This window comes from Polypterus senegalus, chromosome 4 (genome assembly GCF_016835505.1).
Source record: "Polypterus senegalus isolate Bchr_013 chromosome 4, ASM1683550v1, whole genome shotgun sequence".
NCBI classification, from domain to species: Eukaryota; Metazoa; Chordata; class Cladistia; order Polypteriformes; family Polypteridae; genus Polypterus; species Polypterus senegalus.
In genome coordinates this window covers 223405878-223547884 of record NC_053157.1, presented here as the reverse complement: position 1 = coordinate 223547884, position 142007 = coordinate 223405878, and the positions used below count along the sequence as shown (strand labels likewise).

The following is a 142007-nucleotide window of genomic DNA, read 5'->3' as shown; positions in this document are numbered from 1 at the left end:
TTTTTTGCGTGAAGAAAAATGTCTAATGTTTGTTCAAAATTTACCCTTTATAAAGTTTCTAACTGTGCCTCTGTGTTGTTGAACTCAGTTGAAAGCAACAGCATTGATGTACTGTACTGACATAAGATATATATTAAAAGACCAGTGTGTGTGTGGGTGTGTGAGTGTGTGTGTATGGAGCAGTCTGCTCTGCTCACGCTCAACCACAGCCACTAGATGGCGCATATATGCGCCTCACTTCTCACTATGAAAGACCTGTGTGTAACAAGCGCCACCGAGCAACAACGACGTCGAGCTAAAGACACAGATGAAGAGACACAACGTCGAAACGAAGCAATCACTGCCGCTCAGGTACCGATGCAAAGGAGGGCAAGGCTTGACGTTATCACTAAAAACATTGCCTGTCTGGAGATATTTTCTCGTGACAAAGATTAATAGGACTTATATGTCAACGATATGGCTAAGAAAGCCAGTGGGGCAGGAAGCACATTGGGCCCACATCCTCTGCGCTAGGTAATTCTCTAATTCTAAGAGTTAGCTGATGCCTCTCCAAGTTCACATATGTAGTAAGACTGCTAGGGTGTCTTCGGGTTGTTTTTAACCCCAAAAACACAACGCAGCTAATTAATCTAAAAAATACTTCAGACATTTAACCTATTGATTTCTGTTTGTTTTAATTTAAAATGTTCAGCTCCTTCAATCCCTCCTTATAGCTCTTGCCCTGCATTCCTTGAATCCGCTTAGTTGTTCCTCATTGCACTTTCTCTAGCAATGCTATGCTCTTTTTGAAGCCTGGACCCCACTAGTGCATTAGAAGGCTTAAGCATAACCTTCCTGGACTTGCACCCTACACATTCTGCTGTATATCCTAACATCCTGTTAGCCAACCCTTTAAATTCATGTCTCATTTTGTTTATTTTCTGGTACTTTGATTTAAATGACTATAACGTTATCACCCTTCACTTAATATCCATGTTCCCCCCTAAAAATAAAGGTCAGGCACTTCTCTTTCAGTTCTTTTCCTATGTTTTAGATATATGTTACAGTAGCATAAGTTGCAAAATGCAGTAATGTTTTACAAAAAAAAAAACACTTTGCTATTATGTTATGTTAAGCTTTTAAACACTATAAAAGTGTCAGTGAATTTGTCAAAAACACCCAGAAAAAAAGCAATAAAATATCTACAAGTAATATATCTAGATTTTCTGTTTTGCAGTACAAAAAGACAGGGTTCTTTTTCTCTGCTTTTACTGTTTGTTAAGGAAATTATACTGTGCATCCAAATTACAATACTAATAGTTGGAAGATTCAAATATCTCTCTCTCTCTCTCTCTCTCTCTATATATATATATATATATATATATATATATACTTGTATATATATGAGTTTGCATGTACTCCCCGTGTCTGCTCCGGTTTCCTCCCACAGTCCAAAGACATGCAGGTTAGGTGCATTGGCGATCCTAAATTGTCCTTAGTGTGTGCTTGTTGTGTGGGTGTGTGTGCGCACTCTGTGGTGGGCTGGCACCCTGCCCAGGGTTTGTTTCCTGCCTTGTGTCCTGTGTTGGCTGGGATTGGTTCCAGCAGACCCCGTGACCCTGTAGTTAGGATATAGCGGGTTGGAAAATGGATGAATGGATATATATATTTATATATATGTGTGTGTGTGTGTGTGTGTGTATATATATATATATATATATATATATATATATATATATATATATATATATGTACTGTATATATATATTTGTGAAATATAGAAAGTGGAATGTGGAGTCATTTGAAAGTTAAAACACTTCTCTCATTTAGTAGAAAATAGTCTGTACGTCACAATGTGCAAAACTGAATCAGGATGTGCAAGAAAACTTAGGTTGGTAAGGGTTGGGGAAGGTGTTGCTGTGATTCAGCAATTTGGTCATCATTGAGGTAAGAAAGAAAAACATTTCAATGCGGTATTCAAGGTATGCAATGCAGCATTTTAATGGCAAACACTATACTTTAATTAAAACAATTAATTTGTGTTTGTTTGTTTTGTGAGTCCAAAACAATGGAGCTGAGTGTAAATGATTAATCGCTTCTGTATACTTTCTGTAAGTTGATAGTGTTAGTAAGTGTACTGTGACTCCTCCATTTTTCACACAAGGAGTACTTTCAGGTTTCATTGTGCGTTCAAATCTAACATTTCTACTTCCTATATATAATTCTTTACATTTATTTAGATTAAATGTCGTTTTACACAAATCTGCCCAAGCCTGTGTGCTGTCCAAGTCATTTTTGTGATGATTTGACTCAGGGAAATAAGCTATATAAATAAAATGTATTATTATTATTATTATTATTATTATTATTATTATTATTATTATTATTATAGATTACCTGCAATTCTACCTATTTTGGTATCATCCACAAACTTAAGGTCATTTAAAAACACAATTTCCCCTCGGTGATTAACAAAGTATAGTTGTTTTATTATTATTATTATTATTATTATTATTATTATTATTATTATTATTATTATTATTTTGTTTTGTTTTTTTTTAAAAAAGGTTATCGGTTCATTGATTATACTCTTGTTCAGATCATGTAATTCTTTTAAAATAACAGTGGCCCAACACGGACCCTGCTGGACACTACGTTTAAAATACTCAAATTCTGATAAGGTTCCCCTCACCATTACCTTTTCTTCCTTTATTTTAAAAAATGTTGTACTACTGTATCTACAAACTATGCACCAAGATTCCACTTCTTTTAGTGTTTTTGCTAACCTCTCAAAGGCACTTAACATGCCAAAGAAAACTTTTTTTAACAATGCAGATTAAAGTCAAATATGGCAGATAAGAACAAGTAAAAAAATCACTAAAATGGAGAATGGCAGTGAAAGAGTTAAGTGCGTGATCGCGAGGGGAACTGCCTTTGTAGTGCCCCCTACCCAAGGCACATTAAATACGTGCTTGTTTTGCTTAATAGTTAATCCAAGGCTCTTGCCTCTAAATGTACTGGTGCAAACCCTAATAGTCCTGAACGGAGGAGTGAGAAAAGGACTGTGCAGGATGACGGCGGTCTTTAGTTATCCTGTTTGTCTTTCTAAGGCAGCAAGTGTTGTATGAGTCCTCAGAAGGCGGTGTGTTTGTTATACTGTTTATTGTACAAGTCTGTAACCCTTAGATATCACTTGCCCTTCTGGAAAGTGCCATGCCCCCTCCTACTATGATAAAGGTGGAATGAACTGCAGCCAAAGGCTATAATTCAGCTGTGTATAGAATTTGAAATGGTAGCTCTAATCCTTTATCCTTGATCTTCTTGGGTGAGTGGTGGTTTGATTCCACTGCTTTCGGTTACAAATCTAACTCTTTAATCTTTAGCAAAGTCGGAAGGTTTCATCTTTTAGATGTGTAATTGAGGGGGCTGTTTTCTTTTATTATAATATTTTTTGAGTATCTGTAAAAAGCTATATTTTCTCTATAGGGAATATAAAGATCTATCTATCTATCTATCTATCTATCTATCTATCTATCTATCTATCTATCTATCTATCTATCTATTGTGACACTAGGGGTCGCTGTCGCCCCATGTAACCCACAGACAACACATCCTGACACCGGGTAAAAGTCCCAGAAATAATTTTAATTTCTTAAATAATGTGCACAAAGCACCTCTACCTCCACAATACACAATAATAATTCACAATCAACAATAATCAATAATAAATAAATCCTCTTCACCCCACAGCTCTGTCGCACTTCCTCCCAACTCCGGCTCTGTCTGCTGCATTTCCCACAGTCCTTTAAATAGTCCTCGACCCAGAAGTGCTTCTGTCCTTCAGTCCATATGATTCCATAGCACTTCCGGGTCAGATGAAACCTTATTTTTCTTCAGCCCGGAAGTACTTCAGTTCTTCTGTCCCCATGACTTGTGAGTATTTCAGGGCTATAATAGAAACAATCTTCATGTCTCCCTGCAGCGTCCCCTGGTGGCCCTCACGGTATCCAGCAAGGCTGTGAAGCCGAACTCCAATGACATTGATGTCCTGCAGGAATTCGGGGCACCTGCATGTTGCAGGGAGTACTCCATCTAGCAGTGTGGATGTATTGGCCAGGCTAAGCTGCCAACCATCTATCTATCTATCTATCTATCTATCTATCTATCTATCTATCTATCTATCTATCTATCTATCTATCTATCTATCTATCTATCTATCTATCTATCTATCTATCTATCGTGTATCTATTGAACTTGAACAGTGACGTAAATTGATTTATCTACTGTAGTTTGTAGCGGTCAAGAGTACACTAAGATTCACACCATCCAAAGATGGTGATTTGTTTATTTTATTGTTGGGACCCCAGGAACAAACCTTGCCTTGACCCGGCACACACACACACTCACACACAGAGACCCTGTTATTGGCACAATGAATAGATAATTAACAATGAAATATATTAATCAAAAAATGATAAAAGAACACACAATATAACCAGAACCACGTAGACAAAGGTACTCACCAGCTCTATGATGGTGATTATAAATTACAATATTAGCAACAAACAATAAAGTTAAACACCAATGTCCAAAACAGGCCTATGCAGCAGGGGCAGTTGATGATCAATGTGTGATTGAAATATCCTGTGAACAACTTTCTGAAAGCAATGTAAAGTTTTATCTTAGTCAGTTCTTGATGAGGTGTAGGGTTTGAACTGATTGTGAGTGATTCCCCCAGATGGAGACTTGTGCAATCGGTGTGAACTCACAATGACAGACAGGCAAAGGACAGCACATGCATCCAAACAGAAACTGTAATTCAAGGTAGTCAAGTCGTAATCCAATTGTGTGCATGATGCATATTAACAAACAAATAGATGATTGCCATTCCTTCTGTGTCTTTTAGCTTCCCTTTAAAAAGGTCCACCTGCTCAATCTTTCTCCCACCAGCCCCTTTGCCCCCCAAAGCTGTCGAATAGAGTTGTACCTCCGGGACTGCTGTGAAATGTAGGACATTTTAGGTAGCACTTTTTCTTTCTTTTTCCTGCTATCTTTTTCTTGCTGTTGTTTACTTTTTATATCAAGTTGTGATGACTCTTGTGAACCCTCAATATTTTGCCCTGCCAGGTGATGTTGAATTTTCCTGCTGGTCAGCTGCCTCCTGCACCTGCTATAAAGTACATACAACCCCTAGAAGAGCTCCTGCTCTGAATACTGCACCTGTGCAGCTGAAAAAGCTGCAAACAAAACATTGTAAACAGAAAAAAGTTGAAGTACATTTTAAAAAGTGAAGGTGCTGGATTGGTTTTTCAGAGCAATGTCCTAGGGAAAACATTTTGTGGCTCCCAAAAGGCCCATCCACATGCAGGTTCCAGAAAGAACTTTCATTTATTTAGATCTGTAGCTGGACCTATACAGTGAATAACCATGAATACATTTTAACAGATTTGCAAAATACCAATGACTGTAGAGTTTAAAATGATTCTTGCTGCCTATGTATAGTAACACAGGTTAAGTGAAGTTTTTTTTTTTTTTATCTGTTAGGGTCCTTTAGCCCACCATGCATTCAAGATTCTGAGTTTTTTTTCTATTAGGAAGCTTTTCAAAGCACAAATTGCCAATCGTAGAATGAAATGGTGCTCAAGCAATGGAGCTGCGAGGAACCACACATCCCTGTAAAGAACCATATAGTGCCATTAAGTAGCCAGTGTTTATAAGAGTGTGCTACACAGGCCCTTACTGGCAGCCAAAAGTTCATTTTAGGAGCAAACAATGCAAACACATTTTTTTTATGAAGTCCTTTTATTTAATTTTTTTCTCATGAGTTTCCCATTATGTTCTTTTCAATATTAGCTCTTCTGGTGTGGGTTTTCAGTCAAACTTTTACAATGTTTTTTGTCTTGGGTGGGTATTTAATGATGTTAGAATATTTCCTGTGCTATTTCTGATGCCATCTTAATTTTCATGGGCACTGCCATTTGAATGCATTTGTTGTACAAGGTAATGACCCGAGTATGCACAGCGCATGGTGTCTTAGGTTATACAGAATAAAAGGTCCGCGCTGGTGTGTTGTCTACATCTGAGATTGCAGATAAACTCTAAAAGAAAACCTTCATTTTTAAACTCTTGTAAAAGTTTTCTTGGTAAAGACCTTTAAGCAGTGTTTTTGATTAACTTTTGGCTGTGATATCTGATTCTCCTTATTTGGCAGAACCAATTTAAATTTGCACACAGATGAAAAATAAATAGATAAAACTGCTAACTTTCCTTAATCACCATATGCAGTAAATGTACTGTGTATGTGTGCACACCTCTGTAACCTTAGAAGAGTGCGTTATGAAAATATTTTCATTTAATCGATTAATGCAGTAAAAGAGCTAAATGGTTACAGCTTTAATGGCTGCATGAGGGTAATGGTTGTTGTTGTTATAATATTTCTTGAACTTCTGTAAAAAAACAAATTATTTGCATTGTAACAAGGTTCTATCAATCTATCTATATATCTATCTATCAGGTTAAAGATTTTCAAGAAATATGGCGAATTAACGATATTTTTATGCTTTGTTAAAAATGAATATTTGTATTTCCAACTTTTAACACCTTTCTGAAAAAAACGTGTAATCACTTTCATGTAAAAAATATAGACTCTCTGTTATGTAATTGTAAATAAAGGCTTTTTTTTACATATTATACAGTGCCTTTCACATTTATTTATTCAGAAAATTTAAAATAAAAAAGCTAAATTAACGTGTTAACGTTTGGATTATTAATCAGGCAGTTAAACAGGCAGACCGGGCAGCAAAGTAGGAGGAAAGGTTCGGCGCTGTTAAGTCAACTCAGGAGTTGGAGAAGTGACTTGATGTAACACCTGTCATTTCCAATAAGTTTGAAATAATAAATTCAAAACTGAGAAACTATTCCGACTGGTTATTGGAATATTACATTAACTGAAACTTATAATGTAAATTAGTTAAATACCGCTGACCTGTATGATATACGTTATATTGTTTATTACTTAAGAGTTAATTATTTATATTCATAGTTTGTCTTTGGTTACAAATAAAGTATTAAAAAACCTCCGGTACTGTATTTAGGATCCCTGACGCCCAATAGCCAATCATGTTTATCGGACTAAATAGCCAATCAGAATCAAGTTTATAGCGCAGGCGGTCTTCTGCTAGCTGAACTTTTTGCTTGGTATAAAGCAAACATGGAATTTTAAGCGCACACAAAACACAAATGCACCAGCCAAGCCTTCAAAGAAGATATTGTGGTGTAAAAGACGGCGTGAAACCTGCGATGCAGCGGTTGGAAACAGTTTCGGTGAGTTGATAAACTTTGACTAATTAGCCTCGGATTTTTTTTCGCGTAGGCCTGTCTGCTCACAGAACGACGTAAAGGGAAATGCCTGCTTACCGTACTGAATACAACAGGGCAATTAGACGTCGATTGAAAATGCTATCCCTGTTACGTTTAATAAGCGATTATTTTCCTATTCCACGTTTCCCCATACATCGTTTTTATCATTATGCCTATAGTAGAGAAACAGTTATGAATTGATTAATCTTCTTCCTAGCGTTTGTTCAGAGTTGATGTAGGGTCCGCTTTTCTACATGTTATTTTCCAGTTGTTTCAGTCCAGGGAATTTTTATGAGTGGCGTTGACTTTGCACATATCAGCTCCCAGTCAATCAAGCCAGCAGTAAAGTGCCCATTTCTCCTGTGGGTAGAGGCTTATGGCTGTCTTTGCACAGACTAGTTGTTGCTGTGGATCAAGTGGCCATATCATCTGAGGCGTGCAATTCTATTGGATTAGAGTAGCAAATGGAAGATACTGAGGACAGCAATTAATAACTGGGCAACAAGGTGTCACTGTAGTATCGTTAAAAAAAGTGAAGGAGACTGGGGTTCACATGTGCGTGTTGTTTTCAATCTCTCCTCGGGTGCTCCGGTTTCCTCTCACAATCTAGACACATGCAGGTTAGGTGGATTGGCCTCTGTATAGTGAAAGAATAAAAATGATATTGTCTAGTTGTCTACAGAACAGAAACAGCAATTCACATCTTTGCATCAACCTTCAATATTGTCAAAAACGGCACTGGGTATCGACTAGAAGACGAACGGGCAAGCTAGCCAAGTGAAACATACAGGCAACCATTAAAATTTGCTAAATTTCCCAACAATGGTTTGCTTTTTTACCTTTTGAAAACCACATGGATATTCTGTTTCATAATATGGGTAATCTCAAGACGCAGATCAACACTATCATTTTTAGCAAGTGTAAAGTTATGTTGTCACTTAAGCATTAAATTAGAGAAGTAAATGTTCATTATATTAGAATGGGAATAGGAATATACGTACATTTAGATTTCCAATGTCCATTTCTCTGTTAAGTTGTAATGTGTTAGGAAGTAGTGTTTATAAAGTTAAATATTCAAGATCTGGGGGGTATTTTTCGTACGTGGATTACTCGTTTAGCCGGATGTAATTGTTAACGATTTGGCATGATCCTGGATCTGTCGGTTTTTTGAAACTCTTGCTGGATGTGTTGTCATAGCAGCACATCCAAATCCTCAAACCTGCTCGGAGCAGGTTTGTTCGATGTAAACAACAATTAGCTCACACACTTAATCAGTGTCCTTTCGTGGAATTCATTCAGTCATGGCTTCGCCGTTCATGAATGAGCGACCAATTGATATCGGTGCGCAAATTTATAAGAAGAGAATTTCATATAGAGAGGGTTTTGCGCGATCAGCAAGATACATTATTGCTCCCAGAGGAAATTCTTTTCTAAAGATACCGCTTTAGCCAGGGGGAGGGGGGGGGATATTGTACCTCAAAGATTTATTAGCACCTTATATTCGAAGTCAAACTAGGCGAAGTCGGGCTCTCATGACCACACAGACAGTATGCATGTGGTGTTATGGGTCCACAGCTCGTTCAGCAAAGGCCATTTTTTTTAAATAAATAATTACCGTTCTCGCAGCGGCTTAGTGAGGGGGCGTAGTGGCCATAGCAAGCCACGGGGCGATCTGCGGTGTGGGCGTTTCTCACCTAGTGCACATGTGAGGGACTGCCCACATCCATGATTGTTCTCGTGGCTAATGTGCTGCAGCTGCTATGGCCCCTCGCAGTATAAAAGAAGAGCGAGGTGGTTGGACAAGAAAAAGGATCAGAGGAAAAAAAAAAATGAAAAGAGAAAGAAAGGACAGAGGTTACAAAGAACGAGAGAAAGAAAAAGGACAGAGGTAGCAGGAAGTGTATGAAGAAGTCGTGCAGGAGAACAAGCAAGTGAGTGGGCGAGCAAGAGTTAGCCCTTTTCCACTCACACACAGTTCTGGAGACCTCCCGATCCTGGCTTTGGTCTGCTCCCTCCAGACCGTGACTTGGCTTCCCTGACGACCAGGACACTCGCGTCAGGGAGTTTACCGCCCAAGCCTCCCAACTCCCGCAGCCTTCTCGGCCTTACGTGGCCAGTCATCCTTCTTCCCGTCACTTCTGCTCTTCCAAACATACTCCGCGGGAGCGACCACTAACTATAGCCCATGGGTGTCGGCCACACATCCTGCTAGGGCTCACTGTCCAGCTGCCTGCGAGCCTAACTCTCGCTCGCCCACTCACTTGCTCGTTCTCCTGCACCGACTTGCTCGTACACTTCCTGCTACCTCCGTCCTTTCTTTCTCTTTTTGTTTTTTTTTTCTCTGATCCTTTTTTTTGTCCCAACCGCCTTGCGCTTCTTTTATATTGCGAAGGGCCATAGCAGCTGCAGCACATTGGCCACAGGAACAATCACGGATGTGGGTAGTCCCTCACCTGTGCACTAGGTGAGAAACGGCCACACCGCAGATCGCTCCGTGGCTTGCTATGGCCACTACGCCCCCTCACTAAGCCGCTGCGAGAACGGTGATTATTTATTTTAAAAAAAATGGCCTTTGCTGAACGAGCTGTGGACCCATAACACCACAATGCATTGCTTTGAGGTTTTTTTCAAGCGGCATTTTTTTATATACTGTAGGCGATGGGGAAAGTCTGTCTAAAAGTGTAGTTTGTAAAGTCTGTTTGGCTCTGAAATATTTCCTTCGGGTTTTCATAGTGTTTCTTAGACACCTGTGTATGCAGACAGTAAAAGAGGTGTTTCATGCCATTGCAGGTACACAGACAAAAACATCCACAATTCCATTAAGAATCTCACAATCTGCCTAACATTCTCATTACCCAGGATTTCCAAATGTGATTGGGGCACATGGGACTGATCAGAGTGGAAATTGATCAAACATTATTAGGAAAATGTACCTCTCCTGACAAATAATCAGACACAGCGTCTTCATAAAATATTTGACCTTCATCAATATCTTGTTGGTCAGACACAAGTTCTAGGGATATGACATTCCCTGCAACTGACCCAACAAAAACCAAACAAAAGGGCTATATGGAACATACCTATGGCACACATTGAGGACAAACATACAGTGCATCCAGAAAGTATACACAGCGCATTACCTTTTCCACATTTTACATTACATTGTTGCAGCCTTATGAAAATGAAATGAAAAAATTCATTTTTTTCCTCAGAATTCTACACACAACACCTCATAATGACAACGTGAAAAAAGTGTACTTGAGATTTTTGCAAATTTATTAAAAATAAAAAAACTGAGAAATCACATGTACATACAGTAAGTATTCATTGCCTTACAGGTGTCTATCATAAGGACTTTTATGCAGACAAAATATTACACTTGGCTAGCAATCATCCCTCATCACGTAAATGGAGCTATGTTAAGACACTAGTCAGAAGAGCTGACACCCATTGTAATACCAAGGAGACTAAAAAGAATGAAAGGTGCTATCTTCACCATGTTCACATCAAACGGCTACCCAAAGACATTCATCAGGCAATGCTTACATAGGAGATTCCAGAGACCCCAGCAAATAATCTACTCCAACCTGATCCCCCATCCCACAAAGCACACACTTCCTTACCATCACGGGGTATCAGAACGTACAGCATGTATCCTGTCCAGAGCAGGCATCAAAATGGCGCACAAGCCTACAAACACTCTGCGCATGGTCCTTTTAAGTGCTAAAAGTAAGGAAATCGACAGCGGAGACACGGAACACAGTTTACAGCATACTATGTGATTCATGGCCAGCTGTATACGTGGGACAGACATCAAAAACACTCCCCATATGTATACAGGAGCATCGTAATGCAGTCAGAAGAAAGGACCCACAGTCTCTGATTTACACACACTACACAAGTTCAACTGGATACACGTTTCAATGGGACTCAGTGCAAGTAGAATTTGGAGCCAATACTAAAAGTGCCAGAGAGCTGGCTGAAACATGAAAACACCATTAACAGACATTTGGACATGAACCCAGCATATGAAGGTTTAAAAAGAAGAACATGCACATAAAATTAAACCCACTTCAAGTGGCTGGTTCACTTACTTGACAGAGTGAAGATCGGAGTATTCCATTCTTGCGTCTGAATTGCAGTCTGATTATTTGGGTGGTTAACTACCGGGTAACGCTAAGGCTGGCTGGCCATTTGGCAAACACAGATATGTTATACAGTATTTTCCCAATAAGGACAAACTCTTTGTATTTGGCAGATACTGTATAACATATATGTGATCTGCTTCTCGTAACTGAGAAGACATGGTGGATGTTTGCCGACTGGCCGACCAACCACAAGCATTACCTGTTAGGTAACCACTTAAATAATCAGATTGCAATTCAGACCTAAGTGTGTGTGTATGTATGTATGTATGTATGTGTGTGTGTGTGTGTGTGTGTGTATATATATATATATATATATATATATATATTTTGTAACGGACAGCCGGGTCCCATGCCCGGCCGGGACACTTCTGCTGCATACGTCCCGGGGGAGCCATCATGGACATTGCAGTACCTTCCCCGGGGCGCTTGGGGGCAGTCTCCCTGGCCGTGGATCCCTCCTCAATCTCCCCCGTGGCTCCATGGGACATGGAGTCTACCACAGCAGCCTGGTTGGGAATTGGGGTGGCCGCTAGGGGGTGCTGCGAAGAACCAGCCACCACAATGGACGGTTTATCAGCCCCACCCGGAGGTGCAATTAAGACCAGCTGGTCAGGCACCTGGACTTCCGGGTGGGGTATAAAAGGGCCTGTCTCCCAGCAATCAGGGCCAGAATCGGGAGGAAGAGGACGAGGTTGCCTGAGAGGAGTGGTGGAGGAAGGAAGCAGTTGGTTAGTGTGGGTTTTGTGCTTTGGGACTGTGTTGGGCCTGTGGGACACGGGGAAGGCGTGTGCGCACGGCTGAAGAAAATAAAGTAACCCTTGAGTGTGAACACGTGCCTCTGTGTAGTCTGTGCCTTTTCACTATATATATATATATATATATATATATATATATATATATATAAAAACTGAATAATTAAAATTTTGTTATTACAGGAAGAGCTAAGAAAGTTCTATTAAATGTTAGTTTACAGGGGTTGATAGATTATACCATTATCTAGGTAGCTTTGTGAAACTGATATTTTATAAAAGTTACACAAACGCATGAATTTTAACATTAACCTTTTCACCATTTGGTGAAAAGAGAAGACCCTTTAAAGGTTGCACTAAATACATTCAGTTATATCTGGGACAGTTATAAAGACTTTCTCCCCTGTTCTTTCCACAAACAAAAGTAAGCTGGGCTGTCAACATTCAGACTGTGTGATGTGCAACAATCTCCAGGCCAAGTGTTTAAAGGCAAAGAAAACCAGAGGAGTCATTACACGAAGGAGGAGGCAGCAGTGGCGGTATCATTAAAGATTGTCTTGCACAAAGCCGGCATAATGGAGCCTTTGCATCTATCTATCTATCTATCTATCTATCTATCTATCTATCTATCTATCTATCTATCTATCTATCTATCTATCTATCTATCTATCTATCTATCTATCTATCTAACACCAGGGCCATTCCCTATGAAACAGGAAGATTGTAAGTGGGGGCCTGTAGCTTTCAAAAATGAGGATGCTTTACATGACAGCATTCAAGTACAAAATCATGAAATTGTAAAATGTGGCAAAGAAGAGGACTCTATAGAGAACAACTCTGCTGTGAAGATATGTTCAAGGCCTTCCACTCCTGAGGATTCAGTCCAGTTGAAGCCAGAGTCACTGGAGTTTGAGGGCAAGCATATATGTGACAGCAGAGAAGAGCAAGACAGACCATCTTCAAGGCAACCTGATAAATGCAAGCATTTTTTTTAAATTTTTATTTAAATGATGAATCTCCTCATAGTGAGTTTGAGAAGCAGCCAGCGGTCTGATATTTTCAGTGTTCCATGTAAATGCATAGTTTTGTTCCAAATGCATTACCTCTCTTTGATTTAATTCCATTAGCTACTCCTTCTCCCTACCTTTCACTAACAGTTTCCATCCACCTCAGCTAAATATTTTCTAACTCCATGTTTCACAGCTCCACACATGTCATGTTACCATACATTCCCTATGTTAAGTCAATTAGGGCATTGACTTTATTTTCATTAGTGGTAATGTCAAAATAGTAGCTAAGAGTCAGATTTATCTTAGTGTTTACTTACTCTGTCAAATTTTCAGTGAGTTCTAGGTTGACATTCAACAGGATAAGACAAGAAGTTGATCTCATGACTTTTAAAAGCTCCTGATTCGTCTTGAGTTCATTGAGAGTGCCCTTGTTGCTTTATTTAAGGGCTGACCTGCATTTAGAGTCCGTGCCTTGCTGTCTCTGGGAAAATTCAAGCAACTCTGCCAAGAACTCAGGAAAAAAAAGTGGACCCCCACTAGCCCAGTTCCTCCTTTAGGAGCAATTTCCAAACAACTGAAGGTACCACAAGCTTCTGCACAAACACTTGTGCACAAATATAAATGTGCAGGGACCACACAGATACTGCACCACTCAGGATGGAGGCACAGTATGCCTCCTTGGGATGAACAGACTTTGTTGTTAAAGGTTAAACTGAATTTCAAAGACAACAACAAAGAAACTGGTGATGGAGTTTGAGGCATCAGGTATAAAAGTATCTACATCCACCAATAAGAAAGTCCTTCATCACCATGTCCTGAAGGGCTGTCACAAAAGGAAGAAACCCATACACCAAGTGAGACATAAAAATGTAAGACTGAAGCTGGTAGGTGATCACCGGGACAAAGATCTGGGGCCTCATGTATAAACGGTGTGTACGCACAAAATTGTTGCGTACGCCCTTTTCCACGCTCACATCGTGATGTAGACAAACTAAACTTGTCGTAAAGCCACGCACATTTTCACAATAGCTCAATCCCTGGCATACGCAAACTTTCCACTAGGTTTTGCAAACTGGCAGCACCCAGCGTCAAAGCAGTGCTTCTGTTCCAGTGTGGTTTCCCTTTCTTATTTAGATCTACATCCCTGATGCAGCTTTATAAATACACTAAAATTAACCGCTGTGGCAGTAGGGGGCGCTAGTGCTCCCTTGAACCCTCAGGTACAACTCCAGACACCGGGTAAAAGTCCAAGACTCTTTATTTTCCTTTATCACAAATGTGCACCAAGCACCCTCCACACTACTCATACAATAAACTCTTTTTAACTAATCCAATACTAATAAACTCAATAACCTCTCCTCCTCGCCCAGACACTTTGCTCCTCTCCCACCCAGCACAGCTCAGTGTCTGGACTGAGGCACCGTCCTTTTATAGTCCCTGACCCGGAGGTGTTCCTGTCCCAACAGTCCACAGTTTCTTTTTCCTTCCGGGTCAGGGCAAACAGTCCTTTTCTTCAACCCGGGAGCACGTCGTTCCTTCCTGTCACATGACCGTGACGTACTCCCGGGTTATAGGGCACCCCTACAGCGACTCCTGGTGGTCCCCAAGGTATCCAGCAGGGCTGTGTAAAAACACTACATAGTCCATAAGGCCCTGCTGGAACTCAGGGCATGATCCTGCTGTCGGGAGAGCTCCTCCTGGCGGCCTGGGGGTGCGGACCGGCATGGGAAGCCGGCAGTCCTCCACACCGCATATTGTTTATTAGTTTAATACATCTGATTGTAATTAACCTGTAACAATATAATGGTCCATGGAATGGCCAAACTATTCCAAATACCATAGCCGCTTTAGCGTTGTTACTCTCACTGCATCTTCAGTTTCATCCCAAAAACTATACTCAATCAATCAGTCCAAGTGCTCCTTGTAGAACCTGAGCCACTTTATAAAGCGCGTGTTTACATATGATGACGATATCATTTTAAGATGAAATGCAGCAAAATATGTTTACAGTAATCCCTTGCTATATCGCGCTTCGACTTTCGCGGCTTCACTCCATCGCGGATTTTAAATGTAAGCACATCTAAATATATATCACAGATTTTTCGCTGGTTCGCGGATTTCTGCGGACAGTGGGTCTTTTAATTTATGCTACACGCTTCCTCAGTTTGTTTGCTCTGTTGATTTCATACAAGGGACGCTATTGGCGGATGGCTTAGAAGCTACCCAATCAGAGCACGTATTACATATTAACTAAAACTCCTCAATGCTATAAGATATGCATCCCGCGCGGAGCTTGATTGTTTGCTTGTCTCTGCCTCTCTCTCACCCTCTCTGACATTCTCTGCGCCTGACGGAGGGGCTGTTTGCACAGAGGCTGTTTGTTTAAAAGATACTGACGCTCCTCTAAAAAAATGCCGCTTTATTGCGGTGCTCGGCATATTTAAAAGCACAAAAGCACACGTATTGATTTTTTGATTGTTGCTTTAATCTCGCTCTCTCTCTCTGACGTTCTCTGCGCCTGACGGAGGAGATGTGAGCAGAGGGGCTGTTTGCACAGAGGCTAAAAAATACCGGGGCAAACTTAAAAGCACACGTATTGATTTTTTGTTTGTTTGCTTTTCTTTGCGAGCGCTCTCTCTCTCTCTCCCTCTGAAATTCTCTGCTCCTGAAGAGAAGAAGATCTATTTGCATTCTTTTAATTGTGAGAATGAACTGTCATCTCTGTCTGCCTTTTGACTAAAGGGTGTTATTTCATGTCTAGAGGGCTCTAATAATGTTAACAGTGTGGGAGAGTTTATAAGGGCTTAAAATATATAAAAATAACTACACAAACATATGGTTTCTACTTCGCGGATTTTCGTCTATCGCGGGGGGTTCTGGAATGCAACCCCCGCGATCGAGGAGGGATTACTGTATTACATTTTACATATAAAATGTTAACATAATTTAAATAATCCATATTGTTAAAAATTAAACGTGAGGGCACTTGTGTTGCAGCACTAGCAAGGAGTTGGCGCCCCATTCACAGATTGTTCCTGCCTCGCGCTGCATTCTTGCTGGGACTGGTGCGACACTGGAAGGATAGATGGATAGAGTAATTAAACATGAACTACGAAGATATTTCAATGTTCCTTAAAAGTTTTGAAGAACTGGTGTTCTAAGCTTAGAGATGGCTTAACATCTATTACTGAGCTGATTGTGTGGCAATTGGGTATTTGGAGAAAGAAAAGAAAGGACAGGAATTGGGGGTTAGTATGTTTGAAAGAGACAGTACTGTTGCAATAAATTATTTCATTGTTGGTCGCACACTGCGCAGCAAAAATTTTGCAGGAGGCAGGAGCAATCTCTGGATGGGGCGCCAGCTCACCACTATCACTGCGCCACCGTGTTCCTATGTTTAATAACATGCTTTAACTCCTATCATCATGAAAATGATATCAAGTAAACGTCTCAGTATTTTAATTATTTAGAGAGCTGTAATATTACGAATGTAATGGATTCTGTGTCCTGTCTGAGGAAGAGAAAGCCCGTTTAAGAAGCACGTAGCGATTCACACACATAGAGCACATAGAAGAACACATATAAAACAAAGCATTTAACGTGCTACTTTAGTTAAGATGGGATTTGAGAAACTAGTAAATTAAACGATTTTAAGGTGAAGTTTATGATCTACTTCATTGACAAAATAAACTACGAGATTAGTTGACATTTCAAGCTTTTTTCTCACTGTGTCCCTATTTTTTTTTTTCCTCTGTACCCTAATAAGCTTTCTTCTTTTTTATTTTGGGCACTGTGTGACTTTGTGAAATTGAGCTTTCGAGTTTCTCCAACACTCTGTGTCACTCAATCAACTTCCTTTTGTTGTTTATACCACTGTTTAAACCAACAAATAGTATGTTTTCCTTGCCTCCACTTGGTATTCGCTGAAATTCTTCTGTTTTCCCCCGTGCTTTTGCCATTGCTTTTTCACAGAATGCTGAACTTAAGGGCTATTTATATTGATTTGCATATTCAAAGAGGTGTAATTCTGGGAGGAGTTGGGGGAGTGACAGAAGGCGCGTGCACGTGCATTACTTTTCACACTGACCGGGATTTATGTAGCAGAAGAATGTGGAAGTTGGCGTACGCACCAATTTATGCATCTGGATTTTTTTGTGCGTACTCATATTTCCGCTTTTGTCCTTTTTCCATGTTATAGTGTGAATTCTATGCACGCCGTTATGCATGAGGCCCCTGGCCTTATGGAGAAGTATTCTGTGGTCAGATGAAACAAAAGTTGAACTTTTTGGCTATAATGATGTATAGAGGAAGAAGTGTGAGACTTATATACTAAACAATACTATCCCAGCTGTGAAGCAGGGCAACCTTATATTGTTGGGGTACATAGACTGGGGCATTTCACAAAATAAATGGCATCAGGAGGAAGGATGAGTAACTAGAAATTGTAAAGCAACACCTCAAGTCATTGGCCTGAAAGTTCAAAGTTGGTTGCAAATTTGTCTTCCACCAAGACAGTAATTCAAAGCTTACCTCCAAAGTTGTAACCAAATGGCTTACGGACAACAGACAGGGTTTTGGAGTGGTAACCACAAAGCCCCAATTTGAATCCCACAAAAAACTGAAAAAGTGTGTCTGAGCAAGGAGGCCTACAAACCTACTTGACTTGACAGCAGTTCTGTCAAGAAGAACGGTCAACAAGTCCTGCCACGTATTGTCATGTAACATGTGGATGGCAACTCAAACCATTTGATTCAGACTTGCAGATTCAAAGGCAAGGCCACCAACTACTAAAAAACTGTATAGAAGCCCACTGAAAATCAGCTACAGCAAGTAAAGGCTGTAATAAATCAGTCTCTTAGCAATTATTCTGACATTACATCTTATGGAAATAAACTAGATACCCTAATTGACTTAACAAAGGGAAAGTATCATAGCATGACTAAATACAGTACATGCTAAGTATATGTTTTATTTATTTATTAATTGTATTCTTGTCAAATTTTCTGAGGAGACATGCAAATATATATTTCATTGTACTGACTATGCATAAAAAGAAACTTGACTTGAATGTTTGATTGCATTGTAAGAGTTTGCTGGGGCAGTGCTGTCTTCAGGAAGGGGAAGCAGAAGGGCACACGAGGACTAGCATGGAATTAAAAACTGATTCTGGCATTCAAGATTTATACGCCAATTTGAAAAAAACCCATCATTTTTAGACTACATCATCATTCTCCCTTGAGTGACCTACTGTCTAAATGGGGTTTGTGTTTGTGTCTTAAAACAGATTTACCAGAGGATGTCATCTGCTCCCTGTCTTCTGTGATGGTGGATACTCTGGAATATAGGAGCCAGCAGGAGGATTGTGGTGAAAATCTGCATCAGTTCTTGTCAGGGGAAGAGAATCTGAAATGGACTACTTTACACTTTGATCCTCTGCCTGTCAAGAAGCAGATACAGACAGGCGTAAACATGACTCGGCAGACTCACAGACGCAACCATGCAGCCTTTTACAACTGCCTAGACTGTGGAAAAAGTTTTAAACGTGCATCCCATTACAAGGTGCACCGGAGAATTCACACAGGAGAGCAGCCTTATCATTGTTCTGAATGTGGCAAATGTTTTTCACAAATTGGTAGCCTCCACAAACACTCAAGAATCCACAGTGGAGAGAAGCCCCATTGCTGCCATGAATGTGGCAAATGTTTCTCTGTGATTGACAGTCTTCGGATTCATACAAGGACACATACAGGTGAGAAGCCACATTGCTGTTCTGATTGTGGTAAAGAGTTCTCCTTGCTCAGAGACCTTCAGACCCACTCAAGAATTCACATGGGACAGAAACCTCACAGTTGTCCAGAATGTGGCAAACGATTTGCACAGAAAGGTGGTCTTAGAACTCATGCAATAGTGCACACTGGGGAGAAGCCACATTATTGTGCTGAATGTGGGAAACGATTTTCTCAGATGGGCAACCTTCAGACACATTTAAAAATTCATAGCGGAGAGAAGGCATTTTGTTGCTCTGAATGTGGTAAGCGATTCACACACAAAGCTAGCCTGCAAGCTCACACAAGTATCCATACTGGAGAGAAACTGCACTGCTGTCCAGTCTGTGGCAAGCGATTCTCGCGTACAAGCAATCTTCAGAGGCATGCAAAAACTCACACTGGTGAAAAGCCATTTTGCTGTTCTGAATGTGGTAAACAATTTGTTCAAAAGACGGATCTTCATATTCATCTGAGAATTCACACTGGAGAGAAGCCGCATCGCTGTCTAGACTGTGGTAAGCAGTTCACAGAGCGTAAGCAGCTTAAGGCACACTCGAGAATTCACACGGGAGAAAAACCCTTCTCCTGCTGCGAATGTGGTAAGCAGTTCAGACATAGCAGCAGCCTTCAAGTACACACAAGAAGTCACTCAAGATAAAACTTGCAAGTGTGACAAGCAACCATTTGCACAAGGACACTGTTGGATTCATGCTGGATAAAATAATAAGAGGTGAAGATGTAAGAAGGAGTTAATGGAAGTAGCTGAAGAAGAACCTCTTTTTTAGCACAGGATTGCAGGGAGCAAAAGCATAGTCCGAAAGCAATGGTGGCAAGGTAGGAATGAACCCTGGATAGAGATCCAGTTTCTCTCAATGTATTCTTATTAAGAGCCTAACACACTATTCAATAATTACAAATCTAGTAAAGGGCTTGAAAACCCACGATTACTCCTATTTTCACTTGCACGGTATCTTAGCCTAACACAGTTTTTTTAATGGAATTCCACATGATCGTGGATTGTACAAACTCCATGCTGTGATTCAGACCTGGTCTCAGAACTGTGAAATGGAGTTACCGACTGTGAAACTAAATGGTAGGTAAAATGAAGAACAAAATAATTTTACTTTAAGGTGCTACTTGTGAAGGCCATTTAGGGATTTTTGGTTTTACTTTTTGCCCACTTTAGGACACTATAAAGAAAAGGAGACTGAAATGCTAAGAGGACGTTGGTCAAGCTTGAAATGTGTGAATATGATGCTAATGTTTGTCATGTTTATTTTAGCAAATAATAAATGTTTATGATAGCGAAAGAATAATCGAACATTATTTTTGTTCTAACAATGATAAAACAGTGTTTTAGGGATGAGGAAAAACTTTTATCTTCCTGATGCCCCCCATAAATGAATGGATGTGCAGTCCCTGCTCATATATTTGAATGCTTGAACAGAACAGGTCATCAGATACTTCGGTCTCATTTCTGTGTCTGTAATAATAATGGAAAATAATCAAAAATTGATGCAAATGGGAGCTAGCCTCTTTCTGAGCAGCACTCATCCATTTTCCTAACCTACATCTGCATGGGAGAGTCACAGAGAAGCTGGAACCTATCCCAGTAAGCATTGGACACAAGGCAAGAACAACACCTGGACAGGGTGCTAGTCTATCACAGGGTGAACACACACACACACACACACACACATACGGGCCAGTTTAACAGCAGCAATCTCCTAACAAGCATGTCTTTGGAATGTGGGAGGAAAGCCACATGAACAAGGGGAGAACATGCAAACTTTGTGCAGGGAGCACCCAAAACATGAACCCTGGTCTTCTTATTCTGAGCCAGGTCCCTAAGCAGCAACATTTCAAAAATGCTTTTTGGGGGAAAAAGCAAAAACTTGATTATTAGGTATTCATGCATTAGTAATGTTTATACAGAAATTAGTTGCAGTTTACATTTTGGAAAATATTTGTTTAGAGGTATGTGATGTAGAGAACAGTGGTCCCTGACTTCAGTCCTGGGTGACCTTCTGTATCTGCAGCTCTTTGCTACAGCCAGTTTCATAATCTGGCAGTCAATTTTAATTGATCTCATTTATTATTTTGTAGTCAGAAAACTGCATTAGTGTTAAATTCAGTTAAATTTTCTGCGATAGCTTTAGACACTTAACACTGTCGTCTTCTTCTTATTTCACTTTGTGCATTCTAACTGAACTTCAGAAGTCCTTTGCTTAGATGGAAGAACCTGTTGGAAGGATGCGCTCCATCAGCAGCACTCCATCAATAAGATGTTTATAGCTATGGCAGCATGTTTAGACGGAAGACATTCTTGAGTAAAAGGCATAAGACAATTTTAAAGGATTCGGAGAGCAGGAGAAAAACATCTCTTTGGTCAGATGTGACAGACATTGAACTATCGGAGTAGAACTCCAAGCACTAAGTCTGGTGAAAAGGCATTGCTCATCAGCTGCCTAATTCCTTACCTACTGAAATGCAAGACGGTGACAGCATCATGCTATGGAATGAATCTCAGTGGCGGGGACGGTGAGACTGGTCAGAATTGAGGGAAAGATGAATGCAGCCAATTACACAGAAGTGATTAGGGGGAAAAAAACACTTCAGGGTGCATGCCACTTTAGGCTGAGGTGATACGTCACCTTTCAGCATGGCAATGACCTTAAGCCTTCAGGGAAAGAATGAGACTAACTGCCTAAATCAAGGTGTGCAAAGCCTGTAGAGATTTACTTCAAAAGATGTCAAGCTGTAATTGCTGCCAAATAGGTTATCTAGAAAGTACTGAATTAAGGCTCAGAATCCTATTATGAATGAGATACAGTCATATGAAAAAGTTTGGGAACCCCTCTTAATTCTTTGGATTTCTGTTTATCATCGGCTGAGCTTTCAAAGTAGCAACTTCCTTTTAATATATGACATGCCTTATGGAAACGGTAGTATTTCAGCAGTGACATTAAGTTTATTGGATTAATAGAAAATATGTAATATGCATCATAACAAAATTAGACAGGTGCATAAGTTTGGGCACCCCAACAGAGATATGACATCAATACTTAGTTGAGCCTCCTTTTGCAAATATAACAGCCTCTAGATGCCTTCTATAGCCTTTAATGAGTGTCTGGATTTTGACCCTTCTTCCATACAAAATCTCTCCAGTTCAGTTAAATTTGATGGCTGCTGAGCATGGACAACCTGCTTCAAATCATCCCATAGATTTTCGTGACCGCCATTCCAGAACATTGTACTTCTCCCTCTGCATGAATGCCTTTGTAGATTTTGAACTGTGTTTTGGCTCATTGTCTTGTTGGAATATCCAAACCTTGCGTAACTTCAACTTTGTGGCTGATGCTTGAACATTATCCTGAAGAATCTGTTGATATTGGGTTGATTTCATCCAACCCTCGACTTTAACAAGGGCCCCAGTCCATGAACTAGCCACACAGCCCCACAGCATGATGGAACTTCCACCAAATTTGACAGGAGGTAGCAGGTGTTTTTCTTGGAATGCAGTGTTCTTCTTCCGCCTTGCAAAGCATTTTTTGTTCTGACCAAATAACTCAATTTTTGTCTCATCAGTCCAAAGCACTTTGTTCACAAATGAATCTGAGTCTAAATTAGCATTGGCATACAACAAGCGACTCTGTTTGTGGCCTAAGTGCAGAAAGGGCTTCTTTCTCATCACTCTGTAGAACGATGTACAGATACACCATCTGCAGCGAGATGTTCTTGCAGGTCTTTGGAGGTGATCTGTGGGTTGTCTGTAACCATTCTCACAATCTTGCTTAGGCATATGCCGCTCCTGTATTTTTCTTAGCCTGCCAGACATGAGGTTTAACAGCAACTGTGCTTGTGGCCTTCCATTTCCCAATTCCATTCTTTACACTTGAAACTGACAGTTTAAACCTCTGAGAGAGCTTTTTGTGGCCTTCCCCTAAACCATGAGACTGAACAATCTTTGTTTTCAGATCTTTTGAGAGTTGCTTTGAGGATTCCATGCTGTCTGTCACTCTTCAGAGGAGAGTCTAAGGAAAGCACAACTTGCAATTGGCCACCTTAAATAATTTTAACCACTCATGATTGGACACCCCTGTCTATGAAGTTCAATGTTTAACAACCTAATCAAACCAATTTGATGTTGCAAGTCATCAGCATTGAGCAGTTACATGCATTCAAATCAGAAAAACTACAAAGCGACCCAAATTTTTGCACAGCCAGTTTTTCACATTTGATTTAATTTCATAGAACTAAATATTGTTTCACTAAAAATATTTGTTCAGAAACACCCCAGTACTTAGATGTTCCTGGGAAATAAAAGACATATTACTGTTATCTTTTTTGTTGAAAGTAGAGTAAATTATTATGCAGGCTGAGAGGGGTTCCCAAACTTTTTCATATGACTGTGTTTCGGTTTTTGATTTTTAACAAATTCTCAAAACATGTCTTCACCTTGTCGGTATTGGTTATTTAGTTTAGACTGATGATAGAAATGGCAAATGTATCCAATTAAAATTAAATCTACAACACATAGTGTGCGGAATATGAAGCAGTCTGAATACTTTCCAAGTCCAGTGCAGTGTTCTGGGCTATGCACTTTCTCAATAGTTTATTATTTATTTTACTTCATTTTATGTTATGTTTTCTGTGTCTGCGTTTGGAGAAAGCGGATTTCCCTTCTGTCTATCTACAGTGCATTGAAAAGGTATGTAACATTTTTCTACGTAAATAATAATCACAATCTGAGGTTTTGATCCGCTTGACTGGGGATGTTTATTTGTAAAATTTTATGCTGTTAAAAATGAAACTACAATAACTGAAATGTCTACGTTTTCAGTACTAGCCTGAGCCACTTCTCACGGTGATTACGGCAGGTCATCTTTTTCAGTAATTTTGCATAACCTGATGAAGCAGGTTGCCAATTCCTCTATGCAAAATTGTTCAAACTGTGCCAGTTGAGTTGAGGACCAGTGGTGGATGAGTGTTTTTAGGTCTTGCCACGGATTTTTCATTGGGTTAAAATCTGGACTCTGACTGTACAATTCCAGACATCCGTTGTATTCATCTATGCCACTCCATTATTGAATTGTCTCATTTTACTGTTGACAGACAAGCTGCCTTTGTAGATGTGGAAGTTTGCCAGGTTTGCCAATCAGTTTCACGCTGGCACCTACGTTTGGCTGGGTAAAACTCAACAGCAATTTAACAAAACGATCTGCCTTGTCACAGTACTGTCAAAATTAGAATGGTCTTTGTTTTACTTGTGAACAAGTAGCTAACTTCAGAGGCTTCCTGGAAATCGGGGAGTAAGAAGGCGATAGGCTATGCTATACAGACACAACCTTATGTAGTCTGTTATGGACGTGCATCGATATAAAGCGCACCCCCAATAAATTTCAAACGTTGCCGCCTATGCTTCGCTTTAATCTGTTTTGTTACTGAAATGGTCCCCATTCTCCTCTTCCACCTCCAAACGGAAACTTTCACCAGTTACCGGGCCGTTAAGAGTCGCCCAAACCAAGTTCTCAGCTGTTATTTGAAGCTTGCGCCCCTCTACCGACGCCGCTCCATTTGTCTATCTCTCATTCTACTTGTATGTAAAGGCTCATGCCTGTTTGATGATTACGGCCTTTAAAAACTACAATAAGGACTTCACTTCTTAGAAACCCAAGCTACAAATGCGTAACTGGCGCCCGATCCTTCTTGGAGTATTTGCGAGCTTAGCTGTTCCGAGTGCCTGTCGCTTACGTCCGGCTGTGATGTGTAAGCACTGTGGATTCAAGTGCTGCTGGGAAATAGAGTTTGTTACTGGTCTCTAACTGTCGTTACGTCTTTGACGTTGCTTCCAAGGACTTCTGGGAAATGAAGTCCAGTATCCGATCATTTCTTCCCGCAGGAGTCTGGTTTCCGGCTTAACGATCTACTGATGAGACGTCCAAGTAAGTAATGATTTGTCGGACGGGCACAGCGGTTTTACGTAACAGGTGTAAAAGTTATCGCTTCACTGGGTTTGGACTTGTGCACCGTTCTATTTGTGTTATGTGACCTTCAGAGCGTGGCTCTAGAAAAGCAGTCCACTCGTGAGGTACGTCTTATAGTTTATACGTGCGACAGAAATTCTAGGAGGGGGGTAGATTAATTGGTATTTAAAAAGCAGTAACAAGAGAGAGCCGCATAAAGCAAACGGGAGCATTAACTGCAGCGTGTGCTGGCAAGCGTCCATCCATCGAAAAGAAGTCATCCATTGAAATAAAGGACTTCCGCTCCTGCAGTCAAGGCAACATTTCAAAATAAAAGTACGCACTTGATTAAAAAATTAGAATTAATATTCAGAGCCCAATAAATGAAATTGCACAATTTTAAATTTTCATGCAATTTAATAATAATTAAAATAAAACAGGCTTAGAATAGGGTATATTTATGCCTTTTTTCCAGTTATATTGAATCACAGTCTCCCACAGTCCAAAGACATGTAGGTTAGCTGTATTGGCGATTCTAAATTGACCCTGTTGTGTGAGTGTGTGTGTGTGTGTGTGTGTGTGTGTGTGTGTGTGCGCGCGCGCGCGCCCAGCATTGGGCTGGTGCGCTGCCTGGGGTTAAACCCGGGGGAGGGCGCCAGCCCACCACAGGACACACACACAATCACCCACACACCAAGCACACACTAGGGCCAATTTAGAATCACCAATCCACCTAACCGGCATGTCTTTGGACTGTGGGAGAAAACCCACGCAGACACGGGGAGAACATACAAACTCCACGCAGGGAGGACCTAGGAAGCAAACCCAGGGCTACTAACTGCGAGGCAGCAGTGCTACCCACTGCGCCACCATGATATAAATCAACTAATCAAAGAGGCATATTTTAAAGGTTTGGCATATAAAAGATGTTTTATTTTCTATGAAAATTAAAATCTGCTGTTAGAATGTAAGTAGAATAACTGAATGGTGTACAATTTTCATACATGATATAGACTGGTGTGTAGACGATCTATCGATCGATCGACAGATTTTTTAATTCTTTTTATTTTACACCATATATCTAAATGATTACATGTGCACACAGGCACATCTCTTTATGAATGAAATGGATCAATTCACTAGCATCTCAGCCTTGAAGCAATCTTAATGTGGTTTAATTCTTTCCATTTTATTGGCTTGTACCACTAAAGAGAAAACACAAGACATGACTTTTTCCTCTCCAGGAAATCTTTCACTTTAGACATGCAGTCCTTATCAAACCCACTTAATCAACAGCAGAGTCACAAGGGGGCAGAGCCAGCATGGACTTGCCAGTCATGGTAAAACGCACAGCACTCTGATTGGTGCTCTTAAAGGGGACAGGCTCGCTGATTACGCACAATCCATATAGAGGTCTACACTGAAAGGCATTATTACCTTTAAAACACTGACACACCAACAAAAAAAAAACATATTTCCCATTTTCTTCTACATTTACACATTTGCATGTTGTATAGTTTATGTTTAAATTTGCTTTTCAGGATATGTTTAGTATACTGGTGTAACTTTTTAAAAAATTTTTATTTAACTTGCAAGAATAATTTCATCAAGTGTGCTGGGTCAATCAATTTATCGCCCACTCCTATGTGTGTACTGTACAATGTGCATATTTATAGGAGTGTGTGATAAAACTGTTGACTCAGGAATTTATTCTTGCAAGTTGGAGGAAATTATGTTATATGTTGTGATAAGGGCGCTATATAGCGCCCGACCCGGCACAGAATACGCAGAGGCACGTGTTCACACTCACAGGTATTTATTTTTGTTGCTCTTCAGCCGTGGGCACACGTCTTCCCCGTGTCCCACCGGCCCAACACAGTCCCAAGCACCAAACCAACACAAGCCCACACTTTCCTGCACCACCACTCCTCCCAGGCAACCTCGTCCTCTTCCTCCCGATTCTGGCCCTGATTGCTGGGAGGCGGGCCCTTTTATACCCCACCCGGAAGTGATCCAGGTGCCTGACCAGCTGGTCTTAATTGCACCTCCGGGTGGGGCTGATAAACCGTCCAGTGTGGTGGCTGGCTCTCTGCAGCACCCCCTAGCGGCCACCCCATCTCCCAACCGGGCTGCTGTGGTGGACTCCATGTCCCATGGAGCCACGGGGGAGATTGAGGAGGAATCCACTGCCAGGGAGAGTGCCCCCAAGCGCCCCGGGGGAGGTATTGCAAAGTCCATGATGGCTCCCCCGGGACGTATGCATCAGAGGCGTCCCGGCCGGGCATGGGACCCGGCTGTCCGTCACAATGTATATATGAAAGTATATGTATACATTTATGGTGGGGGGAAAAAAGTTTTCAACACAACATTTTTTTCATACTGATTGACTGATAATTAACTTAATAAAATGACAGAAAATCACAGAAATCATTACATTCCAGTCCAAAGTCTGGTCCAAGTTTCATATGCATAGCTGTCATGGAAAGTTATAAGTTTTGTTTTTGAAATTATGAAGGAATTTTAACTTGTTTCCACAGGACAAAATGGGGAGCTGGCTGTGCAGTGAAGAACTGTGCACTTTGAGACAACAACTGTAAGTAGGAAGAGGGCCACAGAGGAAGAGTAAGGCACGGCAGAAGAAACATGGCCTCTCACAAAGAAGATATTGTAGCACTAAGATTGGTCAGCGTCAAAGAAGAGGCCTGTGAGTGGGAATCTGTCCAGTCACTCCAGGAGGGTGATTTCTTGAAGCAGGAAGCTTGCCAGTGGGCTGATGCTGGCATTAAAGAGGAGAATTCCGAATTTGGACTTCCAGGTCTTCAATCACAAAACCATGAAATGTTGGACCTACTAAAGGAAGATGTAATGCTAAAGACTGACTCCATTTTGAAAGTGTCTTCAGCTATAAAAAAAGAGGTAACTGATTCTGACTCACTTCAATGGCTGCAGTACTTTCCTCAGGAGAATGTGAAGGCTGAGATATTAGAATCTGACCAGAATACAAGTGGAGAGATGTGGTGCAAGGGAGATTGTGAACAACCATCATCTGCAAGACGGCATGGAAAACGTAAGTGCCCAAACAATGAGGTGAAGGTGAGGTGTACTGTGTATTACATTGATTATAAGTCAGAGGGTTAATGGAATTGTCCATGGTCTGGTTAATAAATCCTCAAAGCAGTAATATTGGCATCAAAGTTGAATAAAGAAAAACAGAAAATAAAAAATGTTACTCCTTCTCTCTGTTTCATAGAACAAATTTTGTGTAAACCTTTTGCCAACTGATTTTAACGGGAACTAAGAATTAGATCCAGTGTCATCAGTTGGCAGTCCAGATCTGGCCCATGTTCAAGATTTCAGAGGCCATAAGCCAGGCTTGGTGTCATGATGGTGCAAAATGGGGTGTCATTCCCTCAACTGAACTGCGCCACTTCCCTTAAGGATTTTCACTTGAATTGCTAATCACTTATCACAGTAATTCACACCGGCTACATTCCGTATTTCTACGCTGCAGGAAGAAACAAACACAGAAGGTTTTGTAGTTTTCTTGTGGTAACTTCTCGTTTATGGGTCAGTGTTCACTGGTGATTTTATATTGTTTGGTTTAGGAAATAAATTTGACCTTCATGTCACAATAGTTGTGGCTATTTTGCATGGTAATTGTGACCTGTGAGGAATCATGCAGGTGAGAATCTGCAGTCTAGAGGGAGAAAAGGATCCGTGCTGAACAGCATGCTAGGTCATGAGATCATTGCTGGTCTGACTACCATCTTATAGAGTTGTCACCTTGTCGTAACACCTATTCTTTCATCACATAAGATGCCAGACAGCAGTTTGTAGCTGTTACACCATAGAATCCAGACAAGTAGTATCTCATTATCTAATCCACCATTGTCTGTTACATAGAAAAGAAGGTATTAAATTCACTTACTTTTTTGTAATCTCTGGCAGCAACTGAATGTCTCCTTCTTGAAGTTCTCCTTTAAACCACATATCTTTCATCTTTGTGCTAGTACTACCAGGGTGTTGTACTGTGTTAGCCATTATGAATTTAGAGAAAAGCCAAGCAAAATTACACCTTTTATTGGTTAACTAAAAAGATTACAATATGCGCTCAGGGGTCGCATAACTATTTAGCAGGAGGGAGTCTCGTTTGTTATTGGAATTAACCAGACAAATCACTCCACCATGGCCGTTCTTAGTTGGTGGAGCGATTTGTCTGGTTAATTCCAACAACGAACGAGACTCCCTCCTGCTAAATAGTTATGCGACCCCTGAGCGCATATTGTAATCTCTGTGCTACAAAATCTTAAATCCCCTACAGTATTTTCCATAGCTTTTCTCCATAGATGAACCTTTTGTTGCAGTTCCTCTCTGTTGGGGGCAATTAGAACTATATCAAAAAAGAGCATGGCCCAAGGTGCTTGTTCTATGTTCTCAGTACTTAGGATGGTCATTATAAGATCAAAGATCTCAATGCTCCCTGGCAGAGTCCAACCTTCACAGGGAAGCTTTCTGTAGTTCCAGCACTGCTCTTGGTCTTAGCCTCCTCGTAGTGCATACCTTTCCCTAGCCTTACAAACTTCTCAGGGGCCTCTTTTTCCCTCATACACCTCCTGCTTTGACACCTTGTCATACGCCTTTTCCAGGTCCATAAATGCTGTATGCAGTTTTCTATCCTTCTCCCTATAGTTTTCCATCACCTACCTCAGAGCAATTATAGCATCACTTGTTCCTCTTCCAGGCATAAAACTAAACTGCTGTTTATCCATCGCAGTTTACTTTTTCTGTTTTTTGGTAACCCTCACTGCTCTTCCTCATAGTTTAGAAATGCCTTCTGCTACTACCACAGTCAAATTTCTTTCTTTTTTTTTTTTCTTCTTCCTTTTCAAGCAATCACTTTAACTTGCAGAGCACCCCAGTCAACTTCTTCCATCCACTACAGCTTGAGGTCTCTGGAGTAACCCGCCTGTACAGGAGTCACTTCCTCCAATTGCAGTCTGATAGTCCTACACCCGTTACAGACCGCCAGCTCATTCTTCCCATTATACCTTAGCCATCGCTGCAGAGTAAGGCAGCATGATGGACATCATTCGACAATGGACACTCTCCTCCTAACATAATCACATTGTTTAGCAGGTTAGAGTGAGCATACCTTGAGCGATGCATGCTAAAGCAGGGAGAAGAATATGGCAATCATATTATGTAATGTTCATCTGTTAAATTCTGATAGATAGATAGATACTTTATTAATCCCAAAGGGAAATTCACATAATCCAGCAGCAGTATGCTGATAAAAAAAAAATAATAATAAATTAAAGAGTAATAAAAATGCATGTAAAAGCAGACAATAACTTGAGTAATGTTAGGATTTACTCCCCCGGGTGGAATTGAAGAGTCGCATAGTGTGGGGGAGGAACGATCTCCTCAGTCTGTCAGTGGAGCAGGAAAGTGGCAAAAGTCTGTCACTGAAGCTACTCCTCTGTCTGGAGATGATCCTGTTCAGTGGATGCAGTGGATTCTTCATGATTGACAGGAGTTTGCTTAGCGCCCGTCGCTCTGCCACAGATGTTAAACTGTCCAACTTTACTCCTACAATAGAGCCTGCCTTCTTAACAAGTTTGTTCAGACGTGAAGCGTCCTTCATCTTTATGCTGCCTCCCCAGCAAACCACCGCGTAGAAGAGAGCACTCGCCACAATCATCTGGTAGAACATCTGCAGCATCTTATTGCAGATGTTGAAGGACTTCTAAAATTTTTATTTGTATACTGTATTGAGGTTTTGTTCTGTTCTGTGTATTGTATTGTATTGACCCCCTTCTTTTTGACACCCACTGCACGCCCAACCTACCTGGAAAGGGGTCTCTCTTTGAACTGCCTTTCCCGAGGTTTCTTCCATTTTTTCCCTACTAGGGTTTTTTTTTTTGGGAGTTGTTCCTTGTCTTCTTAGACAGTCAAGGCTGGGGGCCTGTTAAAGCCCATTGCGGCAATTCTTGTGTGATTTTGGGTTTTACAAAACTAAATTATATTGTATTCTAATAAGACAAGAAATTAAACAAGAGGAGACCATTCAGTCCAGCAAGCCTGTTTGTTTTACTAATAGCTAAGGTCCCATTATTTCATCCAGATGTTTCATAAAGGTTTTCCAGGTTTCTGCTTCAACTCCATGTCTTGGTAGTTTGTTCCAGAGTCCCACAAGTCTTTGCATAAAGAAATCCTTCCTGGCTTCAGTTTTAAATGCAGTTCCCCATAATTTTCACTGATGCCCTCTTGTACGGGATTTACCCTTAATCTTAATAACAATAATTTTATTATTAAGCTTAAATAAGCTTAAGCTTGTTTTCATCCAGTGCTTTTTCACATTCATTCTGTTCTGCTGATTATTTCTATTTTAAGTGCTGAAATAAAATGGATATGCTCCCACTTTGAACAGCATTGTAGTGGGAAAAAAACTTTCCTCTGTTATCAAAGAAGTCATTCATGAGACCAGATGAAAAATTCAAAATGATTCCTTATTTGCATAAAGATATGCACGAATGTCACAGTCCATGGAATGAGCAGTCATTAATACAATTCATTCCTTTTTATACTTTTCTATTACCATTACCTTATCTAATATATCATGTCATCTAACTCTTAATGCACAGAATTCAGTCATTATAACCAATCATCTATAGCCACCAGTAACTTCGTATACATGTTGATTCTTCCGTTAATCTAAACTTCACTTTGTTAATAGGAGTGTCCTATGGTTTTCCCGTTGATCTTATCACTGCTTCATAATAAGGGTGTTTGAGCTTCCTCACTAGTTGGTCCTCGCTTTTTAAGGGGGTGTTGATTACTCATTTACTTCATTGTAACCTCAGTAACTACTTCAGTGGCTCCTCTAAGATGAGGCAAAAGCCAAGATTTAAGCTGTGTTTAGTTAACCCTTTAGATATCTTCAATCCTTATGCTTTTATTAATCCATTGTTAAGACTTTATAAAAGTATATTCTTACATTAAATTGTAAAAATTATCATGTATTGATTAAAAACGTTTGATTGAAATTCTATAACATCAGGTCTTTTATATCCAAACCAGTTGCAGGCAACTGTATTAAAGTCAGAGCCTTTCTTTGCAACAAGTCCATTCACTAAAGAAATGCTGCTCATCTCCATCTTTGCATTAATATGCTTCATCTGTACACATGCCCAGATGATCAAACTTGGATGATTAGTAGCTTGACTTTTTTGTTCCTCTGTTGGCATATTCATCGTTTGCTCGACCTTCTAACGGTACCAATTGGTACAAAAAAACACAATTTTAATATTTGAGTATTGCTTTAAAATTTTAATTCAAATTAAATGATTTAATCAAACAAATCATTCAGCCCTATCTATCTCCTTTAGTTCCAAACAAGCTCACAGCATGCTTTTTAGTCAGAGGACAGAATTAAAAAGTTCTGAAGTTAGCAGCTTCTCTTTCATTTTCAGAGGAAGACACCCATCTTGTAACACATAGTCTAGAGGAGCACTACGACTTCATTGCCATAATGTTTAGAAAAGCAGAGTCTTAAAAGAAAAATCATTTTTTTGAGATCAGTCATCTTTTGGGTGAAAATTATCTCATTTTCATCAACGGCTGGTCTATTGTAACATCACTAGTTTGCACGTTCTCCAGTGTCTGACTGGGTTAGAAACATTAGAACACTCCAGACGAGAACAGGTCATTCAGCCCAACAAAGCTCGCCAGTCCTATCCATTTATTTCTACTAAAAAACATCAAGTCAAGCTTTGCAAGTCCTTAAAGCAGGGGTCTGCAACATGTCGCTCGCGAGCTACCAGTAGCTCACAATCCCTTTCCAAATAGCTTGCCAAAGGGTTAATGAACCCTACATAAATTTGAAAACTTGATTAGTCAAATTAGTGGTGGGCGATCTTTCCAAAAAAATCATATCACGATTCTTTTAACACAAAATCATGATCCACAATCTGAATTGAAATCTATCTTTTCAATGTGGCATACACTTAAGAGAATATCCGGACTCAAACTCCTCAAGACCTAAGTAACACTTTATTTTAAATATCAAACAAAGTTTCATTCTCTAGCTAAGCGGAGTTAAGGCACATGCCCCAAAGCTGGCGAGTGAGTGAGGAAGGCCCCCGGCAAACTCTGCCCGCTGCGTGTTTCTTGGATTCGCACAAATAAATCAGTACTGCAAGTGAACTCTGATACATGGCGAAATGAGAGAAGTTGCAAAATCAACCAGAATGTTCAAGCAAATTATAGACTAAAAAACGATCTAAAATCGTGAAAAGTGAATAGACATACAGACCGAGAGACATTGTATTTTATATATTATATACTAGGGGGTTCTGCCCCCTGCTCGCTTCGCTCACCCACTCCCAAGTTTGGTTTACCGGATATACAATACAATTTATTTTTGTATAGCCCAAAATCACACAAGAAGTGCCACAATGGGCTTTAACAGGCCCCGCCTCCTGACAGCCCCCCAGCCTTGACCCTCTGAGAAGACTAGAAAAAACTTCCAAAAAAAAAAAAATCCCTTGTAAGGGAAAAAATCTAATAAATCTTGGGAAAGGCAGTTCAAAGAAAAACCCCTTTCCAGGTAGGTTGGGCGTGCAGTAAGTGTCAAAAAGAAGGGGGTCAATACAATACATACAACAGAATAAATCCTCAATACAGTATAAAAATAAAAATTCTAGAAGTACGGAGTAGAATTTCACATGAGATGATATCACATAATATGATTTGGATTTGTTTTAAGTCCTGGAGACCTCATTCATCAAGCTGCCTCCCCCATTTGGCCATTCCACAGCAGAAATAGTGCTAATCCGATGAAAGGACACCTCTTTCCCACAATTCCTGTGATCCTCCATCAGGGATGACTTTACCTGAGGCAGGCAATATACACGTTGTGAAGGGGAGGTGCGTCTGAACGTACACTAAGGATATGCCGTCGTATCATCTGCTGCTGGCGAGCTGCACGTTTTGCTTGTCACTTGTCGTTGTTTTAAGAGCTGGGAGCACATGATGCTTGTCTGACAGATGCAATCCAACAACTGCTAGGGTTAGATGCCTGTGGACCTGTTTTAAACAATGGCTCACTGGCTGGTCTTGCATGACGTTCTAAAAAGAATAGTTGTCCCTTTTATTTACGGCCCCGGGAGTGGTTAAATTCTTTCTTGCAGGACGTATAACCAGGGGTGGATTTTAGGGGGTTTGGTATGGCTAGGGTCTGCCGTGGCGCTGCCCTTCGATCTTTTTAAAGCCTTCACAGCCTTTGTCCTTTTTCCTACTATTGCTCGTAAGTTGGGCGTGTCTTGCAAGAATCTCGTTCTAAGTCTCTTTCCTGTCGCGGGTCTTTTAGAGGTCTTTCGAGAAGATCACGTATTGTAGCCTTTCTTTTGCTTTCCAGGACGGGATTTCTTTTTATAATAGAGAGATTAGTAAACCTTCAAAATAATGTGCAGTTTTAGTCTCAGCAGCATTTCTGGAGCTTAGAAGAGCCAGATAACTATAAGAATCTTCACCAAGCAGCTGTGAAAATGTCTGCTTTGTTTGGATCTCCATACCTCTGTGAGTCTGACATGAATGTCATGAAATCAAAGTTCAGAACAAGACTGACAGATGAACATTTAAATGACTCCGGAAGAGTGAAGCCAAGTGGCTCCACTCCACCAGACACCCTGCCTCTCTTGTTGACTCCATGCAGTGCCAGTCATCTGACTAACTAAAAAAAACATCACACATGCAAATGGACATGTGAAATGAAACAGTGACATGGAACAAAATGACAAATGATTAAGTCACATCTGTGTATTTGTAATTGCATTGTTTTGTTTTGACAGCATTCATGTTTTAATTCAATAGTGTGAGATACACTAGAAAAGGCATACAGACATACAAAATGCACTTGCAGGTGAACTAAATTTTTTTTTTGATGTTTTAATGCAAAATGTGAGTTGTGAACACCAACATTTGTAAATGTTCAGGCAAAACAAGCTTATTCAGTTTGTTTGGGTTGAAATAAGCTATGAGAATAAACGTTAGAAAACATGAGTAGGTCTTGGCCGTTTTCATATTGTAAAAGTAGCTCTCTGTGGGCAAAAGGTTGGAGACCCCTGCCCTAAAGTCTGACTGTCTATCACACTACTTGGTAGCTTATTCCAAGTGTCTGTTCTTTGCGTAAAGAAAAACTTCCTAATGTTTGTGTGAAATTTCCCCTTAACAAGTTTCCAACTGTGTCCCCGTGTTCTTGATGAACTCATTTTAAAGTCACCGTCTTGATCCACTGTACTAATTCCCTTCATAATTTTAAATACTTCATTCATGTCACCTCTTAATCTTCTTTTGCTTAAACTCTAAAGGCTCGGCTCTTTTAATCTTTCCTCATAACTCATCCCCTGTAGCCTTGGAATCCGCTTAGTTGCTCTTCTCTGGACCTTTTCCAGTGCTGCTATGTCCTTTTTGTAGGGTTTTTCACTGGGTAGTCCATTTATATCATCCACATCTCTTGTGAAGTTTCTGAACTCTTTTAGGACCCCCACCCCACCAACGGGATGGCACTGTTCCTCCATTGCCGAGGCAATCACAGGTTCACAGTGCAGCAGCCCTGGAAACAACTACAAGCCGACCGAGATTGCGCTATAAGCGCCTGTCTTTGACGCATGATACAAGGGACATTATAAACGCTGGTAACAGTATAACTTGGCCACGACCCTGCCTGACTGCTGTGTCTGTGTGTTCCTGTTTCAAGCTGAATAAAGCTGGTTTTGCAAACGCACTGAGACTCAGTCTCGTGTTTTGGAGTGCAAGGCAGGGAGTCACAAATCACACTCTGAAAACATAGAACAGGTTAGCTGGTGGCTCTAAAATGGTTCTGCGTGAGTATGGAAGTGGATGTGAGGGATGGGCTAACACCTTGTCCAAAGCTGGTTCCTTCTGAGACAGGTTTTCAGGACCCTAATATTAAACAGATTTGAGAATCCACTGGTTCAAAAACTAATTGTCTTTTCGTCCAAGCAGGTTTAGAAGAGGAAGGCATCTTCTCCCTGTCTTCGTTTTCTGAGGATTCTTTTCAGTGTGGCTCTCAACAGAAAGACTATAATGGAAATACGGCAGCTGGGTCAGGGAGCATGAATTTGGACATTTTGCCATATAGTTGTCTGAATGTTGTGACACTGCCACCATCGGACACTGGTAAAGTTCACCATCAGGTGCAGCGTACAAATCCAGGTACTTTGCATCACTGCCACGAGTGTGGAAAGAGTTTTAAGAACAAGTCTCATCGCAATAAACACATGCGAGTTCACACTGGAGAGAAGCCATTTTGCTGCCCAGAATGCGGCAAAAGATTTGCAGATAACTCCCATCTTCAGAGGCACAAGAGAATTCACACGGGAGAGAGACCTTATGACTGTAGCGAGTGTGGTAAGCGATTCTCACTCATAGGCAACCTTCAGAGACACAAGAGAATTCACACTGGGCTTCGGCCATATTACTGCTATGAATGTGGCCGGCGATTTATGGAGAGACGGAATCTTGAAATGCATCAGATAATTCACACCGGACAGAAGCCATATTGCTGTACTGAATGTGACAGGTGTTTCTCACAGATAGGTAGCCTTCAGAGGCACAAGAAAATGCATGCTGGCCAGAAGCTTCACTGCTGTTCTGAATGTGGCAAAAAGTTTGCACAACTAGGCCATCTTCAAAGACACCTTCAGATTCACACTGGGGAGAAACCCCACAGCTGTTCCGAGTGTGGCAAACGGTTCTCACAAGTAGTTGGTTTGCAAATACACCGTAGGATTCACACGGGAGAGAAGCCATATTGCTGCTCTGAATGTGGCAAACGTTTCACACAGCTAGGTCATCTTCAGAAACACACGAGAATTCACACGAGAAACAAGTCCGAGTGATTGCGGTGAGAGATTTGGGCAGGTATTTCCAATTTAAAAAAACTATCAATAGTTTAAAAATCCTTGTTTAGATTTATTAAATGTGGGAAGAAAATGTACAGTGTTGTTGTGATATTGGAGCAGAAGAAAACTAAAGCAGCTACTTGGATTTGCTCAGTTTTCTTACTCAGATGTATTTAAAACAAGAGCAGTGAAATCGGAAAGGTATTCAGGCCCTTTCAGTTTCTACACACTTCATTGTGTTGTAGATTTAATTGTAAATGTATACATTTGCCAATTTTGCCAATCAGTCTATTCTCAATAACCCATAATGACAAAGTGGAGGCATGTTTTCAGAAAGCTTTGCTAATTAATTAAAATTCCTCTCTACCTGGAATTCAGGTGATTTCTGTTTGCTTTAATGCTCCTTGAGATGCGTCTTGTACTTGTTTGGAGTCCATCTGTGGCCAACAGAATTGGTTGGACATCATTTAGAAAGCCACATGGATCCTTGTGTATAGAAGGCCCCACAATTCACACTGTAGTTCAGGACAAAAACCAAGCCATGAAGTCTAAGGAACTCCTTCTAGACTTCAGCTAGCAAATTGTGGCGAGGCAGAAAATGGAGAAAAAAGATACTTATTTATAAAGCTTTCAGTGTCCCCAGGACAACAGTGGCCTCCACTATCATGAAATAGATTAAGTTTGGAACCACCAGGACTTTTTCTAGAGTTAGTCATCTAGCCAAACTGAGTAAACGGGCAAGGAAAGTACCTTGGTTATGGAGGTGACCAAGAATCCAATGGTCACTCTAACCCAGCTTCCGAAGTCCTCGGCTGAGATGGAAGAGCTTGTCAAAAGGATGACGGCCTCAGCAGCACTCCACTAAGACATTTATGAAAGCCTGGCTAGACACGTGCCACTCTTGAGTAAAAGGTGTATGAAGTTTTAAGGACTCTGAGAGCATGAGGAAGAACTCTTATCTAATGAAACAAAAATTGAAATTAATGTCAGCCTCATGCTACTGCAGAATGTTAAATGCAGAAAGACATGAAGAGGTCCTTGAAGAAAACCTGTTTCACAGTGCATGTGACCTCAGACTGGGGCAACAGTTCAATATCCCAAAGCCTATAGCCAAGACAACACTAGAGGGGCTTCAGAACAAGTGTCTGAGAGTTCCTGAGTGGCCTGGCCAAAGCTCAGACTTCAACCTCATAGAACATCTCTGGAGAGACCTGAAGATGGCAGGGCATGGATTCTTCTAAACCAAATTTAACAGAACTTGAGAAGCTCTGCCAGGAAAAACAGGCTAAACTGCCCAAATCCAGGTGTTCAGAGCTTGTAGAGACTTAACCAAGACGACTTAAAGCTGTAAGTGCTGCCAAAATGGCTTCTACAAAGTACTGAACACTTCTAGGATTTTGAATAAATTTGCCAACCTTTCTAAAGACTTGTTTTCGCTTTGTCCTGGGTATTTGAGTGTAGATTGAATGACAACAATAGCACATTCTTCCTGTTTTAAAGTGTGCAGAAAGTGAAGGGCTCCGAATACTGTCCAGTGTATTCTTTGTTTTTCTGTATTTTTAAAGCCCTCACTGGGTAATGAGCATGCAAAGGGCATTGACTGAAAAAAAATGCTGCTGTTTAACTTGCTGTACGCTGCCCATTATGTTTGTCCTGTTCCGTACTTTAATCATTGTCATCTTTAAAATAAATTGGTTAGAAACGGTTAACAGGGTAAACCATTTTATATTTGTCAACTTTGAAATAAATCATTTAGAAACACCTAATGGGAGGACAGGTTTTTCTATGTGGTTTATTCACTTCTAGGAGTGCATTGTATAAACATTGCTATATTCAGAAGTCTTTGGCCTCTTTCTGATATCCTCTATTTTGATTATCTGTCACTGTGAATGGCATCAGATGTTTGCACAAAATGTAATATTAGATAAAATGAACTCAAGTAAACATATTAACATAATTTGTAAATGAATATTCTTAAGTAATAATGGTATCCAACACCTGCATTGCCCACGTGAAAATGTTACTTCCACCTTAGTTAGTCCCTCACACATTTCACAGGGTTTGTTTCTGCCCGGTGTTCCTAGAATAGGAGAACTGGGTCCGAAAATGGACGGTGGAACAGACACAAAGGTAATTTTTAATAGTACCAACAGTATGTGGCTGGCATGAATTGCTCATTTGATTCAAATGACGGAACACAGCCAGCCATATTGAACCTAAATCCCTTGCACATACTGACCCTCACCATGAGAGTGAAGTCATGGCCACAGGAATTCTAGAAGAACACCTAGGCCTCCATCAAAGGCAATTCCAGAAAAGATGAGCAAAAAAACTTATTGGAATTTCCCATTTTGTTGTGGTAGGGGTCGTAGGATGACCCTGGTTTCCATTTTAGACTCTTTACTATGTAGACCTGAACAGATTGCCCCAAAACCCAGATATAGTCCTTGTATGTTTACTCTTACCAGCCTGATCATTGTAGTTCAATCTTCTTCTTCTTTTGGCTGCTCCCATTAGGGGTCACCACAGCAGATCATCTTTTTCCATCTCTACTTTTCCTCGTCATCTTGTTCTGTTACCCCCATCACCTGCATGTCCTCTCTCAGCACATCCATAAACCTCCTCTTAGGCCTTTGTCTTTTCCTCTGCCCTGGCAGCTCTATCCTTAGCATCCTTCTCCCAGTATACCCAGCATCTCTCCTCTGCACAGGTCCAAACCAACGCAATCTCACCTCTCTGACTTGGTCTTCCAACTTGAGCTGACTCTCTAATGTCCTCATTTCTAATCCTGTCCATCCTCGTCACACCCAATGCAAATCTTAGCACCTTCAACTCTGCCACCTCCAGCTCTGTCTCCTGCTTTCTGGTCAGTGCCACCATCTCCAACCCATATAACATAGCTGGTCTCATTACCATCCTGTAGATATTCCCTTTCACTCTTGCTGATACCCGTCTGTCGCATATCACTCCTGACACTCTTCTCCACCCATTCCACCCTGCCTGCACTCTTTTTTTCACTTCTCTTCTACAATTCCTGTTACTCTACTCTGTACTGTTGATCCCAAGTATTTAAACTCATCCACCTTCACCTACTCTATTCCCCTCATGCTCACCATTCCACTGACCCCCTTCTCATTTACACACATGTATTCTGTCTTGGTGGTCCTACTGACCTTCATTCCTCTCCTCTCTAGAGCATATCTCCACCTCTCCAGGGTCTCCTCAACCTGCTCCCTACTATCGCTACAGATCACGCATGGCCCTTAACCTGCAATTGCTCTGTCCTGGGTATGACATTAATCTGCATCCAGCCCTGCAAGCAGGTCCTCCAACTTACAGGGAATTCTCAAGGGCTGGTGGCAGGATTGGCCCTCCAGCCACCATAAAAAAAACCTCACACTGTTCATTTCAGTGTGGTGCTGAGGTGTCACCTGTTGCAGGGCTGCACTCGGATCCCAATCCAGGTGTTTCGTCGTGTGGTGGGTGCGGCAATCAGCATGTGCTCCCAACAACCTATTATCATGCCAGGCAATTAGACAGAGCGCTAGAACAGACAGGAAAGAAAGTTGCACTTTTTATTGATAAATCAACTTTAGGTTTTCAATTGTGTTATTAAAAGAATATCAATACAACCTGAATAATAAGAAGTTCATCTTGTGTCCAATATGCCTATTATCAGGTAGCTCTCTGTTGATTTAGTCTCTTGTCTATTGTAGTCTCTTCTCCAGCAGAGATGGCAGCACAAAGGGGTAGCAGAGAGAGATGTTTTTGCCTGGTTCGGCCATCATCAATTTTTCTAGTCCTTGACACACCTCTTGCACAAGTTGCGGTGTCAGTGATTCAACTCCTCAGCATGACTCATTCCCAAAATCCACACCAAGTTCAGCTGTCAGCCTGTTAATGTCCTTTGTCAACAACCGAGAGGAATGCACTGGTTCAAATGAAATGTTGGGGTGCCAACTGGGTCACCCCATTTACTGAAATGATAATGAGAGGAAAACAACAGGCAGAAGGTGGTACAAAATACAACAAAAAGCGATTTCTGCCATAGGCAATAGTGAGAAGGATCTGAAGAGCAGTCAGGCTTCAGGTTGGAGCTCCATCTGGCGGGTTGCTCCTTCTCAAATGAGACGCCACCTTCTGAGAGTGCTCTGTTCTTGTAGTGCTTGTACCAGAAGGGATAAAGTCAGCTGCCCACATTGAGCATTTTCACAGAGCTGTGGTTTAAACAATTGACAAGATAATCAGTGATTGCACACACCCCCGACCCCCATGTGTCCCAGTGTAGTAGTGCTTACCTCTGACGAGCTGGGAAGACAACCCTCTGATGTGACTGCTTGACAACTTTCATCTCAGCCACTAGCCAACACTCCATAACTGGCCTTAATTTTGGCCACCTGTATTCCCCCAGGATGTCTTCATGGAAGGAGTGCTCATGGTTTCTAAAATATTTCCTCATTCTGGAGGCTCCTACATCCTATCTGTCCAACAAAATGTCTACAGTGCATCCAGAAAGTATTCACAGCGCATCACTTTTTCCACATTTTGTTATGTTACAGCCTTATTCCAAAATGGATTAAATTCATTTTTTTCCTCAGAATTCTACACACAACACCCCATAATGACAACGTGAAAAAAGTTTACTTGAGATTTTTGCAAATTTATTAAAAATAAAATAACTGAGAAAGCACATGTACATACAGTAAGTATTCACAGCCTTTGCCATGAAGCTCCAAATTGAGCTCAGGTGCATCCTGTTTCCCCTGATCATCCTTGAGATGTTTCTGCAGCTTAATTGGAGTCCACCTGTGGTAAATTCAGTTGATGTGACATGATTTGGAAAGGCACACACCTGTCTATAGAAGGTCCCACAGTTGACAGTTCATGTCAGAGCACAAACCAAGCATGAAGTCAAAGGAATTGTCTGTAGACCTCCGAGACAGGATTGTCTCGAGGCACAGACCTGGGGAAGGTTGAAGAAAAATTTCTGCTGCTTTGAAGGTCCCAATGAGCACAGTGGTCTCCATCATCCGTAAGTGGAAGAAGTTTGAAACCACCAGGACTCTTCCTAGAGCTGGCCGGCCATCTAAACTGAGCGATCAGTGGAGAAGGGCCTTAGTCAGGGAGGTGACCAAGAACCTGATGGTCGCTCTGTCAGACCTCCAGAGGTCCTCTGTGGAGAGAGGAGAACCTTCCAGAAGGACAACCATCTCTGCAGCAATCCACCAATCAGGCCTGTATGGTAGAGTGGCCACATGGAAGTCACTCCTTAGTAAAAGGCACATGGCAGCCCGCCTGGAGTTTGCCAAAAGGTACCTGAAGGACTCTCAGACCATGAGAAACAAAATTCTCTGGTCTGATGAGACAAATATTGAACTCTTTGGTGTGAATGCCAGGCGTTACATTTGGAGGAAACCAGGCACCACTCCTCACCAGGCCAATACCATCTCTACAGTGAAGCATGGTTGTGGCAGCATCATGCTGTGGGGATGTTTTTCAGTGGCAGGAACTGGGATACTAGTTAGGATAAAGGGAAAGATGAGTGCAGCAATGTACAGAGACATCCTGGATGAAAACCTGCTCCAAAGCGCTCTTGACCTCAGACTGGGTCGACAGTTCATCTTTCAGCAGGACAACGACCCTAATCACACAGCCAAGATATCAAAGGACTGGCTTCAGGACATTTCTGTGAATGTCCTGGAGTGGCCCAGCCAGAGCCAAGACTTGGAGAGATCTTAAAATGGCTGTGCACCGACGCTTCCCATCCAACCTGATGGAGCTTGAGAGGTGCTGCAAAGAGGAATGGGCGAAACTGGCCAAGGATAGGTGTGCCAAGCTTGTGGCATCATATTCAAAAAGACTTGAGGCTGTGATTGCTGCCAAAGGTGCATCGACAAAGTATTGAGCAAAGGCTGTGAATACTTATGTACGTGTGCTTTCTCAGTTTTTTTTATTTTTAATAAATTTGCAAAAATCTCAAGTAAACTTTTTCCATGTTGTCATTATGGGGTGTTGTGTGTAGAATTCTGAGGAAAAAAATGAATTTAATCCATTTTGGAATAAGGCTGTAATATAACAAAATGTGGAAAAAGTGATGAAGTGCTGGGAATACTTTCCGCATGCACTGTGTGCTTCTGAAGTCGCAGATAGAGTATCAAAGCAGCAGCTTCATACTCATCATGGCTGTGGGTAACAGCAAAGCATTCTTGTGCAATCAGTTGCAACCTGATTGATGAAGAGCCTTCAACCCCCCAGTCCAATACTACACAAAGGTTCTTATCTGATCTAGTAGCATCATAAATGTCCCCAAGCAACAACTGGGTTAACTGGCTTCCCTGCATGTTTAAAATTGGATATTGTTGGACATTAATAATAAAAACAAATATATATCAAACTATGTTACACTTCCCAATCAGAAAATGGTTACAAAGCCATTTCTAAGGCTCTGGGACTCCACAGTGAGAGCCCTTATCTCCAGAAGAAGGACATTTGGAGCAGAATCTTCAAGGAAAGACAGGCTTACCAAAATGACCTCAAGGGCACAGCGATGACTCATTGAAAAAGGATCTGAGAAGGACATCCAAAGTATTGCAGGCCTCTGTAGGCTGAACTGAGGTTAGTATTCATGAGATGGAGTCAAAATGGGACTGATGGGTGAAGAGGAAGGTGGAAATCTCTGCCATCCAGGAGGAACATTTGTGCTCATCTCCCACACCTGCATGATCCCCAAGCTTTTTGTTCTATGGATAGATGGGTCATAGGTTTGTGCGGCACAAGGCCCACTATGTCTGGTGTAGAGGGGTGGAGTGAAGGAAGCAGGAATTGTGCAATTGACCAGAATGTTCTTAAAGAGAATGTCCAACCACCAAAACCAAATTATTTCTTCATAAACATGGTAAATATGTTTTTGCCATATGCCATTTGTGTTTTAAAGTTAAGTGTTTTCTATAAATTTTAAAAAATATCTTGCCTGCCCTGATCTTTAATAATGGAGGCTATGGGGCACAGAGCACCTCCAGAAAATAAAAGCCTAAAAACTTCCCAAATGCATCCACTTTGAAGCAGCAACAGATTCAGTGTAAGAAAACCATCCATCCATTATCCAACCCGCTATATCCTAACTACAGGGTCACGGGGGTCTGCTGGAGCCAATCCCTGCCAACACAGGGCGCAAGGCAGGGTGCCAGCCCACCGCAAGGCACACACACACACAACAGGGACAATTTAGGATCTCCAATGCACCTAACCTGCATGTCTTTGGACTGTGGGAAGAAACCGGAGCAGACACGGGGAGAACATGCAAACTCCACGCAGGGAGGACCCAGGAAGCAAACCCAGGTCTCCTTACCGCGAAGTAGCAGCGCTACCCACTGCACCACCGTGCTGCCTGTGTAAGAAAACACATCTTCCATATGTCCATCGCATGTTTCTAGCAACAAAAGGGATCTGGAAATGATCACTTGATGGCATATTCCTGGTACTATTTTTCTTTAGGTAAGTATGTGATTTCTGTTATTTGTGTGATGGAAAGAGGAGTTCTCATATAAATCAACATGATACCAAACATCTGGCAGGGACTGTTTAGTGTGAGTGTTGTGGGTGAAGACGATGTTGAAGAAGCCAATGGATGTTCTACTTAGGGCAGCACACCACCGGACTTGTGTAAAGTGCCAATTCCATTTTTCTTTCTCTTGCTCCCCTAGATTCTCAGAATACAGTGTGTTTATGAACTTTCTTGGTAGAAATACCATAAATGTGTTTAAGCATAAAAGCTGTAAAGAATCAATGACTGAAGTAGGCAGTTAGAGAACTGAGTGAGTGTTTTCACAGACCAGTGGCCCAATACTCATTCAACATCCCACCTTGGTATGTCAACACTCAGCCATCCAACCCTGTCCACATCTCATGTCCCCCAGTGAGGACAACTTCAGAGCGTTGACAAAGCACTTACTAGCTTGTTAAATCCATTACTTAGTAAGTGGCCGAAAAGTGGCCTAAAAATGTATTAGAGTCTCATGGAAGTAGTCATGATGGATCTCAGCAATGGTGAGCTGCTGATCAGGGACGGACTTTTTATGTACTGAATCTAATTTTAAAATATCTACAGTGGCATGCAAAGGTTTGGGCCCTCTTGTTTAAAATGTCACTGAAGCTGCTCCTCTGCCTGGAGATGATCCTGTTCAGTGGATGCAGTGGATTCTCTATGATTGACAGGAGTCTGCTCAGCGCCCGTCGCTCTGCCACGGATGTTAAACTGTTCAGCTCCATGTCTACAATAGAGCCTGCCTTCCTCACCAGTTTGTCCAGGTGAGAGGCGTCCTTCATCTTTTTGCTGCCTCCCCAGCACACCACCGCGTAGAAGAGGGCGCTCACCATAACCGTCTGATAGAACATCTGCAGCATCTTATTACAGATGTTGAAGGACGCCAACCTTCTAATGAAGTATAGCGGCTCTGTCCTCTCTTACACAGAGCATCAGTATTGGCAGTCCAGTCCAATTTGTCATCCAGTTGCACTCCCAGGTATTTATAGGTCTTACCCTCTGCACACAGTCACCTCTGATGATCACAGGGTCCATGAGGGGTCTGGGTCTCCTAAAATCCACCACCAGTTCTTTGGTCTTGCTGGTGTTCAGGTGTAGGTGGTTTGAGTCGGCCATTTAACAAAGTCTTTGATTAGCTTCCTATACTCCTCCTCCTGCCCACTCCTGATGCAGCCCACGATAGCAGTGTTGTCAGCGACCTTTTGCACGTGGCAGGACTCCGAGCCATATTGGAATGTCCAAATTGTTCAAACAATGAGGGAGAAAAATCAATCTGTGTTGAATATGGATGTCAAATAATCACACAACATACCAAAGGGAGGTTTTGCTTTAATAAAGTAATAGGTTAAGATAACATCAAAAGACAAACACAAAGCATACATGTTGAAATCATGGCAGTGGCCAACATCTTGAACCACCTGGTTAAAATACCAGAAAGTTCTGGATGCATGGACAGCTTTAAGGTAAACTGACCTGAATTAAAAACAAAATCAGATTACACTGTAGTGTTACTCAGCTGCCATGTCTTCACCCATGAAAGAAAACAAACATGTTTAGGAGGCAGGCAATCCCCACAAATATTGTCCAGTGCAGCAAATGCAGACCCATCTAATATTTGTAATTCTGAGATCAGTTCAACTCAGCAACATGCTACAAGACATAATCAGCATAAAGCAGATACTTTGGAAAAGAGTCAACTGTTAGAGGAGGAGAAGAAGGAGAATTGATAGCAATGATCTCTGGGAGAATGATGACACGCATGTTCTTCAGAGGATTCTTATTTCAGAGTGTCAGCCTTCGACCAAACACACACACACACTTTCTGTCTGTTGCAAACCAACAGTTTGAGGAGATGAGGAGGTGCACAGCCCAGCCTGAAGACCCCTGACACACACCATGGTACACCCCAAAGCTTAAAAAATTCACATATATTTCAGAGAGGGTACCAGCCACACCAGCCACCTTCTCTGGAAAAGAAATTTGTAAAGCAAGTAACAAGTTGGTTTCAGAGAAACTGAAAACTTTACACCATAAGTAAATTAACATTTAAAACACCACAGAATGCTTCTTCTCGAGCTGTATTGAATAAGTACAAATCAGAGTGCAGGAAATTACTTATTGACTTGTTTGAGGCCTGAATGAATGAAACCCCCTCAGAAGAACTCACAGAATCAAACTAAAAGACACTCTGACTGAACTTGAGAGTGGGTCATGTCTCGGGCTGGATGTGATTCACACAAAAACACCTCTTCACACTCATAATTTGCCTTCTATCTGTAACAAGTGTTAGTTCTACATTTTCTTTATTTCTAGAAGAGTCCAGCTTGGACTCAAAACCACTCTGGTCTCAAGTGTACAAATTCTAAATACTGGAGTTTACCCTCATTAGGATTTGCGAAAATGCTAAAGACTGCCCACCTAAAGTGTAACTATCTTCTCGTGAGGTACTAAAGTATTTTGTTTATGGTTAAAAATGCTCTTTTTGCTTTTGAAGTAAAAATGATGATGCTGCCTGCCCAATTGTAAACATTTTATAGATTCATGTATTAGCGTACAGGGGAGAGATCAGAGCTTTATTCGTTTGCAATGGAGTTAAAAGAGAAATGGTTAAAGGTTCCATATAGCATAATGGCCTCCTTAATTCTTAAATGGAAGGCGTTTGGAGCAACCATGATTCTTCCTAGAACTGGCTGCTTGGTCAAACTGTGCAATTGTAGGAGAAAGGCCTTGGTAAGAGAAGTGACCACCATGAACCTTGTAGGCAATGTGGGCTGAGCTCCAGTGAAACGGTGTGCATACGGGAGAAACGTCTAGAAGGACAACCATCACTGCAAGACTCCACTGAACTGTGTTTTATTATAGAGAGAGGCCAGGAAGAAGCTTGTCCTCAGTAAAATACATATGCAAGTCAGCTAGAAGTTTGCCAAAGGCATCTGAATGACTCTGACACTGTGAGAAACCAGTTTCTCTGGTCTAATGAAACCAGCACTAAACTGTTTGGCCTCAGGTTTAGGTGTCATGTGTGCACTGAGTCCTTCCATGAAAACCCTAAATACAAAGAGGACTGTTTGACTTACGTTAGGTAGATTGTCCAGAGGGGACTGGGCGGTCTCTTGGTCTGGAACCCCTACAGATTTTATTTTTTTCTCCAGCCTTTGGAGTTTTTTTGTTTTTCTGTCCACCCTGGCCATCGGACCTTACTTATTCTATGTTAATTAATGTTGACTTATGTTTATTTTTATTGTGTCTTCTATTTTTCTATTCATTTTGTAAAGCACTTTGAGCTACATTTTTTTGTATGAATATGTGCTATATAAATAAAAGTTGATTGATTGATTGATTGCACTGCTCAGCACGTGTGGAATATCATTCCAGCAATGAAGCATGGGGTTGGCAGCTTTGTGGAGTGGGATTGTTTTTTCAGTGGCAAGTACTGGGAACCTAGACAGGGTCAAGGGAAATCTGAAAGAAGCAAAGTACAGAGACATCCTTAATGGAAAAACAGGTTCAGAGCACTGTAACATCAAACTGAGCCAAAGGTACACCTTCCAAAAGGACACAACACTAAGACAAAAAGACTTGGGGACAAATCCGTGAATGTCCTTGCAGCCAATTGAACATCTCTAGAGAGACCTGAAAATAGTGGTCTGCTGAGGGTCTCCATCTAACCTGACAGAGAAGACTGTCAGAAAATCCCCAAATCCAGGAGTGTGAAGCTTGCCACGTCAGAGCCATGAAGACTCCAGGATGGAGTGGCCGCCAAACCAAGTACTGAGAAAAGGGTCTGAATCCTTGTGTCAATGGGATATTTCAGTTTTTGATTTTCAATAAATACGAAAAGATATATCCTAAAATTCTGTTTTCATGTTGTCATTCGGAGGTATTGAGTGCTGTTTAATGATGGAAAAAAAAATGAATTTCAAAGATTTCAGCATAAGACTGCAACACGGCAAAATTAAAAAATAAACGTGAAGGGCTCTGAAGAGTTTCTCAAGTCACTTTGTGTGTTCACCATGGCACCCTCTCTTGGTGTTGTTCCTGCTTTGTGCCCTTTGCTTGCTGGCATAGGTTCAATTTGCCCCAGCGCAGAATAAGTGGGTTATGGAATTGAATAGATATATACATATATACAAACAGGGCGGCACGGTGGCGCAGTAGTAGCGCTGCTGCCTCGCAGTTAGGAGACCCGGGTTCGCTTCCCGGGTCCTCCCTGCGTGTTGTTTGCATGTTCTCCCCGTGTCTGCGTGGGTTTCCTCCCACAGTCCAAAGACATGCAGGTTAGATGGATTGGTGATTCTAAATTGGCCCTAGTGTGTGCTTGATGTGTGTCCTGCGGTGGGTTGGCACCCTGCCTGGGATTGGTTCCTGCCTTGTGCCCTGTGTTGGCTGGGATTGGCTCCAGCAGACCCCTGTGACCCTGTATTCGGATTCAGCGGGTTAGAAAATGGATGGATATATACAAACATTAATATATATGTGTATATATATATTCACACTCATACAGAATAAATTAATGAACCATTTAGGATATTCTGGGTTCACCTGTGCAGTCCAGTGCAGAACACCAACATTATGGGATATTCTACTGGATTGAGGATGTCAAGACTCACATCTGATGTTACATCATTGATGGAAACTCCCAACTCCAGGTTTTCCCTTTTCGCTTATTGTTCACTCATACTTTCCACCCTTGTCCTGAAATCTTTAAACAATACATTTGAAAAAGTCATGAGGATGTGTCAGCTTTTTCGGAGCGTTCTTGGTTTAGATCAGGGTGTCACATTCGGTCTTGTCAGGCTGTAGCACATTGTTAAAAATAAAGGTACCAGAGGGGCTCTTCAGAGCAATCCCATAGAGGAACCATTTTTGGTCGTCAAAAAGAGCCATCCACATGAAGGTTACAGAAAAGAATATTTATTTAGACCCTTAACAGGTTCCATCCATCCATCCATCCATTACCCAACCCGCTATATCCTAACTACAGGGTCACGGGGGTCCACTGAAGCCAACCCAGGGTGCAACACAGGGCGCAAAGCAGGAAACAAACCCCGGGCAGTGCCCACCACACAACACAAGCACACACTAGGGGCCATTTACAATCGCCAATGCACCTAAATTGCAGGAAACCCACGCAGACGTGTAAGATGCTGCAGATGTTCTACCAGACGGCTGTGGCGAATGCCCTCTTCTACGCGTTGGTGTGCTGGGGTGGCAGCATAAAGATGAAAGACGCCTCACGCCTGGACAAACTTGTTAAGAAGGCAGGCTCTATTGTAGGATTAAAGTTGGACAGTTTAACATCTGTGGCAGAGCGACGGGCACTAAGCAAACTCCTGTCAATCATGAAGAATCCACTGCATCCACTGAACAGGATCATCTCCAGGCAGAAGAGTAGCTTCAGTGACAGACTTTTGTCACCGTCCTGCTCCACTGACAGACTAAAGAGATCGTTCCTCCCTCACACTATGCGACTCTTCAATTCCACCCGGGGGAGTAAATGCGAACATTAATTTTATTTAAATTTTTTTCATTTTTATTATTATTTAATTTAATATTTTTTTTTTGTATCAGTATACTGCTGCTGGATTATGTGAATTTCCCCTTGGGATTAATAAAGTATCTATCTATCTATCTATCAGACACGGGGAGAACATGCAAACTACACTCAGGGAGGACCCAGGAAGTGAACCCCGGTCTCCTAACTGCGAGGCAGCAGCGCTACCCACTGCGCCACCGTGACGCCCCCCTTAACATTCAGTAAATACCCAGGAACAGATGGTAAAAGATTTATGAAATGCCAGTACGTCCTGGCTCTTACTGTATGCAGTGACTTGGGATAAGCTCAGGCTTTCTTAATCTGTCAGTGTCCTGTTATGTAGCCTGCCATACATTCAATATTTCTTTTTTTTTTTTTTTCTATATATTAGAAAGTTTTTCAAAGCACAAAGAAACCTTCTCGGAATTAAATGGTGCTTTGTCAAGTAATAGTTCTATGAGGAACCATACAACCCAAAAATGCGACTGCAATTTTTTTTTTTCCAGCCCAGTTTCCTAATTAGAAACCCATTACTGCTTCAGAAGCAATTATTTCTCAAGGTTCATTTTGGTGCTTCATTTTTGTTAACTCAAAAAGATTCCCAAGCGTTAATTGTTTCTTTTAGCAGTAGACATGGCCTGCTTTTAATTGCTTTTTGTTTTCTTGACAAGCTGCCAATTAATGGAGAGATGCAGATGACAAAAAGGAGCCAACAGCTGCTGTGGTCCTCCAGGACCAAACCTGAACACCGCTGATGTAAGCCAGGGGGTCACTTAGGTTTGGTCCTGGGGGGGCCACAGCGGCTGCAGGTTTTTTTTTTTCCCAACTCCATTTCCTATTTAGACACCAATCGCTGCATATAATTTAATTTTAGGGCTTGTTCATGCTTTTAGTGCAGTCAGTGAAGAGCGTGACACAAAAACAAAATGAACTGAATGGAATTGTGCCAACTCAGGGTTTCTTACCCTGCACATTTTTCCATTTCTGTTTCTATCACCCAATCAGTAATTCTCAGTCCTTCACTTTTTTTCTCCCTCCCTCAAATATTTTCCTTCATGATGAACACATGCAGCAGAACCAGTTGAGGATGGGGAGCTGCTGGCTCATTTCTCATTTGCATCTCATTGATAATGGGCTGCCGGCTAAAACAAAAAGCAATTAAAAACAGGCAATACAGCTGTTTAAGACGAAAAGAAGCAATTAAGTGCTTGGAATCTTAACAACTGAGCTAATGAAAATGAAGCACAAAAATGTTGCTTGAGCAATAATTGCTTCAGCAGCAGTAATTGGATTCTAATTAAATCTGCAGCCACCGCGGCCTTCCATGAGTGAACTTGAGAGCCTCGACTTACACAAGCATCAAATCAATTCTAAGAGCCATTCATGCAGGAATTCGGAGGATTTCATGTGGTGCACAATTGTTTTTTTTCCTCATTATCATTTAGGAAAATGTAATATTTAATATACAGTAATGTATAAAGGCATAAGAGGATTGCCCAGAAACTTTTCTAGCTAGCAATATCTGTAGAATTGTCTGGACACACTCCTCACTTTACTATATAATCTGAAATTCAACACACTGGCACCAGTCACAAACAAGAGCCCGTCTGCCCTTCTTGTAACACTCTGAATCCTGCACTAGCAAACAGATCTTCACTAATCTCATCGTCATTCACATGCCGCTTGGCTTTTCTCCCAAAACCCTTTGTCTGTGAAGGCCCAATGGCTAGCAGTTCTTTAATCTCCAGTATTGTCACCACATCCATTTTTAAACTTCTGACTGTTCTGAGTTCTTCTCTAGGTGAAGAAATTCAAAAACAGACTTGTTCACTGCATGAAACGATTTTGAGGACCAAACGTACATATGCTAGGAACGACACTGAGCAAGTGAGGCCTTTTCATATTAACCATAGACTATTTCCAAGTAATTTTGACTTAAATATGAGGGGGGACCCAAAAATAGCGAGATTTTTGCCGCTAGAAGTGTGTACTAGACTACCCTCAGCAGCATTTGGCCAAGCGGGGTCCTTGAAGTGCTCAAGCGATTGCGTGATGCAGTGCGGAGAAAACAACCCAAATTGTGAATGGCTTCTGCATCACGACAGCGCTCCACCCCACACAGCATTGAGTGTGAGGTAGCTTCTCACGAAAAATAGGATGACAATGGTTTCCCACTCCCTCCTACTCCCTGGACCTTGCACCCTACGATTTTTTGTCTTATTTCCAAGAATGAAGAGGGACCTTAAAGGAAAGCATTTTTAGGATGTAAAGGAGGTCAAGAAGCAAATGACGGAGGCTATCATTTTGCAAGAGTTTCAGAACAGTTTTGAACAATGGTAAAAGCGGTGGGCCAAGTGTATTGTGCATCTCAGAGTATTCTGAGGGTGATTAAATTTTAGAAATGTTCTGAGAAATGTAAGATTTAAAAAAAAAATTCTCCTTGCCTATGGGTCCCCCGTCGTATTTAAAGTTGTAAAATATATTGAAAATTATTAATGCATATACACTGCCTAAAAAAGAATTCACATTGTTGGACGTTTTTACACATTACTGCTATACAACATTGAATCACAGTCGATTTAATTTGACACTTCTGGCACTGATCATCAGAAAAATACTCCTTAATTTTAAAGTGAAAGCAAATCTCTGCAAAGATGTCTAAATTAAATACAAATATAAAACACAAAATAGTGAATCAATAATGGATCGATGAACCAGCAGCCATACCACTTGCGCTTCAGAACAGGTCATCCACCTGAAGCTAAGAGTGTTCAGGCCTGGCCAATAATTGAATGGAAGGCCATGTTGGAAAGACTGGATTGCTACAGGAAGATGTGTTGGGGAGGCTTACCCTGTGGCCTGAATGTGGATCCCAATGTCCCAGTGTAATGATGGGGACACCATGCTGTAAAAATGGCATCGTTCTTCGGGATGAGACGTAAAAACGAGGGCCTGACTCTCCGGGGCCATAAAAGATCTCTGGGCTTCTTTCGTAAAGAGTAGGATGTATCATGATGTCCAGGATAAAGTGTCCACCAGGATAAAGTGTCCACCACAATCTAATCATTCTGGCCCCCTAATCATCCCTTGTCTCTAATTGTCTCTTACCACTTCACCACCTAATAGCCCATGTGTGTCGAACGTTCTGGTGAAACAAAGGCTGCCATCGCATCATCCAGGTGGATGCTATACATTAGTGTTGGTTGAAGTGGTTCCCCACTCACTGAAGTGTGTTGAGTAACAAGAAAAGCATTGTATAAATGAAAAGAGTTATTATTAATGAAGTGTTCATCCCATTTAATAAGAACCCACCCAAACCCTCACTAATGCAGCCCATTGACCTTAGAAGTCCCATCATGAGTTCAATGGAGATCAACTCTCTGGGGTTTTAGTTGATTTTAGTCTAAATGCACGTGTCTGTTTGTGGAAGGACCAACTTGTGGAGAGTCAGTATGGTGGGCTAACCTACAAAATGAAGAGAAATGAACACTTCAAGCAAATCTGTGAAAAGCACAAGTCAGGGGATGGAAATAAGAGAATCTCCAAGGCCCTGAATATCCAGTGAAATCAACCATGAAGGCATGGAAAGAGGATGGCACAGCTGTTTAGTCTGCTAGAGCAGGTCATTGACAACAACTGAAGATGGTGAGTGAGGGAGGCCACCAAGAGACCTCTGAGAACTCGCAAGAAATTACAAGCTACAGTGGAGGAGTTTGGAGAGCCTGTGCAACAACTGTGCCCGAGTATTCCACCAGTTGCAGCTTTATGGAGAGTGGCAAAGAGAAAAAGATGCAAAAGACATCTCAGAAGAAGGCAAAATGGGATACCCTGAAGTCAGCTGGAAGAACATTCTCTGGTTTGATAAGCTGTTTGGTCATCATGTTACACTACACTATACCATCCCCACCATGACGCATGGTGGTGCTTCTCTGCAGCGGGACCTATAAGGCTTATGAGGGGGAAAATGCAGGGAAATCATGGAGGAAACCCTGCAAGGTGATTTGTTTTCCAGCAAGACACTGAGCCCAAGCAAATGGAAAGCTGCACATGAATGGCTTTGGAGTCCAGTGCCCACATTTAACATGCAGGAAAACGGTTCAGATTGGCTCAAAAAATCTGAGAGTGATACAAATTTGGTTCTAGAAGGCATTTTACCTATTTCCTAATTTAGGGAACTAATCTTAACTTCACCAGGATTCACTGTCTAGTTGCAGTACTGCCAAGTTGTTCTACCTGTCAAAGGTAAAGTCATCTCTGATGGAGGATTGTAGGAATTCACGGATAGAGGGGTTCTTTCATCGGTTTGGCTGGCCCAACGCTGACTCAGCTGTAGTATGGACAATATGGGGAGGTCGCTTGATGGCCGAGGTCTCCAGGACTCTGAACAAATCCAAATCCTATTATGTGATATCATCTACTGTTAAATTCTGCTCTGTCCTTGTAATATTTCTATTGCACTATTATATTGAGGATTACTTTGTGTTCTGTTCTGTTGTGTGTATTGTATTGTATTGACCCCCTTTTTTGACACCCACTGCACGTTAAACCTACCTGGAAAAGGGTCTCTCTTTGAACTGCCTTTCCCAAGGTTTCTTCCATTTTTTCCCTACTATGATTTTTTGGGGAGTTTTTCCTTGTCTTCTTAGAGAGTCAAGGCTGGGGGGCTGTCAAAAGGCAGGGCATGTTAAAGCCCATTGCGACACTCCTCGTGTGATTTTGGGCTATACAAAAATAAATTGTATTGTATTATATTTAGGAGAGCTCATGAGCTGTCCTAATTCGCTAGGAGCTTTTACCACCAAGCTGTCAGAGACTCCTCAACACCATGCTGCCCCCTGGGATCTTCCACACGGCCTCAAACACCTCTAAAAACAGAACTCTTATACATGTGAGCCACTTTCCTGTAAAGATGAGTGCGCATGGAGAAAAGAACTGAAAATCTCATACTGACCTTCAAGGATTTTGATACTCTTGATATCCTTCTGCTGTGAAACATTCTGACCTGTCATTGTTTACACGTCTTAAACAACTATCATCATACACCGAGTCCTGCAGCCATTTCTGTACTACCTCATACTGTGCTGTATTATCTTTATCTATTATTTATTTGTCATATTACATATTTATTGACTATATTTATGTATCTAGATTGCACAATACCATACATTGCATCAATGTTCTTATTGCTTACTGCACGTCATATTGCTACTTCTTTGTCTTGTCTTTGCACAATGTCTTAGTCTTGTTTGTGTTTTAATTTTTAATCTTAATTGAATTTTAATTTGCACTTTATGATGTTACACTGTGGACCCTGAGCTTCGCAATTTCGTCTATCGGTATACTTTTATATGGTTGAGATGACAATAAAGTTCACTTTGATACTTTGATATGCAATCTGACAACGCACATCCTGGGAGAGGAATGGGTTTAATGTGTTTAAACAATGAACAGACTCATAAAACGATATTGATCTGACAAAGATTTTGGTAGAATAATATTTATTACAAATCCTGTATGTTACATGATTCCTCCATCTGTGCAGATAAGCCATGTGCTGTGGGGCAAAAGGAAAGCATTGGTAATGTTATGTTTTAGGTCACCGAGAAAATGCAGGTTTGCAGTAGATTTGATCTGGGCAATTCACAACCAAGCATTTTTGAACCCCTTACAATGACTGAGGCAACAAGCAGATTCATGCATTTCCCCACCACTCCATATAAGATAAGGTTAAAGTAAGCTGCATTCATGCAAATTGATGGTTTACCTGAAGCTGTTGGTGTGATTGACTGCATGCAAAATAAGATCACTGCCTCAAGTGTGGAGGAGCATGCATATGTGAATTGCTCATGAATGGACACTGCAATGTATAGCCAACATACAGTATTACCCTGAAGATAAGTGGCGCTGGAAGGGCGATGACAGCAAAATGTCAAACAGGAACACTGAGCTTTAAAATTCCTCGCTATTCACGTTACAGACTCCTGGGCACTGGAGAAATGGGAAGGATCACGAATAGGTATACAGCACTCAAATGTGGAGGATGATCTGGAGCACTGGAAAAGTTCATGAGAATCCAGAAACAGCACAAGCTGTGGCTATTATCACTATTAGCTTATGAGGCATTTCCTTTGGCCATAAAAGAAGATGGGGTTAAGATACTTCAGAAAGTACAGCTGTGGATCATTCATTGTTAAATAAATGCTCCTGTTATTGGGCTCTACTCTCATACGGCGTATATATTCATTTTTAAAGCTCATTAATGCATTACTCATGATATTGATGCAAAATGGCGCAGCTTAGTGCAACATCCTACTTTATGTTTTCTGTCTTCTTCTTCTTCTTCTACTACATTTAATACTATTTTAATTTGATTTGAAATATAGGGTGGTCCAGATCTAATTATGCAATTTTCATTACGCTATAACTTATTACATAGAAAATCACCCGAAAAATCCCGGACCATCAAGAAGTGTGCGAACTGACGACATGAAGAATTGTCTTTGCGCCGAACTGGAATCGTCCCCTGCATAAATCAAAGTCATCCAGACGATCTGGATCTGCAGAATTAGATCTGGACCACCCTGTGCTTTGTTAATCCCGAAGAGGAAACTGTCTTTTTGCACGACATTTAGGGGTCAGAGTACAGAGTAGGATCTCTTCTGTCAGTAAAGGGTTTTGTACCGGCAACCTTCTACAGTAGTGTCCTAAAGTAGTGGCTGTGACACAGATGTTGTGTTTTGCAAACTTTGCTGCTTCAGCATTTTCCAACTAGTTTTTATATCTTTCTATGGTAAACTGAACACTTGTAAACATTTCATAAATTTCAAAGGCTTTTATTGGCAAATACATCAAATGTATGTAGAGTCATCAATAAAATTTTAGAATAAGCTTTTAAAGCACCGAGGAAGCAGATTCTCTCCCTTTTTCTCCCCATTTACCTTTATTCATTCATTAACTCATCTATTTTCTTATTTTTACTAGCTTTAAGTTTTACTCTGCTGGCCTAGCTCTCTTTCAGGGGTGGGGTTTGATTTGTTTTCGATCTTACTTTTTATAAAAATTGATTTATTTGTATGGAACGTTGTGTGACTTTAATAAAATCAATAAAATAAAAATTTATGTAGTGTCAATATTTCCAGTCTTGACCCTTCTTCTTCTTAACTTCTGCAGTTCACTCTGGCATGCTGGTTATCAGCTTCTGGGCCAAATGCTACCTGATGGTGAACCATTCTTGCCTTTTAAGTGCTTGGAGTTGATCACAATTTGTGGGCTTCTGCTTGTCCACCTACTTTTTGAGAATTGACCACAGTTTCTCAATGGGATTAAGATCTGGGGAGCTTCCAAACTTTCAATGTTATGAACTCCAAGCCACTTTGTTATCACTTTTGCTATGTGACATGGTGCTACATCATGCTGGAAAATACACAGATCATCACCAAATTTCACCTGGATTGTTGAGAGAAATTGCACTTGGAGGACATTTTGATACCATTCTTTATTTATGGTAGTGTTCTTGGGCAGAACTGTGAGTGGGCCCACTCACTTGGATGTGAAGCAATCCCTAACATGCATTTTCTCAGGAAGCTTTACTGTTGGCACAGTGACACAGGAGTCATGGTAGTGTTCACTTTTTCCTTCACTGGACAATCGATTTTCCAGATGGCCTAAACATTTGGAAAGAGGATTCATCCGAAAAGAGAACTTTGCACCAGTCTTCTGCTATCCAATCCTTGTACTTCCTGCAAAATTTCAGTCTGTCTTTAATGTTCTTGGAAAGAAGGGGCTTCTTTGCTGCCTTTTTTGACACAAGGCCATTGTCCAAAAGTCTTCACCTCACTGTGTGTGCAGATGCCCTCACACTCATCTGTTGCTAATACTGAGCAAGCTCTGCACTGGTGGGAACACGATTCTGTAGTGGACTCCTCAGGAAGTGACGGTTCTGGCGCTTGCTGGACACTTTTAGCTGATCATTTCATGCCAGGGCCAAAATAAGTGAAAATGGCTTTTTGTAAAAGTTTTTATGCTAATAAAGCTCTTCACAATGAATCAATATGCATCTGCTCACTCTGCACAATAATATAAAAACAACGTGAATTGCCACCACAAAAATTGAAGCCGCAAATTTTGCAAAACACAACATTTGTGTCACTGGCCGCTACTGTAGAGACCTTCTTGTTATTATTATCATCATCTTTATACTTTTCTGCTAATAACACTACAGCTTGACCATAAAGGAAACTACAAGACACTTTCACGAGTTCCAGGAGGCAGCTCGGGTTGTGTAAAGTCATAACATCATTCATTCTGGCAGTAAGTGTAGGATGCTCCAGAACTTTTTCTCAAGTCATCCTCTGAGGTTGGGCAGATTTTTATCTTAGTCAAGAGTTTTTAGTGGATTTGCTGAAGCACTTCTGAGATGCTTGATAAATATGGCACAAGTGCTAGAGAGGAAGGACAGGCATCCTGGCCAGGATAAAGGAAGGTTTCATGCCTGGGTAGGAGTCCATAATGGAAGAAGCAGGTGAACAGGCTCACCAGGAGAAGAGATCATTCCCCCAAACAAAGGGTGAGAGTGTCTCTCAGAGCTAAATAGATCAAGACACCCGCAAGGTGGCATGGGAGTTGGTGTTTGTAAACGCAAGCATATCTGGGCCTTTGGGGGCTGCCGGAGGACCCAGCCAGGGGCGGGCTACCCCATTTTCCACACAACCCAGAAATTCTCTGGATGACCTAAACAGGAGACCAGAAGCAGTTCCCAGGTCTGGTTTAAAAAGGAAGCCCGCTGCCTCACTTAACAGTAAATTGAGTCAGAGGAATTGGGAATTGCTGCTTTGGAGGTGGACGGAGTAATCATGATTGGTTTATTTTGATTGGAGTTTACATGAAGAAGGTGTCTAATCAAACAAAGAATCATTCATTTGAACCTGGAAGTGTGCTGGGCATTGCTGTGTCTGTGGTTTCCTGGATGGTTACAATGGGCACAGATCTCCATTCAATTGAGAATTAGTGGCTGGGCTTGACAATGTCTGTACCCTCACAATCAATATGACACCCAAAAGAGCTTAAGAAGTTTTGCAAATAAGAAGATGAAAAAATGGGGGGAGCTGATTGAGGGGGACAGAGAGAGAGATGTAAGCAACCAGACGCAAGGCTATCATGGCTGCCATCTCCTAAATCAGGGGTCCTCAGTTATTGTCCTGGAGGTACACAGTAGCTGTGGGTTCTTACTTTAACCATTTTCTTAATCAGAACCGTTTATTTACTACTAAAGAAATATTTGCTTGGCCTTAGTTTTAGTTAACTTGAAATGATTCATAACCCTTAACTTATTTATGCTTTAAACAGCTGTATTTAGCTTTTAATTGTTTAACATTTTCTAAAGCAGCCATCAGTTATTAATGATGTGCAAATAAAGGAGCCAGCAGCTCTCCAGCTTATGTACTTCCACTTAAACCTGTAAACATGCATCAAGAATTAACTGTGGTAGTAAAATGTTTTGAAATAAATGATAGAGAGAAGGAAAGGACCACAAAACGTTTGGATGAAGTTCCCAGAAGAAAAAAAAAAATTGTGTTGGAAGAATGAACGCACAATTAAATACTAAGGTTCATTATCTGTTAGGCCTGGCTTCTAATTACAAAACTGGATGGAATGAAAGGCTTCAGCCACTGCAGACCTCCAGGACCATAGTGACCGCAGGACCCGTGTACTAAATACTAACTTAAAGGGGGTGAATACTTACAGATATGTTCTATCTATGAGTATTTTGCCAAGATCTGTTTTCAGTTTGACATTAGACATTTTCACAAGTCCCGGCCTCCTCTCAAGCATTTACAGTTAACGGCACATGCACACGGCCCTCTCTCCTCTCATTCAAGTGAATGCTTTTGTCAGACACAGTTCCTGCGCTCTCTTTAATGTTTTCCTCACTTTAAGTTCCCAATAAAAGAAGACTTATTATGTCCAAATCTTATTGCAGAATTTCATCCTGAAGGGTTATCAACATAAGAAGTGAGTGCACGGGCAATCCTAGCACCGAGAAACAAAGTCATACGAATTAACTTGAAAACTGTCGATCGGTTACACGGCAAATTGTTAAATGCGTATCAACAGGCTACGCTGAAACAGTTGGTGGTGATGGTGCGGAAGATGAAAACATCAACTTACAATATCACATAGAATATCTATAACCGTTAACACTGTCCGGTCTTCCACCGGCTGAATTACTGTTGACAGAAGGATGTATCGTAATGCTATTGCATAATTTATGTATAAGTGATTGGCTATGCAACGGGACAAGATTAGTTGTATTCAAAATTGGTCGAACAATTCTGACATGTAAAATTTTAACAGGCGACAAGAAAGGTATATCTTATATATCTTATATCTTAGTATATCTTCCGTGGATGACATTAAACACCAAAGGAGATTTTGATATGCCATTCGTATTAAAACATTTACATTTTCCTGTTAGAATAGTTTTTGCTGTGACGATTAACAAATCACTAGGACAAGCATTCGAAAAAGTCGGTTTATTTAATAGAGAGATAGAAACGAAATTCAATCACGGGCAGTTATACATTGTGTTGACGTGATGTTACTCCAAACATGGAATTAAAATTCAAAGCGATATTGACGAAAAGTTAATTCCAAATATTGTTTTTACTGAAATTTTACAGTAAAAGTTTAAGTTTAAACAGTATTTCAAAGCCAGACAGAACGAAAATGTATAATGCAACATGAAACATAATTTTCTTTCAATTTATTGCATTTTACTATTTCTTACTATGGTTAATTACTCGCTGTATGCAAAATAGTTAGGTCTATTATGGATATGTAACAATTCCCATGAAAATAATTTTAAATTGCACTTCCCCATACGCAAGTGGCAGAGCCATGAAGTGACTAGCGTGTAGTGTCCACACGAGGGTTGGCGAGCGAAGCGAGCAGGTGGCAGGGCCCCCTAGTTTTTAAGAATTTCAAACTAAATCCACTATGATTCAATGTTAAAATGTCTAAGAAGTGAATATCTTTTATAGGCACTGCATATGCATCTCTCCCTGCACATCAGGGCTAAGCATTTTCAGCAAATGGATGACGGTATGTACATGCACATCTACTACGTTTAACATTAATGTGCAACATGAACCAAAACAAGGCAATTACCAATGAGAGGATTAATCAAGGCGTACCTTTCTCTGCTAAACACCATACCATTGCAAGGCACTTTACAAGTACAGATAAATAGTACCACATTTTTCCCCCCTTTCTCTCTAAACTGGAGCTCAGGCAGGTTGAGAGTCCTGATTAGGATCACTCAGTGAATTGAAGGAATTAAACTGGAGATCTTGGAATGGAGTACCCGGTCCCTTAGCTATTATGCCACCCTGCCAGATGCTGCCCAGACCCTTGATAGCTGTTTCCTTCCCAATTCCCTTTGCTCTTCTGGCTCATTTTCTTTTTCTTATTTATTATCCTGATTAGCACTTTGCCTCCTTCTCTTCTTTTCCATTTTCCCCTTTAAGCTTCAGTACATTTATTATAATTATAAATATATATTTATATTTGCCTTTTCCAGCCACATTTTGATTCTATGCATTTCTTTCAATTAGCACTGCATTTTGATTTAACTTTTACATTTTAAATATAACCCAATGAAAATCATGCTTTTATGTTATTTTGAAGAGAACATAAATCAAAACAACCTAATAAACATTAAAGACACTGCATTTTAAAAACCTACCATAAATCAAGGGTCAGTGGCAATTTTTTTTTAATAAATAAGACAATGTCACTCATGCTTCACCCAATGCTTTTTTTCTTTTTTTTGTATAGCTCTTAGCCTTTGTATTTGAGCCAGGAAGTCTGCTTTATCTTAGTAGCCTTAGCTCCATGGAAACAAAGAGACAGATAAGCTGCCATATTGATTTTAGCTGCAATCCATTAAGTCCAACAGGGTAGGCCTTGTCGATCACTGAAAGCAACAGGTGATACATTTAAAAAGGGTTTAAAGTTTTAAATTTAAGATGGTCATTTTACTATATCATTTTAAGGCCAACCTTGCAGTCTTACAGTGCTAAAAGTATGTTGGCCCACCTGCAGTAGTAACAACAGAAATATGAGGTGTGATCAAAAAGTTCTGTACCTTCTAGAGATACTCTCCTGTGTTTATTATGTAAGTGGCAACAAGTAACTACTGTGTACTAAAATATATGAACAACACGTTTTTGTGTTACAATGCATATGTCTTGCTTCAGTATCCAGTCAACATGGATGCTGAATACTATACAATCAAGTATCATGCAATCATTGAATTCCTAATGCTCAAGAATGACATGCCTTCTACTGTATGCTCAATTTAGCCAAAATGTACACTTCATATACCATAATTAAGAGATTATGGGATGTCTCTGGAAAATTGCTCAGGGTCTGCCAAATGATTACAGAAGAACACATCACTAATATGGAAGGAATTAAACAGTAACAATGCATGAGAGAACAGGCACTATTGGGATTAGCTAGGAGTCAGATGAATCTACATTTCTTAAACAGTTAAAACATTACAGAAGTCTGTGTGTGCTGAGGAACTGCTGAAAAGTAATTCAGAGTGGGAGAAACTTACTTGTATGCATCACTATCACTCAGAGTCCAAAGTCGAAACAATGGGAGTAGAGAGGTTTTCCCACAACAAAGAAACATATGGTCCAGACAAGTGCCAGTAAGATCATGTCCACAATTATTGATAACATTGAGGCTGTAGTTCATATTGATTATATTTCTTAAAAGGCATAACTGGTCAATGTTTCATGCTGATTTATTTTGGCATATGCAGCATTTCGTCTAGGAAAAAGCAACAGAGAAAGTTGTCCAGCATCCCCCGTTCTGATTAATGACATTGTCCCTGCTCACACCACATGGGACACAAAGGCTGTCTTTGCCTTTGAGGAGATGCCACAGTTACCCTGTTTCTCCAGGCCTGGCCCCAGTGACACCATAATGCTATGGTTGGTGCTGCTTCACAGCTACAGGAACACTGGTTTCATTCCCAGCTAATCCACTGTCTGTGTGGGGTCTGCATACAATTCACATGGAAATGTAGTGAAGAAAACAATTTCAACAATAACTTCAGTCATTCATATTGATGAACATGGCTACTAAGCACATGACAGCCCAAGTACTATATGCTAACTCCAGCAATGTGAGCTCAGGAACAAAGGGAAGCCCCGTTGTTTGCTTGTAATTGTGTGAATTTTTTACCACATTCTTGTCATGATGCCTTGGAGTGGTCACATTACATGTTGGTTAATATGCAAGTAAGAATTTCACTGGACTCTCTACATGTGACAGTACTACCACTACCTGTCTGCCAATGTCTGAGGGACACGCTATGCCAATGATGAAGATGTCAAGTCAACTATAGAGAAGTGGTTGGAATAGCAAGACATTCCATTTTATCTGTGTGGCAAAGAAAAGTTTTCTATAAGATAGAAGGTGATAACAAATGCAGCAGTGCTCACTGGGATTATCTGAAACATAAAACTTGTTTGGTTTTACTGGTGTCTCTGAATAGGTCAGGCTTTTTGATCACCCTCCATACACCTGTATAGTATGTATATAAACTATATTTATACATTTTGTATAATATATAAACTTTCTGTATATATTATAAAAACAGACTACCTGCCCAACAGAAAATGAAAAATGTTTAAGCATCTAATTTCCTGTGATTTCACACCAAACCTAAACGCTTTCTCTGAAAGTTAACAAGTGGATAGCTACTCTGTTTCAAAAAATCACAGAAAAAAATGCCATACCCAGACAGTGAGGCATTATAAGGAAAGCCATCTGAAAAAGTGTATGTAGATACTGGATTAACCATGGGTGTCTCTGCATGAAAGGGATCTTCTTTTCCTTGTAAAAACAGTAGACGGGAGTCGCATAGTAAATAGTCACAATTCCATGGTAGAAGTCTTCTAATTTCCAAAAAATGGTTTGCTGCAAGCTCTCTTCTTCATACTACAATGGGGAACATTCAAGGAGTTACTTGATGGAAACAATGTCAGACTTGGTAGACTGGCATGAAAGTCCTTCATACTCAGCTGTACAAAGCACAAAAACAACAGAAAAGTCTTCATTCTACATTTAAATTGTATATAATTTCTGCCAGCCTTAATTTTAAATTATCTAGAGTGGCCAAAGACTTTATTTTGAACAAATCTATTATGTGGAGTACCGTGTTAAGAATTTTATCCAGTGTGGCTTTTCTTGTGTCTCTGAAGGCTGCCTTTTCGTGAAAATCGTTTGTTGCATTCAGAACAGCAGTGTGGCTTCTCTCCAGAGTGAATTCTTTGATGCAGCTGAAGTTGCTGCCTCTCGGCAAACCGCTTGTCACATTCTGAACAGCAGTAGGGTTTCTCGCCAGTGTGAATTCTTATGTGTCTCTGAAGATTGCCAATTTGAGAGAAACGTTTCCCACAATCGGAACAGCAGTGTGGCTTTTCCCCAGTGTGAATTCTCTGGTGGATCTGAAGTTGTCGTCGTTCTGTAAATCGCTTGCCACATTCAGAGCAGGAATACGGCTTCTCACCTGTGTGAATCCTCTGGTGTATCGGAAGATTGGAGGGCTTTGTGAATCGTTTGCCACACTGAGAACAGCCATATGGCTTTTCTCCGGTGTGAATTCTCTGGTGTTCCTTGCAGTTAGATTTACGTTTAAAACCTTTACCACACACTTGGCAGATATACAATGGTTTTGCGTTTTGGACCTGTTGAATTTTGATGGGATCAGACATTTTCAACTTTTCTATAGGCAGGGAAGTGTATTGCAAAGAGGCTGATTTCACTATTTCAGATCCAGAGTTGGATTTTCTTATGATTTCATCTGGTTTCAGTGGAGGTCTCAGATGAAGGGACGCCTGAGCAAATGAAGACAGTGAACAGCTGCTACTCTCTTGTAAACCTGCTTTAAAAGAAAAATAAAGTTAATGTCAATTTAAAAAAAAAACTGTGATTGACTGGTATCTCATCTAGGGTTAGTTGCTATGTTGAACATGAAAAACTATCAGGACTGACTCTTTGACCTAGAAAAGTGGCTGAAGAAAAAGCAGTGGATCAATGATAAACAACAACATGAACACTGCTATAATTAATGTATGTATTATGATTTACAGCACAGAAGAGTAGCGAAATGGCACAAGATTTCCAAAACAGAGACAAAAAGCAAGACCGACTTCCTACTAGCCTGCTCAGGTAAGATTCACACCTATGCAGTCTAAGTGCCTACTTCGATGGATGGCTTTGAATTACACAGGCCGGGGGTTGGGGGGGCTTCGGATTGAAAAGTGCTAAAATAATATGAAAAGCCCAAAAAAAGTATTCAAAAACCCCACAGGGAGGGATGGATGGATGGATAGATGCTTTATTAATCCCAAGGGGAAATTCATGGATTAACCCACGGATGTATAAGGAAGGGCAGAAAAACAACATTTAAATAATAATTCTTTAAATTTATACAGCATTTTTCTCACCACTCAAAGACAGGGAGGACCTGGGAAGCAAATCCACAATCTCCTTACTGCATAAATAATTAAAAGAATGGCAATGAGCACTTTCCCACCACATGATTTTTTTCTTTTCAGGAACCAGGGACATTTTAGAAACTTGGGAACTATTGTAACATTTCCCCCACATGCACTTGGGCCATTTGGAATTCCTAAAAGGTAGTTTCTGATACTTTTTAAAAAAATTCACTTCCTATTCCAGAATATTTTTTGTTCAATCAGGAACTATCATGGGTGGGGCTCAGGTGATGAATTCTGCGAATTACTTGACCACAAGTACTGGTGCCATTTATTTTTAAATCAGAATTTCATTATAGTATCAATGAATGTACCTTTAATGAGTAATGCTAATGTTACGCTTTTTGCTTGAGTCTTATTTCTGCCTCGAAATTCTGAATCCAAGTAATCCAACGTAAAAGTCACCTTCTCTTTTAGATTAGATAAACTTTATTATTCCAATGGACGGAATGAGCCTGTGGTTAACAAGGGATGGAGGGGATTTTTCATGATGGCATCCAGTTTTGCCCTCATCCTCTTTTTCACAATAGCTTCCAGTGTGTCCAGGCTTTCCTGATAGGCTTGTCCAAGCATTGTGCTTCTTTAGTGCTTAGGTTGCTTCCCCTGGAGACAGCAGCATAGAATACCACACTGGCTGCTATGGACTGGTAGAACATTTGCAACAGCTTGCTGTAGGCCTGAATCTCCTTAGTATAGTCTCCTTTGGACCTTCTTGTACAGTGTCACTGTGTTGTCAGACCAGTTCAGTTTGCTGTTTATGTTAACCTCCAAGTACGTGTAGTTCTGTACCACTTCCGTGTCCTCCGCCTTAAGGGTGATTGGCCTCTGAAGCTTCCTGGCACATCGGAAGTCCACCACCAGTTCTATGGTTTTGCTGCTGTTCTCCCAGGACCAAAGTTTTTCACGACTTTCCTGTACTCTGACTCATCTCCAATATAAATGCGAAAATGATAGATGGCAAGCACTGATATTGTGCTGGTAGTTTTTGTGTTAAGGGCGAAGAGGAAGGGGGACAGGACAGTTCCCAGAGGTGCTCTAGTATCACACACATCCATTTCTGACACACAGTCCCTCAAGCTTACAAACTGAAGGCTGTATGTCAGGTAGTCTATGATCCAGGAAATTTTGGGAGCATCAAGAGTCAAAGCCTTGAGCTTTTCTTCCCTGGTTGATTAGGCAGAATTATGATAAAAGCACTGGAAAAGTCAAAGAACATTATCCTGACTGTGGTGCCGGCTTTGTCCAGGTTTGAGAAGACTCTATGGAGCATGTAGATGAGAGCATCCTCCACACCTATACGTGTCTAATGGGCAAACTGAAGAGGATGAAGATGTTCTGAGACCAGGGGTCGTAGCTGTTTTAAGACTAGTATCTCAAATGTCTTCAAGATGTATGAAGTAGGAGCAACTGGAATGCCCTTTCTTTTGCACTGGGACTGCACAAGATGCTTTCCATAGCTGGGGAACATTTTCTAAATTCAAGGAAAGGAAGAACGGGTCCTGAAGGACCCCCACAGAGCTGGCTGGCACATGTTTTCAGCACCCTGGGGATGATTCCTTCTGACCCTGAAGCCTTGTTTACTTAAGAGTTTTCCCAGCTCTCTCCTCACTTGATCATCAGAGACACATTCCAGGAAGTGGAAGGGGGCTGGAGATCACAGGCGTTAATGTCACTGTAGGTCTTGCATGATGCAGATGGGATTCTGGATCGTCCTCACCTTGCACAGGGGCTAGCAGTGTTGGGGGAGAGCTGGACTGACAAGAATGTGTCAAACCTGTTGAAGAACTGGTTCAGTTTTTTAGCTCTGTTCTTATTACCTTCCTCTGCATGTTTAACAGCCTGTTTGTAGCCAGTGATAGTTGTCATCCCATTCCACATTTCCTTCATGTTTTTTTTAATTTTTTTTTTTTTAACCCTTTAACCACCGGAACTGGCTATAGTCGGTTCCCAATGCAATTTACCAGCACCCCGGAGCTGAGTATATTCAGCGACATACATTCGTTGAATGCCACAACCAGCTATAGTCTGTTCCCAGTGCAATTTGTCAGCACACCAGAGCCAAGTACATTCAGCAATGTACATTTATTGAACGCTGCAACTGGCTATAGATGGTTCCCAGTGCAACTTGATATCATGCTGGAGCTGATCAGTCTGTACCATTATATTCGTTGAGCAGCCAGGTCATGACCTCTGCTGCTCCCTAGCGTATCAGCATCACTGTCCCTGGAATTCAGCCGCTGCACTAGACTGGCCTGCTAGCATCAGCTTTGGGCTCTGTGTGCTTCCGTGCCAGACAGTTCAAGCGCAGTTGGCTCAGTGATTTATTGAATTTCATCAATGATGTCAGTTGCACCTTGTACATATAATAAGAGATTGTTTCAGTAGTTTTTATACAGTTCATTGTGTGTAAAATGATCAGTGTTGCAGTAATTTACGATGCTCTTTGCATGAAAAGAATGTGTTCCATTAAAATTCACTTTTTCGTGGTGAATTGTGACGTTTCCTTAAAAATTGCAGCAAAAAAGTATTTGGCATCCAGGAGTGCATTAACCCCCAAGTATGTGGTAGTTTAAGGGTTAACTTATGGTCAAGTTTGTTGCCTTCCAGTTTTACTTTTTTTAACCATGTTGACTAATCCTTTAAATCAATTCTCTATTAATATTTATAAATATTTGTGATAACATACAGCACAAGAAACAACTACACCTCATTCTCCATTGTTTAGCAGTAGTACTGCGTATCGAAATAATGTCAACACCTGAACCTCATGTCACTATTTCGCATAAAGGTTACAGTTTGTGTTGCACAGAGAAAATGCAACACAAATGGACAGGGACAGCACCATACAAGAATTCCATTTGTTCCTGAGAACAAAGTTCCTACAGTGGGAAAGCACTTAACAATGGTGAAAAAAAAGAAAAAATACAAAAGGTTCTGGCTAAAAGGCAATCCACAGTGACCAAGCCCCAGTACAAAAATCAAGATGGAGAAAATACATCAGGAACTTGCTTTCCCAGCCTGATCTTTATAAGCCAGGGGCAGTTCCTTAGTGGTGAGGTAATGGCGGCTCTGCCACTTGGGTGTGGTGCACCCATAAAACACAAGCAAAATCAGGGAGCAAGATTACCCACACAGAAACCAAATAAAAGACCAAATAAAACTGGCCCAGAAAACATAATTAGACAAATAGTATAAATAATAACCTAAATTACAGTAATTTATTAATTAAAATTCAACAAAAGAAGTTTAAATATAAACCAAGGAGGAAGCATGAAAAAAACAAGAGGTGGTTTAATAATACCAATCCAAAGCAGGTCTATAAAAGTCTGAAAATGATTGCATAAACAAGGTGACCATTCAACACAAAGACCACCGGCTCTTGCTAGTAAATCAATTGTTTCATTTTTTTTTTTTTTTTGTAAAACAGGATTTGAAAACAATGATTTCAGTACCCAAAAGGAGCGGACAAGGACAGACCCAGGAAGGCTGTGAAGCTTGTGGCTCTTGATGTCCTGCTTCAACCAGCTCTGTCCAGTTCTTCATTTGCTTTCTAACTGATCACCTGAGCTGTGGAAACAGTCAATAATTAGCCCAGTACTCAAGGTTTGCAGGCCAAGCAGTCTGATTGTGGCACTCACTTCCATTCCAATGAAGTGCTTTAAAAGCATCGGAGTAACAGAGTGATTCCTTATAAGATAACCTCCAAGTAGTGCACTGTTCAGAAAGTGCCGATTTTCTTACATCAAAGGTGTTGAATTGAGATGCTAGGGAGCTACTGTGGCTGCAGGTTTTAATTCTGGCCACTTTCTAAGTTAGTAACCAATTAGTGCTGCTAACAGAACAGACAACATCACCTTAATTTTAATTGACTTGCACTCATGGTTTCATTTTTTTTCTCTTTAAAAAGCACCTGATCAATAAAGCGATGCAAAGCAAGCCAGCAGATGACCAGCTAACTTACATCCCATTTGTCTTTCATACAATATCTGAGAAGAAATGTCTGAGAAATATCAATCTCGTGTTCTGGAAAGCATTTGGATAGTGATCTCTGGAAAAAAAAGGAAATTTGTTTTGGAAATGAAAGAATGGGAGTATTGACACTCCTTAGAAATTAAAATTTGTGAATTTCCCCTTGGGATTAATAAAGTATCTATCTATCTATCTAGAATTAAACAGCATGTTTCACTAACAACTAAACAGGAGATTGGTTGGAGTGAAACTGTTGTCCCCTGCATGACAGGTTGAGACCCCATCTGTTGGTTTGCTTTACATTTGTTCATTGTTTGGCTGCCTATTAAAGGACAATCAGTTAGGCAAGTCAAATGTAATTAAGGTTCAATTAGCAGCTGTAATTGGTTATTAATTTAAAATGTGGCTAGAATGAAAACCTGCTGCCACTGTGGTTAATCCTTCAGAGTTTGATACTCCTGTTGTGCATCATGTCTACTCTTTCCTTGACAAGTCCACAGCAACTTTTCTGGATTTGTCTTTGCAGCCAGTAACTAAAGTTCCATCATATCAATATGTCACTGGGTATTTAATACACTTTAAACTTGCTTATGAAATATGACACTTTCATGCATTTTATTTTTATTAACATTAATTAAAATCTCAATGACCATGCTGAGGATGAAGCAAGAGGTTAGGATAATTGATGAATAGAAGGAATAAAACAATCATCATATTTAGCAGTAGTATTACACTGCTTGGATTTCTTTATTAAAGTGTACATATGTGGGGTACCTGGTGCTGCACAGGGTGATGACACCAAATACATTTCAAAAAGGACTGGAGATCAGACTACCTTCAGAAAGTATTCAGACCCCTTCATATTTTGTTATCTTGCAGCTTTACACTAATCTTCTTCTTTTGCCTGCTACCATTTGGGGTCACCACAGCAGACCATCTTTTTCCATATATTCCTGTCCTCTGCATCTTGGTCTGTTACAACCATCACCTGCATGTTCTCTCTGTTCCCCTTACCTGGCAGGTCTATCCTTAGAACCCTTCTCCCAATATACCCATCATCTCTCCTCTGCACATGTCCAAACCAACACAATCTCGCCTCTCTGACTTTGTCTCAAAACCATCCAACCTAAACTGACCTTCTAATGTACTCATTTCTAATCATGTCCATCCTCGTCCCACCCAATGCAAATCTTAACATCTTTAACTCTGCCACCTGCTTTCTGGTCAGTGCCACTGTCTCCAGCCCATATAACATAGTTGGTCTCACTACTGTCCTGTAAACCTTCCCTTTCACTCTTGCCGACATTCTTCTCCATCTACTTCACCCTGCCTGCAATCTCTTTTCCACGTTTCTTCCACAATCCCTGCTACTCTTTACTTTTGATCCCAAGTATTTAGTATTTAAACCAACCCACCTTTGTCAACTCTACTCCCTGCATCCTCCCCATTCCACTGACCCCCCTCTCATTCACATACATGTATTCTGTTTTGTTCCTACTGACCTTCATTCCTCATCTCTCCAGAGCATATCTCCACTTCTCCAGGGTCTCCTCAACCTGCTCCCTACTATCACTACAGATCACAATGTCATCAGCAAACATCATAGTCCACGGGGACTCCTGTCTAATCTCATCTGTCAACCTGTCCATCACCATTGCAAATAAGAAAGGGCTCAGAGCCGATCCTTGATGTAATCCCACCTCCACTTTGCATCTGTCACTCCTAACACAGACCTCACCACTGTCGCACTTCCCTCGTAAATATCCTGTACAACTCTTACATACTTCTCGGCCACTCCCAACTTCTTCATACAATATAACAACTCCTCTCAACGCACCCTGTCATATGCTTTCTCCAGGTCCACATGAATCTATTTCTGGCCTTCTCTGTACTTCTCCATCAACACCCTTAGAGCAAACATCACATCTGTTGTGCTCTTTCTTGGTATAAAACCACCCTGCTGCTCACTAATCATCACGTCTTTTCTCAACCTAGCTCTCACTATTGGATCTCACAGGATTGAGGGAAATCTAAAAGAGCAAAGTACAGAGACATCCTTAATGGAAAAATTGGCACTTTAACATCACAATGAGCCAAAGGTTCACCATTCAAACGGACACAACACTAAGACATAATATGGGAGTGACTTAGGGACAACTCTGTGAATGTCCTTGAGTTGCACCACCAATCAGACATCTCTGGAGATACTGTACCCGAAAATAGCTGTCTGCCAAGGGACCCCATCTCATGTGTTAGAACTTGGATGGGCTGTGCAGAGAAAAATGGCACAAAATAAACCCAAACCCAAGTGTCTGAAGCATGTCATATTAAACCCAACAAAACTCCAGGATGGACGAGGGGGAAAAAATGAACTTAAAATGATTTTAGTATAAAGCTACAACATAGAAAACGTAATCAATAATCACAGGGTCTGAATACTTTCTGAAAGTACTGCAAATTCAACAGTTTGGATTTGTATACTGGGCAAAAACAAGCAGGGGTACCTACTGCAGCCTGGGGTGTTGGCATCAAGTGTTCCATTGTACTATTGAAAAATATATTACAAAAACTGGTGTTGACAGGTTCAACGGTGTGGATCTGAATACTCGGCACACAAACTTGACTTTATATATTACTAGCCACAGTACCTGTTGCAGTCAGGAAACAGAATGAATACAAAATATTTGCTAACTCTTGCCCTATGTGTACCTTCAGTGACTTCTTCATATGAGTGTTTATGGAAACATCTCTTCAACGGTGCTCCAGCTCTCAAGTGTGCTCCTATAAAGCTGAACTTTCATGATCTCCTTATTTTCAAGGCACCTTTCTCACCTCCTGTCCGGTTTAATGCTTGCCATCTTTGAAGGAGACTATCTTAGCATGCATCTTGCACTCACAGTCTTTTGTTGCAGCACTAAAGCTAATCTTACCAATCAGGTTGCTCTGATGGATTGGCACACAGACCTTAGTGTTTTATTATATAGTAGATATTCTTGCTTTTTTTCTATTTCACCATTATGTTGTCACAGTCTGCAAGAAATAATTTCTTGGGCTCTGCTGCTAGAAGCAGTGAGATAGTTCTTTGTTTCTAGAGATTTTAAATGAGGAAAAAGATGAAGTACCTACTTAAACTCTGGTTGGTTTAAAGTACCAAAGCATTATTAACTCAAATTTATCGAAGTGCATCGAGAACCCCACAATCACTAGACCACAGCCATGCTGGAGTACCACAACAGCCGACCTGCTCAGCCTGTAAGATTGAAGTCCTTTGTATTCTTCCACTTTCTAAACTTTTACACAGCACATGAATAATAGCAGGAGCACCATAAGCGCATCAATTAACAGAGAGGGAAAGAAATATCCTCATTGCAGTGGTGTTCACTGCGCCAAATTTCAATGGGATTTTCCCCACAGAGCCTGATATGGATTGTATGCTGAAAGTTTCTTTAATACAAGCAAAGTACAAAATTATTATATAAATCTTGACTGTCATTGTGGTTATTTTTTCACCACTTTGGCTTTGAGGTGGACCTTCCCACACTGCATTTCCCTACAGTTGTCCATTTCACGGAGCTAATCGCTTCCTTCTTCAGTGTTTCAGGACTTGAAATTCACCGTTTTAAATGGAAGGGTCTCCCTTTGTTTAAACTTTACACAATTTTGCGGGGTTTCAGACTCCACAGGTGGAATGGAAGAATGTTTGGATGAAAAAGTAATAGTTTAGAAAGCATGGTGATAATATTCTGGGCACTCTTTAAATGTCACAAGCACAAACATTTTTTTTTTTTTTTTGTTTCCAGTAGTTTATACATTATTAGTAGAAAAAAAAAGTGCAAAAGTTCGCTGATCACACTGCTATTGTGGGCTGCATCAGGAGTGGGCAGGAGGAGGAGTACATGAAGCTAATCAAGGACTTTGTTAAATGGTGCAACTCAAACTACTTACACCTTAACACCAGCAAAACCAAGGAGCTGGTGGTGGATTTTAGGAGGCCCAGGTCCCTCATGGACCCCGTGATCATCAGAGGTGACTGTGTGCAGAGGGTGCAGACCTATAAATATCTGGGAGTGCAGCTGGATGACAAATTGGACTGGACTGCCAATACTGATGCTCTATGTAAGAAAGGTCAGAGCAGACTATACTTTCTGAGAAGGTTGGCATCCTTCAACATCTGCAGTAAGATGCTGCAGATGTTCTACCAGACAGTTGTGGCGAGTACCCTCTTCTACGCGGTGGTGTGCTGGGGTAGCAGCATAAAGATGAAAGACGCCTCACGCCTGGACAAACTTGTTAAGAAGGCAGGCTGTATTGTAGGATTAAAGTTGGACAGTTTAACATCTGTGGCAGAGCGACGGGCACTAAGCAAACTCCTGTCAATCATGAATAATCCACTGCATCCACTGAACAGTGCCATCTCCAGACAGAGGAGTAGCTTCAGTGACAGACTTTTGTCACTGTCCTGTTCCACTGACAGACTGAGGAGATCGTTCCTCCCCCACACTATGCGACTCTTCAATTCCACCTGGGGGAGTAAATGCGAACATTACTCAGTTATTGTCTCCTTTCTTTTTTTTTATTTTTTTCATTTTTATTACTATTTAATTTAATATTGTTTCTTTGTATCAGTATACTGCTTCTGGATTATGTGAATTTCCCCTTGGGATTAATAAAGTATCTATCTATCTAGACTGACTGATAACTATTTTGTTATCTCTGCTATTCTAACATTAAATAATTATTTACATTTTGCATAAACGATACTTACAATTACTGTATATTTAGCCAAAATAAACTTGCTGCAGAAAAATTTAATCAGTAGAGTAATATAAAAAATATCTAAAGAATGCAAAATAAAATATGGCGAGTGAAATTAAGACTTGTATTGGTATCCATACCATTCTGTTTTTTTTCTGGCAGGATGTAGTATTCGGCAGCTTTAACACACTTGAGCAGTCAACAAACATAGGGACTGCAAGTGTAAATAATGTTAATTTAAGACACAGCTGCCTTGCCACAGGGAAAGTAGTGTTTGCAACCCAGGTGCTCTCTATGCGGACTTTGCATGCTCTGCCCATGTTTGTCAGGGGGTTCCTCCTAAAGTCCAAAAGACATGCACTTTAGTTGGACTGGCACTGCTAAATGGATTCTGGTGTGGGAGTGTGTGTTCACCATGTGATGGACAGGATGCCATTGCAGGTATTGCTCCTGCCTTGTGACCATTGCTCGATGGGATAGATGGATAAACGGATGCATAATAATAAAGAGACTATTGCTTGTATTTCCAATACCTGATTAACCAATTTCACGGTGTGCACTTCACTTCAGTGGTTTTCAAATTCTGTTCTTTGAAAACCCTGCGGCTGAAGGCGTTTTTCCAAAACAGCTTCTGCTTTTAATTGGACTCCAATCTTTGATATTTTTCAGTTTCTTTGCCTCAGCATCGATACAGGCATTTTCATTGGAATGCAGCAAGCATTCTTCTGTGTTACATGGCGATACATTTATGTCTAAGATTTTCATTTTGATTTTCCAACAGTTTTGGACATTATTAATGTGGATCTTACCAGGCCTCTTCAAACTTTAATTTGGTTTCATCTGAGACATTCACTTGTAAACTTGCTCTTGTGTTTTGGCTTATGTTCATGCTGCATTATCCAGTTATGTTTCAGCCTCAGGCCACAAATCGATTACCAGACGCTCTTTTTAAACTTTTTCTGCTAAAGGGCATAGTTCCTGGTTTCTTCAAAAATAGCAAGTCTCCAAAAGCAACCCCACCCCATCACATTGGCACCCCCATGTTTTATTATAGACCAGATGTGCTTACTTCTGCACGGCAGACTTCGTGAGCCCTGTGTCATCTGATGAGCTCTGTCTGTCTATCCATAAATCACTATTCCAAAAAGGCACAGATATCATCCATCTGTTTCTTTGCATTGATGTTCCTCTTGGATAACAGAGGTTTCCACTTTGCTCCTCTCCCAAGAATCCCATTTTGACTCTGTCTCATGAACACTGACTACAAATAAGGCTGAAAAGGCCTGCAATTCTCCATGACTTCATTTATCATTATGTCAAATACATAAAATTAAAGTGAGGTGCAAATGATTAGCACATCATTAGAGAGAACCTTGTCTGACCAGTTCTATTTAAATCTCAGACACTTAGCTTGTAATGAAGTATACAGGTGCATCTCAGTAAGTTAGGATATCATCGAAAAGTTAATTTATTTCAGTAATTCAATTCAAAAAGTAAAAGTCATATTGTATAGATTCATTACACACAGAGTGATGTATTTCAAGCATTTATTTATTTTCATTTTGTTGATTATGGCTTACAGGTAATAAACTCAAACTTCAGTATCTCAGAAAATTAGATTATTACATAAGACTAATAAAAAATTATTTTTAATACAGAAATGTTGGCCTACTGAAAACTCTTGTCCATGTACACACAACACTTGGTCGGGGCTCCTTTTGCTTGAATTACTGCATCAATACGGTGTGGCATGGACGCAATCAGCCTGTGGCACTGCCGAGTTGTTATGGAAGCCCAGGATGTTTTGATAGCGGCCTTCAGCTCATCTTCATTGCTGGGTCTGGTGTCTCTCATTTTCCTCTTGACAATACTCCATAGATTCTCTATGGGGTTAGGTCAGGTGAGTTTTCTGGCCAATCAAGCACAGTGACACCATGGTCATTAAACCAGGTACTGGTACTTTTGGCAGTGTGGGCAGTCTCCACTTGAAAATGAAATCAGCATCTCCATAAAGCTTGCCAGCAGAGGGAAGCTCTAAAATTTCCTAATAGTTGGCTGTGCTGACTTTGGACTTGGTAAAACACAGTGGACCAACACCAGCAGAAGACACAGCTCCCCAAATCATCACTGACTGTGGATGTGGACTGACACTAGACCTCAAGCAACCTGGGTTCTGTGCCTTTCCACTCTTCCTCCAGAATCTGGGACCTTGAATTCCAAAAGGAAATGCAAAATTGATTTTCATCTGAAAAAGAGGACTTGAGCAACAGTCCAGTCCATTTTCTCCTTTGTCCAGGTCCTCTGGTTCAGGAATGCTACGACAGTTGTAGCCCATGTACCAGATACACATGTCTGTGTGTGGTGGCTCTTGAAGCTCTGATACCAGCCACAGTTCACTCCTTGTCAATCTCCCTGAAATTCTTGAATGAGCTGTGCTTCACAATCTCCTCAAGGCTGCGGTTATCCCTGTTGCTTGTGCAACTTTTCCTGCCACATTTTTTCCTTCCACTCAACTTTCCTTTATTATGCATGGATACAGCACTCTGAACAGCCAGCTTCTTTAGCAATGACCTTTTGTGGCTTAGCCTCCTAGTAGAGGGAGGATGTCAATAACTGTCTTCTGGACAACTGACAAGTCAGCAGTCTGATTGTGTGGCCTACTGAACCATGCTGAGAAACCATTTAAAAGCTCAGGACACCTTTGCAGGTATTTTGGGTTACTTAGCTGAGTGGACCGGGACACCAGGAGTCGACAATATTGAACTTTTTCAAAATATTCAAATTTTCTGAGATACTGAATTTTGGGTTTTCATCAGCTATAAGCCATAATCTGCAAAATGAAAAGAAATAAACACTTGAAATATATCACTCTATGTGTAATGAATCTATATAATATACAAGTTTCACTTTTTGAATTGATTTACTGAAATAAAATCAACTTTTTGATGACATTCTAATTTATTGAGACACACCTGTATGTTACCATCATGCCAAGAAACAAAGTGCACTCTGGGGCCTACACAAAGGTTATAGATTCCTATGAGTCTGGGATAAGAATTTAAGATCATCTCCAAAGAATTGGAAATCAACCATTCCACTGACCAGAAGATCACCTACAAATGGACACAATTTGAAACAACTGTTGAATTTTCCAGGTGAAGTTAACCCAATTAATTGCTAAAAGAATGCTTTAAGAAGCACAGAACCTCCTCATGGGATCTGCAGGTGGTTCTTGCCACTGTTGATGTCACAATGCATGACTCTGCCATTAGAAAGTGGCTGCAAAATTAGATCAACATGGGAAGTGTGCCCAGAGGAAAACTAGAAAGAACATTAAGGTGAGACTAAAGATTTCATGTGAACATCAAAGACCCGGACTTCTGTAATAATATGCTCTGGGACAGAGGAGGCAAAGATAGAGTTGTCTGGCCACAATACAAAGGAACCTGCTACCAAGTATAAAGCGTGGTGGGGGAAATGTTCTGCATTTCTATATCAGGGTATGGGCAGCTCACTACCACAGAATTCCTTAGGAATTCTTTGATGTACTAGTGGCTGCTTGCCGATAATGTGAGGCCATCTTTAAGAATAATGAAGCTCAAGTGAAACTTGATAACAACCCTAAACATACCAGTAAATCCACCAAGGAATGACTGAAAAGAAAGAAACTTAGGGTTCTGGAATGGCCAAGTCAAAGCAGGGCTCTGAATCCCATCGAGATGCTGTGGAGAGATTTGAAATAGGCTGTTCTCTTGATTCACTGACACAATGTCTTACTTGTGCTTCTGAATGGATGAGTAGTAATTTTCTCAAACTAAATAAGGAGAAAACAAAAATTTTAGTGATTGGCAAAAATGGTTATAATGAGGATATTAGAAATAAACTTGATGCATTAGGATTAAAAGTCAAGATGAAGGTAAAGAATTTAGGGGTAACTAATGACTCTGACCTGAATTTTAAATCACATATTAATCAGATACTAGGACAGCATTTTTTCACTTAAGAAATACAGCAAAAGATAGAACTCTTATAACATTGCAAGATGCTGAGAAATTAGTTCACACTTTTGCTTTTATTCGACTAGATTACTGTAACGCACTCCTCTCAGGACCACCCAAAAAAGACATCAATTGATTGCAACTCGTGCAGAATGCAGCTGCCAGAATCTTAACTAGGAAAAGAAAATCCGAGCACATCTATCCAGTTTTAACCTATCTAACACTAGTTACCTGTGTCATTCAGAATTGACTGTAAAATGCTGCTTATGGTTTATGGCTTACAAAGTCTTAATTAATCTCGCTCCATCCTAGATTGTGGAATGTCTTTCACGTTACACTCCAAATAGTAACCTTGGATATTTAAATGAGTGCCTGCTTATAATTCCAAGAGCTAAACTTAAAAGAAGTGGTGAGGTGGCCTTCTGCTGTTATGCACCTAAAATCTGGAATAACTTACCGATTGAAATTCGCCAGGCTAATACAGCGGAGGAGTATGAAAAAAAATGCTAAAAACACATTATTTTAACATGGCTTTCTCATAGCTTCATTTTAGCATAATCCTGATACTCTGTATTTGCATTAAGTATCATTATCATTCATGGTGGCTCTGAAATCTATACTAACCCCTACTTTTTCTGCTGTTCTTTATCCGGTTTTCTGTGGTGGCGACCTATCCGGAGGAGGGGTAAAAGTTTCTTCCAGTCAATATCAGAGCCTCCTAGACACTTCTACTTGAGGGGGCAAAACCAGTTATTAGAGCCAAGTGGGTACTTACATAGGCAGAAATTGCATATCTGTTTATTTATGATTGAATAAATTAGTATTCCCCCCCCCCACCCCCAATTACAATCACCTTTATCTCAAGATACTGTTTAAATGAAGATTATATCTTGATAGCTCGACATGTGTTACAACATAAAGTGTTTCATGGGGTGTACTTTTTCACAAGGCTGTACATTATGCAACTGTTTCTACAACTATCTAATATCCTATTCAGTCTGAAGATTTAAAACCACCAACTGTGACAAATATACAAAAACGGAGGAAATCAGGGAGGAGGAAATACTTTTTCACAGCACAATATGAAGATATAAAACCATACTTGTGATACACAGTACCTTCATTTATTTGTTTCAAATAAGACGCATGCTTTTATGCAACCATTTGACTCTTTGTGCATTCTGTCTGTTGTACTTTAATTGAAAATGACCCATCTGGGCACATGCAGTATTAATTCTCACAGTATACTGTGAATTTTCAGTGTCATCCTAAACATTGTTTCATTGTGCTAATTGTATTATCTTCTACTAGAAACTGTATGTAAATGATACATTCTGGTTCAACTAAAGAGACAACAAAAGTGGCTGATATTTTAATCCTTCACTAAATACAAAAGTGTGCTGGGCTTCTTGTAATATACATATGCAATCTACTGAATCTCATTACCTGTCCACTCAATTGCTGCTACAGAATGAGGAAATATGATTTTTTTTTTGGTTTAGCTGCTATTTATTGATTATGCAGAGATGGGCATCACCCTCCCTCATAACATTAACTGCATCCAAAAATGGAAGGGTTGACATTAAGGCATGTAGTTGCAATCAGGAAGGCAGCCAGGACAAGAAAGAACTGGTTGCTTTGAAAGCAAACCTGATAAAGTCATATCCACTGGATTGAGCTGCAAAAAAAGTCAATTAAAATTAGAAAACTGAAACAGTTAATTGACTCATTTTTTGTGGTCCTGGGGGGCTGCAGTGGGTGCAGGCTTTCATTTTGTTCCAGCCCAGTTTCTTAATTAGAAGCCAATTACTGTTACTGAAGCCCTTATTGCTCAAGCCATATTTTTGTGAACTCGCTCGTTAAGATTTCAAATCCTTAATTGCTTTTTTGCCTTAAACAGCTGCAGTTCCTGCCTTTAATTGCTTCTTGGTTTAACCGGCTGCCAATTAACAATGAGATGCATATGACAAAGGAGCCAGCAGCTGACCATCTAACCTGGTCTTGTTTACATCTGCGTGTGTTCATCATATCTATTTTAATAAAATGCTAGCAGTAATTAACGTCAGGATTCTTTAAGCCGGTTCATACTTTCTTACGTAATTAATAACACAGTTATCTAGAAAGTTTGTAAAGGAACAGAGAAACTTCTAGAATACCAATTATGTACTTATAAATTGGAGTGCTCATTTTAAGCTGTCAGGTAAATAATGGTGCAGGATGGATAGAGACGGTGACAGTCCTGGTTTCTTCAGGGACATTGCGAATGTAATCAGTTTAAATGACAGAATACAGTAAGGCAGTAATGGGACAGGAATCACAGATAACAGAAGAATGCTCTGCATGGAGTGAGGTCATTATCCCAGCCCCTCAGGGGTCTGTTGTTGGCCCCAACTTGTTCTAATTCATATTAAAAAACACAGATTCCAGCATAATTAGTGAACTTGTGAAATGTACAGATGGCAGTAAATGTGCTAAGGAGGCAGCAAATGTAACTAAAAAAGACCTGGACAATATTCAGAACTGGCCAAAAACAGGAAAATTGCAGTCTTAGGAAGAAAAGTGGAAAGAGCCACATATGGGCAAAAGGAACATCAAAACAAAATGAGAGAATCTAACCTAGAAGGATTCAGGGGTATTGGTTAATGCAACTTTCTCATTGCCTGAGCAATATACAGAAGCAATATTTTTTAAGCAAGAAAATGTTAGGTTTTACTCTACAATATTAAATTGTACAAATCGAGGACTGCTGGGTTTTGATTCTACAGCAAAAAATGACAGGACAGGGTGAAAAGGACTCAAAATAAATGAGACATCACTACTTCACTGGTCTGCTTCAAAAACAGGCCTCACTCCAGGGAGCCTGGACTGCACCGATCCAAAATGTCAGCTCACAATAAACAAAGATGTCCTTCAAGAGAGGGGATAACCATAAACCTTCTGCACAAAACAAGGTGAACAGGTGTCATAATTAATTAAAATCAAACCAGGACTTTATGGCTCAGTCTCAGATATAGGCCTTGCCTCGGACAGCCTGGCCACAAGTTCAAAAGGCAGGCTTCACTGCCTGAACAGGTCCAAAAAGGGGTCCAGGCAAAAATTCAAAATTATACAAGATATGAAAATAAAATGTCCTTCAAGGGAGAGGTTAACCATAAACCTCCTGACTTACTTGACAGGCAAAACAAATGTTCTTTAAATAATTAAAGAAAAAAATGGCCAGACAGGGAACATGTAAAAACAAGGCATTGCTGGTATGCCAAAAGCAAACACGTTCAGTCCATAATCCAGAATTCAGGAACCACAAAGATTATAGCAAAACATCCAAACAGTACTTACACAATTATCCAAATTCTAGAGACCTACACAGCAGCTGTGGACGTCAACAATGATAACTAGTGCTGGGCGATATGGAAAAATCATATATCACGATATGGGGTATTTTATATCACAATAACGATATATATCACGATATACCACCCACAATAAAGTACGTTTCCAGTTATTCTCTGAAAAGTTTGACAAAAATATCATTGCATACTTTTTTTTGCAACTTTATTTTGAAGTGACATTTAACTGAACTGTCACAAAACCACAAGATGGAGTTTCTTTGCGAAAAAGTTCATTTTTATTCTTGATTATCACTTATATAAAGGGTAGAGTATGCATTGCATAGCGACAAGACATTATCATTCATTTGTCATAGCCTATTTAATGCAATATTTTCTTTAGTAATTGATAAAATTAGGTTAAAAACGATAGAAGAGAAATAGGACGATAGAAAAGTGTCTATCGTCCCCACGATATATATCGTCATATCGCCCAGAACCAATGATAACCATACAAAATACACAATGCATATATAATAAAGAATACTTAAAAAGCATTAACAAAAAATTACAAAGTGACAAAGACCACAGGAGAAATAATTAAAAAACAGATGATCTAAAAAAAAGGGAACAAAACCTGACAGAAACATAACACACTATCCTCGCACTATATAATGCACTAATGACACCACACCTAGAGTTGTGTGTGCAGTTCTGGTCACCACACTACAAGAAAGACATAGCAGCACTTAAAGCTTTACATACAGAAGGGAGCATCTAAATGTATCCCAGGACTCAAGGATAAGTCTGGTATTTTTCAGGTCAAAAATTATTTCACAACACAATCATGGATTTATGCTAATTTGCTAAATGAAATTTGTTCTAAAGTGTATTGATCGATCGATCGATCGATAGATAGATAGGTGCTCCTGCACTTTAAAATTGAGGTAAACGGTACTGGGTTCCAAATTCAAAAACCTTTAAATTTACTGAACACCTCCAGTTTGAAGCAGCAAAGGTTTGATTTAAGAAAATGTGCCTTCCACGCTTCTGAGGCATGCTTGTGACAACAAAAGTAACACATTTGTCACAGATTCTCTATACTATTTCCTCAAGGCAAGGGTGCATTTCCTACTGGCTTGTTTGTTCTCAGTGGCCATTGTGGGTGGAGTTTTGACATTTCCAATAGGCGCACCTTACTACTTGCGTACATACTGAACCATATTGAAACAGAATTTGTGTTATTTTGTAAAGATATTGCCTGCTGTCATCAGTACCATTGTGTATGCATGTGCACAATGTATAAAAGGCAATACCATGTGTATAAAAGAAAATAAACTCAATTACCATACTCTCTTTTATGTAAAGTATTTTACTATTTAATATACTGTTGTGTCTCTCCACCTATGTACTGTACAGAGCTTTTTATTTAACTGCAAATCTTACATTGTCTCTCAAGGGCAGTTTATGTTGTAACTTGTGTGCTAAAAGTTTTTCAAGTAAGACAGACAGACGTTTTGCAGTCAAGTAGTTACAGCACCAAAGTGTAGTGATGTGTTGCATCTTTATTTATAAGCAATTGAAAGTGTCACTGTACTTTGTACAAGGGACAACAATTACTATATATCCTAAAATACAGCATTGCAAAAGTACTTTTGCATTTAATTTTTTAAATCTCCCATTGCTGTACTTTTTAATTTCAACTGATTACATTATGAGTCTCCTTCAAGAAAAGAATTGCCATCATCTGCACTTCTCCTGCACTGTTCTTTATTACTTGCTGTTGCAGAATTAAGGTGGCAGTTCAAAATTACTACTCCAGTTGAGAAGTATGCAAGTATTCTAGAAATGTCTCTGTTTCTAGATGTTTTTTTATTATAATAACTGAAAGCCAGAGTTGGGAGGAGGTGGATGACCAGAGTTGCTTGCTGGAAGAGGAGAGGAGGCGGAGAGAGAGAGAGAGAGAGAAACGGACGAAGAGAAGGACTGTGAACTGCACGTTGGTGTATCTAATGTGTTGTGCTTTGGCGAGCATGGAAGAAAGGCATCCCAGCTGCAAATAAAAGTGTATTGTGTGCTGCACTTGTGTCCCTTCCTGTCTGTGTCGAGTTAGGGCGATTGTATGTGCCCCAGTGGTCCACAATATATAATATACACATACGAACATACATACATATGTACATACAAACAGTCACACAGATTCGGAAAGAAAAAGGAATAAAATGAGCAGGCGCTGCCTACCATCTAGAAGTAATTGCAAAACTGCTTTTTTTTTTTTTTTAAAACTTACATTTTACAGTCTGTAGTGCAGATAAGGTTTGTTCTTGCTTTTCTCTCCTGCAACACTTTCCGTCATTATTCTTATCCTCAGGCTCCAGAAATTCAGACTTCACATGGACCAAATGCTGCTGGGGAGAGCAGCACCTGCATGTTCTTGAGCAGAGGCCATTTTCCGACGACACTGCTTCTTTAAAATTATTTACAGCTTCATGATTTTGTATTTTAAGGCTGACAGACACGTGTTCAGAATCCTCTGGAATATCATCTATCTCCCACTCACTGTCTTCCTGCTTCATGCACAGAATCTCATCCGTAATGAGAAAAGATTCCCATTCACACTCCTCTTCTTTGATTCGGACTGTTTTTTGCTCCATGTCATCCTCTTCATGGAAGGCCATGTTCAATGAGGCGTCTCACTCTTCTCTGTTACTGCACCAGACCAGTGTTCTAAGATTCCTTTTTCAGAATTTAGATCTGCACTGGATCCAGTCAGAATCTCATTGTGAGATAATCAGTGTTAAGGCTGCTCCACCATTTTCTCTGCAGAAAGAACACAACATAAAATCTTTAGAATTTGACCAAACATTCTGAATTATATCTTATTCATTTACATATAAATTAAAAAGTAAATGGTAGCCCTGGTATTTTTAAGTCATTCCTGTGTCCAAAGAAAATCAGTGCCAACACTTCCCACTCCCAACCGGTGAATGTAGACACAGCATACACAAGTGACTCACACAGTGATCACAATAAAAGAAACAGGGAATGCTTATGCACACACTGTGAATTGTTTAAGTCATAGAATCAAGACCATGCCACTTTAGTGTGTTCAGTATTGTCATGTGTGCAGAATATAGTAAAATGCTTATTTGTATGCACTATTCAATGTGCAACACGTCACCTCTCTTTAAAACCAGGAATTAGTTAATAGAACAATCCTAAATTGAAACTTATCCCTTAGTTACTTAATTACTTAGACAGACAGACAGATATTAGTTTTAGTATAGTTGGTAGGATAAGATAGAGAGATATTAAAATCTCGTGTTAAATATCATGAATCAAATGGAAGAAACAGCAGACTAATAAAATAAAGAACTATCCAAGCATCCTATAACACCCTTTCTTTGGGACACTAACAAGCCATAAAACCAACAAATCATTCACCACTGCATCAAAGCATTGTGGCAACATACAGTCCTGCTTAAGGTTTTTACAACAACTGCTTGTTTTGTGATTATTTGTCTTTTAATGACAAAGTGCATATTTAATCACAATTTTTCATCTCCCAATTGAAATTTAAGACTATTATAATAAGTAGTGCTTTGAAAGAAAACGTCCATGCAACAAACACTACTGTTCAGGTTCAAAAACAAGTTACCCTTAGTTAGAATATTAGAAATGTTGGCAATTCAGCGCAACAAGCATATCTATCCTAATCACCTAAATTGTCCAAAATAACATCACATTGAGATCTGAAGGTCCTAAAGTCCAGTTTTCCAGTACACTATTTGGTAATGTATTCTATATCTTTGTAGTTCTTTGAGTGAAGAAACATTTTTTAACATTGGTGCATAATCATCCCTTAACAAATTTCCAACAATGTCTCCATCTTCTTGTTAAAGGGTTTATTTCAAAGTAACAGCCTGGATCCACTGTATTAATTCCTTTCATGATTTTAAACACATTAATCAGGTGACATTTTAATATCAATTTGCTTAAAGTTAAAAGGTTCAATCTCACCTCATACCTTTTAGACACAAAATCAGCCTAATCGCTCTTTTTTGGACTTTCACTAGCACTGTTGTATCTATTTTGTAATACGGTGACCAAAGTTGCACTAAAATGAATGTCTTCCATCAAGGCACAGCTGGATCATGTGGATCAATGACCAAGTTAATGTTAATTTTAGACAATTAACTAATGAAATGGATCAATAAGGAAATGCCAAAGCAGCTTTACCTTAAATACTTGCTACAGCCAGTACCTCAAATGCATGACTAAGTGGCCCTGCCCCCTTGGGCTCCACATATGCTCTACAGCATATATTTATCCATCCATACGTTTTCCAAACCTGCTTTATCCAAAGCATAATATAAAATTACAAAATATTTACTATAAATCACAATATAACATAACTTCAAAAAACTAATTACATTTAAACAAAAATAAAAACAAAATTTATAAAATAACATTTGAAAAACAATGGCGTTATGCTAACAGTCGGTGTTTGTTCCCTTACTTAGGTTTATTTTCCATTTTATTATTATTTATGTTTATTAATTATTTTTCATGTTTTTTTGTTTTAATGCACTTTTTGCTAATATTGTTACAATTACTAATTATTTAGTATTTTTGAGTATTTTAAGAGACTTTTGAACTTTTAAAGCCTGTTCTTAATTTTTGGCCTTGAAGCTCATGTTTTGAGGAGTTCGAAGACAAGCTGCTTTAGTTGAGGCTGTTTTTGAGGCAGGTCAGTGAGGGTCCTGGTCTGGTTTTGGTCCTTATTTGAGACCCAGCACTCGTTTTCACCATTTTGTGTTGCTGTGCTCACAACAAACAAAAACATAGATAAACAAAGAACACACTTGAGACAGGGAAGAGACCCTAGCAGAAACGTAACACCTTGTTGCAGGTCTTGGGTTGGGGTGGCTTCTGATATAAGCAAGGTTGAATGGCCACATGTTACCATACAAGTCTTAAGTGTTCACTGGCGGACATGGAATGGTAGTGTTTATGGTCAAGCCAGGGTTCCTCCTTTGGCTATGTTTAAAGTTCTTCTTTTTTGTCTTTTTTTTTTTTATCACTAACGTTCAATATTTTCTAGCATTTTTTATAATACTGCTCTATTCATTTATTTGTTTAACTATGTATTATTTGTTATTTTTATACAGTTTGCTTATTGCAAAGAATTTTGCAATAGTGGGACTGATTATAACAGGTGCAGTTTTAAAAGATTTTTAAAGAGGGGTGTGGAAAGAAATAAACATTGCACCTTAGTTTTCTGGTAGCATCATACATGTCTTTAGGACCACTATATTTCTCAGAGAAGGGTCTAGATAAAAACAGAAAACTTGTCTTTGAGAAATGTTCCATGACTAATCATAATCTACAATGAGATGAAAACTATAAGAAAAAGGCTGTAACCCAGTGAGGGAATGAAACTGTTATCCAAGTTAGTCGAGAAGAAAATGCTGAACTTTTGGTCTTAGATGAGATCCTACTTAGTTTGGTACAAAACATTGCGACTATTGATTACAGTGTTCTACCCCTAGTATACACCTGCTGCTTGATGGGAACTATGTACTTGTATCAGTTGCCTCTCCCAATTACAACCCTTTTCCCTGATACAACATACAGTCTATATTTTAAGGTAGACCAATATTTTTAAACATTGGTTTGGCAAACAAGCAAACAGATTTTGATTTTATTTTTTTACAAATTAGTAAAACAGTTGAAGACAGAAGTTTACATACACTTAGTGATTTTTTTTTTAAACTTACTTTATAACCCATCCATAGGTTTTATACCAACAAACAATTTTAGCATATAATTTAAGACATCTGTTTTGTGCAGGGCTATTGTAATTTTTTCCAACAATGTTCAATGTTTTATTGACTATACCACAATTCCAGTGGGTCACAAGTTTCCATACACTTTGTTAACTGTGCATTTAAACAGCTTGGAAAATTCTTGAAAATGATGTCAAGCCTTTAGACAATTAGCTCCTGATAGCCAATTAGCCTAATTAGAGTCAACATGTGGATGTATGCTAAGGCTTACCATTGAGCTCACTGCCTCCTTCCTTGACATAATGGAAAAATCAAAAGAAATCAGCCAAGAACTCGGGTAGGGGTAAAATTGTGGACCTTCACAAATCAGGTTCATACTAGTGAACAATTACAGTAATACGCAAGTGTAAACATCAGGGGACCACACATCCATCATACCGCTTAGAAAGGAGATGCATTTTGTCTCCTAGAGATGAACGTATTTTGGCACAAAAAATGCAAATCAATCCCAGAATAACAACAAAAGGACCTTGTGAAAATGCTGGAGGAAACAAGTAGATATGTATCCAATATCCTATATCAATATAATCTGAAAGGCTGCTCATCTAGGAAGAAGCCACTGCTCCAAAGCCTCCATAAAAAAGACAAGACTGCAGTTGGCAAATGGGGACAAAGATCTTACCTCCTGGAGAAACGTCTTCTGGTCTGATGAATCCAAGTTTCAAACTTGGCCAAAATGACCATCGTTATGTTTGGAGGAAATAGGGTGCAAGCCGAAGAACACCATCCCAACTATCAAGCATAGGAGTGGGAGCATCATGTTATGGGAGGGACTGGTGCACTTCACAAAATGCTGTAGATGGCATCATGAGGAAAGAAAATTATGTAGATATAATGCAGCAACATCTCAAGAGTTGAGATCAGTCGGAAATGGGTCTTCCAAATGAACAATGACCCCAAACATACCTTTTGCGGCAAAATGACTTAGGACAACAAGGTTAACGTATTGAAGTGATCACCACAAAGCCCTGACCTCAATCTGACTGAAAATTTGTGGGCAGAACTAAAAAAAGTGTGTACAAGCAAGGAGGCCTAAGAACCTGTCCCAGTTATACCAGTTCTGTCCAGAAGAACAGGCCAGAATTCCAGCAACATATTGCAAAAAAATTCTGGAAGGTGACCCAAAACGTTTGACACAAGTTACACAATTTAAAGGCGATGCTGCAATATGCCAAATGTATAGCTTGTTAGAATAAAACCTGTGGAGGCATTATAAAGTGAGTTTTAAAGAATTCACCCTAACCATATGGAAACTTCTGACTTCAATTGTATCTAAAAAATAAGAACCACAACCTTTCAGGCACGACGATATACTCGCATTTAGAGACATCAAATGCAGGACGTCCTATCTCTTAAGTTTTAAAAAGCTATATTTATAGCAAAGCAAATTCCTTCACACAAAACAAAGAGCAAATGAAACCAATTACAAAGACTTAACCTTGGACTTTCAATCATTTCAGTCATTAACTCATTAAATCCTTGTGGTTGTCTCCATGAAAAAACACCCCAGGATTAAAAGTGATGTAAAAGCAAGCCTAAGATGCTTTTTTTTTTTAAACCACTCAATCCATCTAAAACACCAGCATTGATTTTAAAAGACTTTAAGGAGAACGACACATTCTGGAATACTGAATTATGTCAACCTCATCCTTTTTATCATAATTATATCTGCTGCTTAGGTATCACAAAGCAGACTGAAGAAATACAGTATATTCCTTTGTTTTCAGTCTGGCAAGAGCTGAACTTCATCCAAATATAATAAACTAGCAAAATACCCGCGCTTTGCAGTGGAGAAGTAGTGTGTTAAAGAAGTTATGAAAAAGGAAACATTTTAAAAATAACATAACATGATTGTCAATGTAATTTTTTTGTTACTGTTATGAGTGTTGCTGTCATCAAGGATTTGATTATCATTATTTCTTTCAGTCAGGTTCGTATTTGGAGGATGTGTTGTGTTCAAGTTATATTCCGTGTTTGTCAACAGTTGTAAAGATAACAGGTTTCATTCATCAAAGTGTTCACTACCCAAATCGGTACTCGTGAATCTAAGATGTTTAACAGGCATTCCTGGTATTAAGTGGTGAATTTGCTTGCGAATATTTAGCGGTAGCGTGTCTATGAACTTAATTTAACCTTTCCCAGTCCTGCAAAGTCAGTTCACGTGAGCCGCTCGGAGTACATGCATCGAAGCACAAGCACAGCTGAAAAGCTATCTCGTGCGATCTCGCGATGTCCACAGCTTTATTTAATGTTAGCTCAGACCCGGCACTTAAAAGTTTCTCTCGCACTTTTGCCGAGTTTGCGCCAAACACTATTCTATCCCTGACCATCTCATCTTTGTTTGCATAAGCACAGTCCTTCACCAGCAATTTTAACTCAGCTACAAAGTGCTGAAAAGTGTCATTTATACCCTGCATTCTCTCATTAAACTTGTATCTCATGAATATCGTATTCGTCTTAGGCATGACAAACACCAGCTGCAGCGTGTCTATGAACCTAATTAAAGTTAAGCTTTACACCCTGCTTTCCTATTCGTTTTTGTAAGCACAGTCCTTCACCAGCAATTTTAACTCTGTTACCACAATTGTAACTCTGTTACAAAGTGATCAAAAGTCTCGTTTATACCCTGTGTCTTCTCATTAAACTTGTATCTGGCGAATATTGTATTCATCGTGGCATGACAAACACCAGTGGCAGCCTGTCTATGAACTTAATTTAAACTTTAGGTTTACACCATGCTTCGTTTCCGCAGTAGCTGCACTTATGAATATGCTTGTATGCGTCACACGTTTCATATTCTTTTACAGCCTTCTCAATTGTGTAATGCGTTTTTTGAACAGGTTTCATTCATCAAAGTGAAAGCACAGTCCTTCACCTGCGAATATTTACCTTATATGGGCAGGCATTCAATTACATGGGAGGCGTGATGATGCGGGATGCAACTCCGCCTCACACAGCGACCGAGCAGCAGGCTATGGCCGTATATATGGACGAAAGTAGGTCCCAGTTATGACCGTTACGCGTAGAATTTCAAAATGAAACCTGCCTAACTTTTGTAAGTAAGCTGTAAGGAATAAGCCTGCCAAATTTCAGCCTTCCACCTACACAGGAAGTTGGAGAATTACTGATGACTGAGTGAGTCAGTCAGGGAGGGCTTTGCCTTTTATTAGTAAAGATACATCGAATTTCAGCTGCATCAGACTTCTACTTTTAATAACTGAAGGACATCAGTTTGCAAAATTTGCACTTTTACAATAATGGGCAAACTAACACAGCATCTTATGTACTTGTTGACATATTTTAGAATAAACCGATGATTGCCTTTAACTTTTCTATATTACGAGAATATGTCTGTAAGATGCATTACTTAGGAGACAGCAAGGTTACTCTCAACCTCAAGATTTCTGATTCCAGGGTTAAAACCTAAAAGATGGTCTGTGCAGATAATTCACACATTCTCTTCATGTCTGTCTAGCCCACGGGTGGGCAGATTCAGTCCTGGAAGGCCGCGGTGGTTGCAGGTTTCTGTTCTAACCCAGTTGCTTAATTAAGAACCAATCCTTGTCAATTATTATTTTATTTCATGTCTTGTTAGTGCTTTAACTCTGTGTCAGGTAATTTTCATATCACAGATTTTTGTTCCTTTCTAAAGATATCATCCAAATGATTTAAAGCCTAAAAACAGACAAGTTATTCTCAGTGCTTCACTTTTTTCACTTCACTCTCCTTCCAAGTATTTAATTAACCCCAATAGTGCATGATAAATACACACGGGTGTAAACGGAAACAAGCTAAATGGAGAAATGTTGGTCTCTTTTATCATTTGCATCTGCTTGCTAATAAGGAGCAATTAAAAATCAAGGGTTCAAAATTTTAACAAGTGAAGCAGATGTGTTACTTGAGCAATAAGTCATGTCAGTCATCGTCCAACCCACTATATCCTAACACAGGGGCACGGGGGGTCTGCTGGAGCCAATCCCAGCCAGCACAAAGCAGGAACAAATCTCCAGGCAGGGCGCCAGCCCACCGCAGGGCACACACAAGCACACACTAGGAACAATTGAAGATCGCCAATGCACCTAACCTGCATGTCTTTGGACTGCTGGAGGAAACCGGAGCACCCAGAGGTGCTTCTTATTAAGCAGTTGGGTTGGAACAAAAAACCTGCAGCCACTGCGGCCCTCCAGGACTGAATCTGCCCACCCTTGGCCTAGCCTATTCTCTCTTGGGATTCCTCCAGTTTTTCTTGCACATCTCACAGAAAGGCATGTAAGGTTAACTGGCAATTCTAATGTCACCCCAGGGGTGTGATGGTTTGATTCCAGCCCGATGATGTTTGGATAGGCTCCAGCCTCCTAGATATCTGAAATGGATTAAGTGGATCTGTTACAGCCAATATAAGTATTTACTTTTTATTGTACAGCATTGAATGACAGTGGATTTAATTTGACTTTTTTGACACTGATCAATAAAAAACAACTCCTTAATGTCAAGATGAAAACAGATCAATGATCTAAATTACAAATACAAAGCACAAAATAATTGATCTGATACAAATTCGTTACCTTAAACATGACACACCAAATTATGACTGGGGCAGCAGGGCTGGTTCTAGAAGTTACGTACAAGTGCCACCCAGTGAGTCATGATTATCATTCTCTTCTGATTCTTTGGAGGTTGAACTGAAGCATTAACAGTGAACTCACAATTATTGCATGTATCATACAAGTACAATACAGTAAGAACACATGTATTTTAGAGTATATTAACTGTTGTACAATTGGAATTGTTAAAAACAGAATAGAACAACACACTAATATTAGTTTATTTTTGTCCGTTTGTAAATTCAATAAATTAGTCACACAAAACTAAACCTTATAAAAAAATATAATTCTAATTTGTAGTGATTATTTGCTTTCAGCTTTTCTTTTAACACAGGCTTTCTTATGAATTACAAACTGCACTGGGCAAGAGTAAATTACAGACTTTTTTTGAGATCAGTCTGAAACATTACCCAAGAAAGAGCAGCACCACTCTCATTCACTTCTTATGTTAACTATGTTGTCATACGAATGCTTCCAAACAGGACAATATGATTAGATTAAACATGCTGATAATTATTCTCTCTCATATATATATATATATATATATATATATATATATATATATATATATATGGTAGCACTCTTTTCAGAATTTATCGAACTTTAATGTGATATTGTTCGATTTTCTGATTCTTATTCCACTTATAAATTAGAAACTAAAAAAATATATCAAGAACTCAGGTCCCGCAAGACAAGAATTTGTGCCAAGACATTTAACCATACTCGGAGGCAGAAATAAAGGACAAAGAATAGCCGACAAAGACAGCTGCTGTACAGGCTTTTAAATGTTTGAAGCGCCGCGCGAGATGCAGATCACGCAGCATCGCAACAGCTGATTGAGCCGATGGAGCGACTGGGTCTCCGTGAGGTGCCTTCAGCCCCCCCTCTTCACAATGTGGGGGGGTTGGCCAGCGAAGCGAGCAGGGGGCAATCCCCTAGTATTATATATAATTATGAAGAAATTGTTGAGTATTTAATTCCATTACTTCCCCTTTAGTTATTTTTACTACTCTCAGCTCCAGATCAAAGTGATGAATTAGATGAATCAAACAAATAGATTCATTTAAATGGGTAGTTTGAATGATTTCACTGCTGCCTGCTCCGATATGAAATTTCCCACTGCTCAGGTGGAGTGCAAGATAAAATCTCCCTCTCATTACCAATTCCCTAGAACCAATTCCCGTTAGCATGAAGACGGGCAAGGAACCAAGAATGATGGAGTTTCATGAAAGGGAGCCTCTTTTAATGGGCAAGTGTCGTATTGTTAACTCCCTCATAACAGTGTCTCTCTCTACCTCTCTCGGGTCCACTACGCTAGTGTTAACAATATTCTTTAAGTTTTGCCAAACATTCTTGTTGTATTATAATTTTTAGAATGGTTTTAAAAATTGCAAGGCTGATGCAGAAGAATATACTTTGAAGAAACAAAGGAAAATGTTAATTGCACTTGCCAATGAAGATTTCATCACAGAATAACTTAAAAGGTTTTTTAAAAGTGCTTTTTTTTATGCGGATTTTAGAAATTTTTTTTATCAAACCTAGTTTTTGAGTAAAATTCAGGATAAAAATTTTTTATTGCTGTTTGTGAACATTTTATAACTTTCCAGTAGAACAAAAATGTATGCTGGACTTTTGGGGGAATCAAAAGGCAGATGACTACCAAGAAATAGTGGATGATATTTTACAATGCCATGGGATGTCTTTAAAAATTATTTTCTTGAATTCTCCATTGTACATTTTCTCTTGAAATTTCAGAGTGTTTAGCAACAAACATGATGAACAGTTTCAACAGGACATTTCTGAAATGGAAAATCGCTACCAAAGCAAGTGGAGTCCTGGTAGACTTGCCTACTTACTGCTGGACCCTTAAGAAAGATATTCCTGAAGTCACGTATAGCAGAAAATTGTGCACTTCTAACTTTTAGGGGAGATATTCCCAACATATATATATTGAGTAAAAATGTTTTAATTGTGAGTCACTTAAAATCATTGCATGCCACTGAAATCTGACTGGATATTTGAATTCTGCACAAAAACACTAAGAATCATCTATATTGATTGATCTCACAAAAAAAGTTACATTTTGTTATTTCAGTAATAATTGCAGTGGATAAGTATATGAAACATTACACTTTTAGTGTTCATTAATATTAATAACCTTTGTCATTCCTTACAAAATAAATACGAGTGCAGGCTGAACAGAAACGAAATCGCACAGTATTGTGGGAATTACATCTTTCTTGTTGATATTCAATACAGGGATTTCAGGAAGAAACTGTAAATTACATTTTAATTAAAAAATGCGCACATTTTGCATGCTTTGATCATACATATGGATAATGGATGTTTTTCTACATCATTTGGTTACAGTGAATTGGTTGCAGTGGGGATTCCATAGATCTTCAACATATTATTTCTCCAGGAAAACACGAGATTAGCATGTTTTCCTCAGCCAACACTACAACCTACATGAAGTAAATAACACATTAAAAAAATATACACTTTTGGATTGAGTACTCCTTTTAAAAAAAAAAATTAAAAAAAAACACAAAAGTTTGGTCGTTTACATCATTACATGATGCTTAAAAATTAACATGTACTTTAATTTATAGCCAACTTGATTATGGTAATGTACGCCTTTCTGGGTTACCAAGAAAAAATAAAAATCAGAAGCAGCTTGCTCAAAATGCAGCAGCAGGAATCCTAATTAAAATGAGAAAATCTCAACACATTCACTTGAATGAGCATCATTACATTGCCTGCCTGTTTCTTTGTAAATTGATTTTAAAAGACTCTTAACACTCTGCCAGTTTCTCAGCCTTCCTATACTTCAAACCACCTGCCCCCACAAACTCCTACTTGCAATCTCTGATCTCCATACAATGATGTATAAAAGAACTGGTGAATGGCCTTTTGCTTTTATGCACCTAAAAGCTCAAATATTTATTGTTAGAGAACTACTATATAGCCAAACGTCTGTGGGCACCTGACCATCACACTTCTATCAGCTTGTTAGACATACCATTCCAAAAACATGGGTATTAATAAAGAGAGCAGCTAACCCAACTCCAACTTGCAGCTATAACAGCCTCCATTCTTCTTCCCACTGCTGTAGATTTTGTAGTGTGTCTGTGAAAACGTGAGGACATACAACCAAGAGAGCATTTGTGAGGACAGACCTGGCTCACAATCGGTGGTCCAATTCATTGCAAAGGTGTGCCACAGGGTTGAGTGCAGACCACTCAGGTTTCTCCATGTCTTTACAGACCTAGCTTTACACATTGGGACACAGTCATGCTACTATACACATTGAAGTGCACAATTGTCTCTGTACATTGTAACATTAGCAATACCCTTTACTAGGACCAGGGGGCAAAGCCAAATCCCTGCCATTAGCCAGCCTCCACCAAACTCTACAGTAGTCACTATGTAGTCCAGATGATAGAGTTTTCCTGACATATGCCAATCTCCAATTCATGAATGAGACTGCCAGATAGTAAAGCATGATTTCACCACTCCACATTTCCCACTACCCCACAGTCCAGTGGCGTCATGCTTTCTACCACCCCAGCCAGTGCTTGGGATTGCATATAGGGATCTTTGGCTTGTGTACAGCTGTTCAGCCATGAAACCCCATTTCATGAAGCTCCTAACACATGGTTCTTGTGCGCATACAGCTTCAAGATGCAGTTTTGAACTCTATTGTTAGTGATGCCACAGAGGACAAGTGCCAGGGGTCTTCAATTTAATTAGAACACTTTTACTTGCTAATAAAGCAAAAATAATGTGTGTTACTATTACTTAACTTGCTAGTTACAATCAAAACCCTTAACTGCCTATTGTTTAATTATTTAAACTGCTACAGTTAGGTTTTAATTGCTACCTGTTTTCTTAACCAGCCACCAGTTAATAATAAAGTGCAAATGACAAAGGAACCACCAACTCTCTGACTAAAGTACATCCAATTAAACATGTGCAAGTATCGTGTTAATAAAGTGTTTTGAAATAAATGAGAGAGAAGGGAAGAACCACAAAACATATGGATAACGTTTTTAGAAAAGAAAAAAAATTTCAAGTTTTCTCTTGGAAGAATGAAATCACTAATAAGTTATAATTAAATTCCAAGATTCATTACCAGTTAGCCCTGACTTCTAATTATGAAACTGGCTGAATGAAAACCTGCAGCCACTGTGCACTGCATTTAATGATGCATGCGCTACACGCTTCACCACTCAGCAGCCCTGCTTTGTCAGTTTGTGTGGTCTACCACTTAGTGCTTGTGTTGCTCTTTAATGCTTCCACTTCATAATAATAGCACTTACAGTTGACCAGGGCAGATTCAGCAGAGCAGAAATTTCATGTACTGACTGACGGTAAAGATGACATACTGTGACAGTGTCACTTTTAAAGTCACCGAGCTCTCCACTCATTCTGTCGCCATTGTTTGTCAATGGAGATTGCATAGCTGTGGGCTTGATGTGATGCATCTGTTAACAATGAAACACCTTAACGCAATCATTTGGAGGGGATCCATATACTTCTGGCCATAAAGTGTATGCCAGACAAGTACTGTTGATTATAAAAAAAAAAAAAAATTTTGAAAACACACCTTGTTATTTTAAATTTATCATAATTTATTTGTAGTGCATGCCTTGTAAAAGATTAAAATACTGCAAAGTTGCATGGCTAAACCTTTGTATTTGTTCACAGTAACACATATAACTGTTTTCATAGAATACTACTATTAGATGGTGCCGTATACTGTATCTCACTATTATAAAAAGAAATCTTGGGAAGAGAGACGAGACGTGATGTTCTCAGAGAGACACTTTCAAGACCTGCGAGATGAGAAATCGCATTAGCACAAAGTACAAACAAATGGAAATAATTACTTGGTGAAATAACGGAACAGCGAAAAGAAATCAAATATATTGTCTCCGACTTGAAGTTTAAGTTGGAGACTTGTAGATTGTCTATTTTGTGTTGCCATCAGGAAAAAGCAATGTTTCTTTCCAAGGAAGAGGAGTTTCCACGAGAATTAAAAGATGAGATTGTTGTTGTCTCCAGACCATCTCGCAGGGACTTTTAACATGAGATTCTTTCAAGTCACGCCCTACTTTCAACCATTTTCAATTAAGATCACGGACATCTAACCTCTCAGTCGTGTAAAGGCTTTTATCAGACACACATCCAGTGCTTTCAGCGCTTATAAATTTTATCAGGACAATTATTTTATATGTCATTACCAGTTAGCCCTGACTTCTGACACGCCAATGACTAAGCAAAGAAGAAAGAGCAATGTGTGCAGATCACGCAGCACAGCAGCAGCTGATTGAGCAAAGAGGAGGTTAAAAAAAAAAACACTATTTGTTTCCCATTGTATCACCGTTTAAGAGGGGGTTTCGGAGGAGCAACCACATCTCCTTGTGGTGCGTTCAGCCCCCCCTCTTCACAACGCAAGCAGAAGAGACGTGAAGTGGCGGACGATTAGCGCTGTTGTTTGGCGAGCAAAGCAAGTAGGGGGGCAAAGCTCCCTAGTTTAGAATATTTTTCAGTTACTAATGACTTCTGTTACTTTTGTTTTCTCTTTTCAGTATCTACTTGTGGCACTGCGACCTGGCTAAAGTGATCTGTAGCCACTTTTAATGCTAGAAAAGTTGAACCATACTAACGGCAACCACGATACTTGCAGCATCAAATCTTCAAAATTGTGTCATCATATGATGATGATAAATTCCCTTCTCACAGTCATTTACTGAACTGTCACATCATGTTCAGTGAAACTTGCAACATGCTGGCACTCTCCAGCTAGAATGCCCAGAGGTGGCTGGGCTGTCTTTTGGTCTTTAAAACCCCAGATTTTTATTTTCTCAAACATTCTCACAAATTTGGGTTTTCATTTTACTCTCCTCTCTGGCCATCTGACCATTGCATATATTATCAAATCAGACATTCACTTTTACCATTTGAGAGACTTTCAGACTAATTTCAATTACAACTTATATTTTTTTATTCATCTTCATTGGGAATTCCTTCATTTAACTTTTTGCATAACTGATATTTTTGTTCACTTGTAGATCCACTTTGAGCTGCACCTTTTACGAAAACATGCCATAAAAAAAATTATTATTCTTAATGCTCACTGAACAAAAAAGGAGCCTATATTGCAGGGGTCTTCAGGGATGGTCCTAAACAGCCGCAGTGGCTGCAGACTTTCCGTCCAACTAGTGTCCTAATCAGAAGACAGTCCTTGCTGATAATGAAACTTGGTATTTAACTATTTGGCATGTTAGTGTTTTCATTCTTCCAAGACAAATTGTAATTGCACTGCAGAGTTTCCTTCTCTGAGAACATTATCCATGTGTTTTGTGGACCGGAACAGATTTAAAACTTTAGGCTCCTTCTATTTCCCCTCTTTTATTTCTAAACAGTTTTTTTTTTTTAAAAACACAGAGACTTTATGGTGCATAAGCACAGGTTTAAAAGAAAGCATGTTAACTGGAGAGCTGCTGGTTTATTGGTTATCTGCATTTCATTACTAAGAAATGTCTGCTTAAGAAAACAGGCAACAATTAAAACTTAAATGCAGCTGCTAAAAACTAAAATAGGCAATTAAGCATTGTGAATTAGCAACAGGTAAGAGAACTAAAATTAAGCCCAAAAAGCATACTGCTATAGTAGTAAATAAAAAGGATCCGATTAAAGAAACTGATTGAAGTGAAAACCTGCAGCCACAGCAGACCTTTAGGACTGTAATTGATGATCTCTGATCTACAAGGTAACTAAAATATGTCTTTAATGAATGAAAGCACTAATGAGGTATTATAGTTTAAAAATGAAGTTACTTTATCAGCATGGACTGAGTTCTAATTAGGAAACTAGCTGTTATGAAAACCCATAGCCACTTCAGAGCCATGACTGAGGACCCCTGCTCCATTGCACATATTAAAGCAACTGCCTCAGACTTGCACAGTCACAACTTTGAGCAACCGTGTCCATGACAACTCTGCAATGAAAAAACAACATTTGATAGAGCCCACTCTCAGCTTTGATGACAGAAAATGACAACAGTCATTAAGTTTTCACCAACGCAAATCATTAAAACTAAATGAACACAATAATGCTAAATACTGACCTAAGTTGTGTAAAAAATAACATAAGCGGATCATGCAGCCGAAAACAATACCATAATGCTACATTAACACAACAAATTCATACAGGAATAATATTAGTAAAATACACATAACTTGAATAAATTACACTGAAATAGCTTATTATAAAGAATTCAAAAAGTATTCTGGCCCCTTCACTTTCTGCCCACTTTACTGTGTTGTAGATTTAATTTTAAATGGATATGTTTGCCTTTTTTGTCCATCAATCTACACACAGCAGCCCATAATGACAAAGTTAAAACATGTTTTTAGAAAGCTTTGCAAATCTCTGGGACGAGACATTTTCAGAGAGATATTTTCAAGTCCCATGAGACGAGACTTTGTGCCAAGAGATTTAACCACCCCCGGGGCCGGAAAAAAGGACAAATGACAAAGTAGGACGTCGTAAAGAGGTTCCAAACCGTTGGCGCGATACACATGCAGAGCAGGTTAGAGATAATGAAAGATTGAAAATTTGAAAGTCTCAAAAAAAAAAATGATAGTAAAGATCGCATTAGCGCAAGCAAACGGAAATTATTACTTGGTGAAATAACGGAACAGTGAAAAGAGATCAAATATATTGTTCAGATTTACACTTTAAGTCAGCTCGTGTTGCCATCAGGGAAAAGTAGTGTTTCTTCCCAATAAAGAAGCGTTTCCGCGAGAATTAAAAGATTTGTTGTTTGGTGAAAGTGAAATCCACATACACGAGCGGCAGAGACTGCATGTAGCGCAGACCAGGGGGTTGTCAAGCGAAGCCCCCTAGTTTATTAAAAAAAATAAAAAACAGAACTCTCTCAATGATACAAGTACTTGCATCCTTTGCAGCAACACTTCAAATTGTGCACTAGTGCATCCAGTTTCATTTATTCCTTCTAGAGCTTCATAGAACTTAGATTGGAGTCGGCCTGTGGCAAGTTGAACTGATTAGACATTGTTTAGAAAGGCCTGCGTGTTATACACAGGTCCAGAATCCACAGTGCAAGTCAGGACTAAAACAAAGCCATGACGTCTCCATAGAACTCTGATCAAACTGTGGTGAGGCATGGGTCAAGGCAAGGGGATCAAATAATTTCTAAAAGATTTGTGATCCCAGGAGCATCGTGGACTCAAAAATTGTGAAACGGAAAAAGTTTGCATTTCAAACCACAAGAACTCTTCCTAGAGTTGGCCATCCAGCCAACCTAGGTAATGAGGCAAGAAGGGCCTTGGTCAGGAAAGTGAACAAGTTCCCAATGTTCACTCTGAAAGAGCTTCAGGAGAACCTGTCCAAAGGGCAACCATCTCATCAACAGTTGTGATAGAACTCACCATCTTAAATTAAAGAAAGCAACTTATGCTCTAACAGGACAAATCAGTAATCAGTCAGGAGAAAAGCTGTTCATTGTATATTTTAACTACTCCTCAGCAAAATGCCTTACAGGGAGCATTCTTCAAAAGCAGTCTGTTACAGCATAGTCAGAATAATCACAAAATGAAAGCAGAAGCTCACTTATTGATAAATGAATTTACATAGTAGTGCTGATTAATCCTTACATATCATACTCTGATTAGTAAAACGACAAGGCGTTTAGCATTGAGCACAACCTGCCTAACTAAAAGTCCTTCTCCATTATATCCTTGTTCCTCGGTATCTCTTAGTTTAGACATTACCCTTGAAACCTCTGTATATGACAGCTGTCCAGTTTTTATTGTTTACACTTTACATGACATTAGCCAATTTTTTAATCATATATTTAGTCTATTACATCAACCTGCTCCTGGTACATTCTTGTCTTTGTTGTTCACTTGACCTTAATCTGTTCAGGCATATGAGAAAACCAGGTTTCTGACATGTATTAATAACCCTTTTATACTTCCAAGATGGAAAAACACGATCCTAAATAACTATGTGAACTCTAATTCTAATTTGTGTTCCACACACTCCATCAATAAGACATTTACAGCAGAGAGGCTAACTCCTGCTTGGAGCTTGACTAACAATGTTTAAAGGTCTCGGACAGCGAGAGGAAAAAGATTATCTGGTCTGATGAGACAAAACTGAATTTGTCAGGCAGAACCTCAAGCACTGTTCATGGTGAAGACCAAGCACTGCTCACAACATGTCTAATACCTTCCCTATAGTGAAGCATGGTGGTGGCAACATTATGCTGTGAGGTTGCTTCTCAATAGTATGGGCAAGTAAACTAGCTGCATTCATCCTTCTCTCAATTCTAACCAAATATACAGATGTCCTTGAAGAAAACCTGCTCCAGAGTGCACCTCAGACTGGAGTGATGGTGTACCTTTCATCATGACAATGACCCCAAAGCACACAGACAAGACAATGCTGAAGTGACTTCAGGAAAGTCTCAGACTATCTTTGTGGCCCAAACTTAAATCCAATAGTACATCAGTGGAGAGACCTGAGGATGGTAGTGAACAGATGTTTCCCATTCAATCTTACAGGATCTGACAGGGAAGAATGGCATAGACTCCTCAAATCCAGGCGTGCAAAACTTGCAGAGACAGGCCCGAGAACACTCAAAGCTGGAATTGCTGCCAATGGAGCTTCTACAAAGTACAGACCTAAGGGTCTGAATGCTTATATAAAGGGGAGATTTTAGTTTTTGATTTTTAATAAATCTGCAAACCCTTCTTTACACTGATTTTCATTTTGTTATTGGGGTTATTTAGGTGTAGATAAATAAAGATTGGATGTGCGTCCACTCAAAATTAAATCTAAAAACATACTAAAGAAAATGCAGGGATCTGAATACTTTCTGAACAAACTGTATGGGTTAAACAAGGTAGAAGTACAGGGCACCAATAAAAGCCAACAATTCATACGAAACCAATGTCCACAAATCAAATAATTGCAATGTTTTTTTTTTTTCCCCCATTTAGCTTTATCATGGTACCTTCACATTGCAACCACTGCAAAGACATTAAATTATTCCTCCTGTGGCAAATGCTCTTCCAGGTTAATATTAATTATTTTTTGGCTTATGCCTTTTCCAAATAACATTTAAGATACAGTTGGCAACCTTTTCTTTTGTTTTTCCAATTGGAGCACAGGCAGGTCAAGTGACAGGATCTGAACACACAACCTCAACACTTGAAGTCTAAAATCCAAAGCCTTAAGCACTATGCCACGCTGCCATTTTCTTGTCTATTACTGCCTCCAGAGGCACATTTAGCCAGGCTAAGTCTGCAAAATATAATACTTAATACTTTGGTCTGGATAATTTTTTGATGTAGCCAACTCTTGTAGGACATTCCTGCACATTAAGAAACTGGTTAGAGTAACTCTGTGAACTCAATGGATTTGAGTATCTCTGGTCTATACAGTGCTCTGACCCGCCTTCCCCTGAAGGGTACTGTATAAAAACTTGGCAATTTTAAATAGACAAAACTGTAAACAACTTATACGCATTGGCACGGATTCTAACTTACTACAAACGCCACTAAACTAAAGTAAATCAAAAATGCCTTTTACAAGACCTGGTGGCTTAACACAAATCTAGAGCAATCGATTGGCCGGACACTGTCAAACTGTTAGTCACTCGCTAACGGGCGATCTGCTCAAGTAACATTGTGCATTTCTATTCTGTTTGTTGAATTCTGTTCCATTGTTAAAGCTGCATCTTCATGGAACTTATTTCCACAGTTTCCTTGTATAGCTGGGCATATGCTACTAAAGAAGGAATTAATAAATATAATAAAAATGTATAATCTTTAAGGCGGTACGGTGGCGCAGTGCTAAGCGCTAACCACCTCAAGAAGTCCCACCGCGGCCGGTCGACGTCCATGTGGAGCTTGCACGTACCGCTACCCCAAATCCCCCCCAAGGTGTCTTGCAAGCATTTAGGCATTTACTGCACGTAGTCCCGATTTCTACCCACGACCACAAATATGTGTTTGTCGGGTTGAATGGCAATGCCAAAATAAAATTGGCATGTTGGGATTCGCGGGACTCCTTGTTCGTTTGGCAGTCTCACGCCTATTGCTACTTTGATAGGCTCCCGTCCCAACGCGACCCTCAAGTTGATTAAAATGTATTCTATGTTGTTATACTTCTTACAAAGGTGCATCAGTACGTTAGGTTCATATTAAAACCGTTTGCACAATTTTTCATACAAACACAATTCTACCTGGTTTATGTAAAAAACCGTCAGTCTATTAATGACTTTAAAGCCCAGTTCAGTTCACTGCCCTCCCTGCGATGCAATCCCTCCAGTACGTCTTGCGCACAGTCCTAACGGGATAGGCACAAGTCCCCGCGACACAAGCGGGAGGAAATGCGTTTCAGATTATTATATGTTGCGTTAAAGTAACGTTCGCTATAGTCCGCTATCCCCCTTTTCTGTCATCGAGACTGCCACGACCCAAATGCTATTGCGCTATCCCCTCCTTCCTTTCATCTGGATACTCACGGACAAGCAGAGGGTTCCCCCCTCTCTCTCTCATTTGGACTACTGCTTATATGAGGTCCTCATCTCACTCACTGTCATTCCAGTCGCTGCGCTTCAACAAACTGCTCCCTCATTAGGACTGTAGCCAGTGTGCTTCATCCGCTCTTTTGTTCATCAGGATTCTCATCGGCGCGTCGCAAGCCCCCCCACTCACGTTCGCTAATTGGGTCTCCCGCTAGCTCACTTCACCACCTCTTCCAGTCGTCGAGACTCCCGCCAGCGCGCTTCAGCCCCTCTTCAGCTCGACGAGACTCCATTCGGTGCGCTGTCGTTCTCCCATTCACGGAATCTCCCGGCAGAGCACACCCCAATTTACTAAGATTATGCCGGCACCACCGTGCTTGCCCAATACGTAATTCTCCCGTCGTAGCCGCCGTCCTCAGAATTCTACCCGCTACTTTCGCTAATAGAAAGTTGAAGCGCTTACCGTTCAGCCTGTAGCACTTATTCCGAAAACCACGCGCCCTACAAAGCTGAATATTCAAGAAGGTTAAACGTTTTTGACCATCTGGCGAATCGCTGTGTAATTCGAAATCTTACGGTGTGAAGCCGGCAACAATTAACAACAGAAAAGAAGTACTTCCGGTCCTTAATGCTACTTGATGTGTCAGAATAAAAGTCTTCGCCGTTAGTTAATTAGTTAGTTTAAATGTACATCACGCAGGTTTTGCGCTCATGAGTAAAACTGCCACACTACCCGCGTGTGTGTGTGTGTGTTTGTTTCAGAGATTTCCTAGAAAATGCTAAATATAATGTAACACTCTTAGCATTTTGAAGCTGCCTCAATCCAAATCATGCCGGATGATAATTAAAAAATTAAAAAGTGACTATACTCGGGGTGACCGTTGGTTATGCAGTGCAACGTCAGTTCAAACTTGTCATATCCGTAAAAAGCCGGAGATGGCCGAAGGTAAATCTTTAGTAGTGGAAACTCACGATGTTATTTAATGTTTTTAATCTGTTATTACTTTAAACAGCATGCCTTAAAGGACAAGCAAGAGTAAAATATGTATCAGATTTAACAAGTGAGTGGTACAATATTAGGAGTAAACACACAGATAGCAGATTCAAGGAATGCATCATTCGTGGAGACAGGTGGTGGTCGACCCGACAGGTTATTTTTTTATTTTTGCGCTGTCTTTTTTAGTCATTCTCTGTTTTTATCCTTTTAGTTTGTTTAATAAATTTCTGAAATTTAAGGAGCATCTATTTATTTGTATTTGGAAGGCCAGAGGTGTCCAGCTATCCTCAGCCCCTAAGGACATTCTGAACATTTTGAGTTTTGTTGAACTTTAGAAGCTTCAGCCTTATTTTGGGTCTATGCAGGCCAGAAAGCCAGTATTTTGAGTTAGACTGCCTAGGGTGAGGGTTGCCTCTTGACCCTGACCTACTGGAGTTTTGACCTGGCTTTTGTTAATTTTGAATCCTGCTCACTGTGGGTTTTTTTGGACATTTAATGTTGCAATATCACAACATGTTTACATACATATTTTACAGTAGGAGTCAAAGCATGTTAAGATAAGTACTTAGGGTCATACAGTGGGGCAGAGGCAGCACTTGAATCGGTGATCTTGTGGTTTACTGTCCATGCCACCATGCCAACTACAAAGCTGCATAGCAGGGGAAAATGGAAAATTCTGAGCCCCTTCATACTAGCAGAACCAGGTTAATATTGAACATTGATTCCTAGTGTGTGTGTGTGTGCCCTGCAGTGGGGCTATTGCCCTGCCCAGGTTTTGTTTCCTGCCTTGCACCCTGTGTTGGCTGGGATTGGCTCCAGCAGACCCCCATGACCCTGTAGTTAGGATATAGTGGGTTGGATAATGGATGGATGGATGAATTTGTAGTGAGTAGCAAGTATACTTAATAATCAGTATATCACTGTGATTTTAACTTTAACTGGTTTTGTAAATATTGTTATGGATCACTTTAAATTATATTATTGTATAATTTTATATATTATGTGTATTATAGTTGCTTCCGAATTATTAATTTTCATATTTTCATGTATTTTCTGTGATGTATGTAATGTCTTTTTAATGGTGTCTCCTTTCCAAGTGCTTAGTGGGTGGAGCACCAGGAGGCGGGGCCACCAGATATCAAACCTCTTGAGCTCTCCCTTAAAGCTCAAATCAGGAGAGCATACAGTTTGTATTTTGGAGTTATTTTAACTAATGCTATTTTTCCTTGATTTCTTCTGTTTTTGCTGAATTCCTAACTATGTTTAGGGATTTTGATTTGTGGATTGTGTATTGGGACTTGTTTAAGTAGGAATCTCTTCAAAGAAACTCCTTTTAATCTCATTTTTCTCTTTTGAGCATTTTCTTGCAGTTTTATAATTTTTGTTTAATACATCATAATATATATATATATAAAAAATCCCTTTTGTGCACAAGTGAGAGGTTTATGGCAATCCTGCTCTTTGTAGGGCTTTTGCTTTATTATGGGACATTTTGGTGTAATTTTGCTAGCTCTCCTTGTTTGCAACCTGTTTTGAGTAAGCTAAATTGGGTGAGTCTCTTCCAGGCTTGCCAGTAAAGCTTCTGGCATGCTTCCTGGCTTATTTTTGGAGGCATTTCACCTATTTTTGTTATGTTGAAGACTTCACAACAAATATATCCATATTTTTTACTATCTGTCTATATTCTATACATGGTTTCAACATCAGTAATTATAAAATAACTACTAATTAGTAAGAAAAGGCTTAATGCACTAGTTCTCAAGTTCAGTTTCATGGACCGCCATATCTGCAGTTACTACCTTTGTGTCAATCCAGAAATTTCAACATTTTCTAGAAAGTATGAAGTATTTGAGTTTTTTTTTTTTTTAAAGATTTGTTTAAGCTGTTTCTTACTAATCAGCACACAATTGAATATGAAGTATTTGCCTCCCTTTAGAATTCTTTATCATTTTTACCTGAATCTACACTGTTTGTCACTAATTATGAGTATTTGGATTAAGGGAATAAATACCACTTAAAGGAATACTCAACCCAAAAATATGTTGCTTACACCATGTGCTTTGTACTGGTGGCAGAGAAACAATAATAATCTTATGTTTTCATGCAGAAAACGTTTATGACAAAACAAAATTTTATGGTGGCCATTGCTGTACAACAGAAAAAATTTGAAAAACATTTATGTAATAAAAAGATTAAAAAAAAAAAATCTCATGTCATTCATGTTGCATAACCTTCATTTCAGTCATCAGTTGTAGGCAGAAAACATGCAAAATACATGCTTTTTTGCTAAAATATTGTTAAAAAAAAATACTTCCAGAATTATCAGTGGACATCATAAACAAGAAATATAAAGCCTAACTTTTTGGAACTGAAGCCAAGACTCTTGGCCAATGAATGAGGTGGAGAGGTGGGAACAACAGAATACTATGTGTGGCAAAAGAAAAATTAACACAATATTGCAGTACCATCTCCAACCTGTGCCATTGACAAATGGCAATTAGGATGCTTGAAAATTTCTAACTTGGTCATCTGTATGTTGCAGCAAAACCCAAGACTCTTCTGATCACATGGCATTTTTCTAGTTTTCAGTCTTCCAGGTTTGGTAATCACATGTCCACTGTATTATCACTGGCAGAAGTGTTAAAAGTCCTGATGTTTTGTTGTCTCATAGCAAGCCAAATTGACATTTAGTGATTTCACAATATATTTCAACATTTTTGAAAGTCCATGTATGCCTATAGTGATTTCAAAATATATTTCAAGATATCTGAAAATCCATGTATGCCTGCAGTAAACCCGTCACTCATAAAGATCAAAAAGGGGAGAAGGCCTGAAAACAACCAGTGTCACAAAATCCATATATTATTCTCTGGCTGCAAAATAGTTAAAGGTTTGTAATGATGTATACAGACTGTCGTCCAGAATAGAACTGAGGGGATAGGGGGAAGGTGGTGGCTTTTAACGGCCAATATAGGAAATGACATCCGAGGGGGCGGACCCGGAATGGTCTTCATCCATAGGTTCGGACCCAAAAATAACGTCAAAGGGGTCAGAAACAGACTTGAGGTCATCAGGACCAGGCGGAATTTCCTGTGAACAGTCTGTAGAAAAGCAAGAAAAAGACTCAGCACACTCTGCTGCATCTTGTTCTGGCTCAGAGTTACCCTCATTCAAGCTCTTTAGCTGCCTCCCATGTGCATGTGTGTGACACCAGTCAGACCAGAACTTCACCTTAGTCTGACGCTTAGAGTATGTGATATCCCGTGTAGTGGGAAGTGGCCCCAGCCTACACTCTGGACATCTGATAGTTCATGAACCGAACAGGATCAGTGGAGAGATGAGACACAGACAAAAATTGAAGGGTGAATGATGCAAGTTTATTTACAAGAGTGCTGTACAGTACAGCCAAAATGCAGTAGTGTCAGGTGCGCTTTGAGACACAGTCCTTCAACACTGACACTTCTGCAGAAATAAATAAAAACAATCAAAAAGGAAAAAATAGTGTATTTACGAAAACTATACACACACACTTCAATAATGAAGGTTGTCTTCTTTTATCCCTGGCTCAAGACACTCCTCCAGCAGGAAAGAAAAATGCACAAAAACAAGTGTGTGCATATACAAAAACAATTGCACCAAACCCAAAATCAAAAACTTTCCCAGCACCAAATAAGTATATATACCTCCACCAAAAACGATCACTAGGAGATATATAACTCTATATACAAAAGCCGCCAAAATCACAACTGCTCCTCCAAATAGTTCAGCAGTGCTTACTCGTACCTCGCCTTTAGGTCCACTGACGACCTCCTCTGTTGGCCGATGACTCCTTAAATATAACCGGCAAGATTGTCCAGCCAATCTGCCAACACGTCTACCTCATGCACCTATCCAGGTAGACGCTAGCGCGTTCACGCCACGCACAGCAACACGCCCCGGGCAACTATGTATTTAAAACCGAATTCCTGTGGGCTGCGCGCGCGTGCCCGCAAAACCCCTCCGGGACGGCCAATAGCTATGCTGAGCTTAAGTACACCCGTTGCCGACTCACCAGTAAGTAAAAGAATTTCTTTAAGGTTATGGGATCCCCATATCTGCTTCAAACAAATGCCGGCTTTCTCTTTTAGTTGCGCCGCACTTTAAACTGCCTGCACTGGGCAGGCTGCGAGGACAGCGGCGTGTAAAAATGAATACATGCGGAGGAGCCGGTATTGGCCATTATACCGGCTCCACGTGTGTCCAGACACACCGCGCCTCACAACGCTCACCCACTAGACAGCCCCGCGTTCCCACGACAGCGCCCTCAACACACAAACGGTAAGCGCTCTTCCTTACAACTATATAAATGCCGCTGTTTTGATTTCAAGGCTGCTTCAACTTAAACACTTCACTACTTGGCAACTAAGCCTTAAACTCAACAGTCAGGCTTCAGGCCTGCCTTGGCCCAGAAACTGAGCAAAAGCTTTAAAATAGAAAAAGATCAAAATGTTCAGAAAAGATAAGAAGAAATCAGTTACACAACCTCCGACCCAAAAACAAAACAATGTTCAACCAATATTTACAGTAGACATTTATGAGACACTTCAGAAACGAATTGCACAAAAACAAAAGCAGGAGGAAAAAAGTAATAAAAAGAAGTTTGCCTTAAACCTGACCAGAAGACAGTATATGAATGATGATGCAGGTATCAAAGCCAGAGAATCTAAGCAAGAATCACAGTCCTAAACCCAATGCTTGAGCTGTTGAGCCTGATGAATGGCACTACCAATCATAAAGTGACTACTACTGGCTGTTCAGAGGAGCAAGTGAACCTCATAATGTCATGATCTGGCATTTCTTACAGTTTCTACTTGGCTTATAAAAATAATGTTTTTTAGAGGGCAAGGGATCTGTTTGTTACCTTGATTTTCAAATCAGATGTATTTTAAATGTTTTTGAAAATCTATATATATAATTCACTAAGGCAAGACAACCATGGAAAGCACGTCGGAAGAGGCGTGGATTCACTAAGCTGCCGACAAGTGAGACACCTATGGCGCACGCAGGAAAGAGCCACGCCCACCAACTCCAAGACCATTGGATACGACGACAACTCGAAAGGCCACGGCCACCAACTCGGACGCGACGACACAGAAAAGATGGCGTCATTTATATTCGTCTGTCGTAGAGGCCACATGCAGTGCAGGTCAGGTTAATGTCATGTGCATGTCATGCACCTCCGAGCTACGTTGACTGTTCATAGAGGCATGTTTCTAGCGGAGGTGAATCGACAAATGCAGCGTGTGAAACGGTTTGCGAGGGGTATCCCACGGGATCCTTAAAACAATCCTTTACAACTGAGATTGAAGCACAATGAAGTAAGCAGTCTTTAAAAACCAACTTTTCGGTTACGACGCACGACCGCGTGCATCATCATAGCAAACTGTTTTACATGCTACATACAGGGAGTGCAGAATTATTAGGCAAGTTGTATTTTTGAGGATTAATTTTAATATGGAACAAACACAGTGCTATCAGTCAATCCAAAATGTTAATAAACCTGAAACCTGAATGTTTCACAACGGAAATGTGAGTGTGAACATCATCAGGGGAATACATATGTGTGCACAATTATTAGGCAACTATTAGTGTGCAGATTTATTATGCAACTAAAGGAAAAATGAAAATTTTCCCATCTCACTTGTTTATTTTCATCTGTTATAGTGAGAATAATAAACAAACACCTCAAAATTTACAAATAAACATCTCTGACATTTCAAAAAAAATAAATCAATCAATCAATGACCAATATAGCCACCCTTCTTTCCAATAACAGTCATAAGCCTTTCCATTCATGGAGTCTGTCAGTTTCTTGATCTGTTGACGATCAGCTTTTTGTGGAGCAGTGACTACAGCCTCCCAGACACTCTTCAGAGAGGTGTATTGTTTTTCTCCCCCGTAAATCTAGCGTTTAAGAAGTGCCCACAAGTTCTCGATAGGGTTTAGGTCAGATGAGGAAGGGGCCATGTCATTATTCCTTCATCTTTAAGGCCTTTACTGGCTGGCCACGCAGTGGAGAACTTCGATGCAAGTGATGGAGCATTGGCCTGCATAAAAATCATGGTCTTTTTCCTGTATCACTGTTTGAAGAAAGTGTCTTCGAAAAACTGGCAGTAGGTTTGGGAGTTGATTTTGAGTTCATCTTCAATGCAAAAGGTCCAACTAGCTCATCTTTAAAAATACCAGCTCATACCAGTACCCCACCTCCACGTTGGAGTGGAGCTCTGTGCCCATTACTGATCCACAGGTCCATCCATCTGGTCCATCAAGAGTCACTCTCATCTCATCGGTCCATAAAACCTTTGGAAAAAATCTGTCTTCAGATATTTCTTGGCCCAGTTTTGAAGTTTCAACCTATGTTTCTTGTTCAGTGGTGGTTGGGTTTCAGCCCTCCTTACCTTGGCCATGTCTTTGAGCACTGAACACCTTGTACTTCTGGGCACTCCAGGTAGGTTGCAGCTCTGGAATATGAAAGTACTGGAGGATAATGGGTTCCTGGTAGCTTCACGTTTGATTCTTCTCAAATCTTTGGCAGCTAATTTGCGTCTTTTGTTCTCAACACGTTTCTTGCGACCCTGTTGACTATTTGCAACAAAATGTTTGATGGTTCTGTGATCACACACTAATTTCTTAGCAATTCCAAAAGTGCTGCATCCCCCTGAAAGACTTTTACAATTTTTGACTTTTCAGAGTCAGTTAAATCTCTTTTTTGGCCCATTTTGCCTGAGGAAAACTAGCTGCCTAATAATTCTGCACACCTTGATATAGGGTGTTGATCTCCTTAGGCCACACCCTCCCTCATTACACAAATACACATCACCTGACGTGCTTAAATCCAATAAGCATTCAAGTTAATACAGCTTGGAGTTGGAATATACGCATTAAAAATGATGATATGGTCAAAATACTCACTTGCCTAATAATTGTGCACACAGTGTACAGCTATTCGCATCCGCGACAAACATGCGTCTTCTTGGATGCTCCTGCAGGAACACAGAAGACGTTTTCCTGCCCACCAACACTTCTTTTTCACTGGCCAGCGTCTACCCTCGCTCTCTAGGCATTCACACTGCCTGCCCATTTGCCCAGACGCAAAAACTCACCGACCACCCAGTTAGTCCCTTTCGTCTGTGGTAAGAGTCCGCATGCACGTCTGTTTGTTATGCCGCGGGTTCACTATTGTGTTGTATTTTGCTCTCTCCAGAGTTCCATCTTTTCATTTGCTTACTGTTGTATTCTCACACCAACCCGTTTTAGACAACCGTGTCTTTCCAGAAGTGTTTAGCATTCAATAAATAGTTATGCATGACATTGAGCGTGTGTCTACCCGGCGTGGGTAAGCAGTTGAACCCCATTTGGGCTGCAAACTAAGTCCCACTAAGTGCGACTCATACGCTCCCACTCGTTGCGTCCCAACCCTTTGTACACACCCCCCTCCCACCTCGCTACTATCGTGGTCGGGTGTCTTGGTGGAATATATATAGAATAGCAGCCAAAACCGCACAGAGCAATGAAACGTCTACGTCAGTCACAGGTACAAGTGACGAGTTGGAGGTGGGCACATGAGCGGGCAGTGCATACTGAACGAGAAATCAGCAGACTAGCATGACAGACGGAGCTGAATCAATGTCATTCTCCTTTCCTCCCCTTCCACACTCCGTGCCGCGCACCCTCATCCCTCCGTCTGGCAGGAGAAGGTGCGAGGACGGTGCGCCAGTTTTCAGTCACTTCAGACGATTGTGTGTTGGTTCGTTCCGTGCATTGTTACAATATTGCTTTTCTTGCTGATTTATTACATTACCGATTTTTCATATGTTAATTTTCTCCCTCTGCTTAAAATAGTGCATATTTTCTCCCTCTGCATTAAAAAACTGGCCTGATTATGCGGCGTATGGTACGCCGCGGGTTGGCTAGTTAATGATATTCTGTTGTGGTGCCATCTTATGTTCTTAATAAGCAAGCTCCTCTATTTTGGGCACATATAGTTAGGGTCTCGCTCATGGGATTTGCTGAGTTGTGCTAAGTGAAATAATCAGTGCGGCAACTTATATGTCAGCAGCTCAGAGCATTCATTGCATAAGGTTGTAACCCCACCCTCATATGTATTGCTATTGATAAAGCATCTATTTTATCTACTTGTCGTTCCATCCATTTCTTAAACTTGCATATCTACAGCAGGGTGGTAAGGAAGCTAGAGCCTATCCCAGTAGGCTTAGTAGTACTTCCGGGTTGTAGGGAAAACAATCGTTGTTCCTCCCTGCAGCGCCTTCTAGCGGCCCCCGTGGCATCCAGCAGGGTTGTGGATAAAAACTCCATTGTCCATGATTCCCTGCTGGCATTCGGGGCACATCCATGCTGCAGAGAGGGCTCCTTCTGGCGGCCTGGGGGTATTGGCCGGGATGACTGGCCAGCCATATATCACAGTACCCCCCCCAGCGAAAAATCGTGGTTTGAAGCGTCCAGCCCCATGAGGGTTGTCTTCCTCCAGGAGGTACTTCTAGTCAGACCTTGGCTTTTCCTTATGTAGCATTCCCTGAAGAACCTAGGGGGAATATCATAACAGTAATCCACTTTATCTCCTGCTCTCCAGGGACAGTTTTGCCAAATGTGGCCCGTCCGTTGGCATCCATAGCACTGCCTCTGTCCTTCTGGAATTCTCCCTCTGCGACGCTGGAAACACTCTGGGAAACCAGGCTCCGCCCCTTTTCTCACTGAGGAGGGTTCCACAGCCGCCTCTGCAATCTTTTTTATTATAGCAGGAGACCCCTGTTTCATTTTTGGGATCTCCTTTTTAATCTGGGGCTTGACCACAATTTGGGTCTCTCTATGGGAAAGAGAGCCCTTTTACTGTCTGAATGCCCTTTGATTTTGAATTGACCGGAGGTGGCGTCTTTAGCACTGCATCGCTCCGGGAGACAGCACTTTTCAGCTGCTCCGGCTCGATCAGTGCTTCCCCCTCCCCTTCTGTCATTATTCCACACTCCCGTTAGGGCTCGCAGTGATTTGGCACCCGCTACTAATTAATCGCGGGCCTGGTTCACACTGCGTCCCTCTATGATGTACGGTACAGGTCTCGCTTAGTTGTACCACCGAATTAATTAATACTGGCAGTTCCCGAGAAGATCACCGCAGGTATTCGTCTAGTTTCTTAATAGGCGCTTCCACCGCTGCTCCCAAGTCCGCGACAATCTTCTGGATATTTGTCAGCATCTGCAAGAAGGCATGTACGGGCTGGAGTAGCTTTTCCAGTTCCATTAATTTATTTAATTTAGCCGAAGGTAAACTCAGACGATCACTAGCCTTACCCTCCAGCTGGGAGCCAATGAGGATGCCCGCTCCTGGCACGTGCTCTGACGGGTTTCGCAAGGGAGCCTGGGATTTGGAGTTCTTTTCCTCAGAGGACCAGATCGCCATCTTTGGGCGGACTGCGACCAGCCTTTATTAATTTGTCAGAGGATCAATTAGTCATTTCCCGGCCCTCCTTACCTTTTTGCGGGGTGAGCAGTGCTTTGCTCGCCCCCCCTTCCCCTTCAGAAAGACCAAGTCCGTCTTCTTGAGGGCGAAGTCGTCAGCAGCGGTACAGTGACCTTTTCCTTCCCAGAGTTCCCTGAGGCAGCTCACATGTTCCTCTACGGCACCCGACATGCAGAAGTCCTCTGTTTTTCTCATCTGCTTGACCGAGAGCACACCACGGTCTTCGGGAGTTTCTCCTGCCTCCTGCAGAGCCTCTGGATGATCTTCTCTGAGGTATGTGCAAGGGACAAAATGAGATATTTTAAATATATGGTCGATTAGATCGCCGGCACATACCTCGTTGTGGTTATCCTCCTCCAGAGGCCTCTCCCGATCTGTGTAGCCACTCTGTAACTCATCCCGAGTGTCGGCCATGATGAGTGGGGCTCCTCCACTCACACTGCTGCTCTGCTGAGCTTCCTTCATCCCCATGACGGACTTGGTAACTTGTGGGTTCTTGCGATTTTTTTTCTGCGTGCCTTGACGCTGCCTTCTTGGGGTTCACTGTCCACAGAATTTTTTATCAGGTCCTCTACCAAATCGATGGCCAGAGAATTCCGCTGATTACTCCACTGTGACAGATAGGAAGCACTGTCATCCCCTTGAACCCTCGGATCAGACGCCAGACACCAGATAAAAATCCAATAATTGTTTTTATTAGGACAATACAGTGCACAAAGCATCCTCCACTCCACTATACTCATACAATAAACAATAATAAATCAATAATCAATACAATCCTCCACTCCCAGACGCGTTGTCCCCTTCCTCCCAACTCAGCTCAACCCTGGGATCTCCCACAGTCCTTTTTATAGTCCTTGACCCAGAAGTGTTTCTCTCTCTGTCCATGTGACTGGTAACACTTCCGGGTCATATAAAAAACTCCTTTTCTTCAACCCGGAAGCACATCATTTCTTTTGTCCATGTGACTAGGACATACTTCCGGGTTCTAGGGAAAACAATCGTTGTTCATCCCTGCAGTGCCTTCTAGCGGCCACAATGGCATCCAGCAGGGCTGTGGATAAAAACTCCATTGTCCATGATTCCCTGCTGGCATTCGGGGCACCTCCATGCTGCAGGGAGGGCTCCATCTGGTGGCCTGGGGGTATTGGCCGGGATGACTGGTCGGCCATATATCACACCTGCTTTGACTTTTACTCCACACATTATTGCACTATATAACCAAACTAGCAGAATACCCGCGCTTCGCAGCGGCGAAGTAGTGTGTTAAAGAAGTTATGAAAAGAAAAGCAAACATTTTAAAAATAACGTAAGATGATTGTTAATGTAATTGTTTTGTCATTGATATGAGTGTTGTTGTCATATCTATCTATTTATATTATATATATATATATATATATATATATATATATAGCAAAAAGTAAAAAGAAAAGGAAACATTTTAATAATAACGTAACATGATTGACAATGTAATTGTTTTGTCATGAGTGTTGCTGGTATATATATATATATATATATATATATACACACACAGACACATATATAAACATATATATACATATACACACATATATATATACATATATATATATACACATACTGTATATATACACACACATATATATACATACTGTATATACAACATATACATATCTACATATATACTGTATATACACATATATATACAAATCTACATATATATATCTACATATATATATTAGGTGGGACTCGATTAAAAAATTAATCCAATTAATTAGAGGCTGTGTAAGAATTAATCTTGATTAATCGTATGTAATCGACACGAAATTTGCCCCAAATCGCAAATGTTTTTTTTTTAATTTAAAACGGTTTTAGTGGGCTTACAGAATCAAATAATAGACATGGACATGAATATTGTAAACTGAAGCTGTTTTAATTTCTGAAAAAAGCTTTAAACTGCATTTGAATTCAAAACAGAAACAAAAATATCATCCCTGGTTAAAATTGGGCAGACTTAAAAATAAAGTGGTAGTTTAAGTACTTTAAGTACATTTTCAGAATAGTATTGTCTTTAAATAATAATAACCAAAATTTCAACATAAAGTGCAGTTTTTCTTCTTAAAAAATAAGTCAGAAACATAAAAGGTAATTTGACCAGCTTACTCTTTAAACTCTGAGTAACATTAGCCAAAATTATTTTGTACATTAGGCTAAAACAGTGTGATCATTGAACATTTTGTAATTAGATGTATTTAGAATTACTAACGGTCACGGAAGTCCAATGATCCCCAGTAAGAGCCACAAAGTCCGCTTTCTGTAATGCATCTAATTTTGCTTGCTTTTCAGTGTGCACAAAACCATGCTTTTATCAAGGCTTCGCCGGTAGTCGAAATGATCAGTCGTAGGAACGCGCTTTATTCCGACTCTAACATTTTTGTAGCTGTGATGTGTGCATCAGTGTAATGGATGTACCAGGAAATCATGCATTGACAAAAGTTCCCGCTTGCTTGGAATTGAAAGTGTGATTAAATGCGCTATTTTTAACGCTATGGAGTACATGCATCAAGCTTCTCAGCTGTGCTTGTGCTAAGAAAGGGAAAATTTTAAAAATAACGTAACATGATTCTGCTAACCTAATATTTTTTCATACGCCCCAAACCAAGGAGATGCGAAGGTAAAATGAATCGGTAGCGCGACATAGTCAGTACATCCCTCTCGAATCAACCTCAATGTCGGCGTTAGAGGCTTAAGACTCTACAATTAGCCACAGCGTGGCTTTGTCTATGCTAAAGTATGTATTGTAGATCGGGTATATATATACATTTATATATATATACCCGTATCGCAGTGGAGAAGTAGAAGTTATGAAAAGAAAAGGGAACATTTTAAAAATAACGTAACATGATTGTCAATATACAGTAATTGTTTTGTGAGTGTTATTGAATGTTGCTGTCATCAAGGATTTGATTATCATTATTTCTTTCAATCAGGCTCGTATTTGTAGGATGTGTTCAAGTTACATTCCGTGTTTGTCAATCGCTGTAAAGATAAGAGGTTTCATTCATCGATTAGTTCCTTACTGCATCAATAAACAGCTCGCCTTCCTTTTATCTGTGATGTGACAAACTGCATGCACGGGTTTTTTTACACTGTCTTCCTTTAGCAGGACATTCACTTTTTCCACCGTGTGCTTTGTTTCCGCAGTAGCTGCACTTATGAATATGATTGTATGTATAAGACGCCATATTTTTTGCTGCCTTCTCAATTGTGTAATTCGGTTTTGTTCAGCACTCTTTGGAACTGTTGCTTTTGTCTGTGCACTGCGCCAGTTCACGGAGCCGCTTGGTGTTCTTGCATCAAGGTTCCCAGCTGTACTGGTGCCATCTCGTAATGTCAGCTAAGACCCGCACTTAAAAGTTTCTCTCGCAGTTTCAATGAGTTTGTGCCAAACACCACCCTGACCATCTCATCTTCCTCTGCATAAGCACAGTCCTTCACCCGTGAACATTTACCGGCAGTGTTTGTATTGGATTGCCGCTGATGGACGGCCTTATATGGGCAGGCACTAAATTACAAACGCTAGTGGCAGCCTGTCTATGAACTTAATTTAATATAAACTTACGGTTCACGCCGTGCTTTGTTTCCGCAGTAGCTGTACTTATGAATATGCTTGTATGCATCATTTGCTTCATAATGTTTTTCTGCCTTCTCAATTGTGAAATGGCGTTTTGTGCTCATCGCTGTTTGGAGTTCTTCCTTGTTCTCTACGCATTTACGTAGGAGGCGTGATGATGTCACACTAAACTCCCCCACGCCATCTCCAACTCAAGACTCCATTACATTATATGGGGAAAAATAGCTTCCAGTTATGACCCTTATGCGTAGAATTTTGAAATGAAACCTGCCCAACTTTTGTAAGTAAGCTGTAAGGAATAAGCCTACCAAATTTCAGCCTTCTACCTACACGGGAAGTTGGAGAATTAGTGATGAGTCAGTGAGTGAGTGAGTGAGTGAGTGAGGGCTTTGCCTTTTATTAGTATAGATATTCAGTTATCTTTCTTAATGGCCTCTGAACATCTAGACAGTGGCAAGTTCACTACAGCTCCACAGTCCCACTCATAAGGTGTACTATCAAGTTTCAGACCACCAATTGTATATTCAAACCTAACATTTTTACGTCCTATATGTAATACTTTAAATATACTTACATTAAATTTCATCTGCCACAAATGTGCCCAAACCTGTATGCTGTCCAAGTCTCTCTTGAATGATTCAACAGAATCAAGATTATCTGTCCGACCACTTAGCTTAGTATCATCTGCAAACTTAACCAGCTTGTTACTTATATGCCTATATGAATCATTTCTATATATTAAAAATAGCAGCAGCCATAGCACTGACCCCAGTGGAACACGACTCTTAACATCACCCAATTCTGATAAGGTTCCTTGCACTTTTACCCTCTGCTTTCTGTGTCTGAACCAGTTTTGCTGCCATCTACAAACATCACATTGAACTCCCACTTCTTTTCTTTGATGCCCAGCCTCTCATGTGGCAACTTATCGAGTGCTTTCTGAAATTCAAGATAAATTATATTATATGCACCACTCTGGTCAATTCCTTTTGATGCTTCCTCATAGAATACCAGCATGTTGTTAAAACATGACCTTCCTCTTCTGAACCCATGCTGATTGTCCACTAAAACTCCTGTTCTTGCCATGTGTTGCTCTGTCTTTCACTTAATAATTCCTTCCAATAATTTACCTGTGATGCATATTAAGCTTACTGGCCTGTAGTTACTTGGATCTCCCTGGTCATTTTTTTTTTTATATAACAGGATAATATTTGAAATTTCCTAGACCTTTGGATCCTTCCCAGGGCACAGTGACTTCCTAAAAATATGTGTTGTGACAGATAGGGGGCGCTATTGCTCCCTTGAACCCTTGTCCAAGACGCCAGACACCAGATAAAAGTCCAAAAGTTCACTTTATTTATTATCCACAGTGCACAAAGCACCCTCTCCACCACTATACTCATTAAATAAACTACAATAATCAATCCTCCACTCCCAGATGTGCTGCCCTCCTACCACCCAGCTCAGCTCGCCGTCTGAGAGCTGTCACAGTCTTTTTATATCCCCTGACCCGGAAGTGTTCCCACAATCCTTCAGTTCATGATTCCTTATTACTTCCGGGTCAGATAAAAAGTCCTTCTTCACCTCGGAAGCATGTCACTTCCGCAGTTGCTTTGTCTATGACGTACTTCCTGGTTATAGGGCACATGTGACTCTCTGGTCCTCCCTGCAGCGTCCTCTGTTGGCCCCTGGGGTATCCAGCAGGTTTGTAAAGGAAAACTCAATAGTCCATGATTCCCTGCTGGCATCCGGGGCACCTCCATGCTACAGGGAGAGCGCCATCTGGCGGCCTGGGGGTATTGGCCGTGCTGACAAGCTGGCCATAGACCACAGTGTCAAGGGTTTATATACTGTATTGTGACTGATGTCATTGCCACAGCTGCATAAAGACAGTTCAGTAGGTAAATTGGGCCTGCTGTGCATTCTTCCCGGCCGCCAATAGCAGCTACATCCTGACATTCTGTTAAACAGTAAACTAATGCCAAACTAGCACACTCTTAAGTTGCCCTCTATAGCTTAGCTGCATACTTAACGTGTAACCTGTTTGTCGTAAGATGTTTAGAACATTTAAAACTGAAGCTCTCACCTGCTCTTTTGGTCTTTCCTTTGTTTTCTACACTAGACTTCGTCTGGCCCAGCCAAAGTTTCTCAGCCACTTAAATTACTCAAGGAAGGAGGCTTTGTGTTCTTTTAATCTGAAGAAGGGAGCTAAAACAGGATGTTTGTGTCATCACTGCTCGCATCTTGTGTGCTGAAATAAAATCTCCTTTTTTGGAAATAGAGTTAATCATATTCATTCCTGTTAAAAAATAGTTATTTTTTCTTGGAAACCAGGTCTCGCCTTCCTGTCTCTCGTGCAACTCCGCCACCCAAAAAACAGATGGATCCTCAACAGCCTCAGGATGTCCCCTATCCACCTGACCCAGTGGACATGCCTGTGAGAGCTCCAACCCCTGTCCATCCCAGGGATATGCCCTTGAAGATAGCTCCTTCAGATGACCCTGAGTTTTTCCTTTTTTGCTTTGAACACGCGGTAATGTTGATGCACTTAAACAGGTGAGACTGGGCTGCCATCATGACTCCTTTTTTGACCTGAGATTCTCTGCAGGTTGTGCAAATCATCCCTCTTGAAAGAATTGATGATCATGATTTTTTGTTATACTGCTATGAGCTCCCTGGCCAAGGGGCATACGTTCCGGCTGTGGGAGATCAATCCTAATTACCCTATCCAGAGGGAGATGCAGGAATTGCAGAACCTTATCCTTGGAGACTCCTTCAAGAGCATTTTAGAAAATCTCGCTATTGATGCAGTGTTGTGTGGGATAAGCCATGACCTATGTGATGAAATCCAGAAAGCATCCAGAGTGATGCGGACTTTCTGTTGGATTTGACCCGCAGACTGGAAGGCGCCTAAATAATCTGGGGCAGAGGGGCTACACTAGTCTGGCTCCTTCTACTGTTGGACCGTCCTATCCACGCCCAATGGGCAGTTGTGGGAGCTACATTCCTCAGCCAGCCACTGGCTCATCCTTTCCTTTACTCAGAGCAACTTATGGTGCCAACCCTCTCTCCAGTCTCTCAACTTCAAACCCAGACTCCAGGAATCTCTAATGTTGCTGTAGGGGGCACTCAGGGTGGTGACCCAGGCAGAAGATAATTGTTAAGGAAATTCCACAGCTGGGACTGAATGCAGGTGCTTTTGTTGTGACCATTCTGGACATCTGGCTAGGCAGCTGTGCAAAAACAGCTCAGTAGGTGTTCTGTTGTGGATTCCTCCTGGCCACCACTGGCAGGTGCACACTGTCACTCTGCTAGCAGAATGGTGACACTCTGTTAAACCGTAAACTAATGGGAAAGTAGTACACTCTTAACTTTCCCTCTGCAGCTCAGCTGCACACTTACCATGTAGCATGCTTGTCACACGATGTTTAGAACATTTAAAACTGAAGTTCTTACTTGCCTTTTTGGTTTTTCTTTTCCCATCTTCTCTAGACTGCATCTGCTCCAGCCACTGTTTCTCAGTTGCTGAACCCTCTCGAGGAAGAATGCTTTGTGTTCTTTTGATCTGAAGAATGGTGCCAAAGCAGGATGCTTGCCCTTGTCACTGTTCGTACTGTATCTTGTGTGTTTGTGTACTGAAGAAAAAGCCCCTCTTTTGGATAAAGCCTTAAATATGTTCCAGCCTGTTCAACAATAAATTTATTTTTCCTTGGAAACTAGGTTTTGCCTTCCTGTCTCTCATGTCACTCTTGACGATGTAATCACTAACATTCTTAAGAACACAGGGATAGATGTTACCTGGTCCTGGTGATTTGTTTGATTTCAACCAATTTAATTTAAGCAATACTTCTCTCTTTCTGTAATTTCCAAATCACTCATTACCTTCTTAGTAGTCCCTGTTACATTTGGGAGGTTATCTACTTTCTCACATGTGAAAACCTCAAAAATGTGAGTTTAGAGCATCTGCTATTTGTATTGTAAATTCCCCTTTACTATTCCTGATGCACTTCACCTCCTTCTTGACAGTTATTTTTTGACTAAAATACTGAAAGAACCTCTTTGGGTCATCTGTTGGCTTATCTGCAATATTCATCTCTAACTGCCTTTTAGCTTCCCTAATATCCTTCTTAATGATTACCTTCATGTTTTCATATGCCATGCGTTTCACTTTGGAGTTATTCGTTTTTTACAACTTATTCATCTGCTTTCTTTTTTTCCTTTACGGCTTCTTTTTTTTTTTAATCTCCTTACTTACCCACTGTAGGATTTTTTGAAATTTCCTAATAATTCCAAATTCTGGAATGTACCTGCCCTGCATTTTTGTGATATAGTTTAAACAAGTTCCACTGCTCCTCAACTGTCTCCACACTTAAAAGCTTTTCCCAGTTTATCTTTTTTAGATAGATAGATAGATAGATAGATAGATAGATAGATAGATAGATAGATAGATCTCTCCCTTGAACCCTCAGGTACCACGCCAAACACTAGGTAAAATTCCAATTATTATTGTTTTTATTATAATAACGTGCACCAAGCACCCTCCTCTCCACAATACTCATAAATTAAACTCAATACTCTACAATAAACAACTCTTCCACTCCCAGACGCATTGCCACCCTTCCACCCAACTCAGCTCACACGTCTGGGGTTTCTCATAGTCTTTTATAGTCCATGACCCGGAAGTACTCCTGAACCCCTGTCCACGTGACTTCTTAGCACTTTTCATCCTGGAAGCACGTCATTTCCTCTGTTGCTGTGACTAAGACGTACTTCCAGGTTATACTGCACATGCAAATACTTGAGTCTCCCTGCAGCGTCCTTTGGTGGGCCCCATGGCATCCAGCATAGTTGGGAATAGAAACTCCATTGTCCAGGATTCCCTGCTGGCCTTTGGGGCACTTCCATGCTACAGGGAGGGCTCCATCTGGCAGCCTGGGGGTATTGGCCGGGATGAAGAGCCAGCCATCTCCCAGAATAGATAGATAGATACTTTATTAATCCCAAGGGGAAATTCACAGTAGTAAAAAGTAGTAAAAAGTGTCCAGGGAGCGAGTCCACAAAAAAGAAAGTGGTAGGAGTGATCAGTGAAATAGAGAAAAAGGTAGAAAGATAAAGTTGTACACGGAGCTGCTGGAAAGGCTGCCACTGACGGCAGAAAAAAAAAAATACTTCTTCAAAATTTTTTCATACCAAAACTAAACTTAACAATTTTAGTGTTTGCATCTGTGCACTGCCAAAACACTAAGAATTGTATTCAATTCCCAATTCTGATAAGCAGGTTAGGATAATGGATAGAATGAACATAGATAGAATTTGCTTACAGATCCCTAGATGGACACTTTGGGTGCTTTTTGATTGCTCAGAACAACATATCGTTCGAATTCTTGGGTGAATTTTCTGGAATAGCTTATTTCTTATTGGATCCATAGTGTAAACTATATATTTGTTATATGCTGTTTGTCACCTATGGGAAGACTATCAGCTACAATCACTATATAATTTTGTGGATATTTGTTTCAACAATAATATTAATAATGAAAAGCAGAACATGAACGCAGTGGATAACCTTTGAGTTAGAGATGAGAAAATGATACCGAAGCGTTGAAGCTTGTGTCAGTCAATCTAAAGCATAGTGAGTCGAATCACTGTGTCGGAGCTTGTTTCAAAACACCGCTGTCAGGTGACCCGTTACGTTTGAAGCTTTGCATGTCATCAGTGCTTCACAGCACACTTTATTGGTTTGACAGTGTTTGAAAGGTAGTCTATATAAAATTCATTATTCTCATTCAACAATGTTGGGTTGTGAGAAGAGAGAGATTTGGAGAGCTTTGATGACAGATGGCGATTAACAGCGGAAAAACGGCGTTCAAAAGTTAAATAGTATAAATGGACAAGGACCTTGGCAGAAACAAAGAACACAGACTTTTGTGACTTTTTTCTGGTGACATGAGACTGAAACAGTGAGTGCTGTTTCACTTGCGCTCTTGATTGATTGCCTTGACCGCAGTTAACCACTTGATGTCGTTGTTCATACTGGGGCTGAGGCTTCAAAGCTTCAAATCTTTTTCAGCACAAATAGAAACAAAGCCTCAAAGCTTCACAAAGCTTAATTTTCCCATCACTACTTTGAGTTCAGATACTTGAGGAACTGTAGCTTTTACCCGTTTAAACCATAGACATATATAGATAGACGCCACATTCACTGTGTTGCCCAGCTGACACAATACGTCAGCGCATCCGCCCTATTGCAAGTGTCAAAATTGCCATTTAAACTAATACAGGTAGACGTGGAAACCGGGTTTTATGATGAAAAAACAATAATGTTTAAAACAGTATCATTTACATACAACAGAGTTTGGCGAATAGTTTACATGCAATTATTTATATCCATTTATACACTAATAATGGCAATTATTAAATAATAATAATAATAATTATTATTAAAATAATTCCTCCCATATAAGTAACATTTCTCGGACTGCCTTCTTCCATCTCCGAAACATTTCTAGACTTCGTACTGTTCTTACGCAACACAGTACTGAAGTATTGGTTAATGCCTGAGTCACCTCATGTATAGATTACTGTAATGCTAGTCTATCTGGCATCCCACAAAAATTTATCCATCGCTTACAACTTATTCAAAATTCTGCTGCCAGTATAATAATCTGCTGTTCGAAATCCACTGAACATACTACACCTATTCTCTCTCAACTTCACTGGCTCCCTGTTAACTACAGGATACAATACAATATGCTGTTTTTAACATTTAAAGCTCTCCACAACCTCACTGATCTCCTACAGACTTACACTCCTCTCGCTCACTCAGATCCCCATCTGCAGCTCTACTTTCTGTGCCACACATCAAACTCTGTGCTATGGGAGCTCGAGCGTCTCTCTTAGTGCTCCTCAACTCGGGAATTCTCTTCCCTCTCATATACATCAGCTCGAATCAATAACACATTTTAAAACTACCCTCAAAACTTACCTTTTCAAAGTTGTGAATTTTGCACTGTTACTGCCAGCTGTCTTTGTTTGTTTGCTAATTATTGCTCTTTGATTTATCATTTTCTTGTTTTAATTTTACTAATGTTGTTTAACTTTCTTGTAAGGTGACTTTGAGTTCTAAGAATATAAAACGGGATTTTCTAATGGCCAAAAACAACCAAAACAATTGTTAAGCCTTACCTATGAAATGTAATCCACAGGAATCTGGTTTGGAGCGTACAGCGGTTTGTACAATCCCAAGCAGCACATGCGTGAGGCATCTTTATCCATTACTTCACTCCTCAGCAGTGCCACTCGCAATATGGCGGCGACGTTGACGTATTATGCTGCTGGTCATGCGGCGTCTAGTAATTCTATGTCTATGGTCCGTTAAACGAACATTTAGACTGACGTCAAGTGGAGTCGAAACGCCTTCTTTCCTCGTGACAAAGTCTGACGGGATATGTAGTCCTGAAACAAGCTGCGGCGCAAGCGCCTTATTCCCGGCCCAGTTGGCTATTGTTTGGATTTTTTTTGTGTAAATTGATTTTTAAGTAGACGGTCAAAACCTTTACACACAACCCCGATTGTATGTTGCATGGAACGTTCAGCACAAAGCGAGTGCGACTTTCTAAGAAGCCGGCACTAAAGGGATCAGCGTGTCCTTTTCAAGGAGAACGAGAATGAAGGAGAAGGAGGAGGAGTAGGACAGCACGCCAAGGGCGGTGAGTGACAGGGCGGCGCGCGCGGGGATCCCGTGGAGCGAAGGCCTGCGCCCGCTGCACCCCTGCACCTCCTGTCGCCACTTTTAACGTTAGGATATTTCATTGAAACACAGCCTTTGAGTGGAATAGAATTTTCGTATATTTTGGCCGATACAGAATGCGATAAATTTACAAAATAGCATTTTTGTCTTTATTTTTAGCCTCAGTACTTGCTGAGACAGTGAACGCGAGCCCCTGGGCGTGGGCGTGTCCTGCGATGGTCTTCTGTGCTGTTCTTTCTTGGGTCTCCGTTACTCTTGATGCTGACGAAATAGTCTTGGATTTCCTGTAACCCCGTGGTGAAAAAACAGGCTTCTGAATGACTGATTAGAATGAACGATTGAAGCGGTACCTTATTCCGTTATTTCAATTGACCGAGATAGACGTGTAACATGTCGCTGAATAACTTCGACCACCTCAACTTTATTGTCATATGTACTCATTACAATGAAAATCTTTTTCTAAATTCAGGATGGATCATAATGTACCCCAAGAAGCAATTAAAGAGTTGAGGTCTTTGTGACAGCTTTTAAAGAAAAATGAAGATATGGAGTACGGAAGAGCTGCAGAGCCCGTGACCCTGTAGTTCGGATATAGCGGGATGGATAGATAGATGGATGGATGCAATCGCTAATTGCGAAATGTTTGTCACACGGCGGTCCCAAATTAAATGAGAATAATAAGCAGTGAGACGGTGACGACCAGATCCTGAAAGGCAGGATCGCGAAATCTGATTTGAGGTCGAGGATGGGCTTTGGCCGTTTGTCTAGTTTGACCCATTGCATTCTTTATTGATTGATAAAGTAAAGTTGTACGGTGTCAGAGGCATTTTAGACATGACAATTCGGGTTTGCAGATTTAGATTATAGTTTAAATTATAATACATGGGTCCTCAAGTACAGTCCGGTATTTAGTGGCTGCAGGTTTTCACTTTAACCACACTTCGTAACAGTAAAGGTGCCAGAGTGGGTCTTCCGAACAATGCCTTTGGGCAACAATTGTTGGTTCCCAAATGCTCTAACAAATGAACGTCCATCCATCCATCCATTTTCTAACCCGCTGAATCCGAATACAGGGCCACGGGGATCTGCTGGGGCCAATCCCAGCCAACACAGGGCACAAGGCAGGAACCAATCCTGGGCAGGGTGCCAACCCACCGCAGGACACACACAAACACACCCACACACCAAGCACACACTAAGAACGTTCCAGAAAAAAACTTTTATTTATTTAGATCAGTAACAGTTGCATACAGTAAATAACCATGAGTAGATGGTAACAGTTATGTGAAATACAAATGGGTCATGATTTTAAACAGACGCCTGCTGTATAGGTACTGTTAGTTACATAGCCTAAATGCCGGGTTTCTCCATCTGTTAATGTCCATCTAGGTAGCCTGCCATACATTAAAGATTTCAGTTTTATTATGTGCAAGTTTTTCAAAACACAAAGAACCAACTTCATATAAAGCATCCTTCCCAAATTGAAATGGTGGTTTGTCAAACATTGATTCTATGTGGAACCACACAACCCAGTAAAGAACCAGTATTTGTAAGAGTTCAGTTTCTTAATTAGAAGCTATTTATTTACCCATAAAGCAATACTTTTTTGGGTGTAGATTTAGTTAATTTGCTTGTTGCAATTCAAAACACTTAATTGCTTATTTTAGTTGTAAACTGCTGCATTTAGGTTATTTTGTTGCCTGTTTTCTTACCCAGCCATCAGTTAATAATGAGGTGCAAATGACAAAGGAAAGCACCAGCTCTCAAGCTAACATGCTTCTATTTAAACCTGTGTACATACATCATGAAGTACTTGTGTTAATATCCATCCATCCATCCATTATCCAACCCGCTATATCCTAACTACAGGGTCACGGGGGGTCTGCTGTAGCCAATTCCAGCCAACACAGGGCGCAAGGCAGGAAACAAACTCCAGGCAGGGCACCAGCCCACCACAGGGTGCACACACACGCAAAGCACAATTTAGGATCGCCAATGGACTGTGGGAGGAAACCGGAGTACCCGGAGGAAACCCACGCAGACACGGGGAGAACATGCAAACTCCATGCAGGGAGGACCTGGGAGGCTTCTAATTACAAAATTGTTTGGAATGAAAACCTGCAGCCACTGCAGACCTCTAAGACCATAACTTGGGACCCCATAATAGTGAATCATGCTTATACAGCCACTAAAGCTCAATTGAAGAATGGCAGGAAGGAGGACTAGACCCTGCATGTTTCTACATCAACTGAAAATCGAAAGTACACCTTAGGAGAAGGATTTAGGAGTCATAGTGGACTTGACACAATCAACTGCCAGAGAGTGCTCAGAAGCCATTAAGAAGGCTAGCAGAATGTTAGGTTATATAGCGCCTTGCTGTGTGGAGTACAAGTCCAAGTAGGTTATGCAGAAACTTTGTAACGCACTGGTGAAGCCTCATCTGGAGTACTGTGTGTAGTTTTGGTCTCCAAACTACAATAAACTACAATAAAGACATAGTAGCACTAGAAGAGGTCCAGAGAAGAGCGACTAGGCTAATTCCAGAGCTACAGGGAATGAGCCTTTACAGTTTAAGCAAAAGGAGAATTAAAGGTGACATGACTGAAGTGTTTCAAATTATGAAGAGAATTAGTCCAGTGGATAGAGACTGTTATTTTAAAATGAGTTAATCAAGAACATGGGGGGTCACACATTTGTGAAGGGTAAATTTTGCACAAACATTAGGAAGTTTTTCTTCACACAGAGACTCACAAACACATGCAATAAGTGAGCAAGTAGTGTGGTAGACCGTATGACTTCAGCAAAGTTCAAAACTAGTCTTGGTGTTTGTTTTGGACGAAATAAGTGGGTAAGATTGGTGAACTTTGCTGGGCTGAATGGCCTGTTCTCGTCTAGATTGTTTTAATGTTCTAATCGGCACAATTACTTATATAATTTAACTGAATAACTTATGAGAAATCACTCAATGTTAATGTAAATCTATCAACATGTGCAAACATGAAGGGTACAGACACCAAAGCATGGAGTTAAAAAAAAAGCTGCCTCCACATCAAATTTGTAAGACTGAAATCATCTTCTGCATAAAGGCACCCAAAACTCAAATGAGAATTCATAGAGTAAACAGAAAAATGACAACATAAAACAGTCAGCAGATCAGTCAGTCAGTGAATAAACCAATGAAATCCTTGATTAAGTTCACTTTTTGATGAGAGAGCTCAGCTATTAACATAACAAATGAGTTTGATGGAGCAAATGGTCTCTACTCGGTTTTCAAATTTCTTATGTTTTCATAAGATAGTTTGATAGTAAGATAGTTTGGCACGCCAGTCCTTTATGCATGCAAACATCTCTAACCGTACCTAACCCGTCACTCTTTTGACTTAGAAAATGTACAATTTTGCCTGATTTGCCTCAACTGGCACCATTCCTTAAAACAACCCATGAGTGTGAGGAGGTTTCACATCTGAGGCTTGCCAGAGGCCACACACATTGCCAGAAAGGAGATGTAGCCAAGTGGTCTTTAAGTGTTCTATCTGGCCAAGACCCCCCAATAATATCATAATATCAGTATGATCCTTTTTTGCCATTGTCATGTAGCAAAAAACAGTGATTAGTGACATTTTGGGCATGAATATCTGGTGAGCTTTATGATATGTAGACTGTAAGGAGGGGCAGCAAGCGAGTGAGTGAGAGAGAGAGAGAGATGATGATGAAGCACTTAAAGAGCAATGCTTTCCCATGAAGCTGGTCACTGGGTTTTTATTCACCAGGACTTGCTTGTATTTCTCATTCCACCATAAATTGTGTTGTATTTTGTATATGCAGTTTGCTAATGGTGATACATACTTGCTTGTGAACAGCAATTGTGAATAATTGAATGGTGTAAATTGCTATAGTCTTTTCTGTTTTACTACGTATCAAAATTGTGACACTTGCAAAAATACATGTGTCCTAATATAAACTGCTCAAAAAAATTAAAGGAACACTTTGAAACCACATCAGATCTCAATGGGAAAAAGAAATCCTCCTGGATATCTATACTGATATAGACTGGGTAATGTGTTAGGAACGAAAGGATGCCACATCGTTTGATGGAAATGAAAATGATCAACCTACAGAGCCCTGAATTCAAAGACGCCCAAAAATCAGAGTGAAAAATTATGTGTCAGGCTAATCCATTTTGCCAAAATTTAATTGCAGCAACTCAAAATTGTACGCAGCACTTTGTATGGCCCCTGTGTTCTTGTATACATGCCTGACAACATCGGTGCATGCTTCTAATGAGATGACAGATGGTGTTGTGGGGGATCTCCTCCCAGATCTGGACCAGGGCATCACTGAGCTCCTGGACAGTCTGAGGTGCAACCTGGTGGCATTGGATGGACCAAAACATAATGTCCCAGAGGTGTTCTATTGGATTTAGGTCAGGAAAGTGTGGTGGCCAGTCAATGGTATCAATTCCTTCATCCTCCAGGAACTGCCTGCATACTCTCACCACATGAGGCCAGGAATTGTCGTGCACCAGGAGCCACTGTACCAGCATAGGGTCTGACAATGGGTCCAAGGATTTCATCCTGATACCTAATGGCAGCCAAGGTGCCTTTGTCAAGCCTGTAGCGGTCTGTGTGACCCTCCATGGATATGCCTCCCCAGACAATCATTAACCCACCACCAAACTGCTCATGCTGAATGATGTTACAGGCAGCATAATGTTCTCCATGGCTTCTCCAGACCCTTTCACTTCTGTCACGTGCTCAGGGTGAACCTGCTCTCATCTGTAAAAGCACAGGGCACCAGTGGTGCATCTGCCAATTCTGGTATTCTATGGCGAATGCCAATCGAGCTGCATGCTGCTGGGCAGTGAGCTCAGGGCCCATTAGAGGACATGGGGCCCTTGGGTCACCCTCATGAAGTCTTTCTGGTTGTTTGGTCAGAGACATTCACACCAGTGGCCTGCTGGAGGTCATTTTGTAGGGCTCTGGCAGTGCTCATACTGTTCCTCCTTGCCCAAAGGAGCAGATACTGGTCCTGCTGATGGGTTATGGACCTTCTATGGCCCTCTCCAGCTCTCCTAGAGTAACTGCTTGTCTCCTAGAATCTCCTCCATGCCCTTGAGACTGTGCAGGGAGACACAGCAAACCTTCTGGCAATGACACGTATTGATGTGCCATCCTGGAGAAGTTGGACTACCTGTGCAACCTCTGTAGGGTCCAGGTATCGCCTCATGCTACCAGTAGTGACACTGACTGTAGCCAAATGCAAAACTAGTGAAGAAACAGTCAGAAAAGATGAGGAGGGAAAATGTCAGTGGCCTCCACCTGTTAAACCATTCCTGTTTTGGGGGTCATCTCATTGTTGCCCCTCTAGTGCATCTGTTGTTAATTTCATTAACACCACAGCAGCTGAAACTGATTAACAACCCCCTCTGCTACTTAACTGACCAGATTAATATCCCATAAGTTTCATTGACTTTATGCTATACTCTGATTAAAAAGTGTTCCTTTAATTCTTTTGAGCAGTATATATAGTACCAGTAACAGCGTACTGCACGGTAATGTGCAGTGAATACACTTGACTTGAGCATTCATAGTTTTCCTCCTCTTTCTCAGTTTAGCATTCGTTTGCTCAGAGGTTGATGCGCTTGCCGCTTCCTGAGCAGCTCTTCTTTTCTCCACCCTAGCTGCCCACTGCTTCTTTTCTTTCGTCTGCATCTTTTCGTGTTAAAACTGATTAAGTTAATTTTTGTGTTGCCATGACTTAGTACGTTTTGATTCATTTTTCACTTAAGCTGGCACTTAAGTCTTCATTCTGCCTCAAGATTGATTTAAGATATGAAGAGGTAGGAGAAGTGACCGCGAAGGTGATAGGGAATGAGAACAACGCCCATACGCATGCGCCGCACAGCCGAAAAGCGTATCTCCCCAAAAGTGAATAGTAGACGCCATGTAGTATATGTGTACCAAATTTCAAGTCAATAGGTGAAAATGTTTGCGAGCTACAGGTGATTTAAAATCCTGGACAGACAAACGAACAGCCACGGTAGCATATTATATAAGAAGATATGCTTTGTTAGAAGAAATTGTACTGAGTTTTTAAACTTTTTTTCACATGCCCTCTGAACACAGCAAACATAAAGTGAACCGTCATCCAATACCCACTTCAATGTTTGTAAAACACTGCGGCGGCTAAGACACTAGATCCACTGGGCAGGCTGCAGAGAAGATGAGGTGTATTTTGTTCACTGCTTTGATGACTGCAGCACTTGCAAGTGTCCCACCTCACAACAGAATGCCCCTCATCAATGACTACATGTAGGAGCACCACACAAACATCTACAGATGCTCAGTAGAGTCCATCCTCATTAGCTTCCCTACATCCTGGAATGGCACCTGCTCAGTTCACTGCAGAGAGTGGTTTGGTTGGTTCAGTATACCATGGGCAGTTGCGCACAAAGCTGCCTTCTCTTCAGGACATACACAACACTTGCTGTCTGAGAAATGGAAACAGTTTTATTAAATAACTCGGCCGTCCTGCACAGTTACCTTTCTCACTTCTCCTGGTTACAGGACCATTGGTAATCATACCAATTGGGACAGTTTCTATCCAGGTTATAAAATAGAAAATATACTGTACAGTACTGTGCAAAAATCATCATGGGGTCCGCTGGAGCCAATCCCACCCAACACAGGGCACAAGGCAGGAAACAAACCCTGTGCAGAGCGCCAGCCCACCGCAGGGCACGCGCACACACCCCCCCACACACCAAACACACTCTAGGGACAATTTAGAATCGCCAGTGCAGTAGAGGAGAGATGCTGGGTATATTGGGATAGAGCTGACAGGTAAGAGGAAAAGAGGAAGGCCTAAGAGGAGGTTTATGGATGTGGTGAGAGAGGACATGCAGGGATGGGTGTAACAGAACAAGATGTAGAGGACAGGAAGATATGGAGTAACATGATCCGCGGGAGCAGCTGAAAGAAGAAGAAGATTACCAGTATTGAAATATAAATGATACAAAACCAACAATAAATCTGATAATGTACACCCAGGTACCACAAGAAAGCCAAAAAAAAAAAAAATTGAAATTAACTCAAGTTATAACACTTTGTTTCGTACTGCATTATTTTTAACTATTCTGAGAAGACATGCAAGTAAGAATTTTATTACACTTTGTACACATGACAATAAACTTAACTTGATGACTGGGGGCTTACATAGATGCAGGAGCACTGGGCCCCAGTAACCGTCCGGTGCAAAGAGAATTCTACATGATACAAAGACCGAGATTTTTATATATGGGAAATGACATTGAGTATGTGCTGATAAAAAAAAAATTGCAAGTAATTGATTAAAAAGACAAAGTGGTGGGTTGTTCAACACATTTTAATACCTAGCTTAGCAAAACACTTGTTTCTTAAACCAGGCATTCAATGGTAAGTCCGCCTGTTTCAATCATGGTGCATCTTGTTTGGTCATCGGATATTCTAGCTCTTATATCCATCTTTTTTTGTGGTTTTCATTGCCATTATTCTTTTAACATTCTACTCCTCTTGTGGACATCGTACTCTGGACGTTTTGTCATTTTATATGATAGATCAAATTACTGAGGGCATCGAGTGGTTGTGTGCCCACTGAAGCCTTAATGCAGCAGCGTCACTGTGCAGTATACTGACTGACCTAAAAGCACTGGCTGTGCATATTCTACGCTGACACTTTCTTTAGCTGTTTTATGGACAAAATGACAGTCCTTAGTAAACTTCTATTTAGTGCTTATTCATGTTCTGGTGTTGATGGTGTCGTTAATATGGACTTTATCTTTTGATTAATATAATATTTGATTAATATGTTGCTATACTGTGTCTGCAGTACCTGCTGTGGTGTTTAATGCGTTTATTAGCTGGTTGCATTTTTGTTCTGGTGTCTGGTCCTTAACAGAATCCTCCACTCAAAAATATATTTTTTTCTGTTGCTTACCCCTTGTTATTTCTAATACTGGCGGAGAAAATTTTGAATCACATATTTTCATGGATTGATGCAGTTTTACATTTTTTTTTTGTGCAGTTTTAAATATTTGGATATTACTTTTTGTTCACAGGTGAATACCAAGAGCTGTTTTTAGAAGTGAAATAACTCCTGCAGGGACAGGTTTCACAACCTCCATTCAATGACCAGAATTGTAAAGCAGTAATACAAAAATGGAGCTGTCTGGGAAAAGCATGGAACTGCACTCATTGTGGTCATTTGCAAGGTAGACAGCCATGGAGCAAAGGAAGTTCATCATCAAAGAAGAGGATTGTGATTGGGAACGTGTCCATTTCAAAGAGGGCCTCTGCCTGAAGCAAGAGGATTCTGAATGGGAACCTCCAATTAAAATGGAAGAAACTGATGACACAGGCATCAACCATGAGTTGCAAAACCTAGAGTATCCAAATATTTCTAAGGAAGATGTGTCTTTTGAGAATGATCCCAGTTTAAGGACAGGTCAAGTAGTAAAAATAGAAGTGACTGATTTTAGACCCATTCATCATTTAATAGACTCTAAATGCTCTCCTCAGCAGCGTTATGTCACTGTTAAGACTGAACCGGCAGAATATGAGGACAATTTTAACAAGGCAATGTATTATAGGAGAGAAGAGCCTGAACAGCCATCACTTGCAATGCACACTGAAAAGTGTAAGTGGTGGCATACAGAATTTATAAAAAATGTAGATTTTATCAAGTATTGAGTATGTCTGGCATTGCTGACACTTTACAAAAGTGTATTATTACAGGTCCTCTGTTAAAGGTGGTAAGTGGTATTTTATCAGGGTTTCATACTTTTATCTGAGTAATCGCATTAGAACATTAGAACAATTGTGATGAGAACAGGTCATTCAGCCCAGAAAGCTCATCCAACTTATTCACCTAGACTGCTCAAAATAACATCAAGTTGAGATCAGAGGTCCCTGAAGTGCTGCTCTCCACCACACAACTTGGCATATTTATTCCTTGTGTCTGTGGTTCTTTGTAAGTACAGTATGTTTTTTAACATTTGCTTGAAACTTGCACTTAGTTTTCTTCTGTATTAAGGACAGAAAGATCTTATAAGACTGATCAAGAGAAAAGATGTAAATAAATTCTAGTGAAGGTCAAAACCAGGAGATCAAAAAATCTTAAGCGAAAGTACCAAGAGGTGAAACAAAAAAATCAAAGTCAAAGATCTTAGAGCCAGGGTCAAAACCAGAAAATTCAGTAATTAAAGAGGTAAAAGTTAGTACACAAAAAGCAGTTTTCTCTTTACAAACTCAGATAAGGAGTACCTATGATAGCTGAACTTTTAACCTGTGTCATGACTAACATCTGGGTCCTCCATGACTCCACCCCCAACAATCATCAAAATTGCCTAGCCAAAGGTGGACAAAAAATATCAATTGCCCTTATAAACAAAATAACAAAAAAACAATTCAGAATACAGTACCTGAAAGTTTGTGAATCCTTTAGAATTTTCTGTATTTCTGCATAAATATGACCTAAAACATCATCAGATTTTCACTCAAGTCCGAAAAGTAGATAAAGAGAAACCAGTTAAACAAATGACACAAAAATATTATACTTGGTCATTTATTTATTGAGGAAAATAATCGAATATTACATATTTGTGAGTGGCAAAAGTATGTGAACCTTTGCTTTCAGTATCTGGTGTGACCCCCTTTGCAACAATAACTGCAACTAAACATTTCTGGTAACTTTTGATCATTCCTGCATACCGGCTTGGAGGAATTTTAGCCCATTCCTCCGTACAGAACAGCTTCAGCTCTGGGATGTTGGTGAGTTTCCTCACATTAACTGCTCGCTTCAGGTCCTTCCACAACATTTCGATTGGATTAAGGTCAGGACTTTGACTTGGCCATTCCAAAACATTAACTTTATTCTTCTTTAACCATTCTTTGGTAGAACGACTTGTGTGCTTATGGTCGTTGCCTTGCTGTATGACCAACCTTCTCTTGAGATTCAGTTCATGGACAGATGTCCTGACATTTTCCTTTAGAATTCTCTGATATAATTCAGAATTCATTGATCCATCAATGAAAGTAAGTCGTCCTGGCCCAGATGCAGCAAAACAGGCCCAAACCATGATACTACCACCACCATGTTTCACAGATGGGATAAGGTTCTTATGCTGAAATGCAGTGGTTTTCTTTCTCCAAACATAACGTTTTTCATTTAAACCAAAAAGTTTTATTTTGTTCTCATCCGTCCACAAAACATTCTTCCAATAGCCTTCTGTTTGTCCACGTGATTTTTAGCAAACTGCAGACGAGCAGCAATGTTTTTTTTGGAGAGCAGTGGCTTTCTCCTTGCAACCCTGCCATGCACACCATTGTTGTTCAGTGTTCTCCTGATGGTGGATTCATGAACATGAACATTAGCCAATGTGAGAGAGGCCTTCAGTTGCTTAGAAGTTACCCTTTGTGACCTCGCCAACTATTACACGCCTTGCTCTTGGAGTGATCTTTGTTGGTCGACCACTCCTGGGGAGGGTAACAATGGTCTTGAATTTCCACCATTTGTACACAATCTGTCTGACTGTGGATTGGTGGAGTCCAAACTCTTTAGAGATGGTTTTGTAACCTTTTCCAGCCTGATGAGCATCAACAACTCTTTATCTGAGGTCTTCAGAAATCTCTTTTGTTTGTGCTTTGATACACTTCCACAAACATGTGTTGTGAAGAGCAGACTTTGATAGATCCTGTTCTTTAAATAAAACATGGTGCCCACTCACATCTGATTGTCATCTCATTGATTGAAAACACTGGACTCGAATTTCACCTTCAAACTAACTGATCGTCCTAGAGGTTCACATACTTTTGCCACTCACAAATATGTAATATTTGATCATTTTCCTCAATAAATAAATGACCAAGTATAATATTTTTGTCTCATTTGTTTAACTGGTTTCTCTTTATCTACTTTTAGGACTTGAGTGAAAATCTGATTATGTTTTAGGTCATATTTATGCAGAAATATAGAAAATTCTATAGGATTCACAAACTTTCAAGCACAACTGTAAATACTCATAATTATATTAACACAATCAATTAAAATTCTGATGCAAGAATGAAAACCCTAGTAGACAACTTTAAATAATCAAAAGTCCCAATGAAAAACTTATTAAAAAATGAATAAACCGACAAATCAAAACATAAGTTTCCAACCACATCCCCATATTCTTGTTAAATAATTTACTTTAAAATAACATCCTTGGCCCATTGTACTAATTTCCATCCATCCATTATCCAACCGGCTATATCCTAACTACAGGGTCACGGGGGTGTGCTGGAGATTCTCTCATGATTTAAATACTTAATGATACTTCTTAATCTCTGTTAACATTAATGTATTAAACAAAAAGGGGCTTAGGCCTCTATCTTGTCTTCTTAGAGAGTCAAGGCTGGGGAGGCTGTCAAGAGGCAGGGCCTGTTAAAGCCCATTGCGGCACTTCTTGTGTGATTTTGGGCTATACAAAAAATAAATTGAATTGTATTGTAATTGTATTATAAGCTACAAAATAGGACAGGAACCTTTACTTGGGTTTCCTAGAAAAGGTTAATCTCAAGGTAGCCTAAACTCCCAACTCAACAGGCAGGCTTTAGGCCTGTCCAGACACCAGAAATGGAGAACAGGCTTTTAAAGTTCAAAACTATCTAAATAGCTCAAAATGCACAAAATAATGGCAAATAGGATATGCCTAAACAGAAATCCAATGTAAACAAGACCAAATCTACAATCTGCAATTTCTTTGCTGATTGGTATTATCCATCTATCTATATGTAATCCAAACAAAGAAACAATTTAGAAACCAAAATTAACAAAGAAAATCAATACAACTCCAAAACAATCAAACAATGAACTGCTAAAGGACTCACTTCCCAGCCTGAATTTATGGGCTTAGGGTGGTCCCATCTCTTCAGGTTTCACCAACAAAATACATGAAACATCTAAGAACAGTCACCCATACATAATGAACAATATAATAATATTAACAGCAATTACATGAACTTGAGAAAAATACTTAAAATAAACAAAGAAGACCAAAAAAAAGAAAGTACTCAGGAAAACCCATGGCTAATATCTTATATATAAATGTCTACACGTGGAAGTGTTTGTGTCTGTCCTGCCCGGAAGTGAGAGGTGGATTCGGGGTAAGGGCTTCCCCACCGAGGAAACAGAAAACTCGCTTAGCCGCTAATAACACAAGCGAAGCGAGCCCATCAGCAAAACGAAACGTCAGAAGAAAGACAAAGTCACTTAGCCACTAATGCACAAGCATTGCGAGCACATCAGCAAAACAAAACCTCCTAGGAGAGAGATGCCCAGAGTAGTTCCTTTAAATTACCTAACATCTCTACATTTCAATTTTTTTCTGACAATTTCAGTAGTTTCTTGGACCCCGTGCTGTAAACACAGCTAGTATAATATAAATACTAAAAAATACAACATAATGAAGTGTTTAAAATTAAGAAAATGTTGCAGATGTTTGGTGTGTATTTAAGAAAGCAGTCAACTGAGGGCCTGTCATTCCTCTCTGATGTTCTTATCCTCTTGTTGTCCCTTTCTTTTTCTGTCCTGGTTAGATCCAATATTTCCTCTTCTCTCATGACAGTAACAGGCACCTTTGTATGAAATCTTCAGTTTTATGGCAATCTGTCACATTGAATAACTTTCATTACACAAAATACAATAAACTGAATTGTTTCTCCAGAATGCTGTTCAGTTTTGGACGTTTTTGAACCCAGAACTTAACTGTAGGAAGGCTAGCACCTCGCCACCCATATTAGCAGAATAATAGGTTTCAGTGGTGCTAATGCAATTACAAATGTTTCTCTAATAACCAAGTAGCATATAAACCTGATTAATTAAGGATGATCTAAAGAGATTTTACCATGAGGATGCTGGTGTGGTGACCACTGAAAAAGGAGCTCTGTAGTCCTGTGTGAATAATAAATTAGAAATCAGTCATTTCTAGCAGTAATAGCCATAAGCCACAGTAGTAATGTCTTGACTATGTTTCTAAATCAATTTAATGGTACATTAAAAAAATGTCACTTTCTATCAAAAATACAAACATTTCTGTATGATGTATTTAACAGTAAAATTAGACTTTGTTGTAGTCCCTGATTTGTATGCATTGCTACAAGGACAGGCTTCAACTCAGCACATGCCTAGTGTGAAAAGCAGGCTAAAACTGGATAGATAGATAGCTTCACTGTGTATTTTTGTCCACCCCTGTCAAAAGGTTAAAAAGTTCACACCATTTTGAATATTGTTTCTATGCTGAAGAAAGTATAATATATTCACTTAATCTTGTTTACTTGATGTATGCATAAAATAATAATATGTCTTTGTTTTATAGCAGATTTAAAAGAAAAGAGTAGCTGTTCCGCCCCCTCCTTTGTTCAGAATGGTCTTCAGTGCAGAGTTCAAAGAAAACCACATGTCAAAAAAAAGAAAAAGTCGGTGGCAACGTTGGACGTCTTGGAATCTCTGCCTTTGCAATATGGTTCTTTACCCGTGGAGAAACTGACAAAGATAACTGCCCTGCAGATTCAGAATAAATGCACGCAGAGTGCAAATCCAACGTCAATGTTTATCTGCCAAGACTGTGGGAAAAGCTTTAAATGGAAATCTCATTTTAAGGCACATCAGAGCATTCACAGTACAGAGAAGCCATACTGCTGTTCTGAATGCGGGAAGTCATTTTCACATATAAGCAACCTTCAAAAGCACATACGAACTCACACAGGTGAGAAACCCTATTGCTGTTCTGAGTGTGGTAAGAGATTCTCACGCAGAGGTAATCTCCAGTCCCACACAAGAATTCACACAGGAGAGAAGCCTCATTGTTGCTCTCAATGTGGTAAGCGATTCTCACGCAGAGGTCATCTTCAGGCACACACAAGAATCCACACTGGAGAAAAACCATACTGCTGCCCTGAATGTGGCAAACGATTCTCCCATGTAGGCAGTCTTTACACTCACAAAAGGATTCACTCTGGAGAGAAGCCACATTGCTGCACTGAATGTGGCAAGCGATTTTCACATATAAGCAATCTTCAGAAACACTCGAGAATTCATATTGTGGGGAAGCCACATATCTGTGCTGAATGTGGCAAACGATTCTCTTATATCTGTGCCCTTCAAGTCCACACTCGAATGCATACTGGAGAAAAGCCGTATTGCTGTCCAGAATGTGGCAAGCGATTTTCTCTCATAAGCAATCTTCACAGTCACCGAAAAATTCACAGTGGAGAGAAACCACATTCTTGTGTTGAATGTGGCAGACGATTCTCATGCAGTGGCAGTCTGAAGAGACATACGGTAATTCATACTGGAGAGAGGCCACACTGCTGTGATGAATGTGGCAAGAGGTTCTCGCGCATCAGCAGTCTCCAGAGACACACAAGAATTCACACGGGAGAGAAACCGTATTGCTGTTGTGAATGCGGCAAAAGATTCACAGATAGACGACAACTCAAGAGGCATCATCGTGTTCACGTGGGGCAAAAGATGGAACTCTGTGGGAAGATGGATTCTGCCTGATTAAAGTGAATTGAAAGAATGCAACATATGATGGCCACTGTCATGCAGATTGTTTTTCTTGCCCCGTATTTAAACTGAATTTGAAGCTCATCAGAAAGCATTACAAGACCTCAATTATTTCAAGCCACAACATCATTTCCAGGAACGTGAGCATTATTTTTATTTTCTTTTTAAAGTACTAAAACAATGGAAAATTAGTGCTAAGAAAGACTAAGGGGCACAAAAGAAATATTGTGATCAGTTAGAAAATAAAGGCAAAGTATCAGTTTGTGTTTCATGTGCTGACCTTGCAGATGATTCCAGTTCTGAATTGTGTGTCATGCATTGAGTATGTCTGTGACGTGCACTCTAACTTATCAATAAAAAATGTATTTTAATTTCATCTCTGGAAACATTTTTTTAAATCCATCATTTATTTCAGTTGAACTGCATTTTATTTGGAAATCAACACTGAAAGAGTAATCTCTACTGTCTCACATGTTGCACATGACACATTATTAAACATGTTTTTAGAAACTTGTGTCATATTTTTTGGAAGAATTGTATATTCCATGGACAAAGTGTTCATGGAGAAATTAAAAAGCTGTGAAAAGGAGGGTATGACACCTTCTTAATACTCACCAAAATAATTTTCCTTGTCTCAAATGGATTAAAGACAAAGTTGGAAAATAGCCATTCAAGAATGCATTGACTATACAAAAGGACATGTCCATGAAAAGCATGCCACGATTAGCTCCTCATTTCCTTGCTTGACATTTATGCACATGTATCTTCTTTGTAGAACATTTCTAATTTGAAAATTTAAGAAGTGATGAAATGACATGTAAGATACTATGGCTTGTCCCTTATGGATTTAGGAAATCAAGTTTGGGTCCTAGCTTGGTTACTGCTGGGAAAACTCAAGCAAACTCAGACTGTGAGATCCCTGGACTTCATCATTTATGAGAGGAAAGTCAATAAACATCAGGTCCCCTGTGGCTCATTTTTTCAATGGAAGGCAATATCTTGAACAAATACATTAGAACAATTGTGATGAGAACAGGCTATTGAAGCTTGTCGATCTCATTAATATGGATTCTCCAAAGTAAAGATAAATCAGGATCTGAAGGCCAGTAAACTATGACTCTTTGAATCACTTCTATTGTGTGTGTTTGTGTGTGTGTGGATCTTTGTGTGAAGAAAAAATTCATTTGCATGAAATCTGCCTTTAACGAGTTTTCAAACATTTGTGGTCTCCACGTTCCTGTTGCAGAATTGAAAGTAACAACTGGCATCCACTGTACTAATTCCTTTTATAATTTTAAACACATTGATTGTGTCACCTCTGAATCTCTTAGTATTGGAATCAGCCTAGTGGTTCTTCTCTGGACTTTCTCCTGCATTGTTTTCTCTTTTAAGTTATATGGAGACCAAAACTGTAGACGTACTCCAGATGAGGCCTCAGCAGTGTGTTACATTACCTCTCTTGACTTGTACTGCACAATATCAGAGTGCTATATTAACCTTACCTTCTAACACCCTTCTTAATTTCTTCTGAACAATGTCTGGATGAGCCCACTACGATTCCAAGGTCCTTATCATAAGGTGTACTGTCAAGTTTCAGACTTCTGTGGTTGGCTGTCGTAATGAAAGACTTGAAAACAGAGTAGTTTTGGGACACCAACCAGGTCATCCCCTTTATTTCTCCAAGGACAAGAAAAAAAAGATGCAAAACAACATAAGTAGCACATCTGTCCTTTCATGAGTTTACTTTTAAGGTAATCTGGCATTTAGAGACCTCCATCCTGCACCTTGCTCAGGCCAAAAGTGATGCCTCCTTTTGGGATGCCTGGGATTTATGTTGGCAGGACTGGAAGGGGTGGAGCTACTTGCCCTCACCGGGTAGGTACTTGGCACTGTATGGGAAAAAAAAGATACTGTT

The 142007-nt window shown here is 40.2% G+C and overlaps 4 protein-coding genes and 1 long non-coding RNA gene across 12 annotated transcripts; 4 read left to right on the top strand and 1 right to left on the bottom strand.

Annotated features, from left to right (window-relative positions):
• Nucleotides 1-7124: 7124 nt before the first annotated feature.
• Nucleotides 7125-39443, top strand: LOC120528056 (zinc finger protein 664-like). 5 transcript variants are annotated; one of them, XM_039752039.1, is made up of 4 exons: nucleotides 7126-7302; nucleotides 18530-18994; nucleotides 27517-28046; nucleotides 36008-39443. In XM_039752039.1, the coding sequence occupies exons 3-4, from the start codon at nucleotides 27623-27625 to the stop codon at nucleotides 36901-36903; spliced, it is 1320 nt and encodes a 439-aa protein (XP_039607973.1). In that variant the 5' UTR covers nucleotides 7126-7302; nucleotides 18530-18994; nucleotides 27517-27622; the 3' UTR covers nucleotides 36904-39443. The 5 variants fall into 5 exon arrangements, with proteins under 5 accessions (XP_039607975.1, XP_039607973.1, XP_039607972.1 ...); XM_039752038.1 differs by having other exon boundaries at nucleotides 18530-19847; XM_039752041.1 differs by lacking the exon at nucleotides 18530-18994 and having other exon boundaries at nucleotides 7125-7302.
• Nucleotides 12943-19671, top strand: LOC120528858 (zinc finger protein 501-like). Its single transcript, XM_039752936.1, has 2 exons — nucleotides 12943-13150; nucleotides 18530-19671. Exons 1-2 carry the CDS (start codon nucleotides 12943-12945, stop codon nucleotides 19669-19671), a joined length of 1350 nt encoding a protein of 449 aa, XP_039608870.1.
• A 21369-nt stretch (nucleotides 39444-60812) lies between the features above and the next one.
• On the bottom strand, nucleotides 60813-104231 carry LOC120528058 (zinc finger protein 32-like). Of its 3 annotated transcripts, none has more exons than XM_039752046.1 (3): nucleotides 104097-104231; nucleotides 83902-84431; nucleotides 60813-64947 (listed from the first exon to the last, which is right to left on the bottom strand). In XM_039752046.1, the coding sequence occupies exons 2-3, from the start codon at nucleotides 84287-84289 to the stop codon at nucleotides 64232-64234; spliced, it is 1104 nt and encodes a 367-aa protein (XP_039607980.1). In that variant the 5' UTR covers nucleotides 84290-84431; nucleotides 104097-104231; the 3' UTR covers nucleotides 60813-64231. The 3 variants fall into 3 exon arrangements, with proteins under 3 accessions (XP_039607980.1, XP_039607982.1, XP_039607981.1); XM_039752048.1 differs by having other exon boundaries at nucleotides 60813-64944; XM_039752047.1 differs by lacking the exon at nucleotides 104097-104231 and adding an exon at nucleotides 103703-104048.
• A 4386-nt stretch (nucleotides 104232-108617) lies between these two features.
• LOC120528062 lies at nucleotides 108618-121434 on the top strand. The gene is made up of 3 exons (XR_005633455.1): nucleotides 108618-108683; nucleotides 108758-108947; nucleotides 121249-121434. It is a non-coding gene; the product is annotated as an uncharacterized LOC120528062 (long non-coding RNA).
• Nucleotides 121435-125172: 3738 nt separating this feature from the next.
• On the top strand, nucleotides 125173-140468 carry LOC120528053 (zinc finger protein OZF-like). 2 transcript variants are annotated; one of them, XM_039752032.1, is made up of 3 exons: nucleotides 125173-125465; nucleotides 133602-134179; nucleotides 138903-140468. In XM_039752032.1, the coding sequence occupies exons 2-3, from the start codon at nucleotides 133765-133767 to the stop codon at nucleotides 140084-140086; spliced, it is 1599 nt and encodes a 532-aa protein (XP_039607966.1). In that variant the 5' UTR covers nucleotides 125173-125465; nucleotides 133602-133764; the 3' UTR covers nucleotides 140087-140468. The 2 variants fall into 2 exon arrangements, with proteins under 2 accessions (XP_039607966.1, XP_039607965.1); XM_039752031.1 differs by having other exon boundaries at nucleotides 138900-140468.
• The last annotated feature ends 1539 nt before the right edge of the window (nucleotides 140469-142007 follow it).

Coding starts and splice junctions, on each gene's coding strand:
- LOC120528858 (XM_039752936.1), top strand. CDS start 12,943: ATGAAACAGGAAGATTGTAAGTGGGGGCCTGTAGCTTTCAAAAATGAG. Junction 13,151..18,529: donor AGAGTCACTGGAGTTTGAGG/GCAAGCATATAT, acceptor GTCTTAAAACAG/ATTTACCAGAGGATGTCATC.
- LOC120528056 (XM_039752041.1), top strand. CDS start 27,623: ATGGCCTCTCACAAAGAAGATATTGTAGCACTAAGATTGGTCAGCGTC. Junction 28,047..36,007: donor TGCAAGACGGCATGGAAAAC/GTAAGTGCCCAA, acceptor TCGTCCAAGCAG/GTTTAGAAGAGGAAGGCATC.
- LOC120528058 (XM_039752046.1), bottom strand. CDS start 84,289: ATGGCCTTCCATGAAGAGGATGACATGGAGCAAAAAACAGTCCGAATC. Junction 64,948..83,901: donor TGCACTACAGACTGTAAAAT/GTAAGTTTTAAA, acceptor TTTCTTTTAAAG/CAGGTTTACAAGAGAGTAGC.
- LOC120528053 (XM_039752031.1), top strand. CDS start 133,765: ATGGAGCAAAGGAAGTTCATCATCAAAGAAGAGGATTGTGATTGGGAA. Junction 134,180..138,899: donor TGCAATGCACACTGAAAAGT/GTAAGTGGTGGC, acceptor TTTGTTTTATAG/CAGATTTAAAAGAAAAGAGT.